Below are 125,870 nucleotides of genomic sequence, written 5' to 3'. Positions count from 1 at the left end.
AGAAAGAAAGAAAGAAAAACTCAGCACTACGCCTACGCGTCTCCCCTCGCCACGTGGACACGGGCACAGCCGCACAGGGCCCCACCCGTCAGTCTCTGACCAGGACCGAGACCGCAGAGTTGGCTGCCGCTGCAACTGAACGCAGCTCACATTGCATCTCTTGAACTCGAATTGGTTTCTGGGGGTGACTTGGGATGCCGGGAAAGAGGAAAAAACTGTGAGACAAAATTGATGCTGTCACGGTCCGGCACCGAACACCTGCCACCAAACGCGATCACGCCAGGATCAGCGGGGAGAAAAAGAAACGCGATTGCCCCCTGCCATCGTCACACCAACCCTTGTTCCTCATCCTCCTCCCTCCGCCCGAGCGATCATCGCCACAAGCTGGTTGGGGCCCCAGGAGCCCCGAGCTGTTGCTGTCACCTTTCAGCTCGGAGCTCACGCCTCCGCAGTGCTTACCAATACCACCAGCGGCACAGAAGCGCCGCCACGTCAGGAGATTCCTTCCGACATGATGAGCAGCAGCGGATAAAATTACCACGGCGGCCGGAGCTTGTTGATCGTGGCTACTTGCCTGGACCTCTGGTTATTGGCGGTTGTGATCTTACTGCTTATTTTTTTAAGAACAGAATAAAATTATTCCACATTAATTACAGCTTCCTCTAAGTTGGAAGGATAAAATGACCAAATCCACCTTGCAAACACTAAGACATGCTGTGTTGCTAAACCTCCATCGTCCTCACTCCACAAGTACGCAAAGTCTCACTGGTTGTTGGACGCAACAGTGTGAGCACGGTCAGTGCAAAAGCGATGGCTCTCTCCTGTTCTGTTCTGTTCCATCCCAAGCAAAGAAAAGGTCACTTTCTGAGCCAAAGCTGGCCCGGCCCCGACTCTGTGAGCTGGCCGGCCTGGCCCTTTCACTCTTTCAGCACGGTGGAAAAACTCCGCCGTCAGTGCGCAGGTCACTGGCAGGACTGCACCATGTCAACCATCTCTGTCAATAAAAACTACCAGGAAGGATAACAGTCAGAGCTGCCATCTTGCCAAGTGATGATGATCTGACAGTCAGATATGAGATCGTAGTACATCTATGCAGGTCGTGTTAACTCGCCGGAGCTGCGGCGGCTGGTTGGGTCTGGGTCCTGGCTGTGGGATCGGGCGTTGTTGTTGGTAGGAGGGGACGGCGATGTGGCCGACGCCCGACGGCCATTGATGGCTTCGACCGTCCGGCGGTGAGGGGACGGCCGCCGAGCGACGGGCAACCGTCGACCGTGGTAGCGGGCAGTCAAATCCACGTGACGGAACGCGGGAGGCGGTTCGATTCGCTCGGTCAGACGGTCCCGGGAAATATCCTACTACATCCTTTGATCCTAGCCATATAATTTTTCAATTCGGTCACCTGTTTCGGTTTCGAAATATTTCACGAAAAGAAAAGAAAACAAGCACGGGTTCGGATCGATAGACATGAATCGAAAAGAAAAATAGTTGACGGAACCGGAATGGCCGGCTTGATCCAGTAGGTGAGAGGCGCCCCGTCGGTCAGGTACGCTGGTACAGGGACGACGACGGCGATGTGCACCGCGGCGCATCAGGGAACGGCACTGAAAAGGAGCTAGGTGGCCTGAGCTTCTTGACCACCGGCCGCGCACTGATGATAAAGGAGCCCCGGCCGGCCGCAACCTCGCCTGCCGCGTTCCCATTCGCCGCCGCCGTGCGACCGGCGACCCCACCGCCTAGCTCGGCTTATAGATCGCTGGAGGCCCCCACCACCGGCCGCCAGGACCTGAACCTGAAGGCTTTTTCGTCAGCGATGAAGTAAGCGGGGGCGGCGCTGGAGGCTGGGCTGCACCGTCCATGCCAGGTGGGCCCGCCCCACGAGCCACCCACCGAATCACGTCCAAATCCACCCGGATTTTCTTGGAATTTCTCCTCCTACGTTCTCAACCGGACTTCAGAATTCACTCGCCCCCCTTATCAAAAAGAAAAGAAAATCACTCGCCCTCAATGTCGCCGCGCCAGAAGAAGTTGCTCGGGCCAGTGGCTGGCGATCCAACTAACCAGGCACCACCTCTCCCGGTCAGAATAACGGACGGGGCCCCACCTGACAGGTCAGGTTGTCAGCTACTTTAGACCAGGTTCTCGCATTGGAGGCCGGCTCAGCTCAGCAAGTCAGTGAGCTTCGCCGAGCCATTAAATGAGGCCGCGACGCCGGCACGCCACGGCGACCCGCCGTACCGCGCCACCATTCTTCTTCCGCTTCCGTTTCCGCAACGGCCATCTCCGGATCGCATTGGTGCTCGCCTCTAATCTAATGCCGTCCGGATAGCCGTTCGGGCCACGCAATTAGGAGCATTTGTTGGGCGCCGCTGTTTAGTAGAGCGTCGCGCATGCGATCACGTCCTCGCGTAGGGACCGAACCCGCCTGATTCGTCCGCGCAGGATGATGACCTGTTTCGCTAATACTGGACGAACATCCCTACACGTGCTACCACAGTTCTGACTCCTAACAAAGGACATAATAATTCAATAGTATTTCTTTTCTTTTCTTTCATTGTTGTATATTTACAGAAGGTCCAATATACTAGGCATCCAACGAATATCTTATGTATGTTGCTGTGAATATCCACTGAATATCTCATGGATGCTGTTAATAACCCTTCTTCTTCCCCACGGGCCTGTCATTCTTGCTACAACTCACTATGCTATTGGCGAGCTGCGGTAGGGTAGGGTCTCGCAGGAGCGTCTCCCAGCGCAGCAGTCGACCCACCCTTATATGAGATTTAACCCATCCGCAGCAAAACATCCATACTGATCGTCTTAATGTATTATCACCTGCATTCCCGTTTAACTATTTTCTTTTTTTTTTGTCCCATGTTATCCTTCCTAGCGGTACCTAGCTCGCTTACCACTACATAATAGTTGGATCACCACCGTTACTATCTAACAGCTCATCAAAGAAGCTCCTCTAGTTAGAGAGGAGAAGAAGGGCGCAACTCAGTGGTGGAGAAAGCGAGATATATAGCGGGCAAGAGAAAGTTGACTGTTGCTATACTTCAAAACACTTAATTTTCAAAAATGAAAAAAATATATTGCAACACTTGGATGAAGCCGTGAAGGGTAGACATTTCCTTTTGTAAAATATACCAAAGAATTAACAATAACTAACAGCGTGCGGTCTAAATGACATACTTTCAAATTCAAATTATAGGTTGTTTTTCGTTTGTTTAGACATAGATTTTCTATCCACCTAGACACACGCTAAATATATTTATACATAGCAAAAACTATATAGTTAAAAAAATAAAATAACCTATATTTTAAAATGGATGGAGTATATTTGTACCTGCATACTTTGGTTGACTTAAAAAATGACATGGATATCTTTCCTTAAAGATAGTAGTACCATTTTTATATAATGTGTGAAATGCCACCTTGAAGTTCACGGTTGTAAAAAAACAAACAAAGAAATTAAAGGTTCACGGCTGCGTTTGATGGCGTGTCCAGCCCTGTTTGCTTTGGAGTGTTTAACAATTAAACACTACTAATAAACAACTAGCAATTAGAGCAATCACCCGAAGCAAATCTTTGCGCAAATCCGAGGAGGTGGAAGGTGGGTAGGAAAGGACTCTTGTGTGACGGGTTTTTCTTTTCATCACCCCTGTGCTGCTTCATGGAACGGAACGGGTCAAAGAAAGGGGCGGGCTCCCAACCAAAGGAAGCGCACATGCCATGCCAGTGGGGAATCCAAAGTCAGATAGGGATTGCCTGTGCCGTGACAAGGATAACCGCAGCGCAAATCTTGCGACGGCGTTACATGTGGTGTGCCCGGACATGATCTAACATGCCAGCATCGTCCACGTGATGCGCATCCATGCCGTTAACAAATAAGGATGCTTTGTTTTCTGAGTAAGCTATTTTCTTTTTGCGCCGGACGTCCGATGGGATTTTCCCATCGGACGCTCAGTTGCAACATCGAAATAAGACATCTGCAACATAAAAAATCTATAGGTGCAACATTTAAAAATATACGAAAATACTAATTAAGTTGTTTGACTCTCGGATAAAATATACGAAAATACTAATTAAATCGTTTGACTCTCAAATAGAAAATTCCCGTCGCAATACGAACACTATGTTTCATGCAACATTCATCTTGAAACATCGAGAAAAACTAGTTGCAACATCGAAGATCAACTATTGAAACATACGTTGGAGCGTTCGATTTTTCTTTCCCGTCTGGACGCCTGTGTCTTAGCGTTTTCTTTTTTTTCTTTTCATGATTTCATCATGTGTTTGTATCCGAAATAGGACACCCTATGTGGAAATGAAACTAACATATTTTTCTTCAACAATTTTATCTTGTGAAATTCTCACGTTCCAAAGCCATCAAACTCGTCCTTTTAATGCGAAAAATGCAAATCACGTTCTCAAGAAAACTTCCAAACAAATTCATGTCTTAGTTTACCATCATTTTCGAGCAATAATACAAGAAGCTGGAGCTGGAGCTGGAGCACACTGGCTCGTGAGTCACGGCCTCTTTGGAAGAGCCGGTATGGATAAGGAGGCAGGAGGACTGAATAATTGGGGGGGTGGTGGGGCCTTCCCCGGCTGTTGCTATGCAGTTATGCTAATGGCCCTGCACCCACTCCCCCGCTGGTGGAATCCACGCTATCTCCCAATCCACTAGATGCACGCACGCACATATGTCCGACCACTTTGCTGCATTCCAATTCTCCCATCCCATCCCCCCCTTTCTTGGCTCCCATCAGATTTTTCATGGATCAGTCAGTGTTTACATTTGCCCGTCCCCGTCAGTGAAAACTGCTGACATCAACATGTTCTCCCGGGTGAACATTCAACAGATGCAACTGAATTTGTTCCCGCGCAATTCCGGGCGTCTGACTCTTGACTGTCACCACACCTATGCTACTGCATCAGAATGAAAAAGACGGTAGCTGCAAAGGATGACCGTATGCTTGTAACTTTGCAGGTGATGGGCAAGTAGGTCAAGCGCCAAGACCATGGCGGCAGCATGCATAGGCCGCCAGTTGCAAGAGACACACCAAGAATGCTGCTATGGGTGAATAATTCCTGTCAAAGTTTGAAGGTAAAAAGGGATGTACCAAATATTGCTGATTATTCTATCTGGTATCTACAGCTTCCTTTGAAGAAGAAAGGAGAAGAAGAAACGAAGAAAATAACCAGCCGATACAGATCGAGCTACATGTCCACTCTACAATTATCCAGACATGGCTAAACTCTCCGAACGCAGGAGCTTCACTCATGGTCATGGCATCAAGTGCAGCCCCCGCCACTTCAAGGGGTAACCCTCCCATCGGAGGTGCTTTGTTCAAAAAAGTTTGTTCTAGTCCTGGCAGCTGGTTTCAGCTGCTTTCGGATGAGCATAAACACCTTTCGCGTTCGGACTAGGCAGGCATGGCAACAATTCATCAGTGAGGAAAAAACCAGAGAGTTGTTAGCGCCGCCCGTTCGCCCAATTCCTAAGGTTATTCCGGGACTTCACCATAGGTTGTCTGTTTTGATGCTTAGGCTTTGGTATGTCACCCAGCTCCATTACTTGTATCGTGCGCTGCCTTTTGGCTGCACAGATGAAGCATGGAACAATTAGGTAAAATCTCAGGAGTAGAGATCTATAAGTGACAAAAGAGGATAATACTGAGTTTTAACATAAAGACACGAACCATTCTCAGCCTCCTGGTAACGCTCCTGGAGCCTTCTCTTTGCTGCTTCCAGCTTCCTGTTATTATCCAAACCATCATCATTGACCTTTGGCTTTGCCAACTCTAGCCTGGCTCCTGATGAAGATTGTGCGGCGAGCCTTGATTTCTAGAGCCAAAAAGATAGAGAAGTGAGTCACAACTCACAAGGTCTTGATCATTGCCAAGACTTAGGCATGGGTAGTGTGCACTTACATCCATCTGGCTCGTTGCAGGCCTTCTCTCGACAGAATTGTGAGTTTGTCTAGGTTTCATGTCACCAAAGGGTTTCTGTGGAGGAGCTGCCTTTAATGGTCTCCCAGGCCCAGATTCATAACTTGAGGGCTTAGATTGCTTGTTGCTGTTGAGCACTCCATGAGGCTTCACTTGCAAACTTGAACTTTGAGGTTTCTGTGGGTTTGCTTGCCTCATTGATGGCTCTTGCCTTGCCAATTCTGGCCTCCTGAATTGAACTTTTTCAACAGCTCCAGGAGAATGTCGAGGAGGTTCTTGCGTTGCAACTGCTGAATAGTTCGCAGGTCTCCCACCATTATTTCCCCTCTTGTTTCCAAGGCTTGCATCACTGTTATGTCTCAAGTCTGCCATACAAGTGTGATGTTAATAATCAGTATATTTGAATAGCCATGGAAAACTAAATAGTTGCTGGGTTGTTGTACTCACTTCCATCTTCGTCCATTTCATCAAAGAACTTCAAGTTGGGAAGACAAAAGGTGAAAAAATAAAAGCAAAGTTAGACTATAGTTCAACAAAAAATGCAATAAGATAGAAGGAATTAAACATATAGTACCTCAGAGAGTTGAATAGAAGTTGGCTGGGTTGCAAAGAAGGCCCCTTCATCTAAAGGTGGGGATGGAAGCCCTTCTTCATCTTCCTCATCAACAACAGAAGGATTTGAAGAGCCAGGGGAGTTATCTGCAGATCCAAAGAATCCATGTTCGTATTAAACTAAGATGTGATTCTTCATTTAAAACTGTCCAAACTATGGTTTTAACAAAATCACTTCAATTACCTGCCAGTGCAGCATTTGTAGTACTAACCCACTCATCGACCAGAACTTTCCAACCTCTGAAACACAGAGCAACATGACATGTCAACTACATTTCCAAGAACACTATCAAGACGCACTTCCGAGACTCAAGAGCATAGAAGCTAGTACATTTATGACTATGTAGCTGGAGCAGTCCATTGATATGTTTTATCAGTGATTTGCACTTCTAAGTTCTTTAAAAGCAGATATGAATTAGCCTTGAGTCCAAAATTCAGTAAAGGAACATGCGGCTTACTCAATGAGAGTGCGCACGAGGTGGCGAATCTGCTGTGAGTTGTGCTTCCGCAGCCGATTAACAGCCCTCCCAATCTCAGTAGCCTGCCATTAGCAGCGCCAAAGATTAAGAAACCAAATAGCTAGATCAACCAGTAAAACCAAGACACACTGACACACATCACATAGCTCGTATAACTTATAAGCAATATCAATCATGTACCTTTAGCGTGGAGACAGACAATTGCATCAACTGCAGCCTCCTCAGCGACTCAAACAAAGTGGCATCCGACTGCAGAAACATCATGATTTAGCTCAGAACAATTCAAAGCTTGAAACTTGAGCAGTTGAAGAAGAAAAGAAATTAAGCATACCTGATCTTCCTTGTGCAAAAGGAGGTCCTTGATGCGGAGGACCTCACCAACGATCTGCGACTCCTCGTCGATCTCATTGGTGAGCGCCTCAAGCTCCTCAGCCTCGTGGTCCTCTTCCTCTTCCTCCGCATCATCAGCGGCGTGCTGCTGCTCATCCTCCTCTTGGTCTTCGTCATCATCATCATCATCATAGCTGTGGCCGTAGTTGCTCGCCGCAGCGCGGCGGAGGCGCTCGTCGTCGGAGTCCGAGTCATCGTCCTCGTCGCCGTGGCCGTGGCCCCCGCCGTGGGCGCCGTTGCTGCTGCTGTCGACCTTGCTCTCCTTCTCGGCGACGCGGCGCACGCTGCCCTTGTCCTCCTCGACGGGCGTGGCCGGCGTGGCGGACGCCGCAGCGCTGCCGAGGGACGCCGGCGCCGGCGCCGCCGCGTCGCGGCGGTGCGCGGTGAAGAGCCGCTCAGCGATGCGGTCGCGACGGTGCAGCAGCTCTCGCGGCGCGTCGGCCGCCGCCACGAGGATGGCGTTCTCGATCACGTCGCAGATGCCGGCCCCGGCGCCACGGAAGAAGTCGCGCCACCGATCCAGCCCGTCGGCCATCGCCGCCGCCGCCGGTCCCCGCCGGGCCGCCGTGACAGGAACTCCCCTTCCTCGCCAAGATCGGCGTCCCCCGACCGCGATTCCCACAACCACCACCAAGAACCGATGCTCCCCTGGCAATTCCCTCCCTGCTTGGATTTTCTTTCGTTCTTATCAAATTGCGCCGCGCGCACCCGCACCAAGACCAAGAATCCAATCCCTCCCCGCCCGGCGGCGAATCAGATTCCCCCCGAATCCGCGGCGCGGGTGGGCAGAACCAGCGAACCAATCAACCGAGGAGCAGCGGGGGCGAGCAAGAACAGGGCGAATCGGGAGCCGGAAGGAATCGATTGACGAGGAAACCAGCACCGAGCGCCACCTTCCTTCGCCCCCACGTCCCCGTTCCTTGACGGTCTCAACAATCCCGTACCAGCCCGAAACCCAGCCCAGCGCGGCGCGGCGGTAGCCTAACCAAAGCAAATCTTATCTGGCCTGGCTGACCCCTGCGGGAGGGAGGAAGCGGGGAGGAAGCCAAAGCCAGGAAGGTGAAGGTGAAGAGAGGAGAGGAGGCGGGGGTGACGAGACGGGCCGGGGGCGGATAGGGACGCGGATGGCAGGGTACGCAAACCCACGAGACCTACGCGGCTACCAAACAGCAGCAACTACTACTCCCTTCTCCCCTCCCCTACCAGGCTCCCCCATGGCCCATGCCTCTGGCCACCACTAGCAGCTGCGGTCGCGGTAACAGAACTGCGCGTTCGTGGCGTCACCGCCGCCCCGCCTGTCCTCGTTTCCTGCAGCTTCTAGTGGAGTGGAGTGGTTTTCCTTTTTACCGGTAGCGAAGGGCGGGGCGGGACAGGACACGGCCGGGCTCGAGCCGCAGGGAATGGCGGAAACGCTGGGGGAGGGGAAGAGAGATTGGGAAGGGAGGGGGGAGATGGGTGAGACGCGGCGGCTTCGTGGCTGCTTCTTGTTGCTTTGACCCTGTCGACTCGGGGGGCGCCCTTTCCGTTTGGTCTCCGTTTCCTTTTTCTGGGTGCAGCACGGCCACGGACGACTAATTAATTAATTAATTGCTGCTCGCTCAGCTTGGTTTCGGTCACGGTGGCTTCCATAATTATTGTTTTGAAAACAAATCCTTGCATAGCTCGTATCAAGCAGCAGGGATTTTTGCTTAACATGTCAGCTTAAAAGTTAATATTGGACTGGAGCACGATTTCGAACTTTAGGTCATTATTTTAGAGTAGTGCTACTACTGTTGCTGTAAGCAAATATTGATGATCTTCTCACGCAACTTCTTTCTTTTTCATTAAGAGAAAAAGCACTAGGGTTAGTCCAAGTCTACATAAACAATGATCACGCCCGGGGCAAAAAATGACAATCCAGTGCAGCAATTGCCTATTTTGCAGGGAGCACCCTGATTCGAGCATCTTGGGTGGCGATTCCAGGGGTGGATGGACACTCCGATCCAGAAGTGGCATGTGTTTCTTGCTTTTGTTAAGAGGGAACATGTCTTTGTTTTTCCGCGCCTGCGCAGTGCTTCGACGCCTCCCACCAATGGTGGCTAGCGTTGGATGTGGGGTTGCGTTTGGAGTGGCTGGCTGGCTGGCTGGCTGCCCGGACAGCTCAAGGGCCAACTAGCTGCGTGGCTGCATATGGCCTTTCGTTAATAAGGTGACTTCACGTCTACCGCCAGAGAGACATTAAAAAGGAAAAGAAAAACTTCGTTCTAATACGCACGTTGGAAAGAAAATTAAAGTGCTACTGATTGGAACTACTAGGTTTGATATCGTCACAACCCAAAACTGGCGTTGTAGCGTTGGTCATTTTTATTAGAATAATTATAGAAGCCATCTCATATGTTATTTGGGTTTGAGTGTCATTCTAGTATCTTGATAATAGTAAGTTACCCTTTCGTTATACATGCCTACCCTCTAGTTGATTCTATAAGTAAAAACAATGGCACATGCTTCACTAATTGAATCATTTTAATCAATTTGGATCCACAAACGTAGTCTTTAGCAAGTTATCCTGATACTTCCTTAGGTGTTGACCGTAGGTATCATCGATGAGACCTATAAATATTGTCGCGCCAAATTTAGCTATTTGGAAAAAACACGTGATACTGCAATGAATAATGCGTGATCCAAGGCTCAACTAGCTCGATCTATCTCTACATCGGCAAAACGAAGAGAGAATTAACCGGTTTTTATATACCAAGTTGATTTCTTAACAAAGCTGAATACGGTCTTATGGTCTATGGATGGGTATAAGTATTTGTAATAACGAAACGGCTTACAGATAATCTCAAAATTGCATGTAACACGGGCACAAGGGTGCACTCGTGCGCGACAACTGAACGGGGGGGGGGGGGGGGGGGGGGGGGGGGGTGAAACGCTCAAACGCACATAGCACTACATATCCTCCTCCAGGTTCCAGGCGAGTTGAGAAAAGGACACGTATTCCCACAGGCACAAACCGAGTGATGCGCGACCAGGCACCGTCCGGGAACATGTGTTTCCCATGCCGGATTGCAGCAGAGACAGAGAGCGCATGGATCTCCAAAGAAGAAGAAGAAAAAAAAACAGCCGCCGAACCAAACAGCCATGAGTGCGCGCGTGCGCGGCCCGGCCGGGCCACGTGATCTCGCGGAACGAAACCGACCACGCCCCACCCAGGCGGAAGCCGCCAAAGCGGGGAGGGCACGCCGCCGGCCCGGCGCACACGGGGAAGGAAGGAAGGAAACCACGCGCCGGCGCGCCGCGGGTGGGGGCGCGGGCCGCACAGCTGGTTTGCCCTTTCTCCTCGTCACCGCGGACGGGGACAACGACAAACCGGGCCCGACCCGGCGGAGCAGCGGGAACCACCGCCCCGCAGCGCGAGCTGAGCTGAGCTCTAGCGTGTGTTTTCTTTGGGCGGTCGGTCAGCTGGGATGCGCGTGTGCCCCCGACGGGAAGGGTCCTGGAAAGCAGCACGCGCGGTAGCACGGCCCGGCACGTGCGCTTCAGTTCAATCTTGGCTTAGGAATTCAGAGGTCTCTACTCTCTAGTCTACAGTGTTCTAGTACACTTTTTCTTTTCGATTTTTTCCTGCACTTTCGTGCTCTTCACCCACCCAAAATTTCCTCTGCCCCCCCATCCCAATTGTTTGCAAATTCCAACAGTTCCTGGCAATCTCCTTTGCTGGAGAGAATGCTAGCGCTTTTCTGGATTTTCAGTAGAGTAACGCGAGAAGCATCGGTTTCATTTTCGAGAGGCAACACTCGCATGGGTTTCGCGTACCTTTTCCTTGCAGAATGTTGAACGGAGACACAATGGACGGACGCACAAGAGAAGACGCCCACACATGGGACGGACATCATGCGTCGTCCTTCACTCGTGACATGATCCTGTGTTCACAGATTAGGTCATCACGACCTTTTCTAATCCAGAAAAGCTTTGGCGTAATGGCTTCATTCAGCTAATCAGAACCAATCTCTCTTACCCTGTGACCTAAAATAATAAGACTATCATGGTTTGGTGGTCAACTTAAAGATACGGAGTTGCCAGCTGTTTCTTTACCGAAATTTTCTATAAAGAAGCACGAGATTGCAAGGCATTGCTGTGGGGAAAAAAAAGAGAGAGGCGAAATGGAAGTTAACAGGGTTACAGCTAATGCAACAAGACGTACTACTAAATGAAAGTAGTAGGGTTGTTGCAACCTTCCAATTCTGTTGACTGTTTCTCAGGTCCCATCTTGCTCCATCAGAGACTAGACCTGATCTTATCCTCCAGGAAACAGTTGGGGTGCCAGTTTTTATGGTAGCAAAGTTGACCTGACCCAACCGGAATTTTTTAAACAAGTAACAGTACAAGATTAACAATTCAACTATTCAAGTCAACACACGCAAACACACGCTACAAATTCCGCCCAAAGAAAAAGAGCTACGCGTGACACACATCCGCAACACAACTTTGCCTTCAAAAAAGAGGAGGGGCGGAAAGGGGAGAGGGCCCCAACAATTTCGAAGAAAGTAGGCCGAATGATTGTCTGTTGAGCTGCGCAAAAAATATAGGGCACGTCAAGTCAGCTACTCAGCTAGGTTTGGTAAAACGACCTTCATTCAAAAGTTAAAGGATAGTCTTCACAAGCACCAGTTTGTCCATCGTTCCAAAGTCAGTTAAGCAAACTCGTGCGGACCAATGCGGTGAGACTGAACTTCGAATGGTAAAAGACCCAAATGGAAAAGAAACAGAACCCATGGTTCAGGTGCAACATTTTCACTTTGCTGAAGATGGCATTGATATCTGCAAAGGACTACAGCTTTTGCTTTGATGAAGCTTAATACCGATAAGACTAACCGAATAACCCTACAGTATCAACAGACTAAATTGCTTCACCAGGAAAGAACAGTGCATGTCTATCGGAGTCAGGGGACCATGCCTCAAAGGAGGATTACTTCTGCATCCTTCGATGCTCTTCTCATCTTCAGGAGACGCTTGAGAGATTCTTTATCCAGTTTGTTGTTGTCTTTTATTTGCGCTATCCTAAGCACGGGTGCATCTTCAAGCAAAAGTTTCAAGAAGCCCGACTCTGCACAGGAGCCAGCAAAGTTGCTCAGAACAACTGTATCCAGGTTATTGAAGAGACCGGCCTGGTGATCAATGGAGTCCCAGAAATTCGAGGTGGGTGCGGCATAGCCCCTGTAAATAAGCTGCAAAGTACAAACTGTCAAGAAGAGAAATGGAGATATGAGACATAGCAAGGCGAGGGATTTTCATCAGCTGTACCTGTAGCTCAACGCGTCGCAAGTTGGGAGCAACTTGAAACAAACAGTGAGCAGCGTTTGCTTCCTTCATATTACCAAGGTCAATCTCCAGGGTTATCTCAGTCAACCGATTTAACAATCTTGGTAGTTTACCAGGCAAGATTCCATGAGCTGCGCACTGTAAAGTAGCTAGGTGTCACCTAACACACGACTGAATGGTGAAATAATAAACATCTACAGACGGGCTGTGGCAGTTTCTCAATTCTTACCTCGAAAGCATGCCCGAGCAATGAAATATTTTCAATATCTAAAAGAGACCCGATGAATTGAGAAAGATTAAAGTTGCACCCAGCCCTCGGAACATAACCAGTGTTAACTTGCAGATTAATCACTGCTGAAGAGACATGTGGCGTAACCAGACTGAGGTGTTTAAACATGCCGTCAACTCTTAGTATCTTGAGCTTTGTTGAGTGGATACTGATATCGGCAAAGCTGAGCAACCTAGAGAGAATCAGTTTCTCCAAGTTTGGGGAGCTTGCTACTAATTCCCCTATATTGTTTTCCGTTGCACAGAAATCAATAAAATGAAGGGTATGTATTCGCTTAAAACCTGTAAACAGAGGTGGCAACTGAAAAATACAACCTTGCAGGCAAGCATATTCCAGTTCCTCACAGGAGAAGAAAGAAGAAGGGATTTTGTGATTCCTCCAGATCTTTGTCCTAATTTGAATTTCCTTAACTCCATTTCTTGAAAGCATAAGCATCCACCTGTGGATGTGCCCTCCAGCGGATAGCAAATGAACCCGTCGGGCATTCAGTTCGAACTTCAGAATTGGGCCATTATGAAGGGAGAGAACCATGTTGATGAAATTGACAAATTTTTTAGTTTCACCCTCTTCAATACTACTACCTAAATCAAAATCATCTTCCCTGAAAGTCAATTCCGTCATTGAAGCCCATGTGTATCTCCACTTCCTTGACAAGAGACATGTTCCTAGAACTTCTTTTATAGGCAAACAACAAAGAATTTTGTCCTTGATAACATCTGGTAGATTGCTGATGATATCAACATTTGCAACAGCTTTATGTCTTTTCTTTTGGGAACCTCCACGATCCATTGGGCACACTTCTATTGCAAGAACCTGCATCGGCAATTCATGTGACAAACAACTCATAAATATGTAAGTCTAACACATGAATCATAATAGGCTTTCTTTCTTTCATTATGTTTATATCTATGACAATTACATGACTGAGACCTTATGGAGTTACTGCTGGACTCTTTCATCAGTTCAAGTTATGCCCAATTAAGTTGTAATATATATGTCATCATAGCAAGTTCCAAGAAAGCTAATGGAGTAGTGGTAGAGTGTACAGGAGTCCATGAGCGGCCCAACCAGCCTGACAACTTCTTTATTAGCTCAATGTCAGGTTGGGTCAGGCCCAATGTCAGGACAAGCTCAAGCCTCACTTTGAGCTAGATGCTTGATACACCTAGCCTAAGCCTGACAAGACATGAGGAAACAATTTTTTTCTTTTATATATCTGTAGACACTCTATTATGGGAAGAAATAATATCTATTTGGGAAAGAAAAGAAGTATCTAAAGCTTAGAACCCAACAAGAGTTGAACATTACATCTTTAGGTGAGGATTTATACTTGAACGCTTCTAATATCACGGAAGCTATTCAACACAGCAGGCTTTTTAGGTGCTAAACTAATGTATAACCCTTTCTAAAACTCAGTCTATGTTAGTTAGCCAAAGCTTATTGATTGAATACAAAAAATCATGATGCAAAATGTTTAGCCAAAAATCATGCATCCACTATGATGGATTAACCATCTCATGCATCCACTATGATGGATTAACTATCAAACATAGAAACTATTGATACAGATTAAAATCCATAGGCGTGGATCTCTTATGCATACCCTAGTTTAATTAGCGAGAGCAATTCCAGAACAGGTTTTATATATGAAATTTATGTCTACACATGAACGTACATCATAAAGTGAGGAAGAGTAGAAAAGTATCTCGGACATGGCATGAAATGAGCTAATATAGCTACAAGGTATTATCTATAGCACCAGCAACGGTCCATGTCATGGCCTCTTTAGGCATGACATCGCTTTCAAAGTCTAAGATTCTATAGCCTATTTCAAATTTTGTCAGTACTCAGTAGTGTCATGCAGAGCTGATTACTTTGTACAGGCCATTTCTACAGAGAAGTAGTACTCCACACGCATCGAATGGAAGATTTGCCAGACAAGTAAAATAGGATATCAAGGGGAACTTCAGTTGGCATGCAGCAAAAGAGCATATTGTCTACTTCAGTTGGCAATATTTTCAGGCTCGACCATATGCTCTGCCATTAGCCCGTCCCATGCATTTTGATCTCCCCATGGAAATAATACCACAAGAAAACAACAACTTGTAATACAAACAAAATTTATCCCAGCACTCCTGATTTATGATCCTTCTAAATATAGAAATCGCCAAACGGCAAGCTAGTTTATTCACCAGGAATAAGCCAGCGGGAACTAATGGCATTCACCAGGTACACTTAAACACAAAATGGGATGGGAGTGTAATTATGCCCCAAACTTTGGGCAGCAAAACGGGGGAAAACTTGTGGCGATGCGCAGTTTGTGAGTCGCGAGGCGCGGCAGAGCATACCGAGACGCGACGGGATGCCAGGTGACTAGCAAGCTGAAGGGCGGAAGACGACCGGACCTCACCTTGCCTGGGGTTTGGCGCTCCAGCTGGGCTGTCTCCGATCTCCCCCGCCACCCTGTCGCCCAAGTTGGTTTCGGGCTCCTGTCCCCTTCCTTCGCCGTACGCGGTACCTGGCGCCGCCGCCGCCGAGTAAAGCCCGAACGGCTGGACGGGGGAATTGGCGCGCCTAATGCGTGGGTGGACTGCGAGTAGACGGAATCAGCTGGGTCGGCGCGGGCAGTTGGCGACTCCAGACGGACGCTGCGCAGCGGCGACCCAGCCGGCGTGGGTGGCGCCGGCAGTCCAGAGGTGGGGACCGGAGAAATCACGGCGACGGACGTGGCGCCGCCGAGGTGCCGGGACCGGGATCGATGTTGGCCTGTTGGGGTGTATGTCAGTGTGTGTGGTGGGGTGGGGCCGGGGGTGTTCTGGTCGAATAGCGCGATGGACGGCTGATGTTCTCGAGTTGGGCTTGGGGCCTTGGGCGGGCCGAAGCGCGGCGCAAGCAAACCGGGCCAGGCAACGCGGGCTGGAGGCGCGTAAGACCATTCGGCCTCGCGGAACGTATTGTCCCGAACTGGGCCAAATCAGGCCTACCATCTCCTCTCTGACCGCCCTGCCCAAAACCTATCACCACCGCCGCAGCCGCTGCCCAACGCTCTCCTTCCTTGTACCCGTGGTTTCTGTTGTGACTCGGTGTAATATAAATGAACACCATAGAATTAAGAGATAGGAAAAAGTGAATGGAGCAATCTTTATTTATCAATCTGGGTACATATTTGTAGCTTTCCATGATAAACGTGGGAGCGGAGGAGCAGGGGCACTCGCCCCTGACTGCGCACGACGCGGGTCAGGCGGCCGAGCATGGGCGGGACTTTTCCCCGCCTGTGGTTCGGATGAGACCATCCAAAATATCTCTGACAGTTCCCTTAATCGAATCCGAACTTGAGATTAATGAAATGATTAATTCCTTCAAAAATCTTGCGGGAAAAATATGTGTATTTGCCACTAAAACTCTTTCAAAAATCCAGTGGCAAACATAAGGAGAAAATGATACGGCATATATGGCTATTGCTGGATCGCAAACCCGTAAGATTAAGTTTGCAAGGATGTTTGTTCCTCCAATGTATTGTAATATACGAGGATAGACTATTTTGTGAGCAAAAGTATAATATTGCTTTCACGTAACATGTCAGTATACAATCAATATAAGTAATCTTATCTTAATAGATAAAGTTAATGATGTGATGAAATCATAATTAATCATTCAACGAAGTCTTACATGCCATGTTCGATTTCGGAATGATACGCAGGAATAATCATTAGAGTTTATGATAACTATTATGAGAATTCTATCACAAAGATATTAGTATGTGATACACATTCATAGGATCAGTTGAGGAGTATCTTCATATCCCACTATGGTCGTGTTCAACTCATCGAATGACAATTTAAGAGCCTTTAGTACCATATAGATATCTATTGATATCCCTTGACTCCCGCCAATAAGGTGTTATTGGAGTAGTGCTATTTTGAGCTAGCAAATATCTGCAAATGCAATATCAGGCCAATTGCGACTTGCATAATACATGAGCGCTTTATTGGTACTTAGGATTCAATCCTAGAGTCAGAATGATAATAATCCATGTTTAGGGACAAAAAACCATAAGATTTGATGGATATGATCATCCAATATCATTAGATATTGGTAGACTGATGTGAATGCTTAAGTTGTAGACTTAAAGGTGACTTGGTTTTATCCAAATCTTCATTCCATAATCCGCCCTAAGATGATTGCATGATTAACTGTGTGATCGGGAATGATACAAATTCCGTTTAGAATTTCAATACGAACACACATATGCAACCATCGTTGTTGGGAGTAAATTTTCAGAGGAAAGAACTCACCTATTCAGTGTACCACAAACACCGATTATTTCAAGTCATTCATTAACTTGAGTTGTACACAATATATGTTGCAATTTTGATTCCTAATACGAAGTCTATTGACTTGTGTATATGAATCCATCAAATTCCAAAGATCTGCCAGTGATTGAATGTATGAACATAATTTTCACACATACCAAGGATATGCTAGCTAGATCTCTGCATGAAACCATATGCTACTAGCTCTTGCTATTTTACCACCATGCTTCTATAAAGAAAGTATTATGAGAGTAACTTATTACTCAATCATTATTTAGCGGAAGCGATTCTCCTCAATTACCACCTTTGATTTGAACCAAAGTGAGCATGAAAACACTCTTGTCTAGGACTTTTAATCTGGATTCAGTAGGTGTAAGGCAATCTAAGATGGAGAAATGTCGACACTGTAGACTTTATATGATTTGTTCAATATAACCAATATTGCTTGTAAAAATATTAACTTTTGAACTCCATGTCACTTCCCACAATGACAGAGTTAGGATGTCTCAATGACTCAGCGTTTGAATATGTGTAAACATATGTTGGTCTTTTGGATGATGCAAATCCATAGGCTTTGGATAGTAAATATACATGAGTTGTCAATCAACTTGATGTTGATTAATATTTACTCTATTTTTCACGAAAGTTTGTAAAGAGTTATCTTTCTTGTGACCATCTTCTCCCCTTCTTATTGGAAGTTGAGTGGTTTTGAAAATGGTACCTCCACTCTTTCAAGCGCAATAAGATGATAAACAGATGACACCATCAGTAAATGCATTTGGCAGATCATTTGCAAAAGATTGCAAATATATGATTCCGAACCAGCAGTCCAGATTCTTCTCGCACATGATATAAATGAGGGAGAATATCAAGATTTGACATTCACTCCGAATTCTTGGCATTCTATGTGTAGTATAAATCTTCCCCTAAAACCTCTAATTCTCCAAAGGAAATGATCAGCATACAGGCTATGAATAAAAATCCCCTTTGGATAATCTGAGGTATATAATGAATGACGGATACTTATACCTCCAAGATTCTCGTTCCCATAAGTATATGCTGAGTTGGTGATATCAGTATGTGCAAGACATAACCGACATGTAAATAGAAAATATTTGATGTCAAATATCCATGTATCCACTGTAACGGAAGGAGCCGTATGATAGCAGTTTGATGAATTTGAAATGTATGTGATGTGTACATCCACATGCACCAAGAGATGTTGGCAATTTGCAATTATATTTTAGTCATGTAAACAATGTGATTCTCTCAGTAGAGGTTCAACTAGACCATTCTGGATGTAAGTATTTATTATTATAGTTCCTAAAAGACCAAACAATTCTATGTACATGGATGTGATCCCGCATCCAGGATCATTTATTCCAAATGAATAATTTGAGCAACGAGTTTGCTATAAATTGTACCACCCTAAGGGACACAAAATGGGACTATGTAATGCATTAACATGCTCTTTAAAGTACCTGGTTGTTGATCCATATGATGGTCGAAATAGAGCCACATGAGTATTCTTTAATATGATCAAGAAATTGTGAAGCTCATATTCGAAATTTAAGGTAAGAGGATCTTAATTTGATTCCCTTGTCGTGCACATCAAATCTGGTGATTTGATGTTGTGACCAACAAAATTGATAATAATTCTTGCCGTCCTAGGTAGAATGACCGGGCAGTCATGCCAAATCTTGATTCCATCAAGAGAGAATTATTGTGTACGCAACCATTATTACGGGTTGAATGTATTTGCAGGACAATCTAGATGGGAGAGAGGGCACCCTTTTCAAGTGTCTCTTTAGCTTGTCCGATATCCTTTATGAAAAGAAGAAAATCTTCTTTATTTTCTTCATGTGTTTCCACATGAATTCCATTTTATCGGATATCTCTATAACTTAGTAGGGTACGAGTTGGATATGGACACAATAATGCCTCCTCGATATTTATTTGTCTACCCATTGGAAATGTGACTATAGCCTTTTCAGAACCTACTGTCATAGCATCGCGTCTAGCGATGAACACCATTTTTGCTCCCATGTTAAGGAAATTTGTCCTAGTGTTTGTGGATGACATCTTGGTCTACATCAGCTCCTTGTCAGAACATTTGGATCATCTGCAACAAAATATTCTACATCCTACAAGACAATCAATTTCTGCTAAAAAAGTCTAAATGTTCCTTTGCTCAACAATCTCTAGAGTACTTGGGACATATAATCGGTGCTGCAGGGGTTTCAACAGATCCAACCAAGATTCAAGCTGTGGCTGATTGACCATTTCCAACTGACTTGAAGCAGCTGAGAGGCTTTCTGGGGTCTCTGGATACTACAGGAAATTCATCAAGAATTATGGGGTCATCAGTAGGCCACTTACTGAATTGCTCAAGAAGAACACAGTGTTTTTGTGGACACCACAACACCAACAGTGTTTTGAAACTCTCAAACAAGCACTGATTTCAGCACCAGTCCTAGCACTACCTGATTTCTCCAAAGGTTTCACCATTGAAACTGATGCACCAGCCACAGGAATAAGTGTTGTACTCATGCGAAGTGGTCATCCCATAGTATATTTGAGCAAGGCATTGGGTGTTAAGGCACATGCCCTATCAACATATGAGAAAGAGTGTCTGGCACTAATTATGGCAGTTAACAAGTGGAAACCATATTTACAGCATAAAGAATTCACAATCTTGACTGATCAAAGAAGCCTAATACATCTGGCAGAAGATTCACCAAAACATGCAACAAAAGGCTCAAACTGCTGAGGTTGCAATACAAAATCACATACAAGAAAGGATTAGATAACAAAGCAGTTGATGCTTTGTCAAGACAAAACATCTATAGAACAGCTGCAAGCCATTTCTGTGAACATTCCTAAATGGCTTGAAGTTATTGTGGAAGGATACCAGACAGACCCACAGTCCAAACAGTTGCTCACCGAATTGAGCATCATTGCGGCAAGTGATAAAGGCTTTGCTTTGGTAGAGGGTATTATCAAGCATAAATGCAAGATTTGGTTGGGGAATCATGAAGTAGCCAAACAAGTTGTCATGCTCGCCTTACATGCTAGTGGTCTCGGAGGACACAGTGGCATAACTGCAACCTATCACAAAATCAAATCCCTCTTTTCTTGGCCTAATATGAAGCAAGACATTCAGCAATATATATCTAAATGTCAGGTATGCAGTCAAGCTAAGTCTGAACACTATCGTTTACCTAGATTACTTCAGCCTCTGCCGGTCCCATCACAAGCATGGCACACAATTAGTCTAGATTTCATTGAAGGTATACCCAAATCAAAAACCTCTGACACAATTTTGGTGGTCATTGACAAATTCTCTAAGTACGCACACTTCATTCCCTTGTCCTATCCTTATACAGCCTTGTCTGTAGCACAGTTGTCCCTCAATCATGTCTATAAATTACATGGCCTTCCCACTGATTATATCAGATAGGGACAGGGTGTTCACAAGCTCTCTGTGGAAGGAATTGTTTAGAATCACAGAAACCACTCTGAACATGAGCTCTTCTTATCACCCCAAACGGATGGACAAACAGAGATGCCTAGTACAATCATGCCCTTCTAAGTGGTGCCAATGGATATCTCTTGCTGAATATTGGTATAACACCACATATCATTCTGCCTTGGGAAGGACCCCCTTTGAAGTACTGTATGGCTACCCCCCTAGACATTTTGGCATAGTTCCAGCAGATGCTTCCTCTGTCACTAATCTGCAAGAGTGGCTTAATGAAAGATCTGCCATGACTCAAGCAATGCAACAGAATCTCCTGCGAGCACAACAGCGCATGAAAGATCAGGCTGAAAAGCATAGAGTGGAAAGGGAGTTCAATGTGGGTGATTGGGTATACTTGAAGCTCCAGTCTCATATTCAATAGTCTGTCCATCGCAGATCCAATCGTAAGCTTGGTTTCAAGTACTTTGGCCCCTATTTGATCCTGCGGCGTGTTGGTAAAGTAGCATACAAGCTTCAGCTTCCACCATCATCACAGATACATCCTATAGTGCATGTCTCCCAACTGAAGAAAGCTTTGTCCCTTGGTACTGAAGTCTCTTCAGATGATCAAATTCACTGCCTGATGATGGATATCTCTTCAGCTCCCCCTCAGGTACTGCATACTTGTCTCAAAAAAGTGGGTAGCTCTGTGACCCCTCATGCTCTTTGTGCAGTGGAAGAACTGGCCTGAACATTGGGCGTGTTGGGAAAATCTGTGTCTTCTGAAGAACTGGCAATCTTCTTTAGCACCTTGAGGACAAGCTGCACCTTAAGACCGGGGGAATGTCAGGACTATAGTTGGGCCTGCGTGCTGCTATGGGCCAAGTGGGTTGTGTAACCATTTGGGCCTTTGACCAATCGCTATGTAACCTGGAAACTCCAGTAAACAGGGGAACGAATTGATATCGGTGAACACCGTCTCCTTCCTTCCTCCCCTTATCTGCTCGAGGCGGCGCCGCTGTCCTCACCGCTGCGTGCAACGCCGGCAAGCTCTCTAGCCGTAGGATCATCACATACTGATCAACCTGCGGATCATTAGAAAGAGCATGTGATTCATCAGAAGTATTAGAATCATAAAAACTAAAGCATAAGGATTGGTCAGATAGTAGGACTAGGTGGAAGCTGTACATGATCCATGAGGCAATGAGTGCGAACTCGTATATTATGTGGTTTAGATGGTGGAGGCCTAGTAGAAATGGGTGGCAAAGATTGAGCAGATGTAGGTGGTGGAGGATGTACAGTGGAAGTGGGTGTGTAAAAGTAGCATGAACATGAATGAGCGTAATAGATGGGGTAATCTAGAGGCGTCATCATTGGATGAAATAGGAGGATTGAGTAGAATGATTATACAAGAAAGAAATTATTCGAAATTACTCTTCTTATGTATGCCAAAAGTTCGAATAACTATCTAAACTATTTCTTGGTTTAATTTACTTTGAAAACTATGTTATTTCTTTCCGTTTACCCCTTCATTTGATTTTTCTCATTTTTTTCCACACACAAGTGAAGTTTAAATTTATTTTTTGCTGGATAATAGTGGACATCAAAACTAACGTTAAAAAATATTCTTATGATATTTTCGTCATTACTTTGCATACAAATTTGTACCCCAAAGATTTAATTGATTATTAAATATCCCAGCCTACCAAAATGATGATGAAACATTCATGATGTATTTTTTAACTTAACTTATTTATGGCATCCGCTATATCCACAAAATTTTAACTTAAGATTTCAATTGTTCATGAAGAAATAGAAAAGATAAATCTTATTAATGGTAGATTGGACCAATTAACATAGTTGTAGGAGTAAACTGAACAAAACAATCCTTTAGCTAGTTATCTGAATGATCATATTTAAGGGTAGTAATTTAGACTATTTTCTAAGAGGAAAGGCAGTTCTCAACAAATGTCACATCATAAGCGGAGTTCATTCATGAGGCACAAGCAAGACATAACATGCGCAACTAAAAATCCAAAGGTGATATTAGTTAAAAGGTAAATAAAAATAACCTCACGGAACAATTGCTAGCGAGTTTGAAGGAAGATTGGTGATTAATAAAATAAATAACTACAGAAACAACTTCTCTCCACAAATAAAAAGGCACAAAAGACGCAATGAGAAGCGAGCGATGCAGTAGCACCATTTTGAGCATAAACACTGAAACACCTGATCATGAGAGCTGAGCAAGAGTGTTCTTGAAGGTCAGACTAGCGAAAAAGCTACATCCGCACATGAAAATATTCTCCTCCAGAATCAAAACGAGAAACTCTAATAGCATTAAATTTTAGGGTGGGCCTTTATAGCACAATTTAGATTGATGTTTCATAAACTAGGTCTAAATATGTCAAGAATATTCATCAACAAAAATGATATAGTAACTATGCTCGTAACGGGAGAAAAGCCAAACGGTAGGCAACATCCTCAACAGGAGGACGATCTCACGAACGGTCTGAGTCGTGACCAGTACAATGGGAATGAGCTGCAATCGACGGTGAGGGGCCGCCAAAAAGCAATCTACGATGGACAATGTGATTAGCGGTGAGGACCGCGGCTTGAACGTGCTGCACAGCCAGCGGACGGTGGACAGTTGGACACACACAACGGCATGCTGCTGCCATGAAAAAAAATGAATCGGGGCTCAATTAGGGACTACATTAGCTCTAATCTGTTACCTTAAAATGATTCATAGGAAGGATGTCAACCATTAAGCTTGAGATGTGCATAGGTAGAGCACACGAGCCATGCGGGTCAAGACATACTTAATAATGACTTGCATTGTTTTTCGTGATCACATTTTGATTAGTAATATCTACAAAAATATAAAAAAGTGTTAAGTACTATGAAAGTCTTTTTCTTATAGATTTAATAATGATAAAGTTGATGTCGGTTCCGAAAATGGCCGGCAGCTAAACCTACTCGAAGTGTGTATCGCGCGTCGTGATCGGATGTGCCCTAGCACACAATGACTCAAGATTTATACTGATTCAGGCAATCGTGCCGTACGTCCAGTTGAGGGTCGGTTGTATTGTTTGAGCCTAAGTGCTCGTGAGAGTTGAGGAGTTACAAGCTTTCGAGCGGAAACTATGAGATTTGAGAGTCTATGGTTCAGATCTATCGAGAGATCGCCTCCCTTTTCTAGACGGATGAACCTCCCTTTTATAGTCCAAGGAGGGCTCCATTACAGGGGAGCTAAGGGTGTTTGGATAGAAAGAGAGGACTTCCGACCCCGCTGGTCGGGGTCGTCAGCTTCGTCAGTCGGGTCTTCCCATCACGTCAGTCGGAGTCTTCTGGTGACCATCGTCCAAGCCCTACTTCATGGGGCAAGTGTCTTGTTTTGTCCCTGCGCGTCATGCTCCGTCGGTCGGTGGTCGTGGGGGCGTTGATAGGTACGGTATGGCTATCACGCCCCATCCCTAGCGCCTTATCCGGCCACTCTGTCGTGACGGGGGGCGTTCCGGCCGTATCATGATAACGTTTCGCCCTATCCTTTCGCGAGGACGGGCAGGCAGAATAGTGGCGCCCTGTTACCACAGCAGAGGGGACTGTAACCCCATGGAGGGAGTGGTTGGTCCTGTATGACAGGTTGACCCTGATGCTCATCCTTATCCTTCGTACCTACTCCTGGGGCCCGTTGGTAAGCCGGGCCTGGCCTCCCGCCCAGCCTGCCGGTCGGGGAGGCTGGCACGTGTAAGGCAAAGCCTAGTCGGAATCCCCGGTCGGAGCCTTGGTCGGGACCCGACCTCTGACCGTTCCCATAGTCGGGGATATGGGCCTTGGTCATCACGACCGAGTTGTCAGTCGGGGTTGTGGGCCGAGACGGCCCAGATAAAGTTGTCGCATTATACGGACGGGTGCTTGTTCCAGGCAGGGCTTTGGACTGGCCAACGATAAGTGAGCCCGCTGGGGACCCTGGGTTCTTAGACCCGTGAGAGTCCCCCAAGCGGCTTCACAATTTGTTTAGTTGTGAAGCGCTATTTCTCGCTGCGCTATACCTTCACCCGGGTGAGGAATCACATTGCTCTGTCTCATTTGTAGAGAGATGTAGCGTTCAAGGGATCCCCCATTGTGACCACGAGTCAACTAGGGTTGCCCCGGTTAGTCCGCGTAATAAGTGCGCCGCAGCAGCGTCAGCTGTGTATCTCCAGCGTGGAATATTGAGGGCTGCGTGACCCGTCACGTCAGCTCGCTGCGGTGGTGCTCCCCCTGCTCCTCTTGTGAAGGTTTCCCTTCTTTTGAGGCAGAGCTGTGCGTCACGCGGCAAAACCGGCTCGCCAGACAGGTGGGTACCTGAGGGGCTATAAATGGAGGCCTCTAGAGCCTCGTTTTGAACTCATCCCCAACCTGAGTCATGAGCGAGCCCTGCCTCAAATAATGGAGTTGCTTTTAGCCTGTGTGCGTCTGCCTGATGGAGCCGGTGGTTCCTTCAGCTTTCGGTGTTAGAAGAATGCTTGTGAGCGGCAAGGGATAGCATGCGGGCGTCGCGGTCCACCCGGGCTTTTTGCAAGCTCGATCCTCCAAGCGTTCTGCTCGGTTGATCGGGCTAAGCGGGTGTGCAGGCAGGGCACTGTCTGCGTCGGGCAGGTGGCACGGCTTCCCCAGGTGCCTTGGGCGAGCAGGAGGGAAGCGTCGGCTCGCAGCGGAGGATGTGTTAGTGCTTCCACCGCCTGGGTACGGGTATAGGGAGGAACTCCTCGACCCTTCCTGGTGTGGCGTGTGCCCGCGGGAACTGCCTAGGCCCCATGTGGGTTTGGTTTCCCCGTGTGCCTTAGCCTCAGCTCGCATCATCTAAAGGCTCGTTCTTCCTAGGCGGCTAAGGCTGGGATAGAGCTCCTCGCTGTCGTCTAATATGGAGAGTAGTTCGGCCAGCGGCGGCGGCAGATGGACCACTCGCCGTTATCCCCTGCCAGGTTGTCCTCGAGGAAGGCGATGCAAGAAGAAGGCTTGCGAGGAAAATATTCCTGCCAATCTTCCTGCACTTGTAGCAGCCCTCCTCGATGTTCCATCGTTACCGTCCTTGCGGTGGTAACGGGTTTCTGTACATTGTAACGGCCATGGGCCGACTGTACTTTGTAACACTTATTTGCGAGGAATAAAATACGTTTATTCTGGAGTATTTTGTATCTGCTGCACCCGTCCGGAAGTCCGGTCGAGGGCTGGCGTTTTGCCATTCTTTCCGAGTGGAAAACGTGGTACCCCAACCCGCAACAGTCCTTGTCATGAAGGAGGGCAGTCGGGTCGGTGATGTCACGAGCATGCACGCATATAGGTGGCCCCGTCCACAATCTCCGCGACCGGAGGGGTTGAGTCGGCATGACTTGCCTCGATGGCCCGAGTGACGTGCTCGGTGAGCTTCTAACGGGTGTGCCCGGGTAAAGATTCCGGGCGTCCGAGTGGAATTCGGATCCGTTGTTCATGATGGGGTCGGCATAGCCCGCAGGTGGCAGTCCATTGCTCCGTGACCCGCCTCCCGGCAGATGCTCAAGTCATCCGACCGACTCAGGTGGCCCGCTGGCCTCTCCTCGATGGAGATTCTGTGGGCATAGCTCGAGGTGTGGATTGGACGAGAAGGTTGAGATGACTCGGATCGCTGCCTGAGCAAACCAGGCGAGGGCCGCTGGGGCTCATCTACATTTTCTCCCTTGGCTCTGTTCGACGCGAGGTGGCCTCGAGTCCTCCGCGGACCGGCCTTCGTACCTCGATCAGTCGGATTCCCGAGTCGGGACCCGACGACGTGCTTTTGGGTTTTTGAGTATTTTGAAAACTGAGTAATCAAACACATGTATCGAATGAGGATGTGGCCTACTGAGGCTTAGCCGGGGAGTTGGAGTACTGGTGCAGTTTTTCCAGAGGTGCGCGTCGGGAGCGTCCCTACCATGTCACGGAGTGCAACCGCGCCTGCTGCCTTTCCTTGTCACAATTTCATTCGAACAAAATGGGAGACGTTTCACACCTTTTCCTCTTCCTGCGGAGACCGAGGGGTCATGCGCTGTGTGGTGCTAGGGTCCCATTATAAAACTCTACCGTCCTGGCCAAACGTTCTCACCGGCAAGAGCTTATTTTTCTATTCATAAGAAGTGGAAAGGTCCTCCTATCTTCCTTGCCCTTTAGCGAGATGGTGGGAGAGAAGCGCCCGGTGGATGAGGGCTCCAGCGCTCCGCCTCGGGGGCTGCCACTGCTCCAGGAGATTCTACGCTGCTAGGTGTAAGCGTTGCTCACCCTGTCACTGTGCTCCTTGGTTACGGTTGGTGATGTTTTGGCTTTGTCTTCTTGCAGAGCTATCTCCACGGGTCCTCAAGACTTCATCGCCGCATGCGGAGTGGTTGGGAGACCCGCTGTGGCCGCGGTGTCGGCATCGTTGGGGTCGTCCTCCTCATCCGAGTCCGATGCGAGTCAGCGTAGGGAGATACGGGAGCTCGTCCGCGTGGCGTCCGAGGCCAGGGGCCGGTATTCGGACGCGACGCGAGAGATGGGCAGGTTCGAGGCCGATCTCGCCATCATGCAGGCCGTCCTCCATGCTTTAGAGGAGGAGACGGCTTCGGCCCTTGCCGGGGCCACGGATGCCCATGCCCCGGCAGCAGGTGAGTTCTTTATAGTGAGGGCTTCCATTTGTTTTTATTTCTAAAGTGGTTGTAGCGTGCTTAACCCTATGCATTTTAGGTTTGGAGGAGGAGGCGGCCACTTCTCGTCTTGAGGCGGATGAGCTGTGTCGCCGCTTGAACGACCTAGAAGACCGCAGCAAGGCTCTTGCCCGCGCGGCGCTTGATGCGGTGTGGGTGGTGAGGCCGGAGGGGCATCTGTTTTCCGACCGTCTCCGGTCCCTGCTACGCCAGGTCAGGGGCCGCCAGCATGCTAGCCTCGGCGCGGGTTCGATCCGGCTAGGATCTGGCCTGGTTGGAGCCTGGGTTCCCTATGGAGACCACCCCCCAGGAGCGGAGGGCGCTCATGACCGTGTTCGTCGGAGCCGCTACCGTCATCACCGTGGAGGTCGATGTCAATGACATTCTCACGAGGGGCGCGGACTCGGGCCAGTACGGTCCTAGGCGGCTCTTGTGGTTGAAGTAGTGGCGGTTGCGTCGACCTTGGGTCTTTTTATGTATATGCTTGAAACAATGTGTGAGGGGGACTTGAAGTACCCCTGAGTGGACGACTAAAATTTATCTTTTTTAGTTTGATGATGTTTAAGGGGCTCATCCCGCCTGCTGTTAAATGCCGTTCGGGTGCATGGCCCAGGGGGACTTACTAGGGAAGTTGGATGTCGCCCCGCTTTTCGCGCCCACGCCATGGTCGTGGTGGCCCCCGTGCTGCGCACCGTGGTCTATCGGTTGGACTTCCGCAATGTGCCTCTCTTTAAAGAGGGAGGACCGGGGGTCGTTGTTTTCCTTATCTTTCCACTTGTCTCATTCCAATTGTTGCCGCCAGCCTTCATCTCCCCCATTTTTCCAATCACGATTGCCCCCTCCCCTTCTCCGCCCCATCGTGCCTGAGGAGGAAGAGGTAGAGAGAAAAGAGAGAAGCCATTCCGCCTCCTCTTTCCCAATCACGATGTCACACTAGAGGCCGTTGACGTGGAGGAGTCGCAGCTGGAGGATCTCGCAGCAAAAGGATTGTTGCCGCCGAAGGCGGTGGCGCACTGGAGGGCTCCCCGGGTGGAGCACGAGGAGCCGCTTCCTGATCCCGGCGAGATTGTAAGCTTTCTCACGTTCCATGAGGGTGGCCTCGGGTACCCACGCACCCGTTCCTGCTCAGCCTGCTGAACAAGTGGGAGGTTGAGCTGCAGCACCTCAATCTGAATGGGGTGCTGCACATTGTAGGCTTCGTCACGCTCCAGGAGAGCTTCCTCGGGATAGATCCGCATGCGAATCTATTCCGAGCCTTCTTCCACGGTCGAGGTCTGAAAGTGAAGAGGGACCCTCTACTCGCACCGGTCAGGGGCTTCGGCTTGCAAAAGAGATCTCGCTAGTCGGGGATTACCTGGCGTACACCCCCGCGGATTCGAACCGGGGGTGGCACGAAGAATGGTTCTACATCACGAACCTGGAGGAGGCGCCATTCCCGGCGTTCATGGGGGCGCGTCCAGTGAAGCAGAACAGCTGGATATGGGGGGCCCCAACCTTGGAGAAGGGGCGCGTGGCGTTTCTTGAGAGGGCGCCATGGAAGCACGTCATAGAGGAGGGGCTCGATGGGGTGTGGCTCTTTAGCACTATTCGTGCCCGCCGTGGTTCTTCTCTGGCCATGAGGACGACCAAGATCCCGATCGAGTGTCAGCGAAGGAGATGCCCGACGATGAGGTGTGGTCTTGGGTGGAGTTGATCCTCAAGGCGGGGAATCAACAGACCATTGGCGGTCCGGACACCTTCGATAGGGGCACCCGCCAAATTCGGTCAGTTTTTCCCCTTCCCTTCTTCCTATTGGTTTTCTTGCTTCCAATTGGCTCCCAATTTCCTCTCGATTTTTCTGGGACTCGGTCATCCTCAATCCCGCCCGCATTTGCCTAAGGGGGCAGCGGGCACGGCTATGCAAGCTGCTCAGGTGGAGGCTTCCCTGGCTAGAAAAAAGAAGAAAGCCGAGAAGGCTAAGAGGAGGCAGGAGAAGGTGATGGAGACTGCACGCCGGGTTCGGATGGGAGAGGATCGCGACGTTGTCCAAGAAGAATATGAGCCGGAGCCCTCGATTGACTCTGATGGCAGCGACTGTTCTGAGGAGAAAGAGTCAGAGTCGGGGGACGCCGACTCGTTTGTGGTAAAGCCTCGCGGCACCGCGGGGTCAGAGATCCTAGAGGGGTCCTGGACATCCGCCAGTGCTCCGGAGGCGAGAAAGTGCATCGGGAGCATGACGTGGCACTGATGGAGGAGACGAAGCGAGCCCAAGTGGAAAAACTTTTGGTAGTGCCGCAGTTGCTGTCTCCCTTAGAACAACACGAGGATGAGTCGGGGGCAGCGCACCGGTCCGAAAGTGCGGCTGACTATGACCAACGAGACTGACCCGCCCCGCGACCTAGAAAACATCATGCCTCGGGAGTCGACAGGGTCAGCCTCGGGCTTGATCCATGCGATGGGGCATGGTTTGCAGTCCCCGCTGGGCGTCCGAAGGTTCAGGAAGCTTTGACCTCCTCCGATTGGATGGGCGTCGAGGTAAGAGGACCGCTTTTGTGGTTTCGGCTCTTGTTTCAGGATGCTTTTTGTTTATTCTGCTTTTCTTTGCAGCGACTTGACGACCTCACCCTTGGGGCCAATGTCAAGCATGTGCCGTCGAGACCAAGCTTTGCGCGGTTCGCTTTGATCTGAGGAGGGGGTCATGAACTAGTTTCCACGGGTAGGCCACCGGCGATGGAGGCGATCCCCTTACAGTCTGGTGTGGAGGCGACCGTGGCAGAACTTGTCGGTGTTTAACCGGCTGCCCACCGAGGGATATGCCCAAGGCGGTAAGTTTTGGGTGAGGAGACGCCGAGATCAGAAACTCGAAGGTGCAAGGAACACAAGACTTAGACAGGTTCGGGCCGCACGGAGCGTAACACCCTACGTCCTGTATGGTTTGTATTGCCTTTGATGTAGAATGACCTAATGATCTTCTGTTTTGAGAGGGGTCCCTGACCTCCCTTATATATCCGAGAGGTCGGAGTTACAAAGATGCTAACCAACTCCCGTCAAGGGATCACACCAGAGCATATCTCGAGTAGATCCTCTCCGCGTTGGTTAGCTCTATCTCCTATTCAAACGGGATAAACAAGAGATAAACAAAATGAAGAGATAAGACGGGCTTAATCTCTTAAACTTCGTAACGTGCCCAGCCTGGTGGCCCCGGGTCTGACAAGCCCCCGAGCTCTTCGTAGCTGAGTACTGCAGGCTTATCGAGTACTTTTGAAGCAGTCTTCGACTTCTTCTGAAGCTTCGTCTTGAAGTCCTTCTTCGAGTACTTCCTTGGCTGCATCGAAGCTATGAGGTGCTCATGCCCCGAATTTTATTTCTGCTATGGTGTGCGATTGAAAAAATCGCACTCCATATGGAGTAGCCCCCGAGCCTTAAGTTGAATCGGAGAATCAGGCTAAGGGTCCCGTTAATCTGTAATCCTCCTTATCCTTCAAAGAAATTTGAAAAATAAGTAGTCGATGCCACGTACCCCGCAGCCCCCGAGCCTTGAATCCAAATCCCACAAAATTGGAGGTAAGGGTCCAAAAATCATGGCATACAGGCTAAACAATGACACGTTAAGGGGAGACCAAAGTGATGATACAAATGATGTAATTAGACCAAAGATTCGAAAAACCCCTTTTTTCGGGCTAATTAGCCGTGAAAAAATGATTAATTGAATATTTAATCCAATCAGATCACCAAATGACCCCTCACCTTCGGAATATTCCACAAAATGACTCTTGAACTTCAGAATAGTAACTTTTCCCCATCCCGCTGGTTACTTAACCCCGCGGCCATAGGAAGGAAAATTGTGCTTTCAGTCCGCATTCCGCCAAAAACCACCAAAACCCCAATCTGAGCCAAACGCCGCCGCCATCCCCTCAAGGAGATCCTCCCGCTCCAACCTCCCTACCCCTCTCCCCGCAGCCCCCGAGCATCTCGTGGCTTAGCGCATCGGAGATGGCGTCCAAGAAGTCGGAGATTGGAGGGAAGAAGAAAGAGGCGGAGCCGTCGACCGCGGAGTGGACACACAGTAAGTGGTCCCTCAACAATCTGAACAAACTAGTTTCCGAGGGGTTGCTGCAAGAGAAAAACCTTGTTAACTGGCGCCCCTCTTACCGTGAACCTTTCCCCATGGAGAATGTCGACGAAATCGTGACATTCTTTCATTTTGCCGAACGGGGATTGGCCCTCCCCACTTGTTCCTTCTTTCGTGGCCTTCTGTATTATTACGGGCTTGAGCTCCATCACCTCAACCCTAATTCCATTTGCCATGTTTCCATTTTCATCCACTTCTGCTTCCTCTTCCGCATCAAGCCCCAGCCTACCACAAAGAAACTTGCTGTAGTGGGGGGCGCCGGCATCCAACTGCGTCAGCAGACCGGCGAGAAATACCTTTCCTACAAATTCCCCTCAAACCTTCCTGGGTGGAAAAACCAGTGGTTTTACATTGAAAACCATGCTCCCCAACTCCCGACGAAGTCGAACAGACCACCTGTGGTAAGGGGGGAATGGAACCTTGAACCCTCCGGCATGGAGATGATTCCAGTCAGAGAGCTGCTGGAAGCCATCGAAGCACAGAAGAAGAGGGGAGTGACCGGCGCCTCCGTCATGTTCTCATTTTACAAGCGCCACGTCTAACCCATCCAACAGCGCTGTTGCCTGGGCTTCGAGTACACAGGCCCCGCTGACCCTTCTTGCATGTGCACAGAGGAGTTGCCAAATGAAGTCGCGCTCCAGCGAGTTCAACGGGTGCTGCTAGACGTGAACACCGCGCCGTACGTGCCCACATTGTTCTCCGCACAAAATCCGCCCAAGCTGGTAAGTATTCAACTTCTTTTTGTTGAAGAAACATGCTATTGTACCATTGCTTAACTGAAGAACTTGCTGTAGGGACACACGGAGCTATATTGTAGCTACCCGCCACAGCCTGACCTCCCCCGAGTATATCATCTCCTCCCTTCTGCTGTCAGGGAAGCTCGCCTTGTTGCAGCTCAAGGCAGTAGCGAGTCCGCCGAACGCATGGACTCGCAGGCGGGAGGAGAAGCCGAAGGAGAACCGCGCCCTGCTGCTGCCACGGCGGCCAAGAAGGCTCGCCTTGCCGCGGCCCAAGGCAGCAGCGAGTCCGCCGAATGCGTGGACTCGCATGCGGAAGGAGGAGCCGAAGGCGAACCGCACCGGGACAACTCCTCCGACCAGAGCATGGAGTTAGCCGGCGCTCTACCTCCGGTGCCAAAGGGCCAGCGGCAAGTGCGCAAACGCAAGGCGCAAGAAGACGAGTCCTCCAGGTATCGAATTGTTGTTTTGGCGAGTTGCTAAGTATCGATGAGGCTGAATACTTACAGTGTCCACTTATAGTCTCCCTGCTCTGCCACCCGGGACCGAGCTCGAAAGGGTGAAGACGGGCCCATCCGCCAGCGATGCAGGGACTATTGCCGTGGCAGGGGCCCCTCAGTCGGCCGACCGAGCCTCGCCACCGGCAACAGATGCTCCTCGACGGGGCTGGCGGGTGAAGAAGGCCGCCAAAAAGAAGTCGACACTGTGAGTTTTTATTTGGCCGCTTGAAGATCTTGCTCTTGCCCACTTGGGTAATAACGACTTTCTCCATTATCAGGGCTGCGAGCGCGGTGCAGCTTCGGCTGGGTCCGGGCGCGGCTACTGCAGCCCTGGAGCCATCGGCCCGGGCTGAACCCTCCGGTGCGGAACCGGACCCGGCTGCTGCGGCCTCCGAGCCCCCGGCGTCTGGAGAACAGGTGCCTGCGGAGCTGGCCCCTGAAACAGATGCAGCGCTTCCTGATTTGCCGCCTCCCGAGCCCCGACCAGAAGGAGCCGGACCTGGTGGCGGAGAACAAGTCGTGACCCCTGATGCCGCTCCTACCGATGGCACAGGTACACGCTTACCTGCCCGCGACTGGTTACCGAGGTCTGGGCACAATGTGCTGACCACTTTGTATGCTTGCAGGTGTCCAGCCGCCGCCGTCCAGGGATGCCGCCGGGCCCTCGGGGAGTCCCCGTGAGGTGTTGAGGGCCAGGCCAGGGCACCAGAACGTCATCACCACCGACCTGGTGGATGACCTCCTGCTGTCGGCAGAGAACCTGAAGACTTTCAAGAGCACCTTCAAGGAGCTATACGACTTCTCCATGGTAATACTCGGGTAATGTTCCAGATGTGCGCATTGGGAGTTGTTTAGGACTCACTCTCCCCCTTTTGCGCAGCATGTAATTACCAAATCCCAGAAGAAGTCGGAGAAACTCCGCGCGGTCGTGAGTGACGCACGGGAATTAGCTGCCCTGGACAAGCGCATCTCCGAGGAAATCACAAAGAACTGCTATCTGCAGCGAGAGCTGGATATACTGAAGCAAGAAAGAACTCGAGAGACCTGGCTGCTCAAGAATGACCTGAAGAACCTCGAAGAAGCCAACTCCGAGCTTCGACAACAGCTCAAGGAACAACAAGCAGAGCACCAGGAGCAGCTCAAGGCAGAGAAGAAGGCGCACCAAGGTAGGCCCGCGCTTCCCTCACGTACTTTTCCTCAGTAACTCCCTTAGAAGCTGAAGTACCCTTGCCGCAGAGCTTAGGAAAATAATGAAATACAAAGAGGAGCTGCTTACTGACGTGAAGAATATGATGTATCATCGTGCAGATGAAGTCGAAAGGCTGCAGAAGGTAGTTGGCGATACTGAACGTCAGTTCGTCGACTGCCTTCAGCAGGTCAAAACGCGAGGAGCTGGAGCACTTCCGGGGGGCCGCCCAGGAGCTGGTGGATATGGTGGATCCCCCAGAAGAAGGCGAAGCGGGCCCGCGGCCCCTGCTGGAGCGACTTCGTGAAGCCCCGAAGAAAATGCTCAAGTTCTTATCTGAAGCTCCAGTCGCGTGCGTGAGCAATGCGCTCGCGTACGTGAAGTCCTTCGTGCCAAACGCGCAGCTGGGCATTTTTGCGCAGGGGATGGCGGCGGACTGCACGGACGAGCAATTCGAAGAGTACCTGCGAGAGGCCCAGCCTGTAGTAGAACAAATTGTACACAGTGTACTGCAGGATTAGGGTATGAGAAACAAGCGTTCACTTCCGTGTATATATGGTTATTTTGATGTCTCTACTTGTGTTTGTGCCTGTGTTGGATTGATGCCCAGGTTTACAAGGCGTAAGTAGTAGACACTACCCTGGGTGCAACGACCCTGGAGGTAGCCGTAGCTCCATGTAGGAACTCGTCTAACAAGTTGTCCACAACCCGATCTCGTGGGTCTAAACTCAGGATGTAGTCGAGGTAGCTCTTTATGCGAGCCTTTCCAACGTGCTGTTTCTAAGCCAGTCGAGCGGATCAACTGAGTTGGAGAAAATGCAACTGCGGTCGCGTGCGACCATCCAAGGTCGCAGCGGAACTCGATATGTGGAGGAGTTAGCCGGAGCGGATGGTGCGACAAAAAATAAAGGCGATAAGTTATGAATGTAGCCATAACTTTCTTATCATTCACGACGAATGGCCGATTTTCACAAGTGTTTGCACGTGGCCGTGGCTGTCGTGCGTCGGAGAAGGGATGTTCAACCCGAATATTGTGGATCATAGCCTCCAATATGTATCGAGGAAAGGAGATCGTCCAAGCCCCCGGGGATTCGGATATCACCGGGCATTTGCTTATGGGTAAAACTTGCGCAGGTTTTGGACGTTCCAGGAATTCGGAATGTCCTGACCTTCGGGGCATTGTAGTCGATATGATACTGGCCGTGTGACCTGCTTGACGACGAACGGGCCCTCCCACCTTGAGTTGAGCTTGTGTAGCCCCGATTCGTCTTGAATACGGCGCAAGACCAGTTCGCCAACGTTGAATGACCGCTCCCTGACGTTGCGATCATGATATCGCCGGATCCCCTGCAGGTACCGAGCTGACTGGACAAGAGCGGCGCAGCGAGCTTCTTCCACAGAATCGAGCTCTAACCACCGCGCCTCGTCCGCCTCGCCTTCATTGTACATTTCGACCCTTGGGGACTTCCACATGATATCGGCTGGTAAAATGGCTTCCGATCCATATACAAGGAAGAAAGGTGTTTGGCCTGTGGCTTTGGACGGCTGAGTCCGAAGCCCCCAGACGACATGCGGTAGCTCATGTACCCATTTGCCTCCCTTCTTACTGTTTTCATCATATAGTCGCTTTTTGAGACCGTCGATTATCAAGCCGTTTGCCCGTTCGACTTGTCCATTGGCCCGTGGGTGTGCGACTGAGACATACTTAACTTCGATGCAAGCATTCTCACAAAACTCACAGATCTGGTTGGCCGTGAAATTTGACCCTAAGTCCGTGATGCTGGTGTTGGGGAAGCTGAAACGGTGCAAAATATCTGAGATGAAATCAACAACCCGATCTGGCGTGAGCATGGCGATTGGCTTGTACTCGATCCACTTAGTAAACTTGTTGATAGCCACCAAAACATGGGTTAAACCGCCTGGCGCCGTCGTGAAGGGCCCGATCATGTCGAGACTCCAACAAGCAAAAGGCCAAGATGGCGGTATAGTGATGAGGTTGTGGGCCGGAACATGCGTCTGTTTGCCGAAGAATTGACAATTTTGGCACCTGCGCATGAGATCCTCCGCGTCGGTGACTGCAGTGGGCCACCAGAAGCCGGCCCTGTATGCTTTCCCAACCAGCGTTCTTGAAGCCGCATGGTTGCCGCAGACGCCTTCGTGGATCTCCCGCAGTGCACCTGCGCATGAGATCCTCCGCGTCGGTGACTGCAGTGGGCCACCAGAATCCGGCCCTGTATGCTTTCCCAACCAGCGTTCTTGAAGCCGCATGGTTGCCGCAGACGCCTTCGTGGATCTCCCGCAGTATGCCGTAACCATCTTCCTTCGTGACGCACTTCATGAGAACTCCTGACCGAGCGCCACGCCGGTAGAGCTTGCCGTTGACCAGGGCGAAACCCTTGCTTCTACGCAAGACGCGTGCCGCTTCTGCACTCTTGGCGTCAATTCCCGCTGGTAGCCGTTGGTCTTGAATGAAGTCGATAAAGGCCGCTCGCCAGTCCTCCCCCAGCACCAAAACCTCTCGATCGGGTTGTTGGGAACCCGAGTCGATGGTTACCTGCGGAAAAGGCTTGATGGATGGTTGATCGAGCTCCTGGACGAAAACTCCCGGCGGGACTTGAGCGCGCGTTGACCCCAACTTGGACAGGATATCCGCACCAACATTGTGCTCCCGTAGCACATGGTGAACCTCCAAGCCGGAAAACTTGCTTTCCAGCTTGCGCACTTCCTGTACGTATGCATCCATTGTCTCCTTGTTTGCAGTCCCATTCCTTATTGACCTGCTGAACAACAAGAAGGGAATCGCCATATACGAGTAGTCGCTTGATCCCTAGTGATATCGCCAAACGAAGCCCGTGAAGCAAGGCTTCATACTCGGCTTCATTATTGGATACCTTCCATAGGATCTGAAGGACGTACTTCAGTTGTTCGCCACGTGGGGAGATAAGCAAAACACCAGCGCCCCCGCCGTCGAGCTTGAGGGACCCGTCAAAATACATGGTCCAGTGCTCTGGCTTGTCCACTGGGGTTGGGACTTGATTCTCCCTCCATTCAGCTATGAAGTCGACTAGAGCCTGTGACTTGATTGCAGTGCGTGGCTTGAAGTCGATTGATAAAGCCCCCAGTTCCACTGCCCACTTAGATATGCGTCCCGTGGCATCTTGATTATGGAGAATATCCGCCAGCGGGAAATCCGTAATCACAGTGATACCGTACCTTTGATTCGGAGAGGACCTCGCTGACGAAGTAAACAGGCCTCTGCACTCCAAACGCATGGCCTTCTTCGCCTCGCTCGACTACAATAGCACTGCTGACAACGTGGGTTGTCGCCGCGATGTAGAGTAGTAGATCCTCTTCCGGTAGCGGAGCTGTAAGGATCGGAGGCGACTGGAGGTGAATTTTCAAGTCTTGTAGAGCCCGCTCGGCCTCCTCCGTCCATTGAAACTTGTCTTGGCGTTTTAGGAGCTCGAAGAAAGGTAGTCCTCTCTCCCTGAGTCGGGAGATGAACCTGTTCAGGGCCGCCTTACAACCTGTCAGCTTCTGCACATCCTTGATTGTGGCCGGAGCCTCCATATCAGTAATGGCCATGATCTTTACAGGGTTGGCTTCGATGCCCCGGTTGCTGACGATGAACCCGAGCGATTTCCCTGAAGGTACTCCAAAAACGCACTTGGTGGGATTGAGTTTCCAACAAAATCTGCGCAGACTGCTGAATGTTTTCTCCAAGTCTGCGATCAAGTTATCGGAATCCCTGGTCTTGACGACCATGTCATCCACATAGACCTCGACATTCCGATGCAGTTGATCCGCAAAACACATCTGGATCGCACGCTGATATGTTGCTCCTGCATTCTTCAACCCGAAGGACATTGTTTTGTAGACGTAAGTCCCGTACGGGGTGATGAATGCAGTCTTGATTTGGTCTTCCTCCTTGAGCGCAATCTGATGATACCCTGAGTAACAATCAAGAAAACAAAGAAGGACACATCCAGCCGTCGAATCGACGACTTGGTCAATGCGCGGCAGCCCAAAATGATCTTTTGGGCAATGCTTGTTGAGATCAATGTAGTCGACACACATTTTCCATTCATTGTTCTTTTTCTTTACAAGGATGGGATTCGCTACCCACTCTGGATGGATCACTTCTTTAATGAATCCAGCCGTGAGAAGTTTAGCGATCTCCCGTTTAATGGCCTCACGCTTGTCGTGGGCAAACCTCCGCAGGCGTTGCTTCTTAGGCGTAGCCTTCGGGTGTACATTCAAAGCATGCTCGATCAACTCCCTGGGCACCCCTGGCATATCAGCTGGTTTCCATGCGAATATGTCTCGGTTGGCCCGTAGAAAGCTGACGAGCGCGAGTTCCTATTTGTCACCCAAGCCCGCACCGATGATGGCAGTCTTGGATGAATCTCCCTCCTGGAGCTGGATCGTCTTGAGGGCCACATCATCAGTCGACTGGATGCTCAACTTGTTGGCCTTCTTGGAAGGGATCTCCAGCCCGGTCTGGGAGAGTTGCTGCGCGGCCGCGAGTACTTCTCCCGAAGCATCTGGCACGCAAGCAGTCGAAGCGTACTGGATCGCCTCCTGATTGCAGTCGTACGACTTCTTCAAGTCACCGCGGAGGGTGAGCACTCCACCGAGTCCTGGCATCTTAAGAAGCAGATAGACATAATGCGGCACTGCCATGAACTTGGCAAGCGCTGGTCGACCTAGTATTGCATGGTAAGAAGAGTCAAAAGTAGCCACTTCGAACTTGATGAATTCAGTACGATAATTTTCCCGCGTGCCAAAAGTGACTGGGAGGACCACCGTACCAAGCGGGTGCGCCGCATTACCTGGGACGATGCCGTAGAAAGGGGACTTGCTGGGAACTAGCATATCCTTGAAATCCAGACCCATCTTCTTCAAAGTGCTGACGAAGATGAGATTGAGCCCGCTCCCGCCATCAATCAGGACCTTGGTAAGCTTGACCTCCGCCACCACAGGATCCAGGACCAAGGGAAACTTACCGGGCTCGGAAAAGCTCGTCCACTGGTCATCACGAGAGAACGAGATGGGGACCTCCGACCAATGGAGTGGCCGTGGTACCGCCGGCTCGATGGACAAAATCTCTTGGAGGAGCAGCTTCTGATCCCGCCTGGAACAGAAATCCTCGCACCCCCCCCCCCCCCCGAAGATGACGTTGACCACCTTTGACGCATCCTGAAACTTGGGGTTGCGCCCGTGATCCTCCTGATCATCGTCCTCGGGTTCTTTGTCAGCAGGCTTCTTATTCTTCTTGCCACCACCAGAGTTGCTGAACGTCCTCCGAAGGTGGTAGCAGTCGATGGCGGCGTGGCTGGCGCCCGGGTGCCACGGGCACTTCTTCTGCAGGAGCTTCTCGAACTCCTCCTGAGTTGTCGACTTCTTGCCCCGCGAAGGACGATCGATAGCCGCGATGACATCATCTGGCTTTCGTTTCCGGGGTGGCCCGGAAAAGTCCCGCTGGCCTTTGTCGCTGCGGTTGTCGTTTGGGCGCCGCAGATTGCTATCATGGCGCCGCGGGAACCGCTCCCGCATCTTCTCCTCCTGCTCAGACCAATCATGCATCATATCACGAAGGCCCGCAACAGTTTTCGGCCTGTTCCGCCCGAAGTCTCTGTATATGCTCGGGTCGGTGATGCCGTTGTAGAAAATGTCGATGATGTCCTCCTCCGAAATGTTCGCGATAGTGGCGCGGACATCGAAGAAGCGACGCGTGTAGGACCGCAGGAGCTCGTTGCGTTCTTGCTTGCACTGGGCAAGATCATGTCGAGTACCTGCACGAGCAATCGCTCCCTGGAAATTGTCGATGAAGACCTTCTTAAGTCGTTCCCAGGAGTCGATGGAGTTGCTGCCGAGGCTCTCCAGCCAAGTGAGCGGCGCAGGATCCAAAGCCATCGGGAAGTAGACGACTTTGGTAACGTTTGAGCCCCCTACTACTTCGATAGCCGTGGAGTAACAACGGAGCCACTGCTGAGGAGCCTGCTTGCCGTCGTACTTGGTGATGCCAATGGGTTTGAAACCCTCTGGGTACTTGTAGCTACTGAAGCGTGCAGAGAAAGCAGGAAATCGATCGCTACAGTCAGTACCTTTGTTTTCGACTTCTTCGCGGGTCTTGCACCTGGAAGAAATCACGGTCCGCGCATCGCGGCCTTCATTGATGTGCTGGCGCAGATCCTCCGGAGGAAATCGATGATTGGCTTGTCGTGGCTGACCCCCTTGCGGTGGCTGCTGCCTCCCGCCAGGGGTCTGGCTCCCGCGAGCATTGTCGTTGCTGAGCTGGTGTCGAGGACGGCCGCCAGCCGTTCGGCTGTGAGCCTGGCTCCAGCTCTCACCCACGCTCTCCTCCCTGATGGTGGGCGCCGGGTTGTGCTGATCCAACTGGATCCAGGCCCTCTGTGCATAAAGGAGCGCTTGACGCACTTCCGGATCATGGTTGCGCTCGAGGATGGCCGTTACCCTGGCGATGTTGGCCACCGGAGTCCGGAAACCCCGCTCGCTTACGGCGGCAAACTCAGGGTCGAGCTCGCGATGCATAGATCGCCTTCGCTCGTTGGCCTTCCTCCGCCGGATCGCGCGGGCCCTGTTCCTGGCCCTCCGCGCTTCGCGATCGGCGTCGTTCTCGTCACCGGCATCGGCTGTGATCTCATCCTCAGAGATCGCTTCAAAGTTGACGATGAGGAGGTCCCCATCGCCCTCGCCTTCTTCGGCCATCAGCACCTGGCGGGAGGAAAGCTCATGAGAACTTTCGTTGACTAGTTCAGTCGACCCCTCCGCCCCCGTGGCCAATGGCCTGCCCTCTTGAAAAGGCAAGGGCTCAAGGTGGGCCACGAGTCGACCCTCTGCCTCGAGTAGATTGGGGAGCGTCATGCCCCTCCAGTGCACCACGTGCCCCCCCGACAGAGAGGTGACCACCAGATCACCGGTACCGGAACAACCCGAAGCCCCCCGACACGCGGTGGCTTCAGGCTTTCCGACCTGGAGTAGCAAGTCCGGGTCCTTCTCTAACATGGAGAGGAACCCGGAGGCGTTGGCCTCCTGAAGATCAGTAGCCGATTCGCACAAGCCGAGTTGAGATCGGTTATGCAGATCCCTAGATTGGAACGAGTCCGAACCAGGAGGAATTGCCGCAACACCAGAAGAAGTCGAGGCTGGAGCGGACTCCATCCCAATCTGTGCCGCGGAAGTGTGGAGCGGCAAGTTGTCGAGCCCGTCGACGAACTTGTCGAGGCCGCTGCGAGGATTCGCAGCGACGGTTTTCGGTGTCATGTCGACGAGGAATCGCCGAAAGTTGCCCGCACCATCTGCGATGCAAACCCACGAGCCAAAAACGAACGTCGTGCCCTGAGAGGGATCTGACCTGGCGAAATTGAAAAATGCCATCGAGCTCGCCGGTGGATCTTCGACGCGCTCCCCTACCTGGCGCGCCAGCTGTCGGTGTTTAACCGGCTGCCTACCGAGGGATATGCCCAAGGCGGTAAGTTTTGGATGAGGAGACGCCGAGATCAGGAACTCGAAGGTGCAAGGAACACAAGACTTAGACAGGTTCGGGCCGCACGGAGCGTAACACCCTACGTCCTGTATGGTTTGTATTGCCTTTGATGTAGAATGACCTAATGATCTTCTGTTTTGAGAGGGGTCCCTGACCTCCCTTATATATCCGAGAGGTCGGAGTTACAAAGATGCTAACCAACTCCCGTCAAGGGATCACACCAGAGCATATCTCGAGTAGATCCTCTCCGCGTTGGTTAGCTCTATCTCCTATTCAAACGGGATAAGAGATAAATAAAATGAATAAGAGATTAGACGGGCTTAATCTCTTAAACTTCGTAACGTGCCCAGCCTGGTGGCCCCGGGTCTGACAGAACTTCCCTCATCAAGTGTGGGAGAGGAGAATGAGATTGCGGCCCCGAGTCCCTGGGCAGAGGAGCATACGGTTTGCCCGCATGGTCCGAGTTGGAGGAGGACAAAGGGTCTACGCCCACATCGCCGAACGTGGTCACTGAGACTGGGGGCGAGGAGGCTCAGGGTCAGGCGGACAAGCGTCTTGCCCAAGCGAACGGTCCCCTGGCACAGTAGGCAGCACTGGCAGAAGTCAGGAGCAGGCAATGGTCCCTATCTCTAGTCCGTCTGGCTCAACGAGCGGGTCAAATCGGAGAGTGGGTGTGGCCCGACCCTAGCAAGCCAGGTGAGGCTCAATTTTTCCTACGCGATGAGCGGGAGGTGAAACTTTGGGATCTCTCTGAGCAAAGCAGGTAGTCAGCCTGTGATGAGCTCACCCCCACAGAGTCGGGGCTCGAGGAAGCCCTTCGTAGGGTTATGGTCGCTCGGTGGACCGGTCCGGCGAACTGCTGAGTCTTGCTCAAGTGAGTCTTAACGACCCCTTTCTAGTTTTTGGTGGGTACCTTGACTTGGCGTGTTTGACTTCTTGTTTTGAAGAACTTGGAGAGGATTTCATTGAATAAATCCCGGTTCCTTTGGGAGGAGCACGCTTGGCTTGGGCAGGAAGCGGTGGCACAGCGATGGGTCATGGAGCTGACCCACGAATTAGAGGCAGCTCGGGTATTGGTGCTTCACGAGCATGGCCGCACGACTGCTGCCGAGCAAGAACTTGCCACGTGCAGGTCAGCTTTGGGCGCGGAGCAGGCGGCGCTGGAAGCGGAGCGGGTGGTCCGAGCTTTTGCTGAAGGGCAGCCTCAGTCCAGGGGACAACGTATCGCCGAGTTGGAGGTGACGCTGTCCCAGAGGGAAGAGGGCTCAAGATTATGGAGGCGGCCGCGACCGTTGAGTGGTTCTTCCCATCCCTTCGGTTCTATTTTGCGTTCTGTGGCCTCTGACCTTTGCTTTGTTTATGTTCAGAGCTGGAAACGAGGAACGGTATCCTGAAGAGCGCACTGCAGAGGTTGGAAGATGCTTGCCGTGCCGCCGAATCTGAGCTAGCCAGCGCCAAAGAATCGATGGCACGGAACACGCAGGCGTTGGCAGATTCCTTGGAGAGGAACGGGGTCCTCGAAGAAGAGCTCAGCTAGTTATGAGGCGCAGCGTGATCGGTGGTCACAGAGGTGCTCAGGCCTCGTCCATGATCAAGCGCGCTTGTCGCCGACCTCTCACAGATCTCGGGTGAGGTGGCGGGGCTCATCGCCGATAGAGTCTTCCATGGCACCTCGAGGGTGTTGACATTGGTAGTGTTGCACTACCCGACTCTGGACTTTGGGGCAGTCAGGAGGGGCTACACCGCTGGGTGGTCCGCTGGCCAGCTTGGTGAACTCGGACAGAGCATGGAGCTGGTCGCGATGGCGATAGCGGAGACGACCACCGTGGAGTTGGTGAAGGAGGCTCAACGTGTGGAGAGGGAAGCGACTCGGGGCGGAGGTGGCGTCCAGTCTACAGAAGCCGGGTCAAAGTCTGCCCTAGTTGAGCCGGCTCGTGATCAAGGAAATCCTCCAGTCGGCCCTGCAATGCAGCTCCTCTCGTCCGCATCGTCGGCCAACGCGGACGAGGTGTTGCAGTAGAAAGTTTTATGATTAGCTTTTGTTTTAAAAACTTGGTGCAGGAGGCTTAAAGGAGCCCCCGAGTGAACATCCTTAAATGTTTGCAGTTACTTTAGCTGATGTTTGTTTTAACAATGTTTGGGAAGTGTGTCCCGCCCGTATCCTGTTATTTCCTAGAATGATTTTTGGCCTTCGCACTTTCCCCTTCGAACCTGGTCGCTAACCGTAGGCTGCAGCATGTAGCTTGGGGCTGGCCCGAGTGGCGTCAGCTCCTAGATCGTCGTATGTTGTGACGAGAGCTCGGTAAATTAGGTGGCCCAACAGAAATCACTTAGGTAGCGCTGGAGGAATGAGTCGCCCTTTTGTTCGGGCGAAAGGAGGTTGCCTTTCTATATGTGAGTTTTAGAAGGAAAGAGGGCGTAACGGTGCATGTAGTGGTGTAACCCCATGGGGCCCCCAAGCGACCCGGGCCAAGAGTGCTCCAACTGGGGCGCTGTAGGAGTCGTCGTTTGAACAAAAGAGTATGAAAGGTCTGAATTTAGGGAAAGAAGCGATGTAACTGCTCAATGTTCCAAGTGTTGGTGAGGATGTTGCCGTCGCTGTCCTTCAGTTGATAGGTTCATGGTCGGACCACCTCCGCGACCGTGTACGGTCCTTCCTAGGGTGGAGTGAGCTTGTGCTTGTCCTTGGTCGACTGCGCTCTCATCAGCACCAAGTCGCCGACTTTGAGGGTTCTTCCCCGGATCTTCCTCTCGTGGTACCTGCGAAGGGTCTGTCGGTAGCTTGCTGAGCGGACCAGGTCCGTTTCCCGGGCCTCATCCAACAAGTCAACCGCGTCTTGCTGAGCCTCCACGGCTTGGTCGGGGTCAAAGGCTTTGATCCTTGGAGCACCATGGTCTTAGTTGGAGGGTAGCACGACTTCCACCCCGTAAGTTAGGAAGAATGGGGTGAACCCTGTGGACCAATTGGGAGTTGTCCTCAGGCTCCAGAGGACGGCTGGGAGCTCCTGGACCCACCGGCCAGCAAACTTGTTGAGCTGGTCGAAGATGCGAGGCTTGAGTCCCTGGAGGACCGTGCCATTCGCCCTTTCTAGCTGCCCATTAGTGCGAGGGTGTCCGACTGACGCCTAGTCGATCTTGATCGCATACCCGTCATCAAAATCCAAGAACTTCTTGCCCATGAAGTTGGTCCCATTGTCCATGATGATGGTGTTGGGCACACCAAACTGGTAGATGATGTCAAGAAAAAACTTGACAGTTTCTTGGGAGCTGGGCTTGATGATCGGTTTTGCCTCAATCCATATGGTGAACTTGTCCACCGCGACGAGCAAGTGGGTGAAGCCGCCAGGAGCCTTCTTGAGAGGCCCGACCATGTCGAGACCCCAGACCGCGAACGGCCATATGAGGGGGGTGGTCTGAAGCGCCTTTGCTGGCAGGTGGGTCTGCTAGGCGTAGAATTGGCACCTCTTGCATGTGCTGATGACTTCTTCCGCGTCGCGCAGTGCAGCCGGCCAGTAAAAATCCTAGTGAAAGGCCTTGATGACCAGCGATTGCGAGGCTGCATGGTGCCCACATATGCCAGTGTGGATCTCCAAGAGGAGTTCCTTGCCTTGTTGGGTCGGGATGCCTTTCATGAGCATTCCTATAGGCAACGGGCTCCACTTGTATTGCTTGCCATCGATGGTGATGAATGTCTTGGCGCGGCGGGCGATCCTTCATGCCTCGATTCTGTCGGGAGGGAGGACCTCGTCGAGGAGGTAGGCCAAAAGAGGCACCCTCCAGTCAGGGTCGGCCGTGGAAGTCGCGACCTCCATCGCAAGGCAGTTGGGGCCCCCGAGCGCTTGGTCGGGGGTAGTCTGTTCGGGGGAGACCTGGCTGGGGCCCACGAGTACCGGGTCGGACGGCCCTGGAGGTGGATCCGGCTTAATACAGATCGAGGGTGCGTGGAGGTCGTGGACGAAGACCCCACTGGGGGTGGGATCCCACTGGGCTGCCATCTTAGCGAGTGCATCAGCATCATTATTGTCCTTTCGAGGGACATGATGCAACTCGATTCCTCGAAGCTTGTCCTCCAGTTTGCGCACCTCCAGGCAGTACACGTTCATGAGGGAGCTCTCACAGTTGGACTCCTTCATGACTTGGTCCACTACCAGCTTAGAGTCACCGTAGGCGTAGAGCCGAGTGGCCCCGAGCTCGATAGCAATGCGGATGCCATTGATGAGGCCCTCGTATTCAGCGATGTTGTTTGAAGCTGGGAAGTGGAGGCGGAGCCTGTTCCCCTCGGACGAGATCAGCACCATGCCGGACCCCGCACCGGGTCCCATGACCGACCCATCGAAGTACAGGGTCCAGTACTCGTGGGTGATGTCCGAAGTCGGCCAGGGCCTGCGACTTGATGGCGGTGCGGGGGGCGTACTCGATATCATAGCCCATGAGCTCGAGTGCCCATTTGGAGATGCGTCCCGTAGCATCGCGGCTATGGACAACCTCGCCGAGTGGAAACGAGGTGACGACGGTAACCTCGTGGTTGGTGAGGTAATGCTGCAGCTTCTTAGTTGCCATGAGCACGGCATATAAGAGCTTCTGCACCTGCGTGTAGCGGGCTTTGGTCTCGGTGAGTACTTCGCTGATGAAGTACACCGGTTGTTGGACCTTTAGCACATGGCCCAGCTCCTCCCTTTCGACCACAAGAGCGGCGCTGACCACGTGGGTGGTCGCTGCAAGGTAGAGTAGGAAGGGCTCTCATCGCTCAGGAGCGACGAGGACTGGAGCCAAGGTTAGTAAGGTCTTGAGGTTGTCCAAAGCCTACTGGGCCTCTTCCGTCCAGACGAACGTATCTGACTTCTTGAAGAGTTTGTACAGGGGCAATCCCCGCTCGACCAGTCAAGAGATGAACGGACTTAGGGCGGCGAAACAGTCGGTGAGCCGCTACACACCTTTCATGATGTGGATGGGGCCCATCCGGGTGATGCCCGTGATCTTTTTAGGGTTGGCTTTGATGCCGCGCTCGGACACTATTTACCTGAGTAGCTTCCCCTTTGGAACCCTAAAAGTGCATTTTTTGACATTCAATTTGACGCTAAATCTTCAGAGGTTAGCGAACGTGGTGTCTAGCATGGCGATCAGATCTCCAGTGCGAGGTGTTTTCACCACTATGTCGTCCACGCAAATAGCGACCGTGGGCTTCGGTTGCTCGAGCTGGTCGGACTGCCGGGGCGGGTCGATCTGATCAGCAAAACACTTCTGCATGCGACGCTGGTAGGTGGCGCGGGCGTTTTACAGGCCGAATAGCATGGTGAGGTAGCAGTACGTGCCGAACGGGGTGATGAAAGAGGTCGCAAGCTGGTCGGACTCTTTCATCGCAATCTGGTGATAGCCCGAGTAGGCATCCAGAAAAGAGAGGATTTCGCATCCTGACATGGAATCGACTATTTGGTCTACATGAGGCAAATGAAACGGATCCTTGGGACATGCCTTGTTAGTCAACACACATTCTCCATTTCTCATTCTTCCTTTTTACAAGGATGGGATTGGCAAGCCAGTCAGAGTGGTACACTTCCTTGATGAAACCGACTGCCAGGAGCTTGGCGATCTCCTCGCCTATGGCCCTGCGCCTCTGGTCATCGAAGCGGCGCAGGCTTTGGTGCATGGGTTTGGAACTCGGCTTGATGCGAAGCTCGTGCTCGGCGACCTCCCTCGGAATGCTTGGCATGTCAGAGGGCTTCCATGCGAAGGCATCACAATTGGCACGACAGAAGTCGACGAGCACACTTTCCTATTGGGCCAGAAGCTGGGCCCTAATCCGCATGGTCTTGGTCGGGTCGTTGGGGTCGACGTTGATCGCCTTGGTGTCCTCGGTCGGGCGGAAGGCGCTGGACGAAGTCGCCTCGTTGGAGTTGGGGGCGCCCTCCGCCACCGTCTGGCAAAGCTTCTGGAGCTCGACAGAGTTGGCGATGGCGGTGGCGAGCTCGAAGTGCTCGCGACTGCAGGTGTACGCCTGCTGGAAAGAGCCGCTGACCGTGATATCGTTCGGCCCGGCATCTTTAGCTTGAGGTAGGTGTAGTTAGGGACCGCCATGAATTTGGCGTAGCGCGGACGCCTGAGGATGGCGTGGCACGATCCTCAAAATCCACTACCTCAAAGATCAGGGTCTCGGTGCAGAAGTTGATGCTGTCACCGAACGTGTCCGGCAGCACTATATTCCCTAAGGGGTACACCCTCATGCCTAGCACGATCCCAAGGAAGGGGAAGATGGAAGTGCGGAGCTTGGACCGCGAGACGCCCATGGCGTCGAAGGTCTCAACATATAGGATGTTGAGGCTGCTACCCCCGTCCATCAGCACCTTGTTTAGGCGCTTGTTGCCGACAATGGGGTCGACAAGGAGAGGGTAGCTCCCTGGTCGGGGAACATTGGGAGGGTGGTCACCCCAATTGAAGGTGATCGGAGTGCTCGACCAACGGTGAAACTTGGGAACAGAGCTCTTGGCAACGCATACCTCCCAGAGGCGGACCTTGTGTTGGCACTTGGTGCAGTTGTCCTCAGGACCTCCAAAGCTCATGAGGCAGCCGTCCGAGTCGGGGAAGGTATTCCTATCCTTGGGCGGCGCTCCCTACTCCTTGGGCGTCTCCTTGTCGCGATCCCCGCCCTTGCGCTTGCTAGGCTAACCCAGCATGCGCTTGAGGAGCTCGCAATCCTTGAGCTTGTACCTGATGGGGTAGCTGTGGTTGGTTCACGGCTTCTCCAGGAGCTGCTCGAAATGGTCGTTGTTGCCTTGTCGCTTGCCCGCTCGATCGGCCGCTACGACTGTATTAGGGTTGTGGCGATGTCGTTCTCTCTTCTTATTCTTCTCCTGCGCTATGGAGGGACCCTCATCCTGCTCCGCCCGCTCGGCCTTTCCTATGGGTTCGGCCATCGTTGAAGACCGCCCCGACCGCCTCCTTGCCGGAGGCGTGGTTCGTGGCAATGTCCAGGATCTCGCGGGTGGTGCGTGGCTTTCGACAGACGAACTTGTGAATGAGGGACTTGCTGGTGGTTCTAGTGAGGAACGCGCCGACAACGTCTGCATCAACGACATCAGGTAGAGAATTGCACTGCGTGGGGAACCTGCGGATGTAGTCCCGCAGGGACTCGCCAGGCTCCTGCTTGCAGCTCTTGAGATCCCAGGAGTTTTCGGGGCGCACGTACGTCCCCTAGAAGTTACCGACGAAGACATGCTTGAGCTCCGCCCAACTACGAATGTTGTTGGGCGGCAGGAATTCAAGCCATGCTCAAACATGCTCCCCAACACATATGGGGAGGTACTGGATGATGAAGTAGTCGTCATCCGCTCCTCCAGCTTGGCAAGTGAGTCGGAAATCTTCCAGCCATACAGCTGGGTTCGTCTCCCCGATGTACTTGGTGATGTTGTTGGGTGGTCGGAAGTGCGGCGGCAATGACGCTTTCTAGATTCAGTGTCCGAAGGCATGAGGGGCCTGTCCGTCCGGACTGGGGCTCCGATCGCCGTCCCAGTCGCACGGTCAGCCACCTCGCCTGGGGGCGCCTCCTCGTGCTCCCCCTCGGGCTAGTAAGCCTCAGCCACGTCCACGGCAGCCCGTTCAACATCGGTGTCGCGGCGGGCTAGTTGTCGCGAGTGAATGATGCTGCATGCGTCGTAGTTGGGCCCGAAACGGCCACACACCAGAGGGGGACGCTGTGCGGCGGGCGTCGCTTCGGGGCACGTTGCAACCGCGGCATCGCGACCCGTAAGCCCTTGCCTCTAGTGGACTGAGGGGTTTGGCTGCTGTGAGCTTGCCCCTCCGACTGGGCAGGAGGGCGCGTGCTGATGGCGTGATGTGGAGTTTTCCGCTTGCTGTACGGCGACACACTCCACCAACATCCGGATGTTGTGGTAGAGCTCCTGCTGTTAAGGGTCTGCAGGCTTAGGCAGGTTGCATAGGAGCATCGCCGCGGCGGCGATGTTCTGCCCGGCCCGTGCAAACTATGGGGGCCGTTGGCGTCCGTGACGATGGCCTGCTGGATTTGACACGCGCGCGCCTGCGCGCCACATCACGAGCATTAGGCTTGGAGTTGCGTCAGGGATGCATCGACATGGGCGGCGGCTGGTGCTCCCGCTGCTGGCATAGGTCCTCGCCGTGCACCTGAGCATTAGCCAAGGCCTGAGCGCGGGGGTCTGGCGGGGTGTGCGTGTCCCCGGTTTCCACCGGGACCGGCTGTGGCCCCTGCACTTCTGCCATGGCGCATTCCCGTAGCGTGGGACAGCCGAGGGACGACACATCCCCGAAAGCTGGAGCTCTCAGTAAGGAGGTCATCGTCAAAGAGGAGATCGTGGAATGAGGCGGGGCCGTACTCCGTCATGCCCACAAGCTTGGTCGCGAGCAAAGGTAGTGGCATGGTTCTCGGGAGCTCCCTAGCGTGTACGCCTGCAGCGTTCGTGAGGCCGAACGAGAACTGGCCACGGGGTGAGCGCGGCGGGGACAACGGGGTCCCCCCCGGAGAGTTGGGGGAAGAAGTTGTGCAGCGAGAAAAGGACCAGGTCCACGTCGCTCGCTGAGGGGTTGGCACCCAGCATGAGCTCGATGCGCCGCCCCAGCGCCTCAGTGTCGAGGTCGGCCAGCGGCCTGTTCGAGGGGGTGTCTCCCTCGAGCGATGTCAGAGGAGTGGGCTCCTCGCGGAGGCGAAGCGTGCCGAGACGATCGGCAACGAAGTCCAGGCTTCTGAAGCGGAAGGCCTGGAAGGGCGCGAAGATGGGAGGTTCCCACAGCCCAATGTGCGGGGCCGCGGAAAACTCTAGTGAGCCAAAGCGAATCGTGCCGCCCAGTCTCGCGAGTTCGGAGGTGCCGGAGATGGAGGCCATCCAATCTTCGGGACTGTGGACGCACGATGTCCTCCCCACGGACGGCGCCAAACTGTCGATTCCAAAAATGGCTGACAGCTAAACCTACTCGAAGTGTGTATCGCGTGTCGTGATCGGATGTGGCCTAGCACCTAATGAATCAAGATTTATACTGGTTTAGGCAATTGTGCCCTACGTCCAGTCGGGGGTCAGTCGGTTGTATTGCTTGAGCCTAGGTGCTCGTGAGAGTTAGGGAGTTATAAGCTTTTGAGCGGAAGCAATGAGATTTGAGAGTCTATGGTTCAGATCTATCGAGAGATCGCCTCCCTTTCCTAGGCGGATGACCCTCCCTTTTATAGTCCAAGGGGGGCTCCACTACATAGGAGCTAAGGGTGTAAGGATAGAAAGAGAGGACTTCCGACCCCGCTGGTCAGGGTTGTCAGCTTCGTCGGTCGGGTCTTCCCATCCCTTCGGTCGGAGTTTTCGCGGACCATCATCCAAGTCCTGCGTCGTGGGACAAGCGTCTTGTCGTGTCCCTGCACGTCATGCTTCGTTGGTCGGTGGTCATGGGGCGTCGATAGGTATGGTATGACTATCACGCCCCATCCCTGGCGCCTTGCCCAGCCACTCCGTCATGATGGGGGGCGTTCCGGTCGTATCACGATGACGTTTCGCCCCATCGTTTCATGAGGATGGGCATGTAGAATAGTGGCGCTCTGTTGTCACGGTAGAGGGGACTGTAAACCCCGTGGAGGGAGTAGTTGGCCATGTACGACAGGTTGACCTCGAGGCTCATCCTTATCCTCATACCTATTCCTGGGCCCGCTGGTAAGCCGGGCCTGGCCTCCCGCCCAGCCTGCCGGTCGGGGAGGCAGGCACGTGTACGGAGGAGCCCAGTCGGAGTCTCCGGATCGGAGCCTTGGTACGGACCCGATCTCTGACCGTTCCCACAGTTGGAGATATGGGCCCTTGGTCATCCCGACCAAGTTATCAGTCGGGGTTGTGGGCCGTCGGTCCAGATGAAGTTGTCGCCTTACAGACGGATGTTTGTTCCAGACGTGACCTTGGACTGGTCAACAAGAAGTGAGCCCACTGGTTACCTAGGTCCCTATAACCGTCAGTTGATAAAAAAGATTTAACTTAGAATAACCTCAGATTCACTTACCCGCTAGAGAAAAATGAATCAATCGCTGTAGCTACAGTCATAGCTTGGCCTCCTACAGAGATGTAACAAAAAAGGCTAAAATATGTATCCGCACAGACTGCTAACATTTCCTGCGGTCTAGTTGGAGAATCTCGTAGATTTCTTATCCTGGTATCATTGTCCGCTCCATTGTAGTGCCCACCATTATACACGGAAGGTACGCACCAAAACCGTGTTCATGTGGAGACTTCTAAGCGCCCGTCCGGGTCACCAAGTCGGTCAATGCAAAGCGCTCTCTCCATAAAAAAAAGAAAAGAAAAGAAGCAAAGCTCTGTCTGTCTCGGGTCCATGCTGCCGGAACGATACTCCCAAAACAACCGAAATCGCACGGAAATTGTCCCGTCACTCCGTGTGAACCACCCCCAAATCCCTCCAACAGCGGGTGAGCGCGGCACGCACGGCCGCGGCCACCCCCCACAGCCGTTGACCCCACTGCTCCTCACTCTCCCGTAGTCTCCTCAGCCGCCCACCAACCTCGCCCAGCCTCGATCCCCGTCCGGCGAGATGGTGGAGGCGGTGGCCGGCTGGCTGGTGTGCCCGATCATCAAGATCGTCATGGACAAGGCAAAGTCCTGCGCCTCCGACAGGATCAGGTGGCTGAGCGACGGCGTCCCCGAGACGCTCAAGCGGTTGGAGAACTTGCTGTACCAGCTCCGCGCCGTGGCGGGCGCCGTCCAGCGGCAGGGCTCCCCGGACAGAAGCGCGGACCTCCGTGCGTGGCTGCAGCAGCTCATCGACGCCGTGTACGAGGCCAAGGACGTCCTCGACGACTTCGACGACTCGGTCCCGCCGACTGAATCCCCCATCGCCAGGTTCGGCAAGCGGATCTTGGGCGCCGACGAGCGCGTCAACAGGCTCAAGGATGTCGTCGACAAGCTGGAAGCCGTCCAAGCTACCTCCCGGACGCTGATGCTGGCGGCGGTCCATGGGTCCGGGTCGGGCTCCGGTGATCTGAGCGGCCACCACCAACCGCACGGCGGAGCCACGGGCTCCGTGCGCCACCACGAGCACGAGGTGTTCGGGCGCGACAGGGAGCGGCAAGACATGGTGTCCTGGCTCGTCGGCACGTCCGACGGCGACGCCAGGTCCGTCCCCGTCGCCGCGATCACGGGCCATGGTGGGATGGGGAAGACCACGCTGGCGCAGCTCCTGTTCGAGGATCAGAAAGTGGTCTCCACCTTCGACCTCAAGATCTGGATCCAGCCTGATGCCACGGACAACGAGTTTGAGCTCGCCAGGCAAATCCTGCAGTCCGTCAACGTCGAAGTGCCGGGCGGCATGAAGAACTTCAACTGGTTGCAGGTGAAACTCCAGGAGGAAGTCTCGTTACGCAGATTTCTGCTGGTTATCGACGACGTCTGGAACTGGAACAGGGAGGACATAAATGGGCATGCCTACCGAGAAATGTGGTCCAAGGTGCTGGCACCCATCAGCCATGGGAAGGCGACGGGGAGCAAGATTGTGATCACCACTCGCCAAAAGATGGTGGCAGATTTGCTGCACGCAAGCAAGGAGGTCTGGCTGGATGACTTGCCGGCCGATGCCATCTGGTCGCTGTTCAAGAGGTGCGCCTTTGGTGAGGACAACATTGATAAGCAGCCTCAAGCACTGCAAGACATTGGGAGGAAAATTGCCGAAAAGCTCAAGGGGTCACCAATGGTAGCAAAGGCCGTTGGACAGATGCTGGAAGGAAGCCGCAGGGTCACCCACTGGAAAAGGGTGCTTGACATGGACAGCTTTGACAATGTTTCCAAAACATTAGAGTTGTGTTACCATAATTTGCCAGAACACCTGCAACCATGCTTTGCAATCTGTAGCTTATTCCCAAAGAACTGGAGGTTCAAGCGTGATAAGCTGGTGAAGATATGGATGGCTCTTGATTTCATCCAGGCAGATGGTGGCAATACCCAATTGGAGGATGTGGGGAGCGATTACTTTGATCAGCTTGTGGACAGGTCCTTTTTCCATAGGCAAAGGGTAGGGCGTCGGAGGTACTATTACATCCATGACCTGATGCATAATTTGGCAGAAAAGGTTTCTCAGTTTGATTGTGTGAGAGTCGAAGATGCAACGAAAAAGATCCCAAAGACAATTCGGCACGTATCGGTGTCCAGTGATAACATAGCACAGCTCAAGAGCCGATGTGAACTCAAAAGATTACACACATTGCTGATTCTCAAGAACCCTTCCTCTTCGTTGGATCAACTGCCAGGTGATCTTTTCATAGAGCTGAAAGGTCTTCGAGTTCTCGGTTTGGAAGGCTGCAATATCGTTCGTCTATCAGAAAAAATTGTGAATCTTAAACACCTCAGATACCTGGCCCTTTGCAAATCAATCACCAGGCTTCCACAAGCAGTGACAAAGCTCTATCGACTTCAAACCTTTAGTAGTCCTAAGGGGTCTGGCCTCGAGGTCCCGGCAGAGATCGTAGACCTGAAACGCCTGCGACATTTGGATATGGATACATCGAAAATCACTGGTATTGGGAAACTGGTTCACTTGCAGGGTTCAGTTAAGTTCCATGTTAAAAAAGAAAAAGGTCATACTTTAGGAGACTTGGATGGTATGAGTGGTCTTCGCAAAGAGCTACATATCAAGAACCTTGATGTTGTAAAGGATAAGGAAGAAGCCTGTCAAGCTGGAATAAACAGGAAGGAGAATGTTAAGGTCCTGGAATTAGAATGGAATTCTACCGGTAAGAGTGTGCCATCTGATGCGGCTGAAGTCTTGGATGGTCTCGAACCGCACCAGTATGTTAAAAAGCTTATTATTAGAAGATATCATGGTAACAGGTCACCAAACTGGTTGAGTGAAAGCTTGAAAGCGAGCAACTTCTACATTAAATACCTGCATTTGATCAACTGTAGAAAGTGGGAGGCCATGCCTCCTCTCGGGCAGCTTCCGTGCCTCAAGGTTCTGCAATTGAAAGAGATGACTTCAGTGCAAAAAATCAGCTGTGACTTTTATGGAACCAAATTGACTGGATTTCCATCATTGGAGGAACTTGAATTTGATGATATGCCACAGTGGGTGGAGTGGACACAAGAAGAGAAGAACATTGAAGTGTTCCCTAAACTCCGTAAGTTGAGGCTTTTGAACTGTCCTGAGTTGATTAAGGTGCCTCATCTTCCTCTATCCGTGAGGAAGGTCACGGTAAAAAATACAGGTTTTGTTTCACAACTGAAACTATCCTCCTCCTCACCATCAAAAGCGTGCAAGTTTGCATTAGATACGTGCTCTGCCACCATCCTCACAAATGGCTTAATGCATCAGCAACAAGTGGAAGCAATTGCTACTTTGACTCTGAGGAACTGTGAGGATGTAAAATTTGAAGAGCTTGAGGTGCTGACTTCCTTGAAGAGGCTGCAAATATCTCATTCAAGCATTAATGATGAGCAGTTGGACACTTGTTTGAGGGGTTTACAAGGGCTTACCTGGCTGGAGATATCAAACTGCAACACTATCACATGTCTTCCATGGATGGAAAGTTCAGAGTGCTTAACGAAATTTCATGAGCTACGCATTCAGCAGTGTCCTGAATTTTCCTCTCTACACTCACTGCCAAGTTTTGCGGCACTAGAAAGTATATTGATCGAAAATTGCTCCAAGGTCACAATGGAATCTTTCCCTACCAACTTTAACAACAATTCTCTTAGAAGACTGAGTATTATGAATTGTGCTGAGTTGGAGTCGCTGCCAAGTGGCTTCCCATCTTCGCTGCAAGTTCTTCATCTGATTGGGTGCAAACCAACTTTGATGACCCAACTTCAAGTCAAGGATGGACCAGAATGGGATAAAATAGCTAGTATTCCCTTTAAACAAATCCGCTGATTAGAAGCTTTTTATTCAAACCAACAGGTATATGGTGTGCTGTTTTGAAGTTTAAGTTTTTGTTTCATCATAAATTGAGAATGCCATCTTTCTTATGAAATAATATTTGTAATCCATGAAACGTAGGATTGTGCCTTCTAGAGTTATATGTATCGAGAATGTCATCTTTCTAATAACATAATACTTATAATCAATGAGATGTAGCACTGTGCCTTCTGATGTTATGCTAACAGTATTCACCTTCCCTTGCAAAATTTTAAGATCACGGAGTTCACTTCCATCACAGTGAAGCTAACAATTTATATCTGAAATCCTATTATGCAGGACAAAGGATACGAGATGAAGCATAGTTGACCACAGCTTGTTCTCAGCTTGAATTATTACTTAGTGTTTAAAAATTGTACTATAACGAATTTATTGTGTCTGTGTGCCCACATTGGCTTAAAGTATGTTTTTCATTTATATTTCTGTAAAGATGGTGTTTGTAAACTGCCATTTGGTGCAATTTATTGAGTTGTGAACAAATATTATCCTCAGCTAAATCAAACTTGTTCGTTTACAACATACAAGTGGGATTTTCTTTCATTGCAGAAAACTGCCTTCTGATCTGCTTTACAAAACAGAAATACTTGTACTGACTCCCGGCTAACTACTAACACTACTGAAAAGGGCAAAATGGCTTCTGCCCCTAATTCCACTAACCCAGAGGAGCTCATAAAAGGACCCAACTATTATTCAGTGTATCTCTTTCCGAGCCCTATGTGAGGTCCGTTGCAGATGATAAAAAAAGCAATTTTTATAAAACTAAGTTGCATTTAGCGAGGGCTCATGCCCCCTTTGTAGTTCATCTTTTATAAATGGGACCTTGCAATCAGGCTCCTTGCATTTAAGGAACTGCTTGCTATCTGGTATGGCCTACGGAAAACTGAAATGCACAAAATCACAAAATGGAATCCACAGGCCATCAAAGCAAAACCGCATCCTAAATGTAGTCCCAGAGTACCATATCTTTACTTCTTTTCTTGTAGAAAAGGAATAATAGCGAACACAACCAATGAAAAACAAAAATACAATACCTTACAAAATGAGAAATCAAAAGGAGAAGAAATGTAAAGGAACTATACACAGCTTGTGAGGATACAAAAATTAGGCAGAACTGGCAGATACTCCAGCAATTGGGAGCTTTAAAGGCCACAAAGTACCATCCTGGAGATCAGCAAACAAACCAATAGGGAACAGTTTAAATTTCCGAAGGATGTGAACAACCAGATTCTTGATCCACCAAATTGGAGTTATTCTGACACCAAATCACATAAGACAGGTTGCGTCCAAATGAATTATAGAGCTTGCAGGTATTGAATTGCTCTTCTCTCTCAAAAAAGAAATATGGCACTTCATGTTTGCTCCTGGATCATTTGTAAACTTTGATTCTGAAAGCACACAAGGGAGCTGGTCATGTTATTAACCAATCAACTTTGCAGGTTAATGCTCTGACCATAACGCTGTCACCTAAGAAGAACGAGTTCAACTCTTATGCATAGCCTTACACATCAATCCTTAATTGACCTAATTTCCATAGCATGTTTTGAGATGTTTAACTGTAGCAAATTTGCCAGCACCTCCAGGATGGTTATCATGGAACAACTATACAGGTAGCACCTCAAGATATTGAAGCCTGTATATGTTCTTGGGAAGTTTGTTAAGTCATACTGCAGAATGCTAGGTAATGGAGATGAACCAACTGACCAATAGTTTTTGGTAACTCTGCAATATCAGATTCACTTAGATCCAGGACACGCAAGTTCTTAAATTTGGCCAGAAGTTTACTAGGGAAATGTCTTGAGGATAAGGACGAGCTTCCGAGAACTAATAATGTCCGCAGCCTTCCCAACCTGTATTTGCTCTTCAGCTGTGGTAAATAATCAGTTGAGACAGATAGGTGACGAACAGTTGGTGGAATCACAACAGGAATGTCCTCATTAATTTTCATGCAATCTTGAGCAGAAAAATGCTGTGCCAAAATGTGCATTAGGTCATCCAGGAAGTAATATGTTTGGTGATCTTTATTTGCAGACCCAAAGAAGGACCGTGATAGGAGATCATCAAAGTATTTGTACCCTAAATCTTCCAGCCTTTTCGCTTCTGTTGGTGGTTGAACGAAACCGAGAGCTATCCACATTTTGACCAACTTATGTCGATTAAACCTCCAAGTCGTTGGAAATATGCTGCAGTACGCAAAGCATCGCTGGAGGTGACCTGGCAAGTGTTGATAACTGAGTTGGAGGGAGGAGATAATAATATTATCACAAATTTCTGTGTCCATCATTGCTCTCCATTTCCGTGTGCTCCTGGTGTTCCTTAGCATTTCTCCAATAACTTTGGTGGCCAAAGGTGATCCCTTCACCTTTGCAGCAATGGCTCTCCCAAACTCTAGCAGCTCGGGAGGAAAATCCATGGTTTCACCACTCAAAGCTGTCTCCTTCAACAACAACAAACAATCTGCAACTTTTAATCCATCAAGTGTGATCATGTATGCAGCATTCAGAACCTCTGCTACTAGCTTCATCCGAGTGGTCACCAGGATCCTGCTCCCGATTGCAGCAGAGCTAAGAGGTGCCAACACTTTGTTCCACACGGCCCTATTCTCCAGCTCAGTCTTCCCCTCGTCATTCCAAACATCATCAAGAACTAGGAAGAACCTCTTCGACGCAACCACTTCCCCAAGCTTCTCCTGCAACCTTTCCAAACTATCATCGTAGGATGTATCATCTGCACCACCAATGGACTGCAATATCTCCCTGGTGAGCTCAGCTTCGTCCAACCTATCCCAGAGGCAGATCCAAGCTCTAAGATCGAAGTACCCTTGAATCCTCGCATCATTGTAGACGCACTGAGCAACCACGGTCTTTCCCATGCCTCCATGGCCAACCACTGCAACAACTGGCGCAACCGGACGACATAATTCCTCGCCATCACCGACGAGCCTGCCGACTATGGCGTCGCACACTTGGTCACGCCCAAAGACCCTCCGCTCCGCGAGGACGGAGCCCGTCACGCGGTTCGGCGATCGCACCCCGCACCCCGCTGCATGGCCAAGCCGCAGCCGCTCCGAGTCGTCGCGGACGCAGTCGAGCCTCTCGGCCAGCCGCCGCAGCTTCCTGTCGGGGCCAAGGAGGGCGGCACCGACGCAGCTGGAGATCGCGGGGCCGGCCAGGCGCCGGCGGTGGAGGTCGTCCAGGAGGTCCTCGGCGTCAGCCACGGCGGCCCCCAGCTCGGCGAGCCAGGCGTGCAGCGCAGGGGCCTCCGCGCCGCCGGGCGAGGGCCACGCCCGGCGCTCCAGCTCCCGGGCGACGGGCTGGATCCGGAGGAGCGCCGCGGCGAGGTCCGCCAGGCCGGCGTCGCCGCGGGACAGGGAGCGGGCGCGGCCGGCGAGCGCGGCGAGGTCCTGCGACACGGGCCACGGCGCTGGCGGCGGCGCGGGCATCGTCGGGAATCGATTTGGCTGGCTGCGGGGCTGCCTCGTTGCCCGTTGGCACGGCGATGGATGAAGTGGGGAAATTTTGGGTGGGGATTCTTGGTCGTCGCTCTCGTTCCGCTTGGTTGACTTCGCCCAACCCTTGGTCCTAGTCTAACGTCGCTTCAGACTTCAGCTACCGGGCGCGGTGAGCCGTGTCAGGGACAACGCGGGAAGCAGGACCGTGGTGTTGGGCCAAACTGGGCCGCATGTAACCGCAGGCAAAGCAAAAGGAAGCAGTCGGACCAAGCGTCGAGCAGAATCGTTGGATCCTGCGAGCGAACGGCGGATAGGAGGCGGCTGCTGCCTGACGTAGCCGGGGGAACTTGCAGTCTTGCACAGGATCCGGTTCCCGCCCTTCCTCGCCGCCACCGCCGTGCGCCGCCCCTCCTCGCGGCCGCGCCGCCGCCACGAGCCCGAGCCAGGGTTCCGCCATCAGCGCCTCCGTCGGCCGACACTCAGGGTTTGAATGGCAGGGGGGTACGGGTGGATGAGGTACTAGCCACCTGGGCAGCTCAGGCTGCAGGACAAACAGCAGGGCATAATTCCATTTCAGCAGCTCCGTGGGAGTTTGCAGGTATGGCAGAGGCTGCTGCTAGGCTCGACGTGCCAGCACCAACCCCACCGCCCGCTGCGGTGGGTGAGGAGGAGAGAACTTGCCGCGGTGTCTTCATGGAGTTCATGACCAAGTATTTCATCCTTTTTGCACGACCTGAATCTGTTTCCTTTTGGGACTGAAATCTCATTAACGTGCACTGTGCCGGCTCTTCTATCGTGACCCAGGGTGGCCCGGTTCGAGGAGTTAGCTGAATCTGGGGAGCGATTGCTTGTGAGGTTCCATCAGGAGCTTGGTTAGTATCTCTGATATGCTTTCCTTCCCCTTTTCTGGGCACAACTAATAACCCGTGAAGGTTCAGTTTATATGATTCATCATTATGCCTTTACTCTGTAACATTGTGAGGGTATGTTGTACGCTTGTACTGTTTACGGGTAAATTTTCCTCAAATGAAATGGCCATTGAATTATCTTTTTGCAGAGTATTTTCGAATTCCACAGAGTCCTAAAGAATCACATGTCATGAGTCAAATAGTTAAATCTAACTGCTCTGGCAGAATGAGGTCATATCTTGAAGCTGGGTGCAGGCTTCACTGCCAAAATATCTCAAACATAAATCAGCGTGAGTTATATAGCCTTGCTAGTGAAAAAAAATTCTTATTCTTGCACGTTAATGGTTGATATGACTTGCTTATCTAAACTCACTCTGTGCATATTTTTTTTTTCGAACTGAAGCAGTACTGACTATGCAAGGTTCAGACAGTATACTTATATCTCATATCGTGATTCTGAGAAAATTCTATATGTGTTTTTCTTTGTTGAAGTATGAGCTGTAAAGCTAATCATTTATTTTTAGTGATACCTCTATACCCTTTAATCAGTTTGGCATTGATTTTTTACCCCCTTGTACCAGTACACTCGTGTGAAGATGGACTTAAGGATCATATAAACAAAGGTACTTGATTACTTCTTACCTTATACGAGTTTTGTTTGTTAATATTTAATCTATTCAGTATTCACAAGCAAGCAATAGTAAAGCATTACCGCACTGCAATCTTGGAAAATCTACAAACTGCTTGAGTGGCCAGATGTACTCAGATTTGTTTATATTTGTCATGTATTGGTATACATGGCTGTTTGGCCCAACGTCCACAGTTTTTCCCCCCTTGAGAATAGGAAGAAGTATCGCTACCTTTCCATTGATAGACATAGGGAAACATTTGGCTAAGTTATCCATCGATGTCATTTAATTGTCATCTTCGATTGATATTTTAAAACTGGAGCTATGTGTTTATATATTTCCTTATCATGTTTGTGGAACTCTTGGCTCTAATTGACATGTTGTTCTGTTATTTTTTTCTAGTTATGAATTTGCTTGAAGAGCTTGAATGTCTAGTCGATGATGTCTAATGGCATCACACTAACAGCCAATTTAAGTGCTCTAAAAGTTTCAGACAGTCATAGCATCAAGAACAAGCTGACTACTGAATCGTGCATCATTGGGGTAGAAGTTTCTGTTCCAATATTTCCTTTTACTAGTCCTTTACATTCAGTGTTCTTTTCAACGGTGAATACCTTGCTGTTTACAATGATGAAGTGAGGTGGAAACTGGCGTTACTTCTATTGCAGGAAGATAAAAGTGCAGATCAATTGGACAGTGATGTATTGCTTGTTACTGTGATGGTCATTGTTCGCAACATGTTGAAGCTTGACTACACGATGCAGGTAAATTGCTTCCATGTCTCAGAAGGTTCATTTACTCTTCTGCTTTACATTTTGTGGCATCCCAATTCTGTGTCTTTCACCCTCTTGATTAGTTAAGACTAAATTTCTCTACAGGAAATTATTGTCGGTGCATTATCCATAAACATGCTGCCATTAGAGCTTGAAGGATACTGCCTCATGTGGGATTTGCGCCCATACATTGATGACGACATGATGCATCTTGCACTGGAAATGTGTCCATAGGGCATTCGCAGTTATAGCAAGAGGAAGAGGATGGAAGCAGCAGTTGCTATATTTGCAAAGACTGGAAGTGGTTGTTTGAGCAACTGAGCTTGAGTCTTGGAGTTGTTTCCCAACAGCTGAGATGGATGCCTCTGTATCATTTCTCCCTATCGAAGATAGAATCTGTTTATGTGGGATTATCTGAAAGTAATTTTACAGCAAATCCCCGCATGCAACGTTCATATTTATAGTGTAATGTTTAACAAGTTACTGGTTTGGAAACATGGCATTGGCAAAATCTTGTAGAAAGCACCAGATATACACGTGCCTTAAGAAAGTAATAAATACTCCTTCCGTCTCAAATTATTAGCCATTTTGGCTTTTCTATATACATAAATTTTGTTGTGCATCTAGACGTAATTTATATATAAGTGCATAGTAAAGACTGTGTGCCTAGAAATGCCAAAACTACTAATAATTTGGGACGGAAGGAGGGAGTAATACAAAAGCATGTTTATCTTGATCCCTTGTCCTCACACCTCACTGTCTCGCGCGCACGGCCAGCGTTGAGCCGCCTGATAGCTGAGGCCTGAGGGGCAGCGGCAGCAATGGTGCATGGCGGCATGGTGCCTTGTACTTGTACGTGCAGCAGTGCAGGTTACCAGTACCAGCTGTAGCTGAGATTGGAGTCAGGAATTAGCATGGAGTTGTTTCGCAAAAAAAGAAAAAAAAAGGAATCAGCATGGAATTGAGGCATCATAAGGGGTCTGTGTGCACATGAATGCGGTTCAACGGTATCTATGATTTGGATATCTCCACTGACCAACTTGTGACTTCTTTCCTCATTCAATTTTTTATCACTTTTGACAAAAACACCACGAGGCGACATATGTGCACCGGATTTTTTTCTTTTAGGTAATGGAGGCATCATCCTTCCGCTTCCCTGAAAACATTTGAAAAATCTGGGACAATTTGACATCCAGCACCTCAGAATATTCACAAGATTTATAAAAAAGAGCAAAGTGCACAAGCAGCACCTAAACTTAGGTTGGTTCAGGGGTGCCAACTAGGTCCTTGAACTATTAATTTGTATATCTAGGTTCCTAAACTTGCACAAAGTGGTCGATCACCTGAGCTCTCAATCCCTCAAATCAGTTCGGCGCACCTAATTTTTCAAACCCATCATTCGAATCACTAGTCCTGTATGTGAAACCCAAGTGTCATCCCCATCTTCTTCCGCACCCTATCCAAAAGCCATCATATCTTCTTTCCCACCTTATCTCATGATTAGAGCTCCAAGTCATTCATAGAGGGAGAGAGAGTGTAGCAATTGCATGCCATGACTAAAGACATATCTAAGTGATGCACATAGATAAAGCATATGCGAAGTACTGATATTCCAACCTTGAATGCCATAAGTAAGAGTTTAGAACCCAGATTTGCAAATTTAAAGTTCGAGGATCTAGGTGATGCATCTTACTTTTTATGAAAATCATGTAATCAGGGGCGGAGCCTGGGGGGTGCAGAGGATTTAGGTGATACACCTTACTTTTTATGAAAATCATGTAATCAGGGGCGGAGCAGGGGGTGCGAGCCCCCCTAGAGCTGCTGCACCAATGGAGACATGGGAAGGAATAGAGGAAAAAACTCGACCTTGGGGGGGGGAGGACCGCCCCACGGTATTTTGTTAAGAAAGAAGACCCTTTTCATACAAGCCAAGAAAATCCCCGAACCCCATCCCATCCGTACACAGTGCCCGAGACCCGTGAGAATGGGCAACCCACGCACACGGGGATCAGCGACCAGGGGCGGACCCAGCTGTGCTTTTGGCCATGGGGTGGACGAGGTTTTTTTTGCAATACCAGGGTTCGGACTCTGGTCGGCTGGCAGGCGTTGCTTTTGGCCATGGAGCGGATGAGGGTTTTTTTTTTCTTTTTGTGCAATACCAGGGTTCGGGCCCTGGTCGGCTGGCAGGACCAACGCCTGCCCAACCACTGGGCTATCGCTCAGTCTGCAATAGAGAGAAAAAAGAGGGAAGGAAAAAAGAAAAATGGAGATATAGAGAAGGAAGAAGGAGATCAGGCCCCCTCCAATGAATTTCTGCATCCGCCACTGCATGTAATCACAGCCCTCGATAATGCATGTCTGTGTCATTTTTTTTCTTCCTGACCACGCCTGATGCTACCTGATAAATCAATGGTCAGAGTCAAAACCTTTGACTGCCGTGCACACAAGACCAGGCCTGTGGACCATAGAATAGTTCCAACTGGCAAAAGTGCCTCTTTACAAAAACTCACCACTGCTTTGCAAGATGCAGCAGGCAGCCAGGGACCCAGGGTTCAGGTGCAGGAAACAGTGAACACACAGGTTGGCCATCAGCGCATGTTGACTAAAGAATCTTACCTGAGCTGTCATTAGATTTGCTAAATCTCTGGTACAAACTACATACAAGTGTAATCTGAAATGGCTTCACCAAAGAGCCACTACATAATGACAATAAAACCCCATGCCTCCAGGGTAACAAACTTACAAGTAACAACTACCTCGTCACCAAATTGGTTACATGCAAATTGCTACCAGCACCTCCCAAGGGTGGGTAACAACCAAGCTACCAGAACTATACAGTGGGTGCAGTATCCTGCTACTAACTGGTACATCTTATAGGCCTTCTTACTCACTTCAGCAGATGCTAACTCCCATGGAGAGAAAAAAAAACCTCGCAGTCTTGTTTGTCGTCTGGAGACATATGGCTGTGCAATTACTTGGCAACGATGAGTTCGTCCAGGGTTTCGCCATCTGTGTTAAGAGGTGAAAGCACCAGGTCATCATCGGCAGTGAAATGGTACCTTTCGCCAATGGCTCTAAGGAGTTGGTAAACCTCAAACATGGTTGGTCTCTCCTTCGGGGTGGCAAGCGTGCAGGAACACGCGACTTTCAGGAACTGCATCAACTCGCCATCAGTGTCCTTTCCTATCAGCGACTTATCGATGGCGTCTTGGAGGAGTCCGTTGCTCGAAAGATAATTGATCCATTCCACTAGGCTCCCTCTGAAATTCTCTGGAGCCATGGAAACGTGGGTAGGCTTCTCGCCGGTGATGAGCTCGAGGAGAACCACACCAAAGCTGTATACATCACCCTTCGGTGTGGCCATCAGAGTGCGTGCATACTCCGGTGCTACATAACCAAGGTCTCCAAATTCCCCGTTCACAAAGGTGCTGAGATGGGTGTCTATTGGGTTCATGAGCCTAGCAAGGCCGAAGTCTGATATCTTTGGTTCATAGTCCTCATCCAAGAGGATGCATTTGGAGCTGATGTTGCGGTGAAGAACTCTAGGATTGCAGGTGTGATGGAGATATGCAAGCCCTTTTGCTGCACCGATGCCAATTCTTAACCTAAGTGGCCAATCCATCTTACTACCTTCCTCTTGGGTTAACTGATCATAAAGTGATCCTTTAGGCATGTGTTTATACACCAGCAACTTCTCCTTCTTGGCAATGCAAAACCCCAGGAGCGGAACCAAGTTCCGGTGCCTTACCTGGCCGAGTGTCTTCATCTCCGATGTGAACTGGGATTCAGAATGCTGTGAATCTTGCAGCCTTTTGACGGCTAGGAAGGAACCGTCAGGTAGCACTGCCTTGTACATAGTTCCTGTCCTCCCAGTACCTATGATGTTCTCTTTGCTGAATTGGTTTGTGGCCTTCATGAGATCACTTAGTTTCATCTTTGAAACTGGATTCTCAAACATAGAGACCTGGATAGTAAAAACAATGTCAGAGAGAAATTTTTTATAATTATTTGTGAGCAAGACAACTCGAAATTGCCACGCATGACAAAGAAAAAGAAAAATTTAGTGACAACAAAGTGACTTGCCTTGATAGTTTTTGTTCCTTTGATACTCTTTGCCCACTTATTATCATCCTCATCCTTTGCCTTCTTCTTGGCTGGTAATCTCCGCAGACAAAAGAGCACAACTATTGTAACAATTATGACAACAACTACCACGCCAACAACAGCCCCGATGATTGCTGCATTGCTCTTGCTCTTTGCTGAAGCTTGGCAGTCACCTAATGGAGGCCCACACAGTCTTTGATTACCAGCAAAGCTTGATGACGAGAATTTCTGTAGAGCAGATGGAATACTCCCTGATAGTTGGTTGTCAGCAACATTGAATGTTAATAGCCGAGCCAATAAACTGAACTGCCCCGGAATTTGACCACTCAATTGGTTATGTTGAAGATTAAGGGTATTTAGGTACGTCATGTTATATATAAGTAGTGGAATTTCTCCTGAGAAACCATTATATGAGAGGTCCAGCGATGTCAAAAAGGGCACTTGCAGAGATATATCTGAAGGAATAGGGCCTGTAAAGTTGTTGCTTGACAGATCCAACCCAGTCATACTGGTACAATTCTTAAGACCTTGAGGGAATGGACCCTGAAGACCAAAGTTGCTCAGCCGCAATGAAAGAACTCGATTCTCATCTGGGTGCCAGCACTCCACACCGGTAAATCGGCATATAAAACCCGCAGTGTTATTGTCAAAAGTCCATGAGGATTTGAGTATACCATTAGGATCAATCACTGATTTCTGTACGTCTCTCAAGCATTGGACATCTAGGTCTGAACTGAAACAAGTAGTACTTGACAGCAGTAGAAGAAGAGCACTTAGAGCAAAATGATCTGTCATCGAGCACTTGTGTGGACTGCAGAACGATAATCCAACTTCTCCTTGATGGGTAACACCACTTCTCGACTCAAGCGTCACCTGCAAAAAAATAATTCAAACCGAAAAGTTAGAAACACACATGGTAATTGGTGACAGCAACCGTATGGGGACCTGAAAGTCGCTGTGCATCTTCTATCTCCCACTACCTAAAATGCAAAATTCGATTCAAACGTGATATGGACAATATGAAGAATATGAACCACACACAGGCAACGTCAGCAAAGAACCGGTCCCCACTGCAGTCTGCAGGCAAGCAAATAACACGAGTTGCCAATTTCGGTTAAGATTGTTGCAGCAAAGAATAAGCGCATAGCGAAACCGGGTGCATCATGCATGGCAAGCAACAAAAAACGAGCAGTCATCTGATAGAAGCAGAACATAAATCAGCCCTCAGATGTACTAGTATAAACACAATAAAAAAATGCAGTTCTTGTTTAATATCCTGATCTCTCATACCCAGCAGAAACGGCTCCAACCGCAAAAAGGCGCCCAACTTTTCACAACAAAAAAATCTATGGAAAAAAAAATCTCCGGAAAGGGGGCACCATCGAAACACATACTCCCATCTTTCCCTCCGATTTCACACCCAGAGTCCTTCTTTAACAAATCAAAAGGACTATTTGATTGCCACAAACCCAAAAGAAGAACAACAGCATGCTTACATGCACAGGGCTTCTCTCCCAAAATTACTCGACAGTACTCGGCGAAAACGCAAAATTCACCGATTCTCTCGGTACAACTCACAACTCCTCTCAACTTCGAGAACCCTCAACCCGACCAGAGCATGCAAAGATCATACGGAACCATGGCAAACTTGCAAAAACTACAATAGCTAACCACAAAGGCAGTACAGACAAACAGATGAGGAGAGTAGGGAGGGAGAGAAAGAGGGGAAAGGGAGTTCATGGATAGCTCACCGGGAGCTGCGTCCTGCCGTGGCGGGAATTGGGAAACCGCGCACGGGGACGGACCACGGCAGGGAGCGCAGGCGAGGAGGAGGCGACGACGAAGCGGCAGGGAAGGGGAGGAGAAGAGGGGTAACTGGACTGAGCGAGCAGGCAGGGCCGGTGTGGAATTAGAAAGCGAGGCGAGAGTTTTCAAAGCGTGTGGGGGCCCAGCGGGGCCCGCGAGAGGGGTGTGGCGTGCTGAGGAGGCCGGGACGCGGAAACGCAAGGACTTTCCGGTCAACTCTCCCAGTCCACCCGCCATGCTCTGGGTCGTGGGTCCCTCTCTCTGCTCGGCGCCCTCTGCCCATGCCGCCGGGCGCCGCGCCGTTGCTGGTGCTCGCGCCGCCGCCCACCGGCCCGCGCCGTCCGGAGCCCGCCCCGTCGGCTTCGTGGTCGTCCGTCTTCGTAAGTTCGTAACCTTCCGCCTACCGCGCCTTGCCGCAGAGAGCCTGCGCCGGCCGGAGCTCGCGCTGCCCGGCATCCGCGCCATCCGCCTCGGGTCGTCGTCGCCCCGCGCCGCCTGGAGCTCGGCGCATCCCCAGTCTCCGCGCAGGGCAAATGGAGGCCGATGGGGCTCTCCTCTCCTCGCCGAGCGCGAGGCGGGGCTGCAGCCACGGACGAGAACATCTTTCTCTTTTATTTTATTTTTAAAAAAGAGAAAATAGAAAATGTGCATCCATCCTCTTGTCCCTCCAATCAAACTGAAAACAACGGAGGATCCTAGTCCTACTCCATGAACCAAACGCGCGACCATCTCATTTCTGAAATCTTAACTAAACACATCTAGTTTTTTGTTAAGAAAAAAGATTAAGAAAACGATGGCATTGGATAGCGGCAATGATCATGGTAACGGATGCTGCCTGTGTTGGAAGTTGGAACCTTGAGTTTCTAGCACGGCGCGTGTTTGGTTCTTCTCAGGCTACCTGGCTTGTATAGGTGAGATAGGCTGAGCTTGACTAAGTACATACAACGTATTATATTTGGTCGATTGTATCTGTTAAGCCTGGTTGACAAGAGATATTGTTTAGTTGCCTGCGTGAAGATATGTCGCACGAGAAAAAAAAATTAAATAATCATCACCATAATATTTATTTTACGTACTTATACTATAATAGTCTTTATTTATCTTATTATACCTTAACAATTATTTAAAACATATTAATATCATTTAATACATGTTAATCATTGTGCTAATTATATCATTAGTGATGCTAATCTCACACCGTGCGAGCCAGGCTCAGCGACGGCATCTGCATCCGGCGGGACAGGCTGCATGCAGGCACCCGAACGCATGCTGCCTGCACCCAGCGAGCCTGGCCAGGCGAGGTACAGAGAAGCAAACGCGCCCTATACTGCAAATCAAAGACTTTGGACGGGCGTGTAAACAACGGCAAGCTCTTTTGTCTTCCACGGGCACAGGGGATCAGAGATGAGCTCACCGGTGCTGTTGCCACGGCATCACCATCACTTGATGAAACTGTTGCGAAGGCGACATGGGCAGCCGGCAGGGAGTGAGGCGAATTGAACGGGTCCAAGTCCTGCGGGGTCCGTCTCTGACGTCCATGTCCATCCATGGAATGGAAGACTGAAACCTTGGAATTGGAAAACCGCTTCGGCCGGGTTCACATGACCACGCCAGTAGCCTCTTGTGGATACGCTTATCATGCATGCCCGGTTTTCTACCTCCAACTATGCTTTACAGGTCCATGTAAAAACCCAAGAACTTCACGGCTTCTGTGTGAACAGCAGCAACTCTTGCGCGTCTCGAACGGGTCTGGAAGGGGAATTCCAGTGAACGCATAGTCAACAGCAAACTGGATCGAGAAAATCTTTGATGGTGCCAACTGATTACTGGGGTCAAGCTAGACCAGCTAAGAAATTGGAGGCATCCATATCCTATGATGCGCATCCCTTTTTTATTTTTATAATTTTTTTTATTTAACTCTCAAATACAGTAAGTTTACTGCTGTTTTTTTCTAGAAAAAATTGGTCGTGTGGTGATGTCCAAGGTAGCTTTGCATCGCTGTTATTCCTTTAGAGCAAATCTTCAAACACTACCCCGTGTCTGGGGGCTCCTTTCGCTGCTTGGTCAGGTAAGATTAGACTAGGCCAGTGGGGGCCACCTGTCCACCAGGAAAAAAGTTGGGCAGTCAGCAGAGGAACCTGCGAAGGTGGTCAAGCGCTACTTGTTCACACTTACGACTTAAGTACTTAACACTGCGCTCAAGTCTTGGGGCGAAGGGCAAGGCGGCCCAGCCGCCCAGTGGCGACCACGGCCATGGGTGGTGGAAGAACGGCAGTGGGTTAGGGATCGCGTGGTAGTGCGCGCGCTCTCTCTCTTCATAATCCAACTTGATATCTATATATATTTAGCTTAAAATCGAATAAGATCGGAGTCCGACCCTTAAATTATACAGGCTGAAATTTAGAACTCTTTACCACCCCTAGTCAGATATGCACCTCTAGTCGGACGTGCCCGGTGATAGCCTCGATGCTGAGGGGATGGAGGCACGAGGCTAGGGTGGGCCGCACCTAAGCATGATAGAGGTGAGGTGCAAGAGGAAGAAGCACAATATTGAATATGGAATGTTGATCCAACGGTTATGTTTCATCACTAAAAGAACTGAGAAAAAATCTACATATGAGAATATAACAACTCTTTTCTTCTACACAAGTGGAAAGAGAAAAAGACCGCATTTTGTAAGATTTTGACTACATTTTTACGATGCACTGGAGTATTCTAAATAGACCTCAGCATTTCTTGGACTGGGCGGAAAAAGAACAAGTCTGTTTCTAGCCGAAAATTCAGGCCGCCGCCAAGCCTATAGGCATGGCCGGACCCGATTTTCAGGCTGGGCTCAGGCTTCCCGCTATTTTTGAGTTGAAAATAGTTAACTTAATCTTTTGGGCCAGGCTTGGGCTGACGTGAATGTTTTAGTCAGGTTTCCTCTGACTGAGTACGACCTTATAGGCAGATGTGGCCGGGCCAAAGCCCGGCAAGATCGAGCCGAACCTAAAATGCTTTCTAATTGTAAATTATGATAAGTTTTTGGCGTTATCATGACTATGCATCCAACCAGTAGAATGTTATAGGTGCAGCAAAAGAAAACATGAGTCTAGAATATCATGCTTGCAGCAAAAGCACAGGCTTACCTAAAACCGAGTTTTGGTTTGTGTTTCTTCTTCTTCTTTTCGATTCAGACGTCAGAATTTCGCAAATTTCTCTCTTTGTGGCAAGATTTCGGAGGGGTGTAGGACTGTCTCAACGAGTCTCCTACTCCAATTAATCATGAAGTTATCCAGATCATGCGTGGAAGGGCTCCTGAGCTTCTCGACAGAAGCTTGAAGCAGCAACGAGCAACTGAGCAGTCTCCAAGAGTTTATTTCAGGAGCCGGAAAAATCTCCAATTTACCGCCACGAGAATCAGGAAAAGAAAACCATGGCCCTATTAGGCCAAGCCCAGCTAAAGCACTACAGAGTCCATAAAAAGGCAAGCAGAGCCATCTGTGACCGAGTGATTGCGGGCTGCGATTTGCATGCGCATTATTATTTGGGCCTTGATTTGCAAGGGAAGCCAGGCCTCACCCCCTTACTCATTCCCCAGGCAGGCCTCTTCGCCTTTCGCTTGGGAAGATACGGCCCAGCCTGGCGGAAATTTTGCGGCTCCTCCTTCAGGAAGCCTCCTCCGGCTAGCACGCTGCCGCCGGGAGGACGACCGATCGATGCCCGCGGGGAGGACGCCGCGGACCAGGCGAGCTTGGCCTCACGGGCGTTAGGGCGCCCCGCACGGGGGCGTATCGGCGGGTCCGGCGCTGCCCGCTAACCTGCTCACTGGGGCTTCGTCCCCATACTGACTGCGCTTCCAATCCTCCTGCATCGCTCGCTACCGACCCACGGTTGCTCCTCGTAAATATTCACGGTTCAAACTTTTGGGTGCTTATTAGTGCATACTAGGATCAGGAACGCGGAGCCGACAAAGTATTTGGCAGCTACGGTGTAGTTTCTTACGTTGGATGTTCCAGGAATCTAGCCAATTATTGTCTGGTACTAGGTGAGTTTTTCGGTGGATTTAGCATGATTCTTCAGGTCATGTGGCACTTGGCACATTAAGCCTAGTTTTAAATGCAGTGATCTTGGTGAATTCGAATCGAGAAGCTATATTGTTTTTTTTTGGAAAGGAAGTCCTTAACACTTTGTTTCCCACGAAGGGCGTGATTGCCATAAAAAAACTGCCCCACTTGAAGTATCGTTTGAGTTGAGGATAAAGCACCTTTTTAGAACTGATGCCAACTTCTTTGTTTCAATAAATTGAACATCGTGTGCTCTAAAAGTACACCAAAATAAAACATGATCATAGATCCCCAAATCGATACAATTGCCACCATCACAGTGATGCCAGTATTATCAGAAAATTTCAAAATTCTGTTGGACCAAAAAAACTCACTACCTTGCATTAATCTTAACTTCTCTTAATTGCTCACAGCAACAACAAGGGTGCATGCGCATGTAAGTCTCAAACCATGTTTATTTCCTCCTTTTTATGATATGTACCTGCTATGAATAATCCTACTGGCTTATACAGGACCCTGGATATAAAGGCGCTGAACGGCCATAGCCAACTAGTGGTGCAGCAGCAACCCCTCTTTGATTCAGCAAACACCTGAATCATGCCAACCTTGGAGCGACCATACTTGTGTTCGTTGCAAGCTTCACCCCACATGCATACTTCACCACCAAGAACCAATCTCTGCTGCTCTGGCTTGTGGATTTTTGCCAGTGGTTCATTCATGTAGAACCCTTCCCACTTAGCATACAAGTGATCCAGGTACCAACTTTCCTGTTTGCTTAGAATGCATCTCAGAACAGCAGCAACTGCTTCCTCTGCAACTGTGCCTCCTAGCCTGTCAATGATTACGGGAAAAAGTAGCATTTGTTAATTGTTGGTAGCTGCACAAGCAGATGCGATGGCTTGTTACTGCAATAGGTAGTTGCATCAAATTGTTCATTTGATCTTATGTTTCTTAATTACTATTACTTCTGCAATCCCGTCACTTTAATAATTTATTATATTTATACTAGATTCTTTTTTAGATGTACATACATTAAGCACCATATCAGGTTTAGTGCTTAGACGTATGGAAACCAAAATGTACAAGAATGAAGCCTAAGGGCATGTACATGTTTAGTGCTTAGACGTGAGTGCCTAAAAAGAGAGAATGTTATCACGCTATTAAGCATCGGAATAAAAGTTAATTCCTACAACGCAAACCAGTGCTTAAATAGGCTCAGCGACCTTTTCAGCACACATCAAGCACCGGTGCAAATGATGTGGGGGAAAAACACAATGTTTCGGCTAAGCATCTTCTCTAAGCACCCCCGTTGTACATACTCAAACAGCAATTCTCTAACTAGGTAAAACAGTTTCGTGTAATGGAAGCTAGCTATCAGGATATGAGGCACATACCAGTTATGCACCACAGTGTTACGATCCAATTTGTCTCCAAAGTTGTTAAATGGTTCTTCCCTACAAGGATGAGGAACTTTCTGTTGACAGCTAGATGGAATATTTTAATATGCAAAATCTAGTTATACCAGTCACTCTACCAGTTAATGATATCATAGCCATATGACATTGCTATCTTTTGAGCTCTTAATACAAAATATCTGTAGGCATCAGTTCATACCATTTAGAGTCAACCTGCAAAAAATGAAAATGGCTTCTGATCGGATTAGATGACTAATACAAGCGCCGATTTATACTGATGATATTGGACCGGGTTATCTAACCACATATCACGTTATCACATTTTCTAATTTTAATCTATCTGGATAAGGACATACCATTGTTTAATTCGTGGTGTGGTAGTCCAGCAACCTGAAATCCATAACAAAGAATTATAAATTTCATCGTATATGGGTTAACAGATCCACGGAGTACAGATTTCTGCAAAGTTACTTGTGTTGACTTCATCACCTCCCAAATGGATAAACTTGAACTTGAAAATCTTGCTAAAATCTGAAGTACAGAAAAAAATTACTGATTCACTAAATGCGAGACCATTATGTTCTCATCCCCCATGATTGGATTATTATTCAGGTCACTCAAAAAAGGACTGTTTTGCTTAATTTAGTATAAATTGACTGGAGAATCTTGAGCATGATTTCTGCTCAGAGTGTGTAACCTTGAAGAATTCCATCAATCACTTGGAATGTAAAATTGTTGCTGACGTCAAGTGGTTCTTTGCAGGTAGCTGATGGCCACAATGAGGGATATCCAACACCCCTGAAACAGGACAAATGCACCAAATTTGACATCTTTTGGTATGTTTTTTCTTAAACTTATTTATTTGTATTATTTCATCTGCGTGTTATTTACTGTATGGATTCAAAGAATAAAGTGTGTGTACACAGCAAAAAAAGATATATCATTTCGTGTCAGTAAAACTTGAAGTCCATGGGAGCATATTCTAGAAAAGGACAGCATTGCGTAGACTCAGATAGTCAGATGTCTTACCATGAGAGGGCATGGCCAGGAACATCTATCTCAGCCAAGACATTGACACCTCGTTTTTCAGCATACCTGCAATTTCTTGATAAGTCATCCTAACTTGGATAAATCCAGTACCATAGCTAATGGATCTCTACATTTGAGCGCATTGGGCTCGTAAAAGGTTGGATGGCTTTAAGATTTTTATTGGTTTTTTTCTGTTGAGTTTCCTTTGCAGTCTTTAGTAAAAGCTTATATTACATACTTTTTACTGGTATATTACCATTTGGCATTTAGCAGTCTAGGTTATATTCTCAATAATAAGTGATGAGAGAAATTGTGGTTCAAGTAATGATGAAAAAAAACTTACTGTACAATGTCAATAGCATCATCCTTTGTATATCTCTCAGAATAAGAGTATGCACCATCCCACAATTTTGGGTATGAAGGTATCTCAATGGGAAATGACTGATCATCCACGACATGCCAATGAAGAACATTCTGCATGATGATAGATTTGACACAGATCACATTCTTTAGCTGAAACTAATTTCAGAACTTATGTACTTGACAATTCAAGTAAAGGAGAGAAGGCTGTTGGGACAAATGAACTTGATTTGCTTGTGGAAGGTCAAACATACCAACTTACTGTAGGTCATCGAATCGATTACCCTTTTTATTACAGGTACAGGAAGATAATGTCTTGAAGTATCTGCAGCATATGAAGTACAAGCTAGTACTGATATTGCTCTTCCGAATTCAGACAGTGTATATGCAAGAAGTCATCATTTTCACAAGAAAAATAGTTGGTTCATGGATGCTACGCATGCGTTTAGGGTTATTGAATATAGAAAGTGCAAAACGTGTGCTAACCAGTATATTTGAAATTGCTCTTGCTGAAAGACTATAAAAGTACCTGAAGTATAAGAACAAGTGGAAAATAGATGATTCCATGTCGAAGAAATGGTATGTGTGGTTGTACAGTTCAAGAGGTGAGCAACCTCTACTACCTTTCAGATTTATGGAATGGTTATTGGTTAATTATTCGAGCATTTGTATAGTTCTAGTGTAATTTCTTCTTCAAGGACAGTGTTGTTTTACTGTATTCCAGTAGCATGCCATGCTATGCTGCCTCTGTTTGTAACCATTATGCCATGTAGCTATTTAGACCCTGTTTGTTTCAGCTAGAGATTGTGAAAAGCAGCTTGTGGATTGTGAAATACTAATTGTAGAAAGCTGAAGGTCCAAAAGCTGGTAAGTATTTGGCAACCTGATTCTAGCTTATAGACTCTTTCTCTCACTTACATGTGGGCTATGCAGCGGAAGGAGGGAGAAGAGGTGGGGATAAGAAACGAACCCTTATGTTTGTAAATTGTAATGGCATGATTGGTAAATGTATGACATAATCTGGTAGAAATGTATGACGTGGACTATGGCTCGATTGCAGAATATGATATCAAAAGCATGTTGTATGTTTCAGTTAGGGATTATACAAGATGCAATCCATAATCAGTAGTTGAAACAATCAGGTCCTTTAAGGGACTTGTCATTCATGCTCTACTCACTTTTATTTCGGTTATTTATGTAGAAATAACTTGTTTGAAGCAATGGAAATGGAGCTACTTCGAACACCTAGGGGTAGCTCTGCGGAGTTCATTTTTTGGAGCCAAAGCTTGCACCTGCTGTTAACAAAATGGATGCAAAATCTGGCTATAGCATACCAATAAGAAGCCCTCGGTAAGGGAATCTGGGTGCGTCCAGGATACTCCAAGGTGCCAAACGAAGTATCATTTGCTTCGACTCCAGATCAAAGCTACATAGTTGGCTAAATGTATATACATAGTTGGCTAAATGTATACTCCAAATCTGCGTTGAACCATTCAATATATATACATGCAAAAATGATGAAAATAACAGGAATAACAAATTGATAGGTCACCAACAATACAGTCATACGGGAGGGCATGGCATTGGCATTACTTAATAAGTGGCGGACATAACCAAACACTAAAACTACCAAATTCAGACATTAGACATTCAGTAGTCAACAGCCAGCTTTCTTCGTTGCAGCCGGAGAGCAGCGCCATGGACACTGGCCGGTGGGCGGGCGGCCGAGAGAATTGGCTTTCTGCCACCGCCAAGAAGTGGCTTTGCCAAATTGCCACCGATTTCATTGGTTTCGCCGAATTGCCATGTAGAACATTGACACCTTGTTTTCTCTGCCATCGGACCAATTTAATCCATTTACATTTCATTTCCATATTTACAACCACATCAAAGGACGAATCTACCCTTGCCTTATCCTTTCATCCCTTCGGTACTTCCTGGACTGCTTGCTGACCGTGACTCCGTGAGCTCTCGTGAGCTCGTGGGCTGCTGCTGTTCTGTTCGTCCTCCGTTCCGGCGACACAGCACGGCACCGGCTCCCTCGACCTCCAGCTCCGGCGCTCTCTTGGCGAACGGCCTCCCTCGACCGTCGTCATCCTCCCTCATCCTCCCTCCTCATCCTCCCTCCACCGTGGCTGTCTGGGACGAGGGGAGGCGCGCTCCCGTCACCGGGGAGGCGCGCTCCCGTCACCGCCTAGGCTGCTGCTCTGTCCGTCCCCTCCCCCTCCGGCGACGCAGCACGGCGTTGCCCCTGCCAGGTTTGAATCCGTTCCGTAAAGCCTCTCCTTTATTTTTGCATAAGATTTGGATTAAAATCGGAATCCCACCAAACCCTAGGTCAAACTGGTGGCATGGATTGTGACCCAGAGGATGTTCGTGCTACGTAAGTTTTTTTCCTTTGTGCTAATTGTGATTGTTGTCACACTACTGCGACTAGGAGGAACTAACCGAAGTCAATTCCTATTTTTTCATTATTTTCAACTGAGGCCGTGCTTAGTAGCCAGTCAAGATCAATCATTGGGCGATGTAGATGGTCAAAATATGGTAGTAGAACCTGTGCACCCGCAGATAGAATGGAACAATTTGCTATCAAAACCTACTCTTGGTCAGATAGAATGGAACAATTTGCTATCAGAACCTACTCTTGGTCTTCAAAATGCGCTTCCTGAGATAGATTGGAACAGCCTGCAAGTTATGGGGCAAGATGAGGAAGATAGGATGGAAATTGTTAGTGAGGAGCAGTTGTATGTCATGTTGGGTTTAAGGGATGAAGATGAGAGGGCACAGAAAAGAGAGGAGGACAATCAAATGGTGAGAGCAATGCACAGAACTGTACAAAGTGATGATACAGTAGGTGCTGCTATTCCTGTCACTGATAGCATTCCAGATGAAGTTATCATAGCATGTGATAAGGATCATCCAAGCATGGATCTTGGGACTATATACCCAACAATGACTGATTTTAGGATGGCTGTGAGGCAGCTTGCAATCAACAAAGAATTTGCACTAGGCACAGAAAAATCTGACAAGAAGAGGTTTAGAGGATTTTGCAAGTCTAGTGCAGACTGCACTTGGAGGATTGTTGGAACTCGGCAGGATGACAACAAAAGCACTAAGGTGCATATGGAACTACTGTCTTTACTAACTAATTGATGTCTACTACTTTACTTTTTCACATGCATGTATATGGTATATCTATTACTTAAACTAACTAATTTTGCCTTGGAATGGAATGCAGGTTACAGTTTTAGTTGACGAGCATAATTGTACATCAAGCAGCAGAATGAGGACCACTACACCATCAAAGAATTGGGTTGCTAGCAAGGCTGAAAGTATACTTAGAGTGACACTAGACATGGGTGCTAAAGAGTTGCAGGATAAGTTATAACAACAATACCGTGTCACTCTTTTGTATGACACTGTATGGAGGGGTAGAGAAATTGCATTGGACAAGGTTTATGGAAAATGGTCTGACAGTTTTGAGTTATTGTTTAGGTGGAAGGCTGAGGTACTAAAGAGAATGCCTAGAAGTGTTGTTGAAATTGATACTTTTCAGGTAGATGGTTAAGTATATTTTCATCATTTTTTCTGTGCCCTGAAGCCATGTATTGATGGATTTAAAGAAGGGTGTAGGCCCTATTTGAGTATAGATTCCACAGCATTGAATGGAAGGTGGAATGGACATTTAGCTTCTGCTATAGCAGTAGATGGGCACACGTGGATGTACCCATTAGCTTTTGGATTCATAGCTTCAGAGACAGAAGATAATTGGATTTGGTTCATGAATGAATTAAAGCAGGCAATTGGAGAGTTGCCGCTCCTTGCTATCTGCACAGATGCTTGCAAAGGACTAGAGAACTCTGTGCAAAAAGTCTTCCCTACAGCTGAACAGAGGGAGTGTTTCTTTCACCTTATGAAGAATTTCCAGAAGAGATTTCAACGATTTGGTAGGATTTATCCAGCAGCAAGAGCTTATAGAGAGGAGGTGTTTACACAACACATGGCTGCAATTTTCAGTGAGTCATATGACATATGGAAGTGGATGAAACAGTTCCATTCTCTATTGTGGTACAGATGTGGTTTCAACCCAGAAATCAAGTGTGACTTCATAACTAACAATTTAGCTAAGGTGTTCAATAAATGGATCAGAGGTATTAAGGACTTACCAGTTGCTGAACTAGCTGACAAAGTGAGGGAGATGATAATGATTCTATGGAGCAAGAGGAGGAGGATTGCAGAAAGGCTCCCTACAGAAAAGATTCTTCCTGCTGTAATGGTTCAGCTTAAGGCAAACACTAGAGGTTTGGGTCATTTGAAGGTTGTTGGGTCTAGTAGTTGGAGTGCAGAGGTTGTAGACTACAGCAAAGGTGGTGAAAGACACAGAGTGAAGCTGAATGAAAATACTTGTACTTGTCAAGAGTGGCAGCACACTGGGAAACCTTGTCCTCATACTTTGGCATTCCTAACAACACAGAAAAATATTGATATGGAACAATATATGCATCCTTATTTCTCTGTGTGCATGTTCCAAGCTGCATACGATAGGGAGATTGAGCCACTGACAGACAAGTCACAATGGCCTGAGGTGCATCTTCCATTCTCTGTGTGTGCCCCACTTACCAAGAGGAATGTGGGGAGGCAAAGAAAACTGAGGTTCAAGTCCTGCCTTGAAGGAGGTCACAGAAAAAAAAGGTGTTAAGAATGTCTCTAATGACAACAATATTGTTGATGGGAACCCTGACAACTCAGCTCCAGCAAATGATAAAGGGAAGAAGATGGTTAGAGAACCGGTCACTTGCAAGAGATGTGGAGAGAAGGGCCACAGACAAGCTACCTACAAATATCCACTAAATGGAACTAAGAAAAGGCAAGTAAAACTACAAATAACCTTATTGTAACCTTAATCTATCAAGAATAATATATTATTTTGCTGCAGGAAGAGGAAGCCTATGAAAAATACAACAAAGCAGAGAAAAGATTCAGTGACCACAACACAAATGCCAATTAGGGACCAAATACTGAGAGATAGCCCTGGTAGGATAACTAGAAGGTAAGGTATGGTCTACTTACATCCATTACTGCCATATTTTAAAATATTTCTAAAGTGTTTTTTATGCAGCCGCCTTGCATTCTTGTTTGGTGAGGGCACTTCCTCACAACCTGCCACTTCTACAACAAACGTCCAGGAGGCCACTGCAAGTCCAGCAAAGAAGACTACTCCAAAGAAAAAAAGGTAAAAAGAGCCCAGACAAAAAAATTACTCCAAGAAGGAAGCTGTGAGCTCAACCACTATTAATTGTACTAATGTATCTGTATGTTTTCCTTGTATCGAATTTGTACTGATGTGCACTGATAGTCAAGTGTATTTGGTACTGGTATGGTCAGTTAGCAGGGGCAAATTCGTCCTTTGATGTGGCTATAAATATGGAAATGAAATGTAATGGCCTGATGGTAGAAAAAATAAGATGTTAATATTCTGCATGGCAATTTGGCGAAGCCAAAGAAATCGGTGGCAATTTGACAAAGCCACCTCTTGGCGGTGGAAAAAGCCAATTCTCTCCGGGCGGCCGGAACTGGGAGGGAGATGAGGAGAAGACAGTGGGAACGGGAACGGGACGGCCGAAGGCCGCCGTGCGGCCACGCGCCCGCGCGGGACCGCGAGGCTGGGACGGCCGACGGCGGATGCGAGCCGCGGGCTTGCGGCCGTGCGGGAGCCAGGCGGAGGTCGGGGCTGCGGGCGTGCGCTCGATGGCTCGGCCAATGCGCCGCCGCTAAGGCTGAATCGGGAGGGGTGGGGCTGAGAGTGAGAATGAGGCCGGGAGCTCCTGTGTATCTTGCGGAAGATAGATAATCTGTGTACCTTTAAACCCAACTAGTGGCCCAACGTCAATCCGTGACGGCCCACTAGTAGTTCCGGTCTTCTCCCGCTGTCAAAAGCTTGCGCAGGCGTTTCCTTCCAGCAGGCAAACGCACCGCCAGCCCCCAATGCCAGAGTGGAGCCCACCGGAAGCTGCGGGAGTACCTATGTGGGAGGCTCAAACCACATACAGATACACAGGTTAGAGATGTTTCTTTTTTTCTCCTTTTTTAGTACATATTTCATACGTTTTAAAAAACTCAACAATTTCAATCTTATTCAACGTTTCACAGAAAATATTGAGCTAATGTACTCAACATTTTTATTTCACAATATCATTCAGATAAACTAGTTCAAGATTTTGTACATCTATTAGATATCAACATTTTAAAAACTTGATTCGACAATCCATGAAAACTAATTCAACATTTCAGATAAACTAGTTTAACATTTGGTATGAAAATGTTGAAATAGTTCATTCAAAAGGTTCACTTTTAAAAATAATAATAAAACATATTCATGTTTGATCTCATTGTGTTGGATTAATTCTCATTAACACCATGATTTAATCGGATTTAAAAATATATTCATGGTTTGGAAGGAAAATACATTTTAAGGTTGCAATCCACCAAGCCAACGTCATGTACAGGCAGAGGCGTAGCTCCCCATACTGCAGGGTGGGGCAGCTGCCCCAGCTACCGTTGGACCACAACCCCCTCCCCCATGGTGTTCCAGGCGGCCGGAGCTTCAACTGAAGCTCAGAGCGGCGTTCTGGTGGTGTCTGACGGCTGGAGGAAGACGAATGGCGTTTCGGGTCCAAGTCGACGGCCCAAATAGCTTTTGGCCCAGCGCAACACGCCAGCACTGAAGTGACGCCCGGCTTGCTAGCAAACTTAGGGGGTTGTTTGGATCCATGGTTATAGCCCATGTCTGGTTACGAGGAGTATTAAATATAGATTAATTATAAAATTAAATATACTGACGGAGGCTAGAGTATTAAATATAGATTAAATATAAAATTAATACGCTGACGGAGGCTAATTTGCGAGACGAATGGTGATACAGTAAACATGCGCCAATGATGGATTAATTAGGCTTAATAGATTTATCTTGCGAAATAGCCTCCATATGTGTAATTAGTTTTATAATTAAATATATATTTAATACTCCTAATTAGTAACAAAATATTCGATGTGATATGAACTAAAGTTTAGTCCTCGGATCCAAACACCCCTTGTGCTGATAGATGAAATAGTATTGTATAAAATTTGATCCCCCAAATTCGCTGCAAGAGAGGAAAGGAAGGGGACAAGGACAATACATTCAGGCTACAGTAGTAGTAGCCAATGGAATGAACACATTTTTTTTAAAAAAGAAAAGTGTGTAGTGCAGTACAGGCACTGATCATCTACACGCTGATCTGGCGATTCCTTTCTCAATGAGTTCGGCTTACCAAAGCATCATCTGTGGTAGAATGGATAGTAAGAGACGCAGCACGAGAGTTGGATCAGGACCATCACGTGTCATATAGAATCTTACAATGAAATTTAAATCTTACATTCGACCAACATACATGCAGCTAAATTTTAAAGATCTATTTTAAATCCGCTCCAAACTGCTCACCGCATTTAGGGCAAACCCTTACACGTCCCACTAATTTATAACCTATTTTAACCCATCTAAACATATTTTACCATCCCCCTCCATAAAATCCATTTTAACCTACTCCATTAGCATTAGCATGTTATTAGCATGTCCACCTATCTTTTGGGCATGGCGCCGTCCGCGTTGCCCTCCAGGGGTGGCTCATGCAGAAACCCTTGCCGTCGACGAGCCCTCTCCTATGTGGTTTCTACATAAAAGGTTTTGGCAAGCAGCAGACAATATAGACTTCAAGTTTATAAGTAGACGAGAGATGTCTTGAATTGATGCTGTGTAAACGTATTGCAAGACTGAAACGTGAACGAAGAAGATTAAAACATAGTCTTCTAGCTTTCTTTCTTTGTTTTAGAGCTTTCTTTCTCGTGTTTGTAATCCTCATGTTGAGGTTTAGAGTCTAAGCGTTCTTGTAATTACTGGCTGTATATATCCATGTGGATATAAAAAGCTGGAGGAGTGCTAATTTACTATCAGGTCTAGTAATCCGACTCAGGTCCGCATCCTCGCACTTGGGCCCTGGCACGATCACTGCTAGATGTCTCCCCACGCTCCCGGCTGCCCTATCCAGCGTCATCATCAGTCACCATCAGCAGTGTAGAGTTTGATCGGTTGATCCTACCAAATCGTACCGCGAGAGGATAAAGGAAGGAACAAGGACAAGACAATCAGGCTACAGCAGTATATTTCGGTACTAGCCAGTGGAACAAACGCAGTTTTTTTAAAAAAACAAAAGTGTGCAGTGCAGTGCAGGCATCGATCATCTGCGCGCCCATTCGGCGATTCCCTTCTCAACGAGTTCGGCGAACCGAAGCACTCGTCGATGCAGGAGGCAGAAGCAAGACGCGGCACCCGGGTCAGGGCCAATCACGTGTCAGTTGGCGCCGGCCATGGGGAGAGCGGATGGGACAGCTACATGTGAGCTGCTACAGCGCCCATTAATACTCCACATCCAATGTTGCTGTCAGCCTGTGCCGCCGGCCGCGCGCGCTGTTTACTGCTCCTGCTGCTACGGCAGGCCGCAGCTCCAGTGCTCCCGCCGGAATCAGAATCAGGTAGCAAAGATCACACGGCTTCCCGCGCTCCAAATTAAAGATGCGACGTGCAGCTCCTTCTGGTTGCCGGATAAACCAGACCGCTTCAATTAGCATCGCATGTTTCATGTTTGGAGCCCTCTGCTCCATCGAACACTTTTTTACCGAGTTAACCACTCATCTGCAGACATGATCACTGTAAAAGGCAGTGCGATCCAGATCGGCGTTTGGATCTACGCGTGCTAGCGTTTGGCGGTAAGCTGCTGCACCTACCCGCCCTAGCCAAGCTACCGGATCCCTTGCTTTCCTTTCCACCCCTGCTTTGTGCTTCTCGTTTCCTTTCACAAGCATCATCCTAGATCACCGCGTCCTCTGGCTCTACCCCACCACCACCTCCCCTCCATTTCTCCTCCTACCCGAACCCCTCTCCTCCCCTCCCCAGTCCCCACACCAAACCCATGTCACCGCCAAACGACATGCTCGACTCGAGGACGCGCCGCATCTCCGATCCCCAAAAGTGAATTGTCCACGTGTCCTTGGTGCACAGACACCCTGTCACCACCATTGGCATGGCATCCAAATCCAAATGGTGCCCCAAGCAGCGGCCTCCTTTTCCCTTCCCTTTGGTGGTTGTTTGCTGGCACATTATCGTCGTCTACTCGTACCCGCCGGCTTCCCACTCCCCCGCCCGCCCGGGACACCGCAAAAGGCCGCGCCTTTTCCCTCCTCCGCGGCCCGGCCGGCCGGCGCTTTCGGATTTTAGCTCCGGCAGTTCGTGCTGCCAGCCTGCGCGGCTCCGGCCAGTTACCGGTGCTCGTCCGATCAGTGGGTGCGCGATCCCTGTCACCCGCTCGCTCTCCATCCAATCCATCCGTCTCCTTGTCACGTTCCCTTCCACTCCAGCTGCGTTTTGTTTATATATATATATATATATATACAACATATCATCCGACGAGTGGGTGGGTCCTGTAGCGGCGCGGCGCGGCGCGACACGACACGGTGCTCTGTACCGGCCGCTCGTGCTCTCTCTGCCTCTGGCGCTGCTCGCGAGCCTGCGAAGCTTTGGCGGAGATGGCGTCGGCTGCGAGGCTGCTGCTGGCGCTGCTCGCGGCGGCGGCGGCGGCGGCGGTCGGGCCTTGCGCTGGCGCCGGGCGCGTCGACCTGTGGCCGATGCCGGCGTCGGTGGCCCGCGGGGCGCAGACGCTCCTTGTCAGCAGGGACCTCAAGCTGTCCACGGCCGGGAGCAACTACTCCGACGGGAGGGGCATCCTCAGGGAGGCGTTCCAGCGGATGGTCGCCGTCGTGGAGCTCGATCATGCCATCAACGGGAGCTACGACGGCCGGGGATCGCCTGTGCTCGCCGGCGTCCGCGTCGTCGTTCGCTCGCCCAACGACGAGGTGCGCACGCAAGTCTGATGGGCACTTAAGCTGCAGGAGAGGACTGCTTCTCCTCTGCATCATTCTGATTGGGCTTCTTCAATTCTGCAGCTCAACTTCGGGGTGGACGAATCGTACATGCTGTCCGTGCCTGCGACCGGGAACCCGCTGTACGCGCAGATCGAGGTCAGTGAAAATGCATTGCCCAATCTCAATGCCTGTGGTAGGAACTTGGCAGAGCACATATCAGGTGCTGAAAGATCTAGAGCCCACAGATTTCTTCCCTTCTGTGAATGGATGCATGGAGAAGAAAAGAAGTGGAATTACTATTTTCTTTTCTTAAAAAAGAATTGCTATTTTCATGGGGAACCAGACGACACAAGTGTTTATGTCACACGCCGCGTTTGATCGAGACTGTACCCGGATGATGACACAGACACCGCATCCGCCTTAGAAATATGCAATGCCCGCTGTACAAATTGGTCGCTTGCTTTCCTTTCTCTGAAGAAGCGTAGGAGGGTTAAGAATTATATCCAAAAAGTGGGGAAAATAGCAGTGTGCTTCGACGATACATGCTTTTAGCGTCTCCTCTGCTCTGCGGAAGCAGTTGCCCTGTGGCCTGTACCACCAACTCCACCAACATTGTCTCCGCTGGCACAGAGCGCTGGTCATGAACACATAAACTACCGGATTCCTCTGCCGTATAATACGAATCAGGCAACTAACATCTATGAAGAACTATGTAATATCCATGCAACACCTCATGTGGTTGAAATACAAATAAAAACAATTTGCACTAAACCGATTAGTTTCTTATGACTCATCAAAAGCAGAGGAAAAAATAAAATAAAAAATGGCACATACCATTCTTATCTCCTGATGTCACTTACTGCAATAACTTATTCACTGTAAAAATTGTGACACATAGTTGATGCCATGTCATAATATTTTGCAGGCTCAAACGGTTTTCGGAGCACTTCACGCCTTGGAGGTAACTCAAATGAGACCTATGTATGAGTATAGACAGTTCGCCCAGTTATTACTTCCAAGATATCTAACTGTATTTTTTGTATTCTTGCAGACATTTAGCCAATTATGCAACTTTGATTTCAATGCAAGGCTGATTGAACTTCATTCAGCTCCTTGGACTATCATGGACATGCCGAGGTTTCATTACCGAGGGCTTCTGATTGGTATGCTAGTCTGAATTTTGCATCAATTCTAGTAACGGCAATCATATTCAGAGTAACAAGCTTCTAAATGAACTTATCGCAGCTGATTCCAGATCATCAATGTTGCTTCTATTGGTTGAAAACAATGCAATTTGTCTTTCTGCTCTTATATAAAGCATTAATTAATATATTCTGGAAACAAAACTGGATAGTAAAGCCATGAATCACAGTACACTTAAATAACTTCATCCAAGACACCTAATTGATACGGGATAGAGGGAATAAGCAAGACCGATGGTGACACACTCTGTGACACAGTAAAACTACACTGTTCTTGAATACAATCAGTAGAACTATAAGAATACACTAACAATTAACCATGTCATAACAAATCTGAAAAATAGCAGAGTTCTCTCATCTCTACCTCTTAAATTTATGCACACAACCATATACATCATTTATTCATCACATTGTTATTAATCCCTTGACAATCACCATGAAGAACAATTGTAAGATTGCTTAGCACAAGCTTTTTGCTTTCTACATTCAAAAATCTTATATGCACAATGCACCTTAACCCAAGTTTTCTTCATGTGACAAAGTTGATCTAATAGCTCATCTATTATCAACAAATTGTTTGAAGAGAAGCATCGATATTAACTTGTGCATTGTATTCTACAGATACTTCAAGGCATTATCTTCCTGTCCCAGTGATAAAAAGTGTAATTGATTCAATGACCTTCAGTAAACTGGTATATTTGCCTTTCCACATGCAAAGCAAGTTCATTAGTCCTTACTGCTACTATTTTCTTCACTGAAAAGTTCTTAAACATAATTTTCTTAAACTAGTTCCGGCTAAGTGTGATCTGTGCAATCTATCATCACGCAGAACGTTCTTCATTGGCATATCGTGGATGAGCAATCATTTCCCCTTCAAATACCTTCGTACCCAAAATTATGGAATGGTGCATACTCTTATTCAGAGAGATATACATTTGATGATGCTATCGACATTGTACAGTGAGTCCTGCTTTTGTCATTGTACAGGAACTATATCTCAGTAATCATTTGACATCTAAACCTAGACTTTTAAGTGATAAACAGCAACATGGCAGCAAAACTTTGCAAAAACAACTTTACTTATGAAAAGGAAACTCAAAAGAACCCTATATGTTATTCACCTTTTGCCTAGACTCAACTATAGAGATCATTTAGCTATGCTGCCGGATTTCTCCAAGTTAAGATGACTTACCAGGAACTCACAGGTATGCTGAAAAACGAGGTGTGAATGTCTTGGCTGAGATTGATGTACCTGGTCATGCTCTCTCATGGTAAGATATTAATTCGTACAACTATTCTGCTCTAGAAATGGATCACAATTGTCAAAGTTATAATGATACAAAATTTAATATTTATTTTTTATGCACTGTAACTCACATTATATTGTTCGTAGGTAGAAAGAACATTTTGTCTTACTAATGAAATAGTAAAAATAGATTTAAGATTGAGCATACCTAAAGTTTGTTAAAATTTGCTGCACTTCTCTTGTTTCAGGGGTGTCGGATATCCATCATTGTGGCCATCAGCTATATGTAAAGAACCGCTTGATGTCAGCAACGACTTCACATTCCAAGTGATTAACGGAATTCTTTCAGGTCATGTACTGTCAAGAAATTATTCGATATTTAGACCCCCCCCCCCCCCAAAGTCAATGCTCGAAAGATCAACTAAAATACATCTTCGTGGCTTTGTCACAAAAAATGCACTTTGTAATAAAATTCAGCAACAAAAAAATATACTTGAATGGCCAGAATTGTCAATCATAGGAGAAAATAACATAATGACCTCATTTAATACTAACTCAATGTTATTAACTTTGGTTGTATTTTCAGATTTCAGCAAGATTTTTAAGTTCAAGTTTGTCCATTTAGGAGGAGATGAAGTAAATACAAGTAAGCTTGCAGAAGTCTGTACTCTGTATAGCTAGTATATTATGTTTGAATCTATTAATGCTGTATCATGATTTCAGGTTGCTGGACTACCACACCACGCATTAAATCATGGTATGTACTTATCTTATCCCAGGAAAGAGAAAATAGGAAAATACGTTAACTTGATAACCTTTCTGTTTGTTGTCATCGGTACAACCTGCCATGATCAGCATCCAATCTGACCAAAAGTTTCCTGGTTTGCAGGTTGATTCAGCATGGCATGAATGAATCTGATGCCTACAGATATTTTGTACTGAGAACTCAAAAGATAGCCATATCACATGGTTATGACATTATTAACTGGTAGGGTGACTGGTGTTACTAGTTTCTGCAGATTTAAATTTTCCGGCTAGTTCTAACAAACAGTTTCTCATCCTTGTAGGGAAGAGACATTTAACAACTTTGGAGACAAGTTGGATCGTAAAACTGTGGTGCATAACTGGTATCTCCTCACAGCCTATTGGCTGGCACTTGAGAAATATTGACTAGCATCCTTGTTGGAAAATAACAGCTAGCTTGCCATGCACCCCAGGCCAAATTGCACCAACAAATCTATTAGTGAAAAATATTCATAATTCTTCTTAATTAAAAAAACTTCAGTAACTTATATCCGCAGTTCTGACTAGAGGGCTATGGAAATTTTCACACCCCTAAATAATAGGATAACAGGGACATATTTAGTGCAATCACATAATGAAGTAACCAGTTATCCCATCTGCTTAACTGCTAGTTTTTCCTCATAAATTGGCAGGCTTGGAAGTGGAGTTGCAGAGAAAGTGGTTACTGCTGGTCTGAGATGCATTGTAAGCAACCAGGATAAGTGGTACCTAGATCACCTGGATGCTACATGGGAAGGATTTTACATGAATGAACCATTGACAAATATCCACAACCCGGAACAGCAGAGATTGGTTCTTGGTGGTGAGGTATGCATGTGGGGTGAACACATAGATGCATCAGACATTCAGCAAACCATTTGGCCACGTGCTGCAGCAGCTGCAGGTATGATTAGCTAAATATGTTTTCATCTTCTTGTTGTACCTACATTAAGAGTTTAACAGATTCATTCTTATAAAATAGCAAAGGTAGTATACAATGAAGCATCTCATGTCTGCATCACACTTGCATAGTATGAAAGGCATAATCACTCTATCAGGTTTCTAAACACTCATAGCTACAAACTCATTAACACGTGTAGTTTTGATTTGAGTTCTCACACAAAACACAAAGTAGCTTAAATTTTGTATAACCCGCTGTTTCTGCATCAAGTTGCTTTTACTCACCAAAACACTTATTGATTTGAAGAGCGGCTGTGGACACCCATTGAGAAGCTTGCGAAGGACGCGGGATCAGTCGCTGCAAGATTGGCACGCTTCAGGTGCTTGCTGAATCAGAGAGGGGTTGCTGCTGCACCGCTAGCTGGTTATGGTCGTTCAGCGCCGTCGGAACCTGGTTCCTGTCTAAGGCAGTAGATATTCATACCAGGTCCATATCAGGGGGGTGCTTGGATCCAGAGATTAATTTTTAGTTCGGGTCAAATCAGATGTTTGGATGTCAAATAGGAGGATTAAACATGAGCTAACTATAAAACTAATTATATAAGTTGGTGCTAATTCACGAGACGAATCTATTAACCTCTAATTAATCCATCATTATCACATGTTTACTGTAGCACAACATGGTCAAATCAGTTCTGGATTCGTCTCGCGAATTAGCCTCCATTTATGTAATTTATTTTGTAATTAGCTTATATTTAATACTGCTACTTGGTGTCCAAACATCCGATATGACGGGACTAAAATTTAGTCCGTGAAAAACAAACACCCTCTTATTCATGGAGGATTCATAGAGGAGGAAAATAAACATCATTTCAGGCATCCCATTTGCCACCCGAGCAATTATGAGGAATCAGTGTAGGGCGGACCAGCAGGATGTTCTAATGGCATTCTGCATCCGATGTTGTGCATCCATTTGGAGATATCTGCTCCTTTTTTTTACTTTCAGTGTGCGATCATAAATAGCAAGATTTGGTTTCATATATCAACGGAGGAAGAAGTGTTAGCATCTATAAAGGCAAAGTGGAAGGACTTCCTTTCAAAGTTTTAAATAGTTGGCATTCGTTATAGTCCGCTAAAACCGACTATAGCTAAATGTCGGCTATAACCGGCTAGGCGCTGTAACGGCGGTCCTGCCGCTAAACACTTTAGCCGGTAATTTAAAACCATGCTTCTTTATGAGCATTTCTAACAAAGCTTGTTGATTCAAATCACCGGATCGCACTTCCAATACCGATTACTACTCACACACTTGAACGTATACAGTGAAATGAAACTAGTGGCGGAGCTCCTTGTGTGGCAAGGTATGGCACGAACGTATAAAGTGAAATAAAACCAGTGGCGGAGCTCCTTGTGTGGCAAGGTATGGCAACGGCCATACCTACGCTCGGGAGAAAAAAATTTAGAGTGCATCGTTCGCTTCCAGCCCGGCCCAGCAGGCAGCAGATTGCTCCCGACTCCCGTCCTCCAACACTAGACGCGAACACGACTGCCACCGAGCGACTCCCAAGTCCTGAGTCCCGTCTCCGCTACCCTAGCCGCCGCCCCCTTCTTTCTCGGTCTTGGCATCGACTCCCTCGAGCATGAAGCATCGGCTCCACCGCGGCACCACCGCCGCCCTTCCTCGGCTGCCCCTGCCGGCCTGCCCCCAGCGGCTCAGGCGCCCAGCGCAGGCTGCAGTACCACCACGGCAATGCCCCCTGCCCTCTGCCCCCGAGGCCCGCCCTTCCCGGCTTCCCCTGCGCCTCCGCGAGTCCGCCCCCCTCTGCCCGACTCTGCTGCCCAGTGGCCAGTAAGAGATGGCTGGTAATGGAAACGTAAAAGGAAAGATATCTCAAAAAGGTATTCTTGTGATTTGCAAAAATTGATTTATTCATTTCACTTTTACATTGACTGATAATTGATTTCATTTTTACAGGTTTAAAAAGCTATTTTGGCACTGGTTCTAGTGGTTCAAGTAGACAACCAAATACTTGTGGTAGTGGAATTGCTCAACAAGAGGCTCAAGATGGGCAAGATAATTTTGCGCTTGTAACAACCGGTGCAGAAGATGAATTTGCTCAAGCAACAACTGGTGTAGAAGATGAAGTTGCTCAAGCAGAGGTTCAAGAAGGTATAACCGAGTTCAACCTGGACTATATCATATCGGATCCAGAACTTTGTATTTCAATTGATTATTTTGCCCCTAATATAAGAGATGAAGTTAGAAGGGCTTTTATAGCTAAAGATCCTTTTCAACCAATGGATCATAAGTTTCCTACCTCGAATGATAGTAGAAGTTTTCAAAAGAAATGGTTTAAGCAATACAATTGGTTGGAATATAGTGTGGAGAAGAATAAAACTTATTGCTTCTATTGCTATCTTTTTAGACATGATCGAATAGAAGAGAAATTTGGTCACGATGCTTTTACAAAAGTCAGGTTCTCGCAATGGAAGAATGGTTATTTAGCACTTCCAAAACATGTTGGTGGGCCTAGTAGCATTCATAACTTTGCAGCAACATCATATCATGATTTTGATAACCAAAGAGCAAGTGTAAGAAATAGGGTGTCAACTCATACGAAAGATGCATCGGTCAAATATGAAACCTGAGTGGAAGTTTTCTTGAGTATTGTTGCTTATCTTGCATTGCAAGGTGAGCCGTTTCGGGGGCATGATGAAACTTCTACTTCATTGAATAAGGTCAACTTTTTGAAAATGCTTGATTGGTACAAGGAAAGGAATGAGGAAGTGAAACGTGCTTTTGATGAGTTGTGTCCAAAAAATGCAAAAATAACTTCCGGTATGATTCAAAAAGACCTTGCAAACTCTTGTGCACAAGCAATCACAAAGGCAATAAAGGAAGAAATAGGGGGTTGTCTATTCTCTATTCTTATTGATGAATCACGTGATATATCTATCAAAAAGCAAATGGCCATAGTTGTTAGATTTGTGAACAAAAAAGGGGAAGTCATAGAAAGATTTTTGGGTATCAAGCATGTCAAGGATACAACATCGGAATCATTGAAGAAAGCATTACTTGAAGTGTTAAATGATCATGGTTTAGTTGTTGCAAATATACGAGGGTAAGGGTATGATTGTGCTTCCAATATGAGAGGAGAATTTAATGATATTAAGAAATTAATTAGAGATGAGAACCCTTTTGCTTTCTATATCCGTTATTTTGCTCATCAATTGCAATTGGTAATTGTTGCTGTCTCAAAATGCGCCTCATCTATTGAAGAATTCTTTGAGTATGTGATACTAATTGTGAGTAGCACTTCCATTTCATGTAAAAGGAAGGATTTATTGCTTGATAGACATCGATTGAATCTCTTGTCTAAATTAGAGAGTGGAGAAATATCATCTGGGAGAGGTAAACAATAAGAAACATCATTGGCAAGACCTGGAGATACAAGATAGGGATCTCATTATAAGACTTTACTTCGTATTGAGTCAATGTGGGATTCAGTAATAGAAGTGTTAGAAATTGTGAATCAAGATGAGCGCAATCCATCTAGGGCAGGAGGATTGGTACAAATAATGGAGTCTTTCAACTTTGTATTTATCATGAAGATGATGTTGCAAATTCTTTGTATTACAGATGAGCTCTCACTCATCTTGCAAAGGAAGGATCAAAATGTTGTTCAAGCTATGCCTTTGATTATTGATGTGATGATACATTTGAATAATTTGAGAAGTGAAGGTTGGGAACCATTGTTTGAAGAAACAAAAGCCTTCTACCTTTCAAAATTTATCCCAATACTAAATATGAGTGATCAAGTACCACGATTTGGTTGATCAAGAAAAGGTGGGAGAAACAATATCACTTAAGATCATTATTTTCGTGTTGATATCTTCTATGCTGCAATTGATGCTCCTACCACGGAGTTTGATCACCGCTTTAATGAGCGGTCCTCAGAATTGCTTGTTGGATTTTCTTGTCTTGACCCTAGAGATTCATTCTCTAAATTTGATGTTGAGAAACTTGCTCATATTGCGGATATCTATTATGATGACTTCTCTTTTGATGACCGCAAGACCATAAAAGATCAACTTCAAACTTTCATCATTCATGTGCGGAGACTTGAAGAATTCAAAGTTTGTTATGATCTTGCAAGCCTTTCAAAAACAATTTATAGACTTGAGAGACACATTATTTTTCCATTGGTTTATCGTCTCATTGAGTTGGCATTGATATTACCGGTGGCGACAGCAACAGTTGAAAGGGCATTCTCAAATATAAAGATTATTAAAACTGAATTGCGCAACAAGATGACCGATGGGTGGTTAAATGATTTGATGGTGTGTTACATCGAAAGAGAAATATTCAAAGGTCTTGATCTTCAACAAATTAAAAAGGCATTTCAAAAAAAGAAAGACATGCAAATGCAATTTTCTAGATCTCCTAGACGCGTTTAGAGGTACGTGTATTGTTTATTTTACTATTTTTGTACTCTTTGAATAAATATATAAAATTATTAACTCATTGTCTTTTATGTTGACAGGTTTTAATTGCTATTGTAATAATCAATATTTTTAAGGTATTTATTGTCATTTTATTGAACACTTGTTTTGTGTCAATTTTTTTTCTGTCTTCTTCGTCGTACCACGATTTCGTCGCGTACTCCGCCGCTGAATGGAACCGTGCGTATCCGACTGAGACGCGAGGCGTTGGATCGCCCGCCCTCAACAGCCTTCAACCCTGGTGGTCTGCTCTGTGCACTCAGCGGCGTAGTCGCGTAGGAGAAAGCGTAGTACCTCGTTCTCCGTCTCCGCCTCATACGAGAGCCACTTCGCGGGGCAAACAGCATGGTTCGATGGCGCTCGTTGCACCCGTGACGTCAGGTCCTCCAGGAAATAAAAAAGGTTAGACGCCAAACCCAAGAGATGATGCTCATAGAACCTACGACGGATCCTGATCTTAAGCTCCGCTGTCGCATATGCGTTTGGATTATCTCTGTTTGCTGCAAGGACGGAATCATGCGAGCAAGTCAATGCCGTTGCATTGGAAAAATTCTTCAATTTGAAAGTATGATAATTCATTGTTAAACATATCTTCTCGCTAGCTTCATCCTTAACTCCTAATAATATAAGAGAAATGCATATCATATTTTTATGGAAGAAGAAAAGATGAAAAAGAAAATGGAAGAGAAAAGAGATTATTTGTTAATCACTAGTACAGAAATGCTCAATAGTACCAGTTGTTAAAAGCTCTTTAGTCTTGGTTTCTCAACCGGGACTACGAATCTAGGACCTAGTCCCAGATCTTTAATGCCCAAAAAATTAATTGCGCAAGCATAACCAACCCTGCGGTCCACAGAATCTGAACTCAAACCTTTTGCCTCACGCACAACTTCTTTATCACCCCACCTACAAAACACATGTGACTTTAAATGGAATGCCTTCCTTTTAAACTAACCCATCAAGAACCCTTTAGTCTCTCTTGGAGCCACCAACCGGGACTAAGACCCTTTTAGTTCGGGTTTAAGCCACCAACCGGAAGTAGTCCCGTTTAGTGTTGCCACCCTGGATTAAATGTTTGTCCCGGTTGGAGCCATCAACAGGGACTAAAGGGTGACTTTTAGTACCGGTTGGTGGCTCCAACCGGGACTAAAGCTCCTCGACATCCCCTAGTTGTCAGACCCGGAACCAAAGCCTTCACTGGTTTTGGATCCAAAGTTAGCCGGGACAAATGAGAGAACGAAAGACCGTTTCCGTAGCAGTGAATATTCATTAATCTTTTTCATGTCATATGAAAATACCATTATAAATTGACAAAAATATAAAAACTAGAAATGGATAATGCCACATTGGACATCCGAGCTCATTCATCCATTCATGAAAGTACGAAAGAAGTACGGTTAAGTTGTTGATGGTACAGTGTAGGGTGTCCATCTCTAGCAATACACTGTAGCATCAAGGAAGCACTACGGATTCACCCACCTGCAGCAATATTTTTTTTTAGGAAGGTACACAGGAACTTCAACGTACAAACTAAAGAAGGCAACGAGTACAAGATCCCAAGTGGGCATACCGTCGCAAGCCCTTTAGTACCTCACATTTACAAGAATCCTAATGTGTATGATCCAAACCGTTTTGGTCGCGATAGAGATGAGGACAAAATTGGTGGTAAATTCACTTATGCGGCGTTTAGTTGGGGAAGGCATACTTGCGTTGGTGAGGCTTATGCGTAAGCCATTTGCTCTGGAACTTTTTGAGCTTAAATTAACATCTCCTTTTCCGGAGACAGATTGGGGGAAGCTAGTGCCAGAGCCTAAAGGGAAAGTGATGGTATGTTATAGGAGACAACAACTGCCTAGCACACCTAGTCAGTAAAACTTCTGTGCAAGAATTTATTTGTGCTTGCGTGTGTGTGATATGTTTGTATTCCCACCCATTTGTAGCCAACATGAATTTGTCAGCACTTGAAGCGCGCACCTGCTATATGTCATCCCAAAGCTAAAAGGTGTGTACCGTGTACGTGCACTCTGTATTTTCCGAAAGCATCTTGCTTTATTGTCGCTTTGTCATTTTATTTTATTGTCACTTTGTTACTTTGTAACATGCTAGATGGATTTCTCGGATCAATCATTTGTCTTTGCGGTGCGACATGTGTCATCATAGACGCACGGACTAATAATCTTTGATTGGTTCGAGGTTCATGATTTGCCTTATTTTTTGCTGGCAACTGTCAAAACCTGACCTATATTTTGGATTTGACGAGAAGTATGCAGAGATGCTACAATCGCTGGGTGCAGGTGGAATAACACGGCTAGCTATTCGTTGTTTTGGCGTGAATTAGGATAATCGTGCTGGTGATGGTGGGAAAAAGGGTCATATATTGTACCTAGTACCTACTCTGAATTGTTCGGAATATTCTCCCTAAACTATTGGTCAAAGTGCCGAAAAGTCTATTAGGCGAAAAAAAAAGAAAAGTCTGTTAGGTGAAAGAAAAGAAAAGTCTGTTAGGCGATTATGTATATTGGTGTAATGCACCTATTCCTTTCACTTACATCCTGTTTGGATCCCACCTAGCTAATAGCTAACTGCTAAAAATTACGAAGAACTTGATTAGATCATCAGCTAATAGATCAGCAGGCATCTTACTTGCCACCCATCTAAAAAGTAGACGTTAGCTAGTTGCCCCAAGCTAACTAGTTAGCTAATATAACCACCCCTCCACCTACTCCCCATGGGCGGCTGCTCCCATCACCTCGTCGCGCTACTTGCCCACTGCCACCTCCTTCAGCCCCCACCCCAAATCTCACCAGCACTCCATCTCGCTCTGGCTTCTACCACATGCAGCCGGCAACAAAGCACCGCCTTGCTGCTCCACCTGCTATAAATAGGGGCGGCCGCGAGCCTAGGCGTGCGGGCCCGAGGCCCCACGCGGTGGAGCAGAGCCGTGTGCTGGCCGGACTCGAATTCGAGTCCGAGCCGGGCTCAGAGGGGGAAGACGACCCTGACAGATGGGGTCCACCCGTCAGCGAGAGAAGGGGGAGAGAAAGAAGGTGGGCTGCGCGGAAGGAATCGGGCTGGGGAGCAGGCCGCGCGGAGAGAAAGGAAAGGAGGAGAAGGAGGAAGGCCATGGGCTGAGCTGCGCAGAGGGGGAGAGAGAGATAAGCTGGGCCAGCTGGGCTGGGCCGTGCGGTGGGAGAGAAAGAAAAAGTGAAGGCCGGTTGGGCTGGGCTGCAAGTGAAGAAAAAGAGGGAAAAAAGAAAAAGAAAAGTAGGCCGGGCTCAACTAGAAAATGAGAGAAAAAATGCATTCAAATGCATTTAACTTTGAATTTAAAATTTAAATTCAAATTCAAATGGAAGACAAACAATAAAACAATACAATGGGGCATGAAATGCACAAAATCTATACTTCCTTATATTTCTTTTTATAGTTTATTAAATTGCTATTAATTCACGATAAATGCTCTAAAATCAAAATGAGGAGATAAAAACCTTATGGGTCCTGAAAGGAGTTCTAGCAAAATTTATTTAAGTTCTTAATTTTAAAATTAGGGTGTTACAGGGTGATCGGAGAGCTAGTTTCCTCCGAAGCTTAGATTGGATGGACCGTAGCATTTCCGGACAGAGTTGGAAACATTACTGCCGCCACAGGATAATGCATGCGTTGCTGTTTGCTTGTTGCAGTAGGTTTCGATGAATTAAACCATCCCGTAATACTCCATGTTTATGATCAGCAAGTTTCCACCCAATCGAGTCAAAAAGGGGAGCCGGCTATTTACGGCTTTAAGCGAGTTCTACGGATTCAATCGCAGAATGATTTCCGCCGCCGATCATCTTCTTCCTCCGACCATCCTCCGCCCAACCATCCTCCGCCCTGCCCCCTCGTCCTCCGCCCCGACCGGCGGCTCCTGCTGCCGCGCCGCCCGCCCGCCCGCCCACACCGCCACCTTCCACACGCCCTTCTTGCCCCGCCACCGTCCACGGCCCACCGGGGGTCCAACCCCGCTCGGCCGACTGCGCTCCCACGCTGCCTTGCCTCTGCCGCCGGTCGAACCGCCACCACCGCCGGATCGCCACCACCGCCGATCTCCTCCTCTAGGGCCGGCGGCCATTGGAGCTCCGGCAATCTAGAACCCTAAGCTCCGCCGCCTCGACCACCACCCCGACCGCCGGCGACCTCGCCGGCGGCCACTCCGCCCACCTCCCACCCCTGCCGACCTCGCCGGCGCGCTCGTCTCGGCGAGGAAGATAAACAGTAGTGGCGCGGGCCTACGTGCAGCGAGCCTAGCAGTTCTTCTGCGACAGGATCCCGTCCAGCGGCGCGCGAGGAATAGAATTCCCACAAAAAGGTGCGTCTAGGTGTCGGCCGGCGACAGGCCTTGGGGCCTTGGGGGCGAGATGATTCGATGGCTTCGGTCTGCCTGCAGGAGCTACCTTCCCAGTCCTGCTGACGTGACCTGGCTCCTTATGCCGGTCCTGCATGTCCGGGCTTGGAGATTGAAGTTGGCTGCTATGAAGGGAGTCAATTCTCGTGGTACACTGATAGTATGTCAAGGGAGGAGCCCATTTCGACGGGGAGGACCGCCGTCCCGACGCCACCTCCTCTAACGGTATGGTCGCCCCCCATCTCGTCTAGAGCGCGGTGTGAGATATGCAATTGAGAATAAATATACCGCACCCAATCACAATCACTGTCCTGGATACGTAGGGATGCGTGGGCTTCAAGTACGAGGCACCAGGGTGACATGTTCCGTAGAACATTATGATAGTGGCATTTTGTAAAGGATAAAATGGCACGAGGGAAGGCAGTGTACATATAAAGAGGTGGGTCTAGGACCATCCGTATCATATAAGAGGATTGTTGCAACAGCCAATTGGAGGGCCTTCTAAACAGTACACACACAGCAAGACTAGAGCTTTTACCCGCAAGGAGGCCAAAATTTGGGTGAATCTCTCATGTTCCTTCTAGCTCGAGCACCCCTATACATTCAATCCTCGCCACCAAACTTCAAGTACTCTCGAGTCGGTATCTCTCGTCGAGAGAAGATCCCAACACCTATACCTTTTTTACTCGTCAACAAGGTGAGATCCTCACACTAACATGCCACATCAGCAACTTATATTTTGAGAACTTTGGACTTGATTTTTTAGCACTAATATAACATGATCACTTCTAAAAATAACAAGGTACCCCGCATCGATCTTCAAGCTGTAATAACACAATAAATTTCTGGTATAAATTCTTATTATGGAGGACCGACCCAGGGTCCAAATATTGTACCCAGTCAAGAATAGGTGGCCAACCGTTCCCATCCTCATGCCAAAACGCCAAACACAAATTGGGCTATGGGGAAGGCTAGCTGAACCATTGTAATCGGCCGGCAGTCCAGCTGTAGGTAGCATTTGTAATTTTGTATCTTGCGAAGCAGCCACACATGCAGCCTCTACTTAATTCTAGAGTATTAAGAAGATACTAATGACAAGGCGACAAAGTGCAAGCTTGTGCTGCTGGTAGCTCCGGGACAGAAGGCATGGAAGGAATAAACTGTGCGCGTCACAGCTCTCAGCAGACAGCAGGCCATCGATCACGACCTCCAAACCTAAGGGATGATGCTCATATAGCACCTAAAACTGATATCCTGCTCTTAAGTCACGCTGTCGCATATGCGTTTGGATTATTTCTCTTATATTAACTGCAAGGTCATTGGAATCATGTTTCGGTTGTCTCGCTCAACTAGGATACAATTGCATACTGTTTAGCCTAGTATTACAATCCAACATATGCATAATTTAAGCGAATACATGTGAGCTACTGGGTCGTTGACAAAGTCGCTACCTGCCGCTGATCTATGAGCTACGCAACACTGAAGGCCCCTGATGTTTCGAATGCCAAGCAATTTTTTCCCTGAATGTTTGTGGAATTTTAATTGGTACTTAGCTAAAAAGTGTGTGCACTGTGTTCCTTCATATTTCATTTGTTGAAATAGAATGACCTGGTAATAACAAAAGAGAACGACTCTGATACTATTATGCTACCAACTCCTGTAGCGCCTCTAAATGTGCATAAAAAGTTCATAAAAATAAGGATAGATAGAACGCAATAGCATCTACCGTACCTTTATCTAAAACTTTAGCTTTAACTAAAAAACTTGTGCAAGGAGGGGAAAAAAAAGGAAAAATCAGCATACAAATAAAATTATCGTGGATTCAGACATGACCTATTGCCCCACAACTATTCGTACGTTGAATCTCTTTTTAATTCTCCTTACACAAAATTTTATTAGAGTTCAAGTTTAGCATGATGATGGATACTTACACTCTATCCATATATCCATATCATTTTTATAGAATTTTGTGCACATTAGGTTTCGCATTGGTAGCATGGTAGCTCCAAAGTTGTTCTCAATAACAAATCAACTTGTTCAATCAGCCGAACTTATCCGGCTTGTGTTTCTAAAATTTTGATCAGTTAGTGACTTATGGTGGCTGTATTCATTTGGCCCCGTTGTAAGATTGTCCTTTCCTTTGGACACTAGGCCACTAGCTAATCCACCGCTATATAGCTGTGAAAGTTTGAAGAACTAACATAAACAGTCTCCATACCGTAAGTTCATAGCAACTCTAGTTGAGGAAGCGTATGTATGTGGGATTGCAATCCTCATCGATGCCTACACTTGAAGTTGACGCAGTTTGAGAGGAAAGCTTGTTGCTGAATCAATCTAAACGTATGTGTTTCTATTCCTGTAATTTCTACAGCAGCTAATTATTTGATTGCACTTTTGGTTGTGTGTGTGTGTGTAAGCGAACTAAAATGTCAAAAAACATTGTACCTGCATTTAATCTGTTTGCTATTACTTGCTATGCAAATATACCTTGTGTTTCCCTGTAACTTAACTAATCACCTCTGCTTTGATGTTATTTGCAATAGCTTAAATTGTACATGAAAACTCCTAACATAGACTGGGGATTCTGCAACAAACTTAAAGTTTTGGACCATATGTTTAGTTATGTGGCTCCTAAACCAGAACCCATTCCCTTCTTGCTTTTGTTTTGCCATGTATAAGGCCATTTATGTTCTTTGGTATACTCCTACTGCCAACTCACGCGTAGGTTCTTGCAGTTATCTTCCTATTGTCAAGTTGACTGGATCCATCAATCATCACTGATATAGCAATATGGATGTAACAAATAGTGCTGTGTGGTTCACAATGTCTTTTGTTCTCATTGCTGCAATAGCCATAAAGATTGCAAAAGGAAGAACTATGTTTGGCTCAAGCAGATGCACTATGCCAACTCCACCTGTCGTTGATGGCATATCTCTCATACGATTTTTACATATGCTCCTTACAAAGGGTCTACGAGCAACGATCCATGATCAACATAAAAGGATGGGGAGTGTTTTCACAATAAGTTTCTTTGGACAGAAGCTAACATTCTTGGTTGGACCAGAGATCTTAAGTCATTTTTATCAAGGACCAGACTCAGAGATCAGTCATGGTAATATGCTTGACTTCATGATACCCATGTTTGGCAAAGAGGTAGGCTATGGTGTAGATTTTACCACCAGATATGAGCAGATCCGCTTCTACATTGATGCATTAACACGTCCTTCGAAGTTGAGGGTGCATGTTGGTCCCATGATTCAAGAAGTCGAGGTACGTATCATAAATTACTGTGCAAATATTTTTAAACCATCTGATTATTGTCTCATGCATATTTATTTTTTGGAAGAAAATCTGTTCTTTGTATTGTTGGTGGATCGAGATCAGAAGTCGAGCATTGTTAATCATTTGGGTGTATTATACATCACTTATTTGAATGCATGCATGCATCGAGTGCACATTTGCTATCATGCATATCACACGAGCTTAGTGAACTTATAATGTAATAATGTACTCTGTAGGGTTACTTTGCAAAATGGGGACAAGATGGCATAATTGATTTAAAACATGAGTTCAGTATGTTACTCATGCTGATATCAAGTCGGTGTCTACTTGGAAAGGAGGTTCGGAATAAGATGTTTGATGAGATCCACACTTTGTTTCATGAGCTCGACAGTAATGGCATGTCCCTATCAAGTGTTTTGTTCCCATATGCCCCAACTCCAGCGAACCGTAGGCGTGACAGAGCGCGCTCCAAGCTCTCAGAAATATTCACTGAGATCGTGAGGTCTCGGAGGTGCTCCAATCAAGTCGAGGAAGATGTGTTGCAAAACTTGATAGATGCCAAGTATAAAGATGGCCGCTCCACAACTGAAGGAGAGGTCACGGGTATGATCATGCTCTTAATCTTTGGTGGAAAGCACACAAGCACAGCTGCTACTACGTGGACCGGAGCTCGCCTACTTAGCAGCGAAAGATCCTTGACAGCGGTGGCTGAGGAGCAAAAACAAATTGTTAGAAAATACGGGGAGCATATAGACTACAATGTACTGTTAGAGATGGAGACCCTACGTTGTAGCATCAAGGAAGCACTACGGATGCACCCTCCAGCAGCAGCAGATTTTCGGAAGGTACACAAAAACTTCACGGTAGAAACCAAAGAAGGCCACAAGTATGAGATCCCAAGAGGGCATACCGTGGCAAGCCCGATACTATTTAACAGTAACCTACCTCACATTTACAAGGATCCTGATGTGTATGACCCATCCCGTTTCGGCCGTGAAAGGCAGGAGGACAAAATTGGTGGTAAATTCACTTATGCAGCATTTAGTTGTGGACGACACACTTGTGCTGGTGAGGCTTATACTTACATGCAAATTAAGGCGATATGGAGCCATTTGCTCAGGAACTTTGAGCTTAAGTTGATATATCCTTTCCCTGAGACAGATTGGGGCAAGTTAATGCCAGAGCCTAAAGGGAAAGTGATGGTAAGTTATAAGAGACGGCCACTGCCTATCAACTAGTTTAAAACTGATGTGGAAGAGCTTATTTATGCTCGAGTGTGTGCAATAAGCTTGTAACATGTTTGCATTTCTGCCCATTTGTATGGAGACCGGCTTGAATTTGTTGGCACTTGAAGGCTAAAAGGTGTCCGTGCATGCACCCAGCCTAGCAACATTAGCATATATGACAGGTACTGTATTGTTTTTGAAAGCATTTTGTTTTATTTTCACTTTGTAACAGGACTATTGGGCAAGGGTAAATAAGCCACTACATATTGTGAACAAAGTTGTTCAGTACAGAATTCTTCACTAGTGGACAGCTCTTGGAAGTTTTCTAGATTTGCATTAAAATTTTCTAATTGTTTGTACTTTCTGTATATTGTACAAAGTTTTGCGCCCTAGTCCCAACTCTGCAAACTTCACATTGCAATTATATTAAAGAAAGTGTGAAATGTAATGCGGAATGCAAAAAAGGGTAGAGAGATGCAAGTTGTAGCATGGCGGCTTCTTACCAAGATATAGGAGAGCTTCCACTCTCCACTAGTCCTCGTTGGACAGCCTCTTGCAAGGTAAGTTCCCAGTTGGGTACTCTGTGCATAGCTGTAGGCCTTCCTCACAAGCCAATGGTCTCCGAATAGACCTATCCTAGAACACTCTCGTCTTCTTCACTTGCTAATGCTTCACCCAGAACGGCACACAACACTTCTCTTGTGGTTAATTAGCTCTAATCTGACTTTATGGACCATTCATAGGATATTCAATCGATATTGATCTGAATTTTATATACAAGAAAACCAGGCCCAAATCCATTTTCCTCCACTTTAGTTAGCCGCCGCCTCTTGCCAAACCCCACCTCCTCTTTGCACGTATGCTACTTCTCCCACATAATCTTGATGCGTGTGCTCCTCTAAAACGCGCTCTCTCTTCCCTCACCTTTATTTCTGGCTCCGCTGGCACTAAGCTAGACACTAGAGGTTGCCGCCATCCTACCAAATCCCTAATTCAGCTACCCAGACCCTAACTGGTAGCCTAACCTAAGAGTATTTCCAAGAGCCTTTCTAAAATCTACTATCTAAATCATCATTTAGAGAGTCATTTGAGTAAAAATTATTTTCTATATCTTTATACTCTCCAACAACTTTTCTATTTCTTGTGGGTAGTCAAGAGAGCAATTCTCGCTCTCCATATTTAGCTAGCGAGAGATCCGAAATAGAGGATGTCTATATTTAGATATCCAAGAAAAGGTTGTTGGAGGGTAATTTTTAACCAAAATCTCTATTCCTAAATATATAAAGAGTCTCTTGGAGATACTCTAACACCACCATTACTAAATACGGTGATGGAGCTAGTGGGTGGGGACAGGGTCCTTGCCCCTCATGTTTCAAAATTTTGCGTGTGTTTGGTTTGGGACTCGGTGAGATGTAATGATGATGTCTCTTATTTAAGGGATGGTATTGTCTAATTTCTTGTTTGGTTAGGTCAGTCTCAGTTCACAGTTTCATAGTATATTATCAAAATTGAAAACTAGGTAACTGTGCCAGCTGAATTTCATGAGAATGAAACTTCTTTTCTCATCCCATGAAACTCACTCATCTCTCCTCGCTATGTCAGCAAAATTGATGACGTGGCATAGAATTTAATGCTATGAAACTTCCATTGAGGCTAATCTGGGATGATCCCTATTTTGTATTTGGTTGGAGGAACGGATAGGGATGAGATGTAACAACAACTGGCACCGCCAACTGTAGGGCCCACATGTTAGTAGAATGACCCACGTGTTAGTAGAAGGAGCATCCTACCAGCTCCTCGTATTGGACGGAGAACACCATTGGCAGCCACGACCTCGTCACGGCCGGTTGGCCGCGAGCTTCACACCTCCAAGGATGGGCACACGATGCTCGCCCTGTTGCGGCTATGAGCTCCACTCAGCCGATAGCTAATGCATCTCTATTATGTTGTGAAGGAAAAAAACCAAATGTATCATCATTAATGTCGCGTAGGAAGTCAAGCGCGTGATGGAGGTCCTGCTGTATGTGGGCTAATCATGAAGTGTTTGTACCGTGAAGTGGTGGTCTAAGGTTGTGGAGGCCCAAGCTATCCACACGTGGGGAGAGAGGCTTTTGTGCTGAGTGGGCTTGTCGGTTGAGCTACTGTATTTTGATCACTTTACTCTCTCATTTCGTGCCTGTTTTCAATTCTATTTAAAGCTTAAACTACTGCAACCCCATCAAAAAAAAATAAAAAAAATGACCCAATATTACATTGATGAATCAAATACTCGCGAACTGTAGTCTATTGTGTCGGGTGCGTGTGCATCGGCCGTCCGGCAAGCACTTCAAGGTACCTCGGCACCGGCGGCATCTCGCAGTCAGTAAGCCCCTCCAGCGCCTGCACCACCTCCGCCATCGTCGGCCGCGCGCCGACGTCGTGCTGGATGCACCAGCAGGCAACCTTGCACACCCTCCTCACCTCCTCGACGTTCGCGTCCCCTCCCAGCTCCTGGTCCAGCAGCGCCATCACGTCCCCCTCCGCCTCCGCAAGCCTCCTCGCGGCCAGCACGGGAAAGAACGTCGCCGTCGCCGCATGGTCGCCCGCGCCGCTGGACGAGGAGTCCGGCGGCTCAGACCTCCCGTGCTCGACGTTCCTCCTCCCGGACACGATCTCGAACAGCATCATGCCGTAGCTGAACACGTCGGCCTTGTTGGTGATCGCCTCGCCGCCGATCCACTCCGGCGCCAGGTACCCGATGGTGCCGCGCATGGTGGTCAGCACCCGGCTGAAGTCCCTGCCGACGAGCTTGGCGAGCCCGAAGTCCGCCACCTTGGGCGCGAAGTCCGCGCCCAGGAGGATGTTCTCCGGCTTGACGTCGCAGTGGATGATGCAGTCCCGGCACTTGTCGTGCAGGTAGGCGAGCCCCTTGGCGACGCCGACGGCGATGTGGTACCGCGCGCGCCAGCTGAGCGTGTAGAGCGTGGCGCCGAACAGGTGCCGGTCCAGCGAGCCCTTGGGCATGAACTCGTAGACGAGCAGCTTCCGGTCGCCGCCCTCGGAGCAGAAGCCGAGCAGGCGGATCAGGTTGACGTGCTGGATGGTGCCGAGCGTGCTCACCTCCGCCCGGAACTGCTTCTCGCCTTGCCGGAGCCCCTCCAGCTTCTTCACAGCGATGGCGGTGCCGTCGGGGAGCTGACCGCGGAACACGGAGCCGAAGGCGCCACCGCCGAGCTTGTCGGAGAAGTTCTTGGTCAGGGACTGGAGGTCCCTGTACTTGAAGCTTGTCACGCTTCCCTCTGCGCTGGTGAGGCCTCTTGGACCTTTTTCGTTCGCCGTGCCATTGTTGCACGGACGATGAGGATGGACGCGACGAGCACGAAGCAGACGATGGCGAGTGCGCCGATGGCGATCTGCACGGTCCTCCGCCTGTGGCTCTTCGCCCTGGGGAACTCTGACGCGGCCAGCCTGAGATAGAGGCTCCCCGCGCCGGGCTGGCTGCCGTACCCGTCCGCCAGGTTTTGCAGCTCGCTGTCCCACAGGACGCAGCTTCCGTTGTACGCGTAAGCAGAGCATGTGCACTCGCCGAGGCACGCGCTCTCGCATTCGCCGGAGCTCGCCACCCCTGCGACGCGACCGCCGTCGGGGAGCCTCATGTCGTCCATGCGGAAGAACCTATCCGCCTTGGTCTCGGATCCAGCAGCGGTGATGCCGTTCTCGCCGCACCGCAGCTCAGCGTTCCGCACGCAGCCGCCGGTGTGATCGCCGAGGCTCCAGCTCGCGGCGTCCCGCGGTGCGAACCCCCTGGCGCAGCCGCAGGCCGTGGCGGCGGCGTCGCTGCAGACGCCGAAGGCGCCGCAGGTCCGCGGCACCGCGCACCGCGCCTTGGGCTCGGCGTACACCAGGTTCCACCGTTTCCAGGCCTCCACCCAGAACCACCCCTTGACCTGCCCGGACACGTCAGTGACGAAGCGGTACACGGTGGAGTTGTCGGCGAAGTTGTAGGTGAAGTAGCTCTCCCGGTCGTTGTCCACGAACCGGAAGCTGTACCCGGAGTCGCCGCCCGAGGCGGCGACCTCCGGCGCGCCGGTGAAGAAGCGGCCGTTCCAGTCGCCGGTGAGCCAGTACTCGCGCGTGCCGTTCCACCGCAGCACGTACTGCGGCGCGCCGCCCGGGTCGAGCTGGAGCGTGTACGCCCCCGGCGCGGGGTCCCCGCGCGCCCTCCACGACGTCATCCCCTGGATGACGCCGGTGGCCTTGTCCCGCCTCAGCTTCCCGCCGGGCAGCCACGTGTCGCCGATGTGGTCGAAGCTCTGCCACAGCACGTCCGAGACGTTCGCCGCCGGCGCGAGCACGAGGTTGCCCGTGTCGAGGAGGACGGCGGCCGTGGCGTTACCGTTAGTAGTGGCGTTGGTGGACCAGACGGGCGAGTCCGACGGGTCGAGCAGGGCGAGGTTGCCGTCGGCCGCGATGGCGAACCGCGAGGCTCCCGCATCGGAGACGGGTCTGTCGCGGTTGGCCACCCAGACGGGCGTCCGCACGGCGATGTTGTTGTACCAGATGCCAACGTACCAGCGGCCAGAGACTCCTCCGTCTGCCGAAAACAGAGTACAAAATGTCAGGCACGCACGCCGTTTCAATTTTTTTTAAAAAAAAATCTTCACGTGCATATGGGAGTGGCGACTAAGTTTCTGTACATACACATACAGTGTATACACACTCTGTGTATTATAACATACACCGTTAGTGTTATTCTACACCAGGAGAAGGTGAATCGGAATCAGTGGTAGTGGTTCGGTACAACACGTGCGTAGGTATGGTATATACCTGGCTGGAAGAAGCCGAGCGCGAACTTGCCGCCGCGGGAGACGAGCTTGGCGTCGCCGGAGAGCGGCCGGCCGGCGGCGACCGTGTCCTGGGCGCGCACGGGCAGAGGTACGTGCGCGGCAACCAGCGCCAGGAAGAAGCCAAGCAGGGGAGACGCGCGCGCAGCACCTGCCATCTCGTTGCTCACAGTCGTCGCATGCAGGTGCAGTGCCCGCGCACCTTCCCCGCCGCCGCCGCCGCCGCAGCAGCAGCAGATATATACCTGTGGCGGCTGTAGATCGACGGGTGAGTCGCCGGCGACTATTCCGACCTGGCGGTCGCCGGTCGGTCCCATGCCGTAGCAGGTGAAGCCGTGTAGCGCGGGGGTCGGCCCGCAGTCCGCAGCAGGTTAAGCATTCGAGTCAAAAACGTTATGGATCATCGTGCGTCTTTTCTCAGGCGCTTCCTTTAGGGGCCGGGAGTTGATGACTGTGAAGTGCTAGCTCGAGTTTGACCACGAATGGTTGACCGAGAGGGGGTCAGAAATCACGGAGAGAGAGAGAGAGAGACCGACCTGGGACGCCGCGGTACGACCACGAGTCAGCAACAAGTGCTAGCTGCTACGGAGTATTTCTTGTTGGCATCACGTACGGACCGGATGTCCGCGCAGTTCTGAAAAGATGTCCTCCGTTTTGCAAGACCAAAATGACATGTTTTTTAGAACCGTTTTTGTGTAAGGCTGGTTGCGGAAACCAGCCCTAAAAAATCGTTGTGCCGTACTGCGCACCATACCAAAAGTGCTGCTAGAAATTCCACATAATCCTAAAAATATAAATCGACAGGAGACCTAAATGCATGAACTTCATATCTGCCCATGATTCATTCTACCTATCCATCATTTGCATAATCTTAATGCAACTTTAACAGTAGACGTAGACCTTGCGGCGGCCATACAAGCACGCACGCATTTTGTTAGGGTTGCAGTGTTAGAAGGTCGTAGACAAACATTAGTGAAAACAGTGGCTTTCGCACCAGTGGTAGTAGGGCGCGCCCCAAGGTCTAAGAGGATGATGTTCGATGAGTGAAAAGGCGGGACGAGGCGCACGAGAAAGGAAGGATCGGGGATGGTAGCTAGATGCACCGGCATGGCTGGCTGGACACTGGGCAAATTAAAGGAAGCGGTATGGAACCAAGGGAGCAAGAACGGGTGCAGGCGATCTCACTTTGTCAGGCCTTGATGAACGTTGACAAAAAGGTGACAGATGGGTCATCAGAGACGGCATACTAATCTTTGACCATGGCTGGAGGTTCATGAATTCGCCTTGTTTTGCTGACAGCTGTCAAGGCCTGACCTGAAGGTGAAACCGTCAACTAGCATATTTTTTATGTGCCAGAAGCTGAGGAAAAGTATGCGCAGATGCTTTACAATCGCTGACTACTGCGCGTGGGGCACTGTTTATGTTGTTTTGACATGAATGGAGACCGTCAGCGTCCAGCGCTTGCTGGTGATGATGAGAAGAGTTCACATACCTACCCTGAGTTGTCCTGGAAGGTCTCCCTAAACTGCTGGTCCAAGTCTCGAAATTCTAGAGTGGAGTTAGGTGATTTGCATATTGGTGCACCGTGCACGTCTTCTTTTCATTTAGCAAACTAAAAAAAAATATCTTTGGTCGTCTGAGAGCTTTTGGGCTTCCGGTCCAGTAGAGCTCAACGCAGTAACGGGCAAAGACTTGGCCTAGCTCAGCCTCTCTAGCTAAGAAGTCCTACGGAACCAGCCTGCCAATGAACCCAACAGCGCCCGTGGGCCCACCTGCTCCGCTCGTGGGTCGTGGCCAACAAACTGCTCGCGGGCCGGCCTGGCCTTCGTTCCCTGTCAACCAACCTGAACCGCCTCACGCGGCGGCCAGTGCGCGGTGCGCCGCCGGAGACAGCCGGCCTGTTTTCGAACTGGCCTACCTCTTCGTCCGCGGAACCGCCGCCGCTGGAACTGGAAGCGTTGCTGTGCTGCGTGGCGCACAGGCGCAGTACGTTTCTCCGTCGACGAAGTAATTAATTAAACCACCACGCATCCACGTCATGGATTACCGGCCGGCAAAAGCTTCCCAGCAGCCCAACCGGCACGACCGTCAGTCAGAGTCAGAGGTGCATGCATAGGTGCCCCGGCCCCGTGCCGGCCGGCGACAAGACAGGCCCCGACGCCACGCATGCGTCCGTCCGCCGCCGTCGCCGCGCGCCGCGCCGGAGGTCTAGCTAGAGGGCGCGAGGCGACTCGACAGCTCCCGCGGGCCTGGGGGGGCCTGCTCGCAGGTCGTCTTGCTGCAGACCTGCTGCGGTGGTTCGATGTCGTGGCGCTGCGTGCCTTCCCTGCACGTCCTGCCGATCGGCCGGACCTGCATGCCCGGCCGCCCGGGCATGGAGGTTGAATGGAAGGTAAATTAATCAGCTGCTCTCGAGGGATCAGAGAGTCAAGTCGTCGTGGTAGTACGAGCGATTGTACACTGGGTCACTGGTCGTCTGTCTAGCTAGGGAGGAGCCCGTTTCTACGGGGTGAACCGTCCTCGACGCCGCCTCTGACCATCCTGAATCCCGCGCGGTTCATGTGTTCCCCGGATATGAATGAACCCGTGGTCCTTGGAGACTGCATCGATCGTGCATGAGTAGTCGGTGATGCATCTGCCGTACTGGTAGCCGTAGATCCGAGCGCTGCTGGATCGACCTATACCAAAATGGTGAGTGATTGCACGTACGGACGCGAAGTTGTTGGTCTAGCTCCGCGACTGGTATTGAGTATTGACTGTTCTTATTAAGTGCTGAACTTCCGACCTCAGCATTAACTGGGGATGCGCACTACTTAATTACTATTAATACACTCACAAGTATATATCTAAATAGGTATGCCGTTCTTCCTACCATTTGCACACAACATAGCTATTGACCAATTTCATTCCATTCCAATTTCTTACTGAAATTTTTTTCCAAGGACGAGTTAGTGTGAGCTTTGTCCATTCGGTTAGGCACTCTTCAGGAATCCATTTTCTAAATGAACTTCGTGCTTTTATTTGTTAGTCGTCCGAGATCATTTCAGTGACCTATATATACTGTGTTGAAGGAATGTCTACCTATATGATCCAGTCGATTTCATGACCTGCAGTGGCAATAGAATGAAGAAAGTGACTCTCGATCGGAATGGTAGTAGTGACAATAGAATGAAGAGAAAGTGACTCGGAATGGTAGCATAGAATGTTTGAAAAAGAATTTTTAAAACTCATAACTAGAATCTTTGAAATTTCAGCTATATATAACAACACTGGGTGCTGTTTTAGCTAGTGGAGTTGCTTGCAGAGAGTGCGAGAAGGTGGAGAAGCTTACTGATCATGAAGGGAAGAAAATCCTAGCAGGAAGAAGGATGCAGAAGACCACAATAAGTCCACAACTGCCAGTTCAATATCCAATGGCCTAAAATTCTGATGTGGGAGAGGATCAAAATGCCTGATCGAGTAGTCCACTATAGCAGGGCCCTATAGACTATTGTGACTATTTGGTATCACACTTGTTTTTTTTTGTCAACTAACCTAAGGTATATATTGACACTGCTAATTGAAAGCATCTTCATTAAATTACAATCGAAACAAAGTTGAAGCTTTCAGCTTAAGAAATACACGGTGCATGCATCCAAACAGTGGTGAGTCACTGGCAGCATTGCACGAGCTCGTTTGCTGACGAGTGTCAGCTGAGGGGGGTTGGAGTAGTATTACTTTTTTTCTGCCTACGAGGCACGTAGCAGAGCAGCAAAAAATTTGAATCATGATTGATGAGCGTGCGTGCCTCCCTTCAGCAGATGATCCTTTTTGCTTCGCTTCTCCTCCTTGTAATCTTGTGCTCACCAGCTTCCCTAGCTAGCTCTCGCTCTACCAAAAATAAAGCCTGCAGAGAGCTAGGGTTATGCTGCTGGCCTGCTGGGTAGAGGCGGCCCTCCTGCCATGCTAGCTCCATCCTGTTCCACTCCTGCTTGGCTAGCTGCTTCACAGAAAAAGGAGGAATGAATGGGATGCAAAGGACATCCACACTGCCACAGTGGTCAGAGAACACCGAGATCAGGAAGGAATGGTCAAACGCAGAGGAGGGTACTGCACTAGAAAAGCCTATGCTCGATTGCTCATACGCATGCATGATGTTTGTATGGTGGTCTGGGCTCTCTCTCTCTCTCTCTCTCTCTCTCTCTCTCTCTCTCTCTCTCTCTCTCTCTCTCTCTCTCTCTCTCTCTCTCTCTCTCTCTCTCTCTCTCTCTCTCTCTCTCTCTCTCCCCCTCCCTCCCTCCCTATGTCTTCAGAACTTGAAATTCTGTAAATATTAGTGTCATTTGTTTCTGTGTTTTTTCTTTTTAGTTTGTGCTCAGTACCGGATTTATTGTAAATGAATTTGATGACGGATTATTCGGACGACCTGAGTCTCTCGATTTCTCAGCTGTTCTTTTTCCTGAACTATCCATCTCTTTGATTTATTTAGTCCAATATTATAGTTATGATGAAACCCATGAAAACAAGGAACACATGTGAGATACGGAGGAGTAGTGGAGTAGGCTATGAAAGTTGAAGCTACTCCCATGCTTTTTCCTTGTACTCTCGATTTCTCAGCTGTGAGTAGAAGGCAAAAGCATGAAGGTAAGGAATGCGTGGAACAAATGGGAATGGGATTTCATTCACAGCATAGCGTGGGATCACTCCCCGGCTTGGGCGAACATACATGCTACATGTCTCGGTCTATATGTGCCCGACTTTCCATGCACTCGCCGGCAAAAAGGAGTCAATGTGTGGTGGCAGTAGAAGCGAGATGAGATGACACCCTAGCTAGGCTTTCCGCTAGCTCGCAGCCGCCGTACGCAGTGTATATATGGTGTGCCTTCCGATTTGACGCAACGTGGGTGGCCGGCCATGCGAGCACTGGGCAGGCCTTTTTTTTCGAAGCCTCTTGAGACCAGCGTCGGGTCGGATATATCCGGAAACTTTTGTCTTCCTCACCTCACGCTTCAAAGTCAAATCGAAGAGCTTTCAAGCATCAATGCTGCAGCGGATGGAATCAAGACGGCGTTGCATTGCAAATCATAAGAGCGATGACCTCTTGTAGGTCATGGCTTCCCAAGTTGATGATAAATGGCCCGTACTAAAATACTTGTCCGTATATAGCACTAGCAGTATGTAGTGCTGTTCTATCTCCAGCAAAACTCTCACGAAGCAGCACCTATAGCTTGCATTGGGTTAATCAAAGATCATACTTTTCCAAGAAAAAAACATCATAATAAATAGCACAATGGATGCTGCTGGCTCTTGACCTCTGGTGAAATCCTTTCAGCAAGTCCGATGTATGTGCAGCTAGCAGACTAGCTAGTCTCCTCTCCGATCCACAGAGAGTAGCATGGCGTTGGCATTGGCATGCACAAAGACTCTTTATTTAGAAGTATTAAACAAAATTTATCTAAAACTTTTTTCACAGATGAGTGCTAATTTGTGAGATGAATTTAATAACCCTAATTAATCTATAATTTGTAACAATGATGATACAGTAACCATCCGCTAATCATGAATTAATATATCTCATTAGATTCGTCTCACGAATTAGTCCAGAAATTCTCCAATTAGTTTTATAATTAAATTTTATTTAATACTTTTAAATAATAAAATTTTATTTAATATGATAGGACTAAAGTACGAACCAAACACCTTGAACACTTGTCCAAAGTAGTCTACGGAATAGCATGGCATTGGCATGCATGCATGCCGGGTCCGGCCTACGGAGACGGCGGATAGATGGTGACGCGCGCGATAGATGGGTCATCAGGCTCGATCGATCGACCGGCCGACCTCATCTATCTCTTCGGGGTATGCGTGCAATGGTATGATGCCATGATGAAATAATATGGTCCATGCATCAGTCGCCCGCCGAGACGGTTGGGGGCCTTAACTCCGTGGCGCACTCATCTGATCTGGGCCCTCTTCTTCTGCAAAAATCTGGGCCCTGCCGCGACGCTGGTCTCGGGTATAGTCGGCGTCAGGCCTCATGACGCAGCATAGACGCGACAGGGTCGGTGTCACTGAGATCGACGGAACATTCGCGTTCAACCCGCGTCGCGCTAGCGTGTTTGCGTGAAGGTGCTGATGCATGCCACGCGCACGCGCTACAATGCAGTGCTCGCTTCGTTCCAAATTATAGTTTATTTTAATATTTTACTTTTAGATATATAAAATATTTTATATACATATATCGTATATCCGGATATATAACAAATATTATATATTAATAAAATCTATAATTTTAGAAGGAGTGAGCATATATCAGATTATCAGCTCATGCATGCGTCACTATTAGCACGATGTATATAGCACGTGGTACGTGGTTCATGGACTGGCATGCTCAGTAGTTTTACTTTGCGTTCTTGTAATGAGCTGCGAAGGAATATGCTTTCGACATGTAGGGAACGGCGTGGTATAGTAGCGTTCTCCATACACACTGAACAGTGGCAGAATTGCACCGTGGCGTGGAGGCGGCCGGGCTACAATGCAAGACGACGGCATTGAATATCTCCTGCACGACGGCGCCATACTTGGGTTTGGGTTTGTGACAATAACTACGGATGCAGCGAGAGTAGCTCCATGGGCGCATTCAATATCTCCTGCACGACGACGGCATTCTTGGGAGGCCTGCTCACCTGCTTTCATCATCCATGGCCGGCCGGCCGGCCGGCCCCCATCGTTCTCTCTCCCTCTCTCGTTCTTTTGTCTTCTGTCACCTCCCTGCAGACTCCCTGCAAAATGCCTTCTGCCCTCCTCGAATCTAGCTAGCGAGAGGGAGGGAGCCGCGGGAGCAGCCGGCTGAGACAGACATAGAGATCAAGATAGACTAGCGTCCGCGTGTAACTTGGCATTCACCAGTCACCACACCCGGCCATGGTTTTCTTCGCAGGGGCAACTAGCATTTGCTGCTGGCTGCCTCGCGCCCTCGCTGTTGCCCTGTTGCACCACTGTATCTGCAGCATGCATGCGTGCTCTACAGTCTACACCACCACAGTGACCACTGCTTCGTGTGCGGCCAGCGTGCCGCTGCCTAGCTAGCCAAGCAAGAGTATACATGCTGTATTCTGCGTGGAGCGTGTATGCACACTTGATTTTTTTTCCTTAGCACGAAAGCATCTCCAGTATTGTTTTATCTTATCATCTCATACTTGTATAGTTGGATCGCCCGGCCTACAGCTAGACTTTTGGATCGGCCTGGATCAAGATCATAACAAACCCTGTACAACTCAATCGAGTGCCATGTTGTTGACGAGCCTGTATCGCCCATCCTATTTCTTTCTCAAGTTGCTATGAAAGCTATGCAGGTTATCATGCATGCTTCCTTTTTTGGTCCTATTTCTTTCTCAAGTTGCTATATATGAAAGCTATGTATATTTGGCCTGTTATCATACTTCTTTTTTTGGGTTTCATGCCGCAGTCTAAACCACGCGACACTGGTCAGGATTTGACTTAGCTTCTATGGGTCTCTCTAGCGGAGCCATGCATGCTAGCAAGCTAGTTACTGCAGACTGTTGGTTTTTTGTTCTGCCTCTAGATGGAGCTAAGTGGAACAAGAAACGCGCTCTGGCTGTATATATTTACTTCAATGTAAACTCTCTATATAGAGAAATCATCTGTTCAGGCACCACTACTTAACTTTTTATATAAAAATAGAATATTTGGATGGTTACTACTTATTTTTATATTTTTCAAGAGGAATACTTTACTTTCAATATAGATAAGGATACTACTTATTGAATCAAAATGGATTCGCTATGATATATAAGTGAGAGAATGTGTTGCTCAAAGTAAACCATGCATATATGTGAAGTAGAACTTCACATGCTTCATCAAATACAACATCTACATCTTAATATAACAGAATTCAATTATCAATTTCAATATCCATAAAATAACTTAACTTTATATTATTCTCGCTAGCTAGATTAATGTCAAAGCTCCATGTACAAGTACATCCAGAGACAATAAAGTAACAACATAATACAGATACCAACATGGAGCACTGTTTAAGTAGTCGACTATGCGAATGACATCAACAAATCCAACAAACAATACGAAATAAAGGACCCTTTTCTTTTATCATCTCTATTGTAAAGGATGGTAGAACTTTTTTTTATCTCGCACTTAATTTAGTCTCCACGTCCTCAAGTAGTTAACTTAGCATCTGGATCTTGCTGCATAAGTAATAACATGTATATTAGTAAGTACAAAATCTTGCATCAGAGACTGCACAATAGAAACTTATAAAAACTAGTTATATTTGGCTACCAACATTTTAGAAATAATATTTGATTGATAGATTTATACAGGTGTTAATTTAAATGGATTTGCTAAAATTATTATGATAACATGAAAAGTAAAGAAACAATTGCAAATATATCAATATGCTTTTGATAAAATAAAATAATGTTAGTAAGAAACATTGTAAATACAATTTGGCGTACCAAAGATTATAACAATATCAAACTATTACGATCACAGCCTCCATACTAGTATAAAGTTTATTCCTAAATTGAACAATTTATATCAACTAAAGATATTAGAATTTTGATAAGTAAATTGTTTCTAACGTATTACATTTCTATAGCTTGTATATATAACATGAAATATTAAAAACATGTAATTCTTACATAAATATACGATGGTCTTGCAGGCTCATAAAGTTTCAAACAAACACTTCCAAATTAGTTTTCTTCCTTGATAGGACTATGAGTTGATTGATTTTTTCAGGCATATATCTCTTCATTATGAAGACATAGATGTTGTTATATACCTTATGTTTATTTTAGCTCTATAACTATTTCTATGAAAATTGGTAGTACACTCTTCTAAATCTAACCCATTTAGAATTGAAATTCTTTGTCAAAAGTTAATTAAGTTTTCTCTCGATTCATCCATATATGATGGGTCAAATGTAATATACTTGTTTTAAGAACCAATAAACAGGTCTATAACGAGGGACAACATCCAAATGTTACAAATATGCCTACATTTATTCTAACTTCTTTCCTTTTTATATTACCATGAAGATTTTGCTTTCCAAAAAGTTTTCCATAGATAAATATTTCCACAACAATCACCCCTTGCAAATATCTTCACTCCTACATACAAAGCCTAGATTTGCGTAGTCTAGTCACCAAAGATATATATATTTCTTCCCTCTCCTTTCTAAACAAAAGTATTTGTTTAGTGTAGGCAATATCTACGCAAACAGGTTAAGATAGTGAGAGCTTTCTAGAAGCTAAATTCTGAATGGCCTGTGGATTGAGACTCCAATTTGAGCAAGGGTATTGTGAACCTAATCACGTGGTTGGATAAACAGTAGTGAGTTACAGCAGTGCGCAACTCCAAATTAGCATATCAGTGAGGCATGCATCTCATCGCTACAACAGAATACCATCATGTAATGGAAAACCGCACGGAAATCACGTATGGTAGAAAACTCCATCCTCTGTATGCATGAACATAGAGTCGAACCTGACAAAGAAAGACTGGATGCTCCACTACTGCGCGGCGGTGGGCTGCTCGTCCCCTCCGGCCGTGCCGGGCTTCAAGAACTGCCCGCTGCCGATCTGCCCGAGGCCAGACACCACACCGTGCCCGGCGCCCATGGCCGATGAGTACCCGAAGCCGTAGACTCCTCCTGCTCCGTTCATGCCCAGCCTCGCGGCTGCAGCTTCTCCATCGTAGCTCCTTGCCAGCATCTGCACGGAGGCAAAGTGGTCCGGGTGCGCGAAGCCGGTCCCGCCAATCGCCGGCGCCGTTGAGTTGCCGTTGATGAAGTTCTGCGTGCAGTTGGGCACTGGGTTCCCGACGAAATCCGGCATCCCCGCCGCCGTCGCGCCATTGGATCCCACGGCCACGGAGGCCGCCGCCGCTTCAGCCGCCGCCTGCACCGAAAAACACGGCGCGTATGCTCGTCAGAACGTGCACGCGTACACGTACGTGCTAGCAGCTAGAGTCGACATGTACATCTGTATACACGTGACAGGAGAGGCCGGCCGGCCTACGTGTCGCGCGTCTCACCTGGTACTTGGACAGCTCGTAGCTGGCGCGGGCGAGCTCCTGCTGGACCTGGCGGAGGCGGTGCTGGAGGATGGAGATGACGCCGACGCAGCCGTAGACGGGATCGCGGAGGCGCATGTCGGCCTCGTAGGCGAGCGAGTTGACGGCGTCCTCGCGCTGGTAGGGGTGGAGCTCGTTGAGGATCTTGGTGACGTTGCTGGCGCCGAAGACGCGGTGCACGTGCACAAACTTCTGCGGATTGTCCGGCGGGAAATAGGGCGCGAACACGCAGTCCGGCTGGCACTTGCGCCGGAGGAACTTGCAGGCGGCGCACGGCGAGCCCGTGCCGGCGCCCGCGCCGCCGGAGATCGAGCCGCCCGTGGACGGCGAGGCCACGGTGATCACGGAGCCCGCGGAGGCCGGCGGCACCGACGACGCCGACGAGGCGGCCATCGATCTCCCTCTGCGCGAAGAGAAGAGAAGATCTAGGTAAGCAGGGGCGGCGGACCCAGCACAGGACGAAATTGAAGTTAGTAGGTAATATATTGTTACTGGATTCAGATCCAAAAGCAAATAGTTTTGTTAGGGTTTGGGGTGCTCCATCTCGCACAGCAGAAGGAAAGAGAAGGGGCGGGAATACCTGGAAGATGCGCTCGTCAAGGGCTGGGCGCCCAGTCGTCGCCGCCAGGGAAGGAAGAGCAAGGGAGGAGGGTCCGAGAGAAGGGAAAGGTTTAACAAACAGAGGGAGGAGATGAACCTGAGGGCCTGAGCGGCTGAGCCCTGAGCGGGAGGGCTGTCAATGAGCCGAGCTCGAGCGAGCCTAAAGCTGGACGACAGAACGACTTATGGAGACCACGGGGCAGCAGTATTGATGAGACGCACGTATAAGAGTAGTCTCAGTATAAATTTCATGAGCATTGAATATTATGCTACATTAGCAAATTTACTGACATGGTAAAATTATTATAAGAAGAGAGAATGAAGAGTTTTACGAGATGTGAGAGAAGTCCATCCCATAACATTTATCTGATTCGGTTACCAAATTCACAGTCTTCGTAATAGTATAATGAAACTATGCATTGGTTTAAAAGACGCATTTAATTTGATAAATAAATGGAAAGAGAAGCATATCTAGACAATTAACATTATTCACTCTATTTTCTTTTAATAGTCTTATTTTCAAAATTGAATTATTCTTTTTTGATAGTCCCATTTGAGTTCACATCTTGGGAATAGTACGAATGGTCATTCGATTTCCATGCAGGGTAACTTCTTTTGAAAAAAGATTAGTGTACTTATATGATAACATCGAAAATGAGGTGTCGTGATTAATGAGATGATAAGCAAGGTTCTTATTTATCATCATACCAAGATAAAATAGAACTATCAAAAGAGAATATCAAAAGAGAATAGAGAGAGTATTATTTTATACCAATTTTAGCTTGTGCAACACAGTAGCTCGCTAGCTAATGCAAGACTCTAGCCTCCAACTATATTATTTTAACGATGATTGGAAATTTAATTAATAGAGGTAGCAGGATGCATGCACATGCCATGCAAAACTGAAATACTCGAGCTTCATCGAATACCTCAATTTCAGATCGTTGGAGCTCAAAAGCTCCGGGTTAGATCCAAGCTTGGCTTAATTCCAAATATAACTTAGCTTAAATTGAGTTTTTTCCAAGTTAAATATAAATAGCTTGTGAGTTTTGAACTTTTCTGGTAACCCTACTTAGGGATAGGAGTGAACCGTGAATGCTCAGCAGGTCAGCAGGTGTAAATCAGCAGGTCATCAAACCACAATATCGGAACGAGCACGTATGCTAATATGGTGGGCACCTTTGCCATTGCTAAAGTCAAAGATCGCGACAGCTAGCATCATGAAGGATGGCAGGGAGACTTTCTGAGGAAGGGGGATGGGTGACATATATGAAAGTGTTAAGAAGTTCTAGAGGTTAAAACTTTATTTGAAAGGATTTTGGATGAGATGTTGTCATGTGAAATTTAATTATATCATAATAATATTTAAACTGATATGGTTAATAAATACTTCATAGTATCACCCGTAGCAACGCACGGGCATATTTGTTAGGATTATAATAAATTGTTCCAACTAAAGAAAATCTTTTTCTACCTAAGTATTAGAAAATATGCCGTGCAACACTTCAAACATATAGTGGAGCAAAATATCACATTGATAGATATTTTATGTGCTAGCTATACAACAACTAATATAAGTTATAAATAAAGTACTAGATGACTATACACAAGATATGTAAAATCTTTATTATTTGATCTTGAAATGCTATTGCCTAAAGAGGAATAGGATGTATGTTTAAGTAATGACTTCTAGCTTGTAAAATAATATATATTTCAAACTGGCTATAATAATTTTTATTTAGAATATGGTTAAGTAAACAAATATTTTTAGACATCATGTACACCCAATTTTTAAAGTCTAGATCCGCCACTGTAGGTAAGTCACAGCAAGGGTTTCCCTTGTAGATGCTGTGTGAAACTAAAATAAAAGAAAATGAGAGGGGATAAAATCAAACAAATAACCACGAAATCTATCCTTGCTAAATGTGAGCAGAACTATCAAAATGGCTCGTGGTTACTCTTAGAAACTTATTATCGTGAAATGAAATCAACATTCCAAGTAGAAAAGAACCGAAAAGATTTAAATGAAAAAATTATGTAAGTAGATGAGGGTACAAAAGGATAGATTGGCTGGATTCAAGAGGGAGTTCAATTAATGACGATAGAAGCAGAAGCATGAAGCTCTCGGCCGGATCTGACATCGGCGTACGGCAAGCGCTGAAGAAGTAGACACCTTGTTTCCTTTTCTTTCCCTACCGGGAAGCCGCTCCGCCGGAGTCCCTGCCTCCGAGGCTCCGAGTATCCTTTCTCCTTAGCAGTCGCCTCCCTCTTTTCTACTCTCACTTCACTTCCCAACAACTTCCTCCTCGTTTCTAGCAACGGGCTTTGCTTTTCTCCTCCTCATCTCAACCCCCGCATGCTGATTATTTGGATGTTTGTTTTGGAGAGAGAGAATGGATGGGTATGAAAGTGACGAGACTGTGAGGTGCTTGTAATTGTGTTACGTGCTGATCGAGAGAAAGACCCAGGATTGTGTGTAGGTAGGAACCGGGCCCTCAACAAAAAGAGTATCGGTGGGACTAACCACAGTGCCATGAGCCTATAATAACCTTATGCGCCTAACTATAACTATATATATAACTATATATAGTACTTAGCAACTAGAGCAATTTTGTGATTTACCATCTGTGTGTACAGTGCTTAGCATTTAGAACAGTTCGTGATTACTGCAAACATTTTCTACTTTCCAGCATATAGAGCAGTTTGTAATTATATTTTATCTACTATAACCATTTTTTGCCCATCCTCTTCATTATCTGAAAAAAAGGGTGAACTATAATAGCCGTTCATAATTATATTGTAACAAGAAAATGAAGTCTGTTTAATTTGTTGCAAGAAAGTAGTAGTTCCAATTGTCTCCCGAATTTATTTTTATTTTGTTTTCACTTTTACAAAAATGAGAGTTTTAATTTTGGTCTTTGTGGACAAGGCAATGTTCATGTGGACACGTGTGATACATGAAGCCAAAATAATATGTCCTTTAATTTCCACGGAGTTTTCTCCTCATTCTCTTTTACATGTAGTCATTTTAATTTTACATTTTTACTTTCTTATATAAATAGGTTTTGCCTTCTTGTCGTTTGCTCAATATTTGTTTAAAAGTAAAAAAGAATCAGTATTTTAAATAGCTAACAATATGATTTAGTGGTAGGCTCTCCTTCGAATTTCTACTGCAGTGGTCATAGCAGCGATTTCACAAAACTATTATAGTGCCGCTGTGGGCCACTGTTTAAAACACTAGTAGAAATTGATCACTTAAGAGTAATGGATGCAGATGCCTCTAGGTAGACCTAACCAAAAGAATGGGTATAGTAATGATATGGTAGATAAAGAAAACTTGACATATCTTATTCCTTTTTCTCAAACATGGTACACGAGCAGATATTTACAATCGGCCTATAAATGTGCGTTCGCGCAACCCCTATAAACGCCTCAAAGAGACTAGGCTGAAAGATCATAATAATATTAATGAAGGCACCAGATGAGACTCACAATCAACGAACATATCTTTTATCACTAAAGTAATAATCATCTAAAATTTCGAGCACCTACAATGAGTTGGAGACTCAAACTTGATTGGATAGATTTCACTAGAAGAAAGCAGCTGAGTTTTATTTTAATAATTGAAGGCTCTTCTTAGATCCTCCACATTAATTTGCATATGTTGTATGCTAGAAAAAGAGAGAAATCTCATAATTTCTCAAAGAGAATAAAAATATTTTATCATTGATTTGTTGTATAATAATTACTATGAACAACAATAACCATAGGGTCTAAGATGTTCTACTAAATTACCACATTTTCTATTATATAAAGATTAAATCAAAATTATCCCTAATACAATAAAATTAACCCAAAGTGTTAATGTCTTGTATTTTCCAAATGCTTAAATAGAGTAATATTGTGAACATAATATAAAACAACACAAATAATGTTTTGCAAGACTCAAATTAATAATTGAATATAGTAATAAAATGTGGTCAATAGACAAAGTGACAAGCTACATATTGATTAGTTCCTAACTTTATATAAACCAAGTGTTAAATTGCTCAAGGTGTCAAACTAAGAGATGATGTTCTACCCATGAATAGATAGATCCATGACACTACCTAAGAGGTGACGCTCAACCCATGAATAGAACAGGATGAATGTTCATATGTGACCTAGGAACCAGCACTTTTGCCCAACTGATTATGAGACGTCTAAATTCAGTTGGTATGTACAAAGAAAATCTCTTGACTTCAGAAGAGGGTGAGAGGATATAGTATTGTCATGGCTTCAATTCATAGTTACCCTTCTAGCTTTCGGTACTGAATGTTGTATGAATGCTGATAATGGTGCATGGGGTTATTGTGCATCTATGAAGGTGTTTGATGTTCCCATTTCCCTATCCCTCTCTATTACTTTAGAATTAACGCATGCTTGTGCACAAATATTTGAGCAAATTATCTGGGTGCAGGGACACATGTTTCTACAGCACCAAGAGTTGTGTGCATGTATTATAGCCGTGCACTTTGTTACTTTGAGCAAATCTTGAAATGCTTGTCTATATTACTGAGGTTTAATTAAATTAAGCTCCATAATATTATTATCTGTGTTATATATGTCTGATATTGAAAATTATCCATTCATATTATTATCTTTGTTACTAATTTTTGGTTTCTATGTATCTAGTGCATGAACTTTTAATTTTCTATTGCCCATTCATATTAGGGTTCACATTTCTCAAATATCTAAAACAATATTATTGCCAACGTATCCCTTACCATGCGTCGTCAAACCAAACCTCTAGTATGTATATAAGCTGCAACTGCCAATCATTGGATCATCAAATGGCATGATCCATGACCAGCTCAGCTTAGCCTGACAGCCAACCAAATAACATAGAAATCCAACTGCATGGTTCTACAGCTTCATCCGTGACCACCAAGGGGATGTACAATAAACAATCTTAGATAATAATAAACTGGTTTTAAGCAATGCACTTGGTGTTTATAAGGTGAATAATATTTTATTTTTAAGGTTGTACTAGATGTGAATATACGATGTTTAAAGTTTATACTAGTTATTAAGGTGTATGCTAACACGGTGGTTAAACCTATTCAACGCCAATTTGCAATGCATGGACCTAATTAAAAACTTCTTTAAAGAGTCTATCGTCTTATAACTTTCACTTACTTTAAGCATTTATCGTGCCTACGCATTTTGCATTGTATATGCCCTAAAAAAGAAAGACCATTAGTAGAGATAACATTTTGTCTACTTCCTCCATTCTAAATTATAGTCGTTTCAGCATTTCTAGATATATAGTTTTTCTATACATCTTGATATATACTATGTCTAGATATATAGTAAAAATTATGGATTTAGAAATACCAAAACGAGTATAATTTGGAACAGATGGAGTATTAGACACCACAATAGGACATAGGAGCAAGAGCAACTCTAGCACACCCTCTAAACAGCCTCCGTCAGGGTTAAAAAAGAAGATGCACTCCAGCAAAGACCCTCTACTATATACACTCCCTATTTTAAGGAGTCTCCAAATTCCTCCTCCACGTTCTATTCTTAGGGAGCTCTAGAGAGCCCTCTATTATTAATTAGAATTGAGTGTTGTTGGAGTTGAAATAAATTTAAAAGCCCCTAAATAAATAGAGGCAGACTCATTTGGTACATGCAGGTTTGATTTAGGGACCATTGTTTGATTTAAGGACCATCGCTGAAGTTGCTCAGTACCCCAGTAAACAATGGACTTTGCTAGTGTGCGCCGATCGTCAGTTTTTCACTGGGCCACCTACCACTTTACCCTTTTTTCTCCTCTTGACCTCTAGCTCCACGCCCGCAGAGGTGAAAGCTCCTGCCCGGCATGGCGGCGTTAGATAGCAACCCGGTCGTGCGTGGCACCACCGCGTAGTAAGTAGCTCCTCCCTATCTTCACAGCCTAGAGAAAGAAGGAGGAGCTTGCCGGCGCGGCCGTGGCCTCGCTTGTCGCCCCGATCTGATGAGCTCGCCGGCCCGATCGAGAGGCGAACGGCAGCGAGGAGCTGCCCAAATCTCACCCTGCCGATCTCCGAGCTCGCAGGCCCCTCGAGTGCTCCCGGCCTGAGCGGGTGGCTGCGAGGCGATCCCCGCCGCGTGGAAGCGCGTCTCAGCTGGTGCCCTGGCTGAAGCTCGGTTCTCGTCCTCCATGTCATTTTGAGCGGTGGTGGGCGATCTCGGCCATTATTGAACCCCCCGCAGCTACCCGCCGCATGGCGTGCAGGAGTCGGTCACTGCTGCCGCTGGCTGCTGCGGCCTGTGGCTGCCCATCCTCACCTTGGCAATAAATCCCCACATGGCGACGGGCGGGGCGAGCATTTCAGAATTCAGGTGGTGCCAGCCGCCGGCCGGGCGTACGCGCGAACGTCGACGCTCGTCTCTTGCAAATCACTCGCCCGCCCGCCGGCGTCCCGCACTGCGCTGCGCCTGCAGCTTCAGCCAGAGGCCAGCCGCCTGCCCCAATTCAATTCGCTGCACGGCTCAGTTCCCAGACATTTTGTACGCCGCGGGACATTGAATTTGTCGGCCGGGGGCTCACCCCGGCTCGCGCATGCATCATCGCGTCGTGCGCGCATGATAGCTTGTCACAACGCACAGGCGTGGCCCGCGGCGCCCCGGCTTGCCTGCTTTTGCCTTTCATTGTCAGTTACCGTGGTCCACGCACGCTACCTATACAAGGTAGCTAGAGTGAATAATCCTGGCCGTCCTGGTCGTCAAGATCATCAGGGGCGAGGCAGCATAGTTGTCAATTAATACTGTGGAACTGCTCGCAACAGTTGACAAATTTTCTTTCATAGTATGTGATTTTTGTCAAATTTACTGTCGGATTGGTCGAGGATTCATACTCTGGGCGATGAAACCGCAACCTTTTCCGGCGGATTTGGCGTGTTGCGGCGTGTGTGATTTCCGTGTCTCGCTTGGTTGATGGAGGCAAAATGACAGAGTTGATAGACCATAACTGATGAAAAAAAGTTCAATTATTTATCTATTCTAAAGCACATAACGTTTCCAACTTAAGTTTTGATTTGATCCAACTTCTATCATTGACGTGTGGGCTTTGATCTATCTCGTATGGAAATCGGACCAGCCTTCCGACCATGACTCGATCGATCAAGTAGACCCTACAATTTAACGGACGGAAAACTATACGTATCCATCCGATACTTATACAATCTTCAAAGGCACATTTGCCTAGTCTGGTTAAATTTGAGGATAGATTGCAATTCCATGCATGGTCCGATGGATAAAAGGAAATTATTTTTTCAAACGGTGTGGTGAGAAATAGTGCGGTTCAAGAGCCTCTCATATAGGCGGTGAAACTTTGTTACAGGTAGGAACACTAAGCGTCGCAATAAGATCAACGTTGAGCTAGGCGGGAGATGGTGGGAAGAAGGCGGACCCATATGGAAAGAACTAGAAGTCGTCGGCATCAAAACAATGAGGGATCGACAAGACTTGTACATGTATCGTGCCTGAGTTGCAAATGATAGCGAACCAAAGAGGGGTGAATAGAGGTACTACTACGTATCGGATTGAGACCCAACCAATGCAAGAATAGTGTCAACGAAAACTTAGACCAATGTCCACGGATACCCGTATTGATCGATGAATAGGTGGGCTTGCATTGCGCGTCACATCAGCCGTGTTCGTCGACGCCGGGGTCGGTTGATCGATCTCGCCACTCACTCGCCAATCGGCTTCCATGTGCCCAGGGGAATTGAAGACGACTGTGAAGACGACGTACCGGTGCGGCCTACGTAGCCAACGTGTAGGGCGGACCGGCGGCACGCGCCCATGGTGGCCCGGCCTGCACAGTGGGTCGGATCGCCGTGGTCCTCGATCTCCCGTCTCTCCTCCTCCCACACACGATGCCGGCCGGCCGGTGGATCGATCCATGCGCGCGTCGATCGACCCACCGGACGGATCAGGGTGGCGTTTTTTTCAGCAGCGTACGAGCAGTTCGGCGGTTGATGGACGAAGAATTCACCGGCCGGCGTACGTCGCCGCAGGGCAGGAAAAGTGAGCCGCCCGGCCGGCCAGCAGGGCCGGCAATAAATCGCCGCGAGGGGTAGAGCCCGCGCGCCACGCCGCCTGCGATCACCGTCCTCTCGATCGACCCCGCGCGCGCGTCCCCGCGACAGATTAATCCGGCCGGGACGACCTGGCTGGCCGGCGGCTCTCCAATCCGACGACGTGAGCGGGGCCGGCCGGGATTCACGGGGCGCCGTGCGGGCGGTGGTTCTGAGTTCTGACGGTGGTGTGTGGTGCGTGCTGATGTGTGTTGGTGCTGCATTGATGCGTGCGTGGACGTGCAGGCCCGCCGCAGGCAACCAACGGCCCCGGAGGGTCCAAGGAGAGAGAAGCAGCAAGGGTTAAGGGCGTGCTCGGTGGTTTGAAGACACATTTCATCGCCCATGCAGGCCGCCGGCCGGCTTACCAGCTCCTTCCTTGCATGCAGGAGCTTAGCATTCATCGTTGCTAGCATATTTGACCATGGCCAGCTCAGGCACACGTCATGGGGTACTTACTTTAATTGGAGTGTAGGCAAGGTGAAAAGGGAATGTACATGTTGCTTAGTTTGACGAATTTTGGTGGGATGAATCCATTATTCCTAATTATAAGCTGACTATATGCCTCCAGGGGGATGAGGTAGTGATAGATTAACCCATTCTATATCATTTAAAACAAAATAAAAAATTGAGAAGTGAGAAGGTGATAGATATATATTGCCCATTCCTCAATTCAAACACCCTAGAAGACAACAAGCGCCTACCTTGTAGCAGCTTCTCTATGCAACTATATTGAAATTCTCTGCAACTCGACGTCGAGTAATTAAAATCACTTGGATAGTGGCTCACTTGCGAATCAAAGTGCTCAAAAACATAATC

At 48.0% G+C, this 125,870-nt stretch overlaps 9 protein-coding genes, 1 long non-coding RNA gene and 4 pseudogenes across 11 annotated transcripts; 6 read left to right on the top strand and 8 right to left on the bottom strand.

Moving 5' to 3' along the window:
* Positions 1 to 5,069: 5,069 nt before the first annotated feature.
* On the bottom strand, positions 5,070 to 8,864 carry LOC112885944 (probable mediator of RNA polymerase II transcription subunit 26b). Its single transcript, XM_025951659.1, has 9 exons — positions 7,374 to 8,864; positions 7,223 to 7,291; positions 7,022 to 7,104; positions 6,748 to 6,803; positions 6,526 to 6,650; positions 6,399 to 6,426; positions 5,934 to 6,316; positions 5,703 to 5,847; positions 5,070 to 5,601 (listed from the first exon to the last, which is right to left on the bottom strand). Exons 1-9 carry the CDS (start codon positions 7,965 to 7,967, stop codon positions 5,477 to 5,479), a joined length of 1,608 nt encoding a protein of 535 aa, XP_025807444.1. The 5' UTR covers positions 7,968 to 8,864; the 3' UTR covers positions 5,070 to 5,476.
* A 3,325-nt stretch (positions 8,865 to 12,189) lies between these two features.
* LOC112886560 (F-box/FBD/LRR-repeat protein At1g13570-like) lies at positions 12,190 to 15,799 on the bottom strand. Of its 2 annotated transcripts, none has more exons than XM_025952501.1 (4): positions 15,428 to 15,799; positions 12,963 to 13,835; positions 12,716 to 12,871; positions 12,190 to 12,639 (listed from the first exon to the last, which is right to left on the bottom strand). In XM_025952501.1, the coding sequence occupies exons 2-4, from the start codon at positions 13,809 to 13,811 to the stop codon at positions 12,370 to 12,372; spliced, it is 1,275 nt and encodes a 424-aa protein (XP_025808286.1). In that variant the 5' UTR covers positions 13,812 to 13,835; positions 15,428 to 15,799; the 3' UTR covers positions 12,190 to 12,369. The 2 variants fall into 2 exon arrangements, with proteins under 2 accessions (XP_025808286.1, XP_025808285.1); XM_025952500.1 differs by having other exon boundaries at positions 15,433 to 15,799.
* Positions 15,800 to 44,176: 28,377 nt separating this feature from the next.
* On the bottom strand, positions 44,177 to 45,817 carry LOC112885312 (annotated as a pseudogene).
* A 6,023-nt stretch (positions 45,818 to 51,840) lies between these two features.
* Positions 51,841 to 55,949, top strand: LOC112884364 (putative disease resistance protein RGA3). Its single transcript, XM_025949742.1, has 2 exons — positions 51,841 to 55,412; positions 55,710 to 55,949. The coding sequence occupies exon 1, from the start codon at positions 52,059 to 52,061 to the stop codon at positions 55,383 to 55,385; it is 3,327 nt and encodes a 1,108-aa protein (XP_025805527.1). The 5' UTR covers positions 51,841 to 52,058; the 3' UTR covers positions 55,386 to 55,412; positions 55,710 to 55,949.
* Positions 55,950 to 56,349: 400 nt separating this feature from the next.
* On the bottom strand, positions 56,350 to 59,023 carry LOC112884365 (putative disease resistance protein RGA3). Its single transcript, XM_025949743.1, has one exon. It carries the CDS (start codon positions 58,867 to 58,869, stop codon positions 57,085 to 57,087), a length of 1,785 nt encoding a protein of 594 aa, XP_025805528.1. The 5' UTR covers positions 58,870 to 59,023; the 3' UTR covers positions 56,350 to 57,084.
* A 97-nt stretch (positions 59,024 to 59,120) lies between these two features.
* LOC112884366 lies at positions 59,121 to 61,667 on the top strand (annotated as a pseudogene).
* Positions 61,668 to 63,786: 2,119 nt separating this feature from the next.
* Positions 63,787 to 67,290, bottom strand: LOC112887676 (probably inactive leucine-rich repeat receptor-like protein kinase At5g48380). The gene is made up of 3 exons (XM_025953920.1): positions 67,044 to 67,290; positions 65,272 to 66,165; positions 63,787 to 65,152 (listed from the first exon to the last, which is right to left on the bottom strand). Exons 2-3 carry the CDS (start codon positions 66,085 to 66,087, stop codon positions 64,160 to 64,162), a joined length of 1,809 nt encoding a protein of 602 aa, XP_025809705.1. The 5' UTR covers positions 66,088 to 66,165; positions 67,044 to 67,290; the 3' UTR covers positions 63,787 to 64,159.
* Positions 67,291 to 71,640: 4,350 nt separating this feature from the next.
* On the bottom strand, positions 71,641 to 75,648 carry LOC112885311 (annotated as a pseudogene).
* A 796-nt stretch (positions 75,649 to 76,444) lies between these two features.
* LOC112885310 lies at positions 76,445 to 77,516 on the top strand. The gene is made up of 4 exons (XM_025950957.1): positions 76,445 to 76,516; positions 76,559 to 77,065; positions 77,187 to 77,329; positions 77,444 to 77,516. The coding sequence occupies exons 1-4, from the start codon at positions 76,490 to 76,492 to the stop codon at positions 77,514 to 77,516; spliced, it is 750 nt and encodes a 249-aa protein (XP_025806742.1). The 5' UTR covers positions 76,445 to 76,489.
* Positions 77,517 to 78,884: 1,368 nt separating this feature from the next.
* On the top strand, positions 78,885 to 79,426 carry LOC112887681. Its single transcript, XR_003227608.1, has 2 exons — positions 78,885 to 78,998; positions 79,068 to 79,426. It is a non-coding gene; the product is annotated as an uncharacterized LOC112887681 (long non-coding RNA).
* A 4,125-nt stretch (positions 79,427 to 83,551) lies between these two features.
* LOC112887679 (beta-hexosaminidase 3-like) lies at positions 83,552 to 88,912 on the top strand. The gene is made up of 14 exons (XM_025953921.1): positions 83,552 to 83,893; positions 83,984 to 84,058; positions 84,828 to 84,863; positions 84,954 to 85,065; positions 85,726 to 85,796; positions 85,934 to 86,064; positions 86,310 to 86,375; positions 86,599 to 86,699; positions 86,937 to 86,996; positions 87,074 to 87,107; positions 87,240 to 87,338; positions 87,418 to 87,477; positions 87,787 to 88,037; positions 88,341 to 88,912. Exons 1-14 carry the CDS (start codon positions 83,567 to 83,569, stop codon positions 88,505 to 88,507), a joined length of 1,590 nt encoding a protein of 529 aa, XP_025809706.1. The 5' UTR covers positions 83,552 to 83,566; the 3' UTR covers positions 88,508 to 88,912.
* A 10,795-nt stretch (positions 88,913 to 99,707) lies between these two features.
* Positions 99,708 to 101,437, top strand: LOC112887680 (obtusifoliol 14-alpha demethylase-like). Its single transcript, XM_025953922.1, has 2 exons — positions 99,708 to 100,187; positions 100,436 to 101,437. Exons 1-2 carry the CDS (start codon positions 99,708 to 99,710, stop codon positions 101,435 to 101,437), a joined length of 1,482 nt encoding a protein of 493 aa, XP_025809707.1.
* Positions 101,438 to 103,434: 1,997 nt separating this feature from the next.
* On the bottom strand, positions 103,435 to 106,331 carry LOC112887678 (annotated as a pseudogene).
* Positions 106,332 to 114,165: 7,834 nt separating this feature from the next.
* On the bottom strand, positions 114,166 to 117,082 carry LOC112886997 (LOB domain-containing protein 6-like). Its single transcript, XM_025953061.1, has 4 exons — positions 116,924 to 117,082; positions 116,305 to 116,746; positions 115,756 to 116,168; positions 114,166 to 114,452 (listed from the first exon to the last, which is right to left on the bottom strand). Exons 2-3 carry the CDS (start codon positions 116,734 to 116,736, stop codon positions 115,782 to 115,784), a joined length of 819 nt encoding a protein of 272 aa, XP_025808846.1. The 5' UTR covers positions 116,737 to 116,746; positions 116,924 to 117,082; the 3' UTR covers positions 114,166 to 114,452; positions 115,756 to 115,781.
* Between the last annotated feature and the right edge of the window lie 8,788 nt (positions 117,083 to 125,870).

Source organism: Panicum hallii, chromosome 3 (assembly GCF_002211085.1).
Source record: "Panicum hallii strain FIL2 chromosome 3, PHallii_v3.1, whole genome shotgun sequence".
Lineage (NCBI taxonomy): Eukaryota > Viridiplantae > Streptophyta > Magnoliopsida > Poales > Poaceae > Panicum > Panicum hallii.
This window is presented reverse-complemented; position numbering and strand designations above follow the sequence as displayed.

What these genes read in the sequence shown, in the direction of transcription:
- LOC112885944 (XM_025951659.1), bottom strand. Translation starts at nt 7,967, where the DNA reads ATGGCCGACGGGCTGGATCGGTGGCGCGACTTCTTCCGTGGCGCCGGG. An exon ending in CTTCTATTCAACTCTCTGAG is followed by an intron (nt 6,427 to 6,525) that starts GTACTATATGTT and finishes CCCAACTTGAAG; the next exon opens with TTCTTTGATGAAATGGACGA. An exon ending in TTACCAGGAGGCTGAGAATG is followed by an intron (nt 5,602 to 5,702) that starts GTTCGTGTCTTT and finishes TCATCTGTGCAG; the next exon opens with CCAAAAGGCAGCGCACGATA.
- LOC112886560 (XM_025952501.1), bottom strand. Translation starts at nt 13,811, where the DNA reads ATGGATCGTGGAGGTTCCCAAAAGAAAAGACATAAAGCTGTTGCAAAT. An exon ending in TGCTCGGGCATGCTTTCGAG is followed by an intron (nt 12,872 to 12,962) that starts GTAAGAATTGAG and finishes GCTACTTTACAG; the next exon opens with TGCGCAGCTCATGGAATCTT. An exon ending in TGCGACGCGTTGAGCTACAG is followed by an intron (nt 12,640 to 12,715) that starts GTACAGCTGATG and finishes TGTACTTTGCAG; the next exon opens with CTTATTTACAGGGGCTATGC.
- LOC112884364 (XM_025949742.1), top strand. Translation starts at nt 52,059, where the DNA reads ATGGTGGAGGCGGTGGCCGGCTGGCTGGTGTGCCCGATCATCAAGATC.
- LOC112884365 (XM_025949743.1), bottom strand. Translation starts at nt 58,869, where the DNA reads ATGCCCGCGCCGCCGCCAGCGCCGTGGCCCGTGTCGCAGGACCTCGCC.
- LOC112887676 (XM_025953920.1), bottom strand. Translation starts at nt 66,087, where the DNA reads ATGACAGATCATTTTGCTCTAAGTGCTCTTCTTCTACTGCTGTCAAGT. An exon ending in AAGGAACAAAAACTATCAAG is followed by an intron (nt 65,153 to 65,271) that starts GCAAGTCACTTT and finishes TTTACTATCCAG; the next exon opens with GTCTCTATGTTTGAGAATCC.
- LOC112885310 (XM_025950957.1), top strand. Translation starts at nt 76,490, where the DNA reads ATGGTAGTAGAACCTGTGCACCCGCAG. An exon ending in ATGACAACAAAAGCACTAAG is followed by an intron (nt 77,066 to 77,186) that starts GTGCATATGGAA and finishes AATGGAATGCAG; the next exon opens with GTTACAGTTTTAGTTGACGA. An exon ending in GCTAAAGAGTTGCAGGATAA is followed by an intron (nt 77,330 to 77,443) that starts GTTATAACAACA and finishes GTTATTGTTTAG; the next exon opens with GTGGAAGGCTGAGGTACTAA.
- LOC112887679 (XM_025953921.1), top strand. Translation starts at nt 83,567, where the DNA reads ATGGCGTCGGCTGCGAGGCTGCTGCTGGCGCTGCTCGCGGCGGCGGCG. An exon ending in TTCGCTCGCCCAACGACGAG is followed by an intron (nt 83,894 to 83,983) that starts GTGCGCACGCAA and finishes TCAATTCTGCAG; the next exon opens with CTCAACTTCGGGGTGGACGA. An exon ending in CAATGACCTTCAGTAAACTG is followed by an intron (nt 85,797 to 85,933) that starts GTATATTTGCCT and finishes ATCATCACGCAG; the next exon opens with AACGTTCTTCATTGGCATAT.
- LOC112887680 (XM_025953922.1), top strand. Translation starts at nt 99,708, where the DNA reads ATGGATGTAACAAATAGTGCTGTGTGGTTCACAATGTCTTTTGTTCTC. An exon ending in CCATGATTCAAGAAGTCGAG is followed by an intron (nt 100,188 to 100,435) that starts GTACGTATCATA and finishes TGTACTCTGTAG; the next exon opens with GGTTACTTTGCAAAATGGGG.
- LOC112886997 (XM_025953061.1), bottom strand. Translation starts at nt 116,736, where the DNA reads ATGGCCGCCTCGTCGGCGTCGTCGGTGCCGCCGGCCTCCGCGGGCTCC. An exon ending in ACGAGCTGTCCAAGTACCAG is followed by an intron (nt 116,169 to 116,304) that starts GTGAGACGCGCG and finishes TTTTCGGTGCAG; the next exon opens with GCGGCGGCTGAAGCGGCGGC.